The sequence below is a fragment of the Stegodyphus dumicola genome, chromosome 10, assembly GCF_044657685.1.
Source record: "Stegodyphus dumicola isolate Sdum_Otavi_A_Nest chromosome 10, ASM4465768v1".
Classification (NCBI taxonomy): Eukaryota; Metazoa; Arthropoda; class Arachnida; order Araneae; family Eresidae; genus Stegodyphus; species Stegodyphus dumicola.
Window position 1 is genome coordinate 22239908 of NC_140777.1, and position 144179 is coordinate 22384086.

At 32.2% G+C, this 144179-nt stretch overlaps 2 protein-coding genes and 1 long non-coding RNA gene across 10 annotated transcripts in view; 1 reads left to right on the forward strand and 2 right to left on the reverse strand.

Annotated features, from left to right (window-relative positions):
* Positions 1-10422, reverse strand: part of LOC146994913 (uncharacterized) — a 691669-nt gene extending 681247 nt beyond the window's left edge. For all 6 annotated transcript variants that reach the window (XM_085824759.1, XM_085824756.1, XM_085824741.1 and 3 more), the window contains exon 1: positions 10265-10422. In XM_085824759.1, the coding sequence (XP_085680885.1) occupies positions 10265-10284 (20 nt within the window). In that variant the 5' untranslated portion in view covers positions 10285-10422. The remainder of the gene's footprint in view (positions 1-10264) is intronic.
* Positions 10423-15663: 5241 nt separating this feature from the next.
* Positions 15664-120637, forward strand: LOC146994916 (charged multivesicular body protein 5-like). 3 transcript variants are annotated; one of them, XM_085824771.1, is made up of 6 exons: positions 15664-16164; positions 104958-105038; positions 106232-106336; positions 106424-106471; positions 109192-109276; positions 112949-113013. In XM_085824771.1, the coding sequence occupies exons 1-5, from the start codon at positions 16141-16143 to the stop codon at positions 109219-109221; spliced, it is 288 nt and encodes a 95-aa protein (XP_085680897.1). In that variant the 5' UTR covers positions 15664-16140; the 3' UTR covers positions 109222-109276; positions 112949-113013. The 3 variants fall into 3 exon arrangements, with proteins under 3 accessions (XP_085680897.1, XP_085680898.1, XP_085680896.1); XM_085824772.1 differs by lacking the exon at positions 15664-16164 and adding an exon at positions 60606-61404; XM_085824770.1 differs by lacking the exons at positions 15664-16164; positions 104958-105038; positions 106232-106336; positions 106424-106471 and adding an exon at positions 119384-120637 and having other exon boundaries at positions 109226-109276; positions 112949-113041.
* LOC146994917 (uncharacterized) lies at positions 25124-32490 on the reverse strand. Its single transcript, XR_015043370.1, has 2 exons — positions 31809-32490; positions 25124-26588 (listed from the first exon to the last, which is right to left on the reverse strand). It is a non-coding gene; the product is annotated as an uncharacterized LOC146994917 (long non-coding RNA).
* Positions 120638-144179: the final 23542 nt, after the last annotated feature.

Here is a 144179-nt window from a genome sequence, read left to right on the forward strand (position 1 = left end):
CTGAGTTTCCCAGTGTTTCTTACTTCATTTTTATGTAGCTCGCTGTAACATTTGTGCTGTGTTCTTGCGTTCAGGCATTTTAGTAAATTAAAAAAAAAATTATGTAACTGTAGTAAAGTAACATTGCATCTAAATTACGTTAAATACCTACAGAAGTTTAAACTTCTACTCAGAAAGGAACTATACAATAAAAGAAATTAAATTTTTATAAATAAAATTAGAATAGCATAAACTGCATAGAAACATTTCATTATGAAGAAAATGTATTCATTCTTTCCAAGCAACCAGCGATTCGTAAATAAATTTTTCTTGCCAACTCAGGAAACAAAGACCTTTGACACTTCAGGTAATACATTAGAGTTTATGATTTAAATTTATTTCAATATAACAAAATTTCAAAATCTCAATAAAGGAATTAACGTAGCGATAGCATATCGTGTCACGTATCCAAAGGTGAAACATAAAAGTTGCCAAAAGCAGCTATTCATTTAAAATACTGATATTAACGAAAGATTTTCGACATACAATGACGTTATATTCAGTTTCCTTTAAAAACATTAAGCTTCATTTAAACAAAAGGAAATTAAATTCAGACATTTTTCCTAGCTTTCAAGCTTTTATTGTATTTTAAAATCTTCTTTTTGTCACAGTTGCGCAAGTTTTTCTCGGCGTCATTAGGAGCCGTAGGTCGAAATCATTTAAGAATCATTCCTGTAAATAATGATCATATGATAAATTGCAATACATATTCGATTGTTTTATTGAGAATTTGAGTACAATTCTTTATACATCAGCTATTATGCCCCTTTATGTAACGACAAAGATTATTTTCAATGATTATCCGATGAGAATAATTCTTTACAATGATTATTCGATGACAATGATTATTTGCAACGAATATTAAAAGCTGATGACTATGATTACTTAAATAGAATATGCATGTCATTCGATGACAGCGATTATTTCCAAAGAATCTTCGAACATGTCACTATTGTATATCGCTATACCCCTGGGTTTGGGGCCGGTTGGGAATTGTACTACGGCCCTGTAATTAAGCGTTTTAAATGACGTCAAAAAGTCACTGATCCAGATATTTTACTAGTAACTGCTGTGTATTGTGATCGAAACCGTTATTTAAATCTTCTGAATAAAATTTGGGATAATTCATTTTACATCAGAGAATAAAGCAATTTGTAACACGAATTTCAACAAAACTACATGCATCGAATAACAAGAATTATATAAACGGAAGTATCAGTACAACAAATCGCTCTTTGCAGCTCCGCTTTAGTCCGACACTTGTTTTTCAGCTATCGTATCTACCCATTTGAAGATACCATGTGAAGAATACTTTTTTTAAGTGTGTAAATTAATTACATGTATGTTATGTATATATATGGAGATATTTTTTGAATTAGGAAAGTACCAACTTCTTTTAACGAAAACAACCGAGACATTATCTCCAGTCCAATTTAATTTTTCATCTAAATCATTTCTTAATTACAAAAGTTAATATTAATTTTCTTTGCAAAGGAGACTAGGTGTTGCTGGAAACAAATGAAATACCAAACATTATTAAATTTATTGAAGTCAACAGCAGAAAACTGTTAAACATTTAATAGATCACTTCAATGAAATGTAGTTGCATTTAAACGTATTAAATTGTTTTCAGCAGATGTAATAATCAGGAACATAGGAAGATCCGAAGAGATATTGTGCGTTTAAATACTTTTTTTGTTTTCGCTAATTTTTTTATACATTTCAGTTAACGTGTAAAGCTGTGTTTTGAACGCATGGCTCGTTAAGTGAAGAAGTCTGTAGAAAGGCAATTTTTAATCCTGTGCGGAAATTGTCCAAATGAATGATCAGTCATCGACTCAGCATACGCAGCCATTAGGTTGAGATCCCAAACATTGATTAATTGCGCTCGACTGGAAATTTCATCAGCATGGTCAACGGAAGCCACCGTTTAAAAAATTTTCTTGTTCTTAAATATATGCTTATTCACTTTTGTAATATGATTAGATACTTATAATCACGAAAGCAAAATGTTAATAATGTTTAAACGGGGACTGGAGTTAAATCATCACGAAGAATAAAATTTCAATTGTAAAAGGAAAATTAAAACATGTAATCATTGTCATTGATCGAAAATTAGTGTACTTTTCAAGGGAATCAAACCAACTCCCGTTCAATGAACAATAATTGATAAAAATATGTAAATACGAAAGTGTTTCGTCTGGTGTCCGCCGACAACATCGCGGCAAAAACATCGCGGAGGAAAACGTCGCGGAGAAAACAACGCAAGGCGAAAACGTCGTGCTACAAAACATCGTGGGAGAACACATCGCAAAGAGAAAAACATCGCAGTTCTAAAACATCGTGGTATAAAATATCGTCGTCGAAAATAAAGCGGTTCAAAAACTTCGCAATTTAAAAACATAGTCGTCGAAAATATCGTGATAAAAAATAAAGTATCTACAAATCATCGCATGACGATAACATCGCAGACATGCTTTTTTCAGACATGCTTTAATAACTGTAAATGCATATTCCCATAATGATTCGTGAGCGCAAGAGGGTAAGAAGGATAATTTTTACTTTCATATTTTTTATTAATACATTTTTGCTGAGAAAATAAAAAGGAAACTTAAGCATAGAAAATTAATGCAACTTATAGCACTTAATAGAATTTTAAATCAACATAGTTAACTAACAAAGACCATAATAAATTATTTTTAATAAAGATTTTACAGGTAATTTTTCATAAAAAGTATAATCTATTAAGTTGCATTTAATTTTCTATGCTTAAGTTTCCTTCTTATTTTTTCAGCAAAAATTTATTAGTTAATAAAAAAATGTGAAAGTAAAAATTATCCTTCCTTACATCACTTGCGCTCACAAATCATTATGGGAATATCCATTTACAGTTATTAAAGCCTGAAAAAAGCATGTCTGCGATGTTATCGTCATGCGATGATTAATAGATACTTTATTTTTTACCACGATATTTTCGACGGCGATATTTTTAAACTGCGAAGTTTTTGAACCGCTTTATTTTCGACGACGATGTTTTGTACCACGATGTTTTAGAACTGCGATGTTTTCTCCCACGATGTTTTCGCCTTGCGTTGTTTTCGTCCGCGATGTTTTCGTCCGCGATGTTTTTGCCGCGATGTTTTCGGCTGTAACCGTTTCGTCTTTACTCGAGTTATAAGTTAAAGCCAAACCGGCAATTCTAATCAGGCCAAATATTTCCGCGAATAGAAGGAATTATGAACCAAAGCTGATATTGAAAGAACTTATTCTTATGAAGCATTTTAGTCAATTCAATTTGGAGTAAAAATCAATTACTGTAGAGAAATCCTATTTAACTCGAGTAATCGTCCTCGACACTTTGATGTTTATGCATTTGAGTACTATATTATTTGTAGAAATTAAACATTGGAAATTGTCATTATGAAATCGAATTCAAAGTAAAGTTGAAATAAACATAGAAGATTATAAAAAAAGATAAATAATGCAAAATTTGTAAAAACAAATCAAAGACAATATAAAAATAATATAAAAAATAATATAGAAAATAATATATAATAAGATCAGTGAATGTACATGAAGATATAAAGGCCAGAAAAGGTATTAAGTAACTGTCTATTAGCTCTTGGACAGTGAAAATGCTTTTTTCCTTTCTTAAATTCTTAATCATTGCGACACGACAATTAGCCAGAAATTAATTAATTTCCATTCACTAGTATTTTCAAAAAAATCTTAACAGATGGTGTCTCTCAGATAAGAACTCCACAAAATACATCCCTCAAGAATTCCAAGTCCCACCCACTACCATAAATTGCTTCAAGTTTTACCGACTGATATTATTCAAAGCCCCTACTGCCGTTAAGAATTTTCGGACACCCTACACTTCTGAGTCAGACACGAAGAGAACACTTTGCCAACTCCCCCACTAGAAAGAATGTAAGTTACTTAATACCTTTTCTGGCCTTTATATCTTCCTGTACAATTATTTTCTATATTATTTTTTATATTATTTTTATATTGTCTTTGATTTGTTTTTACAAATTTTGCATTATTTATCTTTTTTTATAATCTTCTATGTTTATTTCAACTTTACTTTGAATTCGATTTCATAATGACAATTTCCAATGTTTAATTTCTACAAATAATATGGTACTCAAATGCATAAACATGAAAGTGTCGGGGACGATTACTCGAGTTAAATAGGATTTCTCTACAGTAATTGATTTTTACTCCAAATTGAATTGACTAAAATGCTTCATAAGAATAAGTTCTTTGAATATCAGCATTGGTTCATAATTCCTTCTATTCGCGGAAATATTTGGCCTGACTAGAATTGCCGGTTTGCCTTTAACTTATAACTCGAGTAAAGACGAAACACTTTCGTATTTACGTATTTTTATCAATTATTGTTCATTGAACGGGAGTTGGTTTGTTCCCCTTGAAAAGTCAACTAATTTCCGATCAATGACAATGATTACATGTTTTAATTTTTCCTTTTACAATTGAAATTTTATTCTTCATGATGATTTAACTCCAGTCCCCGTTAAAACATTATTAACATTTTGCTTTCAAATTACTTCAAAACATCTTTCAAAATATAACTTACCAGTATGGATGCACGCTTTTAAAATAATTCTACTTTAATTAAACTTAGGAGATAATATAATCAATTAATCAATACTGTTTAGGAAATAAATTATTATATATATATATATATATATATATGCGGGAGAAAGGAAAAATAAGGAATGCCCTCTTCGAGACTCGAGCCTGGATCTTTCGAATACGAGCCAATTGTACTAACCGTTACACCATGAAGGCATTCTAGAAGGAGGGAGAAAATACCTTATTTACTCCCCCTTTTAAAGGCCACTGGGTATTAGGGGACCCAGTCGTCAAATCTTGGTGGAGAAGAATCATCATCCACCACCTTTTTTTTAGTTCAGGCATCATGCAGGAGATATGAAAATTTAGCAATGTGCTTGCCTGGACTCTTAACTTGAACCTCTCGAATACGCGCCGAGTGTGCTAACCATTACACCGCGAAGGCATGCTGGAAGGAGGGAGAAAATACTATCCTGTTATGTATTATTTCAGCCTGTACTGTCAATTCTACTTTCCGCTTCCTCACCCGGATGTAAATAAGTTAGTAAGTAAACATGTTTAGAATGCAAATGAGTGAAGAGTATTTATGGCGAAGCTTTTGCGATTGAAAGGAATTGCGAGAATTGGCTATGTCAACTTTTGCTGTCAGGGTTTAGCCGTTGCATTAAGTGCACCAGTAAGTTAATTTTCTGAAAAGGCCTGTTAGGCTAATCTTGAAATCCTCTATTTATTACCTTGAAAATTTAGGTTTATTGGTTGTGCTGATGCTTTAGCAACTCAATATTTTGTCGATTGAGTTGTTAAAATATCAACACAACAATTAAGTATTGTTGTATGGTTGTGCTGAAACTTTAGCAACTCATTCGTCAATACTGAGTAGCTAAAGTATCAGCACATCTGTACAACAATATTTAAATGTAAGCAGTAAGCATAAATATGCAGAATGAAGTAAGCTTTGTAAACAATTTTATAGCTAACTTAATTTTGATAGCAAACACTCATGTAAACAGATCATGTTTGCAAACACGCCCTAAAAGAACATCATCTACATCATGCCTTTATCTACTGCAATATGCAATGTCCTGAAAGATGATGCCTGTACCATTACAATAAATAATGCCATAAAACATATACATGTACAACTATGTATCGCTATATATATCATGTAATGTAATGCATTTTAATTTAACGCCCGACGGTGCAGAACTTGCGGTGTTGGCTGGAGTCACAATTTCATTGTGACTCGAAGACGCCGGAATGTTGTTGTTTTTCTAGTTTGTGTTTAGAGCTAATGTGTACTTACTTCAGGTAAATATTAGGTGGCTCCTTTACTTCTACGTAACATAACATCACAAGCAGTAGTCTATATGTTAAGCACAAGGTGTACTCTTGAATAAAAGGTTTCAACCTTTAACCTTATTCTATTGTTACTGAACATCAAGTTGATTAGTGAGTTTGGTTTGGTTTAGTGTATGTGAGCACAGCAAAGCCTCGAGAGCTATCTGCCTGAGTAGAGGGATGCCTTCGTGGAAGTCTTTCTAAGAGATACTGGCTCATGTACAAATTACACATGGGGAAAACTACGAAAAGGCCCATGCAGTCAGCCCGTCTGCGGGATTGGAAACTCTGACTGAACTTCCAGTGTTCCACGACTTTACCGCTTGGCGGACTCTTTTGACTAGTGAGAAGTCACCAGCAATCTTACATAAGGTCATTGACAGTTTGCATGCTCCTGTGAAGGATTATAACTTGTTTGTTAGCTCCATTCTTGAAGCTAACATTCAAACATAAAATTCTATGTTTTACTGGGGTTAGTTTCATAAAAAAAATTTCTATTGATTTCAAAAGAGAAAAAAAAATTGAGCATTTTTTGAGATAAGAATAGTTGAGATAAGCAGTATGCATAACAACTTACATATGTTACATTCTAAACGTGAAAAAAAATTTTTTGATTGGTAGAACGTATCTCATCTAAGACTTAATCATTTATTTTGGATTCGCAAAACTTTCTAGACATTGTTCCTTTGAAAATAAATCTGAGAAATATCAGAAAAAATAAATAATTAGTTAGACAAATAAAAATTAATAAATAATGGAGTAAAAGCTGTACATTAAGCAAGCGTCAGTCATCCAATTCTCAAGCTTTTCATGTAGGCACAAGGCTCAACAGCGGCTAAGCGGTAAAAAACATGGAGGTAGGAAGTAAGATGGAGTCACCCTAAACAAGTTTCTCCGTACCCTGCTCTGAAGCACCGGCGATCCCTACGTGGTGACCAAAAAATTGGGTCATTTACCATTGAGTTCTATGGGATTTGACGCGTTCTGGTGTAAATATTTTGTAATTACGTCGCAAATATACATATAAATGTGTATATTTTCTTTTTCTACAACACTTCAGAGTCCTAAGTATGTGAAAACAACATATTTTTAAACAGCATTTCATTCTGAACTGAATTAAATGCTATACTTTTCACGGGACGGTTTAATTTGAATGAAATATTTTCACAAGTTTTCGTTAATTACATTAGGAAAAAAAATTAAGGTAATTCGATTTTATTCGGTTAAGGTACAAAAATTAAGATCAAAGTTTATTGTATTATTAATATTAAAATTATGCATTATTTCTTTTCTATTTATAGAGCTTCTTCCTAAAATTCTTTCTTAAATATGACATGGTTTTTTGGCTTCTTTTAAATCGAAAAATGTAAGTCAATTTATAATTAATGCTCTATTCGGTTCATTTTAAATTAGAGAATTATTAGGAATTAGCGAAAAGGGAATAATTCTTTTAATTATACTTATCAGATTTTTTTTTTTTTTTTACCCTTCATTTCAACAATACATATTCCAAAACTCTTTATTACGTTCTTAAGTGCACATCTCATAGCATTTGCTTTACAATACCTTTTAGCAGATTGCTTTCCAATACGAACAATTCTTGCTTAAATAATTTTATAACGTATTTGTCAACAGGATTTCAATTTATGTTTACAATTCAATATTAAAGTTATTATATATTTAGATAACATTTATAATCATTATAAATTAGATACATTTAATCATTAGATTTCTTCACAGTACTTTCACAGTTGTTTATAAGTGAATAAATTCTTCATTTCAAATACATTTATAAATAATTTAATGAATATTTAAGTATTTTGTCAAAGGCAGATATATGCTTTTTGCAAGCACGTGCATAAATACCCATACATATTTCCTATTTATCATTTCCGGCATGTGCAAATCTTTAATTTCTGTGCATTCACTATATTTTTCGTGTAAAGTAATTTACACTAATTTAGCATACACCCGAAAGTTTTACATAAAAAATATATATGAATATAATTTGAATGAAAATTATAAGTATTATTTTTAATACCCACTCAAAGGTCAGTTTTTCTTCAAAATTCCTCCACGATGGCATCTATCTCTTTAGGCAGATAGCCCTTGCATGCGTTACTCTATTTAATAAAAACTTAATCTGACCTATGTGCCTAATGACAAATATTTTAACATACATAATTTTATATTTACATTTAGCCATCAAGTTTCAAACTTTTCAAATCTTCTAGAAAATAAATTTTGGCAGATCTCTTTTAGCAATTTTCTTAAAATCTATATTTTTGTAGTGCAACAGCTTAGAATTTTATAAAACAAATTCATGATCAAAATCGCTGTTGTTAGTTATCGAAAAATAACCAAGATGCGATTTTTGCGTAAATGTCAGTAAACTATACAAATTGCTATTATCCATCACACTATGAATGTTTCTTTCATGCGAAAGTGTCCCTTTTTCGATTTCTATGGAACTGTCGTGTGTCGAAATACTATCAGAATCTTGTCAAGCGAGCTTCTGAATGTAAACAAAGAACACCCCGTCTGGTGACCCAAGCTTCAAAGCAGTGCTTCACTTCTACCGCGGAATGGCCCCTCCTCCCTTTCCTACCTCCATGCTAAAAAACGCTGAACACTGGTAGCTCGGTCCGGGGTTTAAATTCCGATGGAAAGGCTGACAGCATGGGCACTTTCGTGGTTTCCCCCTTGCGTAACATGTGTACGAGCGAGTTTCCTTTAAAATGTCCTCCACGAAGGCATGCCTTCCCTTGGCTTAGTGTCATTTCGTCCGTTCTCTTTTCATGCCGAGTTTGAAATAGTGTCGTTCGTCTGCTGCCATTCGCACTTATTCTGTCTTTCCCATTTCATTCGATGTTCGAAAAGTCACATTATGATTAAGAAAAGATATTATTCAAACGAACTGACCCTTACTACTTTGACCTAAGTTAGCCTTTGTGTTCTAATATTTATTAAACATTTTCTTTAGATAAATTTATTCTGAGCAGAATAATGAATTTCAGACATGTTCAAGAGGTGTGTGTTTGAATGTAATTCCATTTTTGTCATATAGTGTCTTTTTTTTCAATTTCACATACTTCTAAATAAAAATAGAACGCCTGTTCCTCTGCTTTGACAGAAAATCAAAATGTAGCAAGTGTATAACGAAGATGTACATGTTTTATTAAAAATATAGCGAGCCCTCTATAACGCAACCGTTCATGGTTTTAAAGGATTTTGGTTGTAGATATGGTGATCTTAGAAATGTGATATTCACTGGCAATGTTTGTTTATGTTCACAAAAAATACAGGTTTCTTTCAAAAGGTGACCTCTTAGAAATGTCGTCAATAGATATAATTCACTGTAATTATTTTCTAATGGATAATGGAATTAATTTAATCTAATGTCTAGAAAACAGCTATTTACCGTAGGGAGATTTAAAAGCACTATAACTGTAATTAAGAGCACTGTAATTGTTCCTTCACAATCAGCTGTAATATAAGATTAGCTGGTTTCTGTGTATTTTTCATGTTATGTAACTGATATCCATAAATCTTGAACAAATATACAGCAAATGCAGGAGAAATTATTAAAAAATTACAATTTGAAACATTAATACTATTTTTCTATTACTATATATAATACTATTAATGAATGATGAATTTATATAATATGTATACTTAGAATCTAAAAGCGATGAACTTTGATGACTCTATAAATATATATTTATGTAGTTACAAAATTTTATTAGATGTTATTATATGCATAGTTCTTTATAATCTTCCCAATCTCTAATGAAATGTTACATATTTATTACTACAGTTTGAGATGATTTTACTTAAATTTGTAGATATGCTGACTTCTGAGAGTTGTTCCATCCCCACCCAAAATAAATAAATAAATAAAATAAAAATTAAAAACACTATTCCGAATTGCTGTAGTTTAAAGATTAAGAGGTTACATTTGGAATTCATTTTTTTGACAGGGTGTCAGCTGACAATTTTAATTTATTCTGAAGTCGAAAAGAAACTATTTCTAGAAAATCACCAAATTATAATTGTTACATTCAAAAAAGCTTTCAGTGAGAAATATGTTTAAACTTTGATAATAAGCTCAGTCTAAAGTAAAGAATAAAGTATCTCTTAGCCAAGTTTTCATTGTGCTTAACTGTTTTAATATTCCTAAACTAAAAAGGAACTAAAATGAACTAAAGAAAAAAAAAAAAAATCTGAAATGTTTCAGATTTTAAATTACGTCCAAAGGGGCGTTTTTTAACATTTTGTGTGTTACCTTTCTTTATCAAATATCATGTTCCTCGCACTTAAACCATAAGATCCAGTGCAACAGCAATATCGCAAAATACTCGTAGTTTTAAAACGAGCATATCTTTAGAATTTCCGATACAGAGACTCACGCGCTGGAGATAAAAATGTTTTTTCTGCACAACGTTGCCATTGATCGCTTTGAAATCCTTGAGTTTGTTAATCAAAAATTCGTCAAAGTTTTAAAAAATAGGAAATCGATCATAAAACAAATTTCAAATTTCAAATTTGGTCTTCCACATGCTCATATTCGTTGGAAGATTACGTTATTCAAAATTCGATGACTCTATGTACCATTGTTTTATCACAATACGAGAAATATACATACATTTATGCAGATTTTTCATTATTTAATTTCTTCAAATATAATGCAGGACTCTAACATTTTGTAGCAACAGTTTGAAAAGTAAACCGACGTTTATGAGTCCGACGCAAAATGCCAAAACGAAACTAATAGTCCTTCGGGATTCAAATCCCTTTGGACTAAAAATAAAATTCAAGTGTTTTTAATTAAAAAGTTAATGGTTTTAATAATGAAACATAATTATATTTAATCTCAGTCATATTACCTTAAAAATGGCATGTGAGAAACTCCGCAATGATATTTTTCATTTTCACATACTCATACCAAAGTTAAATAAGTAAATAAATAATAAAATGCAATTTCAGATTTATCATCCAAACGTTATAGCTAATCACTTAATCAGAGAGTATAAAATTTGCTTTCAATGTAATAAATTAAACAAATAAAGAAGTGATAAAATACAAACTAGACATATATTTGAAACATTGAAATTCAGATTTGAGTACTCCATTTATTATAATTAAAATTATAAATACACGATTTAGTAATAAAAAAATAAGCCCCTTTTATCGGCGTGTGCTTATATCTGTGTGGACTTTTATCAATGTGCGCTTTCATCGCTGTGGGTATTTGTCGCATGGTCAATTATCATAGTGGGCCTTTTTTTTGTGGGCTTTTGTCTGTTAACCAGTCCATGCATATCATTAAAGCTTCTTTTGATAAACATTAAACATAACAGTAAATGGCAAAAAATAAAAATTATCTAATATAAAGTATAACTGTGTGTGTCAGTAAGATAGAATAAGAAACAGACTGTTGTTTAATGCAATGAATAAGTAAGAATAACAAATAGTTTATAAAATACACATCATAATACGTGTACATCCAATGCACATTAACTTTTTGGAAAATTTTGGAATGTGTATATTGAAATCACTTGTGAAATGCAGAGTTGCCAACTCTCCCGATTTAGGCGGGAGACTCCCGATTTTCGACCGCTCTCCCGCCAATCCGATTTACAATATATTTCTCCCGACTTTTTCTCACGAATCTTTTAATTTTTCTGGGGGTTTCATAGTTCGTGCTGGTCTTTTCTGTACAGAATTTCCATGACTATCATTTCCAGGTTCTTCATTTATTTGTGGATACTCGGTTGGCTTTTCCAATGAATTGTTATCATCGTGTTCATCATCACTGTTGGATAGCAAAATTTTCTCAGCTTCTTCATCTGTTGTATTATCTTCTCTATAGTATCTGTCAGTTATTTCTGAATTATTTACATTTCCATTAGTTTGTTCCTTATAAAAAATAATAAGTTCTTCTAATATTTGATTTTTATCGAATTTTAAATAATTTTCTTTTAGTAAAGGTGATCTATGTTTCTGTTCATCAAATTTTACATCCCTCACTTCTTGAATTTTATTTAGTTCAGGGCTATAAATTTTGTATGCTTTTCTCTTCATGCTATAGCCTATCATAATTCCTTTTTTAGCTTTTAGATCCATCTTTCTATGTTTCTCTCGTCTTATATGAACATATGCTTCACATCCAAATCTTGTAAGATAAGTAATGTTAGGCTTGCGTTCTTTATATAGTTCATATGGTGTAAACCTTTTATCATTTTTGTGACTCCTGTTATTCACATGTACAGCTACCTTAACGCTTTCAGACCAAAATTTTATCGGTAATTCTGCATCAATTAACATAGTTCTAGCAGATTCAATTATAGTACGATTAAAACCTTCAGCTTTTTCGTTACTTTCCAGAGTATAAGGCGTTGTAAGTTCATGTTTAATTCCCATTTTTTCAAAAAAAAAAAAAAAAAACTTATATTTTTAGCTAAAAACTCACTACTATTATCACTACGAATTCTTTTTAGTTTGTTTCCTGTATGTCTTTCTACTTGAATGATAAGTTTGATTAGAGCTTCTCAAGTTTCACTCTTCTTCTCAATTGTTATCACAAATATGAAATTACTGTAATCATCTACCACTGTTAAAAAATAACAGCTTCCATCTATTGATTTCTTAATTGGTCCAACTAAATCTATGTGCCATAATTCTAAAATATCTTCAGATTGCTTAAATTTCACACTTTTATAAGATGTTTGTGTTATTTTACCTAATGTATAAGGTTGACAATTGTTTTCAGAAATTTTTACATTTTCTAACCCAATGACCGATGAGTGTTTTTTCATTTCTATCAGCCTTTGATAATTTATATGACCTAGTCTCTGATGCCATAGTACATCATTAACATAACTAATTTTAGCTTCTTCAACAATATTTCCTTCAACTTCAAATTTATTTCCATTTCTGTTAGCTATATATAGAATGTTTCCCTGTTTATGATCACTTCTGCTTTATTCTTGATAAAAATTACTTTTAAATCATGATCTACAATTTTTGATACTGACAGCAGATTTTCCCTTAAATTCGGTACTTGCAGAACATTTTCTATCAGTTCTTATTTCTATCAGTTTGCATTTTAATGTTACCAATACAACTCTATTTGATCATGGCCCCTTTTTAGCCGTCATTATTTGTCGTTCTTCATCTTTAAAATGAGTAAATATTTCTTTATTAGTTGCCATGTGAGATGTGGCTCCTGAATCAATAATCCATTTAATTTTTCTATTCTGTTGTTCATTTATTTTATTCTTTCCATCATTTCTATCTTGATTAAGATATGTGCTTTCTATTTTCTTAGGTACTTCAAATAAGCATGTAGCTGATTCATATTCTCTTTCCTTGACATTCTATAAGTTTTATTTGTTACATTTCTCTGCTGTCGGTGTTCTTGTTTAGTTTTCATTTTACATTCAGTTGATTTGTGGCCGAATTTTCCACAGCAAAAGCATTTTATAATATTATTATTATTTCGACATTCTTTTATTAATTGTCCTAATTTTCCACAATTAAAGCATCTTCTTTCATATTTCGATTTTATCCAGTTTTCTTTTGCCTTAGAACTTACTTCTATTTCTTTTCCTCTTTGTTTATTTTTTCCTTCTGTTTCTTTTAAAGCTTGTCTAATTGAAGCTAGATCTTTCTCTTTATTGCTTTTAATAATTTTAACATCAAATTCCTTTCTAAGTCCTTCTAGTATGAAGTAAATTAATTCTTTATCTCTTATTTCATCTCCAACTTGAATACTTTTACTTTAGAATTACAGCTCTATTCATATAATCATCTACTGATTCATTTTGAGTCATTTTCAGTTGAACTAATTCTATTCTACATTTGATTTGAATATCTTCTGTTCTTGCTGTGGGCCCACCAGCAGCCGAGCAGTAAAGTCGCTGAACACTGGTAGTTCGGTCCGAGGTTCGAATCCCGCGAACGGGCTGGCTGCATGGGCGTTTTCGTGGTTTTCCCCATGTGTAACATGTATACGAGCCAGTTTCCCTTAGAAAGTTCTCCACGAAGGCATCCCTCCTCTTAGGCAGATAGCCCTAGTGTGCTTTGCCATAATTAAATACACCAAATGAATGAAATGTCTGTTCTTGTCGCCATTTCATTTTTGATTTTCTCCCATAACTTCTTTGCGTTCTTTTCATTCGTATGTTTTAACGCTTGTGGAGCTGTCATAGTTTGATTCATTATATTTCTTGCTATCGCGTTATTATCATCCCATATTTCCCAAGTTTTTATTTCATTTTCGAAATTAACATCATCCTTTTTATATGGTTTTGGTGGTTCATCAGCTTCTATCATACTTCTCCATATTTTTAAACTTTTTAATTCACTTTCAATTCTGTTGGCCCAAATAAAATAATTATCATCACTTAATTTTTCTGTATGACTCAAATTTATCATATTATATGCCATATTTTCTGATTTATATTCACTAATTATAATACAAGTCTAATTTTTCTCTTAGAGAAATTGGCGATTTTGTTAAGCCTAAACAACATTAATGTTCTGAAAGTTATAATGAATCTCTCCGTCTTCCAGATACATTTTTAGCTTATTCATTTTACAATTTACTATCAATGTTGCCAAAATATTAAAACTTAAAATTATGCTTTATAAACAAATACTATCATTTTTTCCCCTAAATCTTTGTAAACATCCTCATATTGATTTAAACTCTTACTAAGCTGCTATTGGAATCGAAGAGCTCGTTCAACATTTGCGTCATATTGCAAAAAATGATACCTAATTTTCTTCCCAATTCAAGTCCTACGCTGATGACTCTAGCTGTGAATGCAGCTGGTACGAATTGGTCTTCGTCATGTTTATTTGTTTCGGGAATCATGTTAACTCATCCTCATTTAGTTCTTCGTCAACCATTTTTTCTTCAATATGTGCTTGAGCTAAATCCTCAAAAACCTTCTCCTCCTATAGTTTGGGCCAATTTAGTGATCTGAGAATATTCATACGCTAATGGAAATCTATCATTCTCATCTTTAGCAGCATCCAGCCATATTGCTTTCTAGCATGCGTTGAGCATTGATTGTTTAATCTCAGTATATGGCAGTCCAACATGCTTAACACAATGTAAGATTGTAAATTTCTTCCAAGCCATCCATAAGTGTAAGAGATTCATCATTCTCCATTTTTTCTCAAATATACCCAAAGGTTTGTTTGATATACAATGTCATAAAAGTCGGAATTATTACTTGATTCAATGGCTGTAATAAGGAAGTTGTATTTTTTGGGTAAAAAGACAATTTCTATTTTTTGTGTTGTAAATCTTGAAGATGAATAGTCGCATTTTCAATTAAAAGAAGAGTCTTAAAAGGCAATCCCTTTTTACTTAAATAATTTTTGACATCTGGGACAAATATGTTTAGAAACCATTCATTGAACCTTATGGAAGTGACCTATGCTTCGAGATTGTAACATGAATCTTTGGCATTCGGTAGCATTACTAGATGAAGAGTCTGTGCTAGCAGCTAGATGAAAATGCGTTTAGACTAACATGGGAACAATGGTTATACCTAATAAGGGAGAAAATATATATTATAATTAATTCTGCATGAATTAAATGTTTCAAATTAGCTATATTGTGAATTTTTATTTAACTGAAGTATATTCAAAAGTTAAAAAAATTAATCTATTGCTTTGTTATTAATATTATTAATCTGTTTCTTAATGTCTTAGTTTATTCATCAGTAGGAGACCAAATAACTTTAAAACATAATTATCTTGTATTTTTTCGAATGGCCATAGGCTAGTAAATGTGTTAAAGTAAAATAACATAAAAATTGCATTTCAAGACTATTGGCCCATTTGGGCTAATAAATTCATCTCTAATTTCTATGATGCTAACTATTTTCTTGATCCATTGAGTATTTCTGTAAGAAAAGAGTATGTATTAATGTTATTATAATTCATATTGTAGTTTTTACAATTGCTGAACAGTATTCTTTACAAATTCTTCTGTTTAAACGAATTATAATATAATACTGTGTAATTTAGGCCAGGCAGGATGTTAGACTCCCTGTCGTTTCAAAACCTGGTGGCGTAGGAGGTGATGTGAGGATCCAGAGGAGACACCACCGATGTCCCCTCGAGTTGGGACTGAGACACAAAATGTGCCTCCAAGGAGCGACCTGGGTAAAATTAATACTTTATTTTAACTTTTTCTTTTTGTACTTTTCATGAACAGCTTTCTTTTTTATAAGCTAAACGTTTGGAATAGTAATTTTTCCATCTTTTCTCAATAACAAACTCTTTTTAGAAAAGGCCTGGTTAATTTCAAATTGCGTTAATAGGGAATCTTTCATAAACTAGCAACAAGCATTCTAGAATTCCTTTGTTATTAAATTAATTTTGTCCCTTGTGCTGAGAAAGGACTATGATTTGACACAAGATGCTTCCTAACTGCATAAATAAGACATTTTTCTTAAATCCTTTATGAAAGTCTTTTTCTATTGAGTTGAATTGAATTTATGAATTTTTGTGGAATTTTTGCATGCTAAAAACAGACTTTTTTGTTTTACATGATGCTAAATTTGACTTTTGAGTGCCATTTTTTTTAATACAGTTGCAAAATGTATTGCAACTGTATTCAGGGACTACTGTAGTTCTCTAGGAAAAACGATTTGACGATTTAAATGAGCATCTGAGATGCTGCAATTTCTTCTTGGTCTATGATATCTAAAATAAATAAAATAACTGCATTGGAAATTTTTGCAGATTTTATGTCCTTCTAGGAAAGTGAATTTTTATATTATACTGATATATGACATGCTTTTATAAGATGGTAATGTTCTTTTCCATGTAAAGTCATTAAAAATGGGAATCTAAAATATTTTTTGTTTTATGGAAGAATTACTTTTTCCAATATCTACAATTAAAATAATTTCGCAGATTATTTTTCTTTGACTGAAACATGTTTACTTCGGGTTGAGAAGTGAATAGAGTGTTTATATCAAACATTTAACTGTATAGAAGTTTGAAAGTGATTTCAAATATCAATACTGCTTATATTTCCTTTCAAAGAAAAACCTTTAGCTGTCCCCATTAAATTTTAAAATATTTGCCAGAAACAAGAATACTTCTTGCACTGATTAAGAAAAAGCGGAGCTTTTTGCCAACTCTCTCAAAAATCAGTTCAAGCCAAACGTTTTTCCAGCTAACAACCCTCTGGATCAAGAAATTACGAACTTCATGACTGATGGGATTTCCTCCCCAAAGAATATCACACTTTACCTCTCCACCTGAAGACCTCATGCAGCTCATTAAGCTAGATAAATTAATTACTAATATATTTCCACATATTTGCTTTAATTCCCACATCTAATGATGAACTTGCAAATCAGTCATTTGCCTGATCCATATGGCAAGCCGCCACTGCCTGTCACTTACGATATCTGATAAGAAAAATCAAACATTTATTTAAGAAATTAAAATTTTGTATTATTTCATGTTTCCATTAAAGTAGGGGTTTTCAACGTTTCACGCCTGAGAGCCACATGGATAAACTCATAAAGATCCGCGGGCCACGTGTCTGACAAAAAAATAGTGTAGTCTGAAAATTTATAAAAAAGGGAGCTTTGTTTTGTAAGACTATAACTCATTCTAGCCAAAGATATAGTGTTACAGATTTGCATATATATATATATATATATATGTGACTTTTCGGAACCAAAACATCAAATGGAAATTGAATTAAAACGTTTTGGAACTTTTTTTTAACTATGGAAAAAAAAAGCGTAAAGATGATTGTACGGAACGATGTTACAAAATGCATTTACAATAAAAAAAGAAAACAAATTACATTACTGGCGGGATATGGTAGATACTTTAGTTTTAAAGTAAAATTTGACGTTGTTTTTGCTTGATTAGAGCTTCAATATCCGGTTTAATCTGTCTTGCTGAGTTTCCTCCAAATGTCTGTTTGTCAGCCGTGTTCTTGTTTTCGATTTTAGGATTTTAATTTTACTACAGAGCTGTTCACATATGTAGGTACTGCCAAAGAAAGAAGACAAGAAGTGTGTATGTTTACGAATTCCCTGGATATTTGTCTTCGGTCACGTACTTCGAATAAAAATTAATTAGTGTAGGATTTTCAAGAAACTTGTGTTTTACTGCAGTCACACTCTAAATCTATAAATTCTAATTGAAGTTCAGGTGAAACACTTGCAACGTCTACTGAAAATGGTAAGGAGAACAATCTAATTTCATTTTTACGAAAATCACAAAATCTGCTTTTGAATTGAAATTTGAAATGCATTGTACATAATTATTTGTATTCCACGCTGTAGAGTTCTTTGCACACTCCACCAATTTTAGAAAAGTGAGTGGGATTCTTATTTAACTATTGACTTTCCCAGAGGATTAATTTTGTATTAAAAGCTTTTTACAATATAACAAAGATTATGAACAAGTAGATCTTTTAATTAAGACGCAATAAAACGTCGAACAAATATAGTAGACGATACTTTTACCCTGTTTGAAGGTAATAAAGATGATTTAAATAAAGTTCTTTCAACAATGAATTCCATTGATCCTGCTATTCAATTCACTTTTGAACTTGAGACTTGAAAATCTCTTCCGTTTCTCGACACTCTAGTCACGCAAAACACATCCATCTTCAGTACTACGGTTTACTGAAGCCTTCCACCTCACTTCAAATCATGTCATCCGACTAAACAAAAGTTAGCTTCATTTTATTCCTATGTTTTCCGGGCTCTTCAAGTTTGCTCCTCCAAACTATCCTTTGATGAAGAACTAAATTATTTAAAAGCGATAGCTATTGACAGGGGCTTTTCACCCAACATTATTAATGAAGCAGTTAAAAACTTCTCATCTCAACACACAAAAAAGCCCACTCTTGTTTTAGGAGATTATAAAAATTCCGTTGCCATTCCCTTCTTTCCATCAATTGGCTATAAGGTTGCACGTATTTTGCAGAAAATTGACTTTCGGGTCATTTATTCTCCGATCAATAAAATTCCGAGTTCTATACTCAAGGACCCCATTCCGGATATGAATTCCTGGGGTGTTTATAGGATTCCTTGCCAGTTTGGTTTAAATTACATCGCCCAAACTAAGAGAGCCTTAAAATTTCGCGTTAAAGAACATGAGGCATATGTTAGGAAAAAGGAAACACAGAAGTCTTCTGTTGCCCAACATTGTTGGTATGAAAATCACAATTTAAATGTTTCTGCTGCCAAAATTATTCAAAAAGCATCTTCCATTGGTGAACTGGATTTTCTAGAGGCATTTCACATTAAAAAAATCTTTCTGTTCTAGTTAATGACCCTGATTCCAATCCACTTGCCTTCAGCCTTTAAAGAAATTATGTTTTAGTTCTGGTTTCTTCAACAGATGGCGCCAGTAGCTTGTTTCTTGTCCTGGCTTTTCTTGTCTTATGTTGTCATTATATCTTATCTCGTTCATTTGCTCTTTTGCAGCTGAATATGATGGTTCGGTAAAACCATCGAAACTAGTCCTGCGATATTTGAAAATATAACGCTGATTTTCGTTGTTTGACTTCTAAATTAATATAGGTAGATCTTTTCCCTGTAAGCGGTAGTTCATATCATTGAGATGAAATGTCTGCAAGAAATGCAAAGTCTCTCAACCATATCTCATCACTGAACTCGTGAATAGAGTTTCCTTTAGATTCCATGAATTGTTGAATTTCGCTCTTCAAACAAAACAGACGCTGAAGCATCTTTCTTCAAGAGTGGACAAGATCAAACAAGAGTGGCCTCAACCAAGGTACTTCCACATAATACACAACATCACCATATTCAGCTTCCAAATCAATCAAGAACTGTTCAAATTACCTGTGATTAAGTCCTCTAGACCGAATGAAATTAACCACTTTTACAACAACACTCATCACATTGTTCAAAGTTTGAGAATAACTTCTTGCACAAATTTTCTTGAAGAATGATGCAGTGGAAAATCATCATAGTATTATTTCCACTAGCCTTCATATGAGATATGAGTAATGTTCTTAATTTCATTTTGTCTCCAGTCATAGATGTAGCACCATCCGTGGTTATAGCAGATATATTACCGAAGTCAACATTACATTTATCCAAAGTTTGTGTCAGACTGGAATATAAATCCATTCCTCGTATTGTACTTTTAAGTGCAACAACTCTGGCTTATTCCTCTACTATTGTGAAGTCTCTATCAACGCAACGAATAAAAATGGTTACTTGTGCAATATCTAAATTGTTGCATCTGTCGATTCATCTATCGCTACAGAATAAGACTCAAATTTTTTGCATTTACATTTTAATTTTCTGAATATATCTCTTGCGAGATCCTATATGCGCTTGGCTACTGTCACACCAGACAAGCTAATATTCGATATGACTCGAAAGCCAAAGTACATCAACTGCACTCTGAAGAGATTCTTTTGAAATTCTCCATAAGAAAATGGTTTTCCACCCTTAGCAATTTTTCTGCTATTACGTAACTAACACGAACACTATTTTCATATTCTTTATTCGCTGTGGTGAAGAAAGACTGCTGAAAATTTAGTTTTGATTTTAATTCACTCACCTTATCACTTCGAAAATGACCTTCCAGTGCAGAATGTGTCTCACTGTGCTTAGTATCATATCTCTTAATGTTGTATTCCTTCATCACAGATACACTGCCGTTGCAAATAAGGCAAACTGCCTAAAATTCGTCATTTTCAGAAAATTTTACCTCAAATAATATGAGGCATGTCAATAAAATGTTTTAAATATCAAGAATAGGAGGGATTTTTTTTTACGAGAAAAAGCTGACAAGGCAAGTTTTCTTGAAATCAAAAATTCTTCAATGTTTCTTCAAATTCAAATGTGGGGCCACTAAAACACCTTCAGCGGGCTACGGGTTGAAGAACCCTACATTAAAGTAATGGCAGCAACATCGAGTTAATTTGCTGACTTGTTTGACATTTTATACATAAAACATTATAATAAATTCAGCGGCAATGATTAGACCCCATAAAATTTGAGTTACTTTCGAAGTTTGAGAAAATAATGAATTAATGTTCATTTCGATTGAAGTGGTTGCCATTTGTATGAGGTTTATTATGCTGAAAGCCAGCTTTGAACTGCGACCGCAATGGTTAAGTGTGGAGCCATATTTCTGTGACCCTTCACACGCGCATCGCGATTGCACTAATACCTGCTCTACTATTTCTTTGGTTATTTTAACGTTCATCTGGAATCTCTCCGCTTAGTTTTGTACAATAACTTATAGGAATAACTATTCATGCTCGATTCAAAACTGTTCGATAATTTTCTAAAATGTTTCAAAATTTATCTTTGTATGTCTGAAAACGGACGACATTCGCATTTTCAGACTTGTCTTAAACAGAGACGATTTCAACGAGGAATATCTTCTATACTTCAAAATCTCCTTATAAGTTGGCTGTGATTCGTATAATATATATGCGTTCCGATGCAAAACACAACGAAAGACCATATTAGTCTATGAAAGTCAATATTACGTAAAATGAAATAAAAAAATTACAGTATTCAGCGTTAGTAACAATTATTATGTCACTGGAAACTGCATATGTGTGCCGACAATAAAATAATCACCAGTATATGAGGCGAATGAAGAAATATGGTGAAGTGAAAAGTGGAAAAAAGGTTAAAAGCAGTAAGAAAAAAAATTCAAAGGTTTCAGATTTTAAATTAATTAAAAATTTAATTGCGTTAAATTACTTTTTTAACGTTTTCCTTATTTTTTAAATATCATGTTCTTTGTATTCAAACCATGAAACTCAGTTCAACAGCAATATCACAAAATAATTTTTAAATGAGTATATCTTTAGAAATTCCGATACAGAGTCTCGTGCCCTGGAGATAAAAATGTTTTTCTTTCGCACAGTGTTGCCACTACTTGCTTCAAATCGTTTAGTGTTTTGGTCAATAACACGTTGAAGTGTTTCTGAACAAGAAATTGATAATAAAACAAATTTCAAATTCAAACTAGGGCTTCCACATGCCCATATTCTATGGAAGATTACGTTATTCCAAATTTCAATGGCTTTAGGTTACGCTATTTTACAGTGCGAGGAATATACATACATTTATGCAGATTCTTCACTATTTAATTTCTTTAAATATAATATAGGGCGATAATATTGGGTGGGAACAATTTGAAAAGTGATTCGCCGTTTATAGTTTTTAACGCCAAATGCCCATGTACTTTAAGTTTACATTTCTCAGCTTTAAAACAATACTTTTATTCTATTTGGGTCTTTCAAGATGACGTATTTATCTGTTTTGGAAAATTTCAAGATGCAACATTATTTGACACATCTTTTCAAATCAAGAAAGTATCTCTGCCCTGAATGCTGTTGATGTGTAGTTGTGAAGAATATCCAGTTGCGTTGATAATATTGTATGATACTTCAGTATTCCTTTCTGCAATGGCAATGAAATTCAAGTACTTATTTAACGTTCAAAATTGCATTTCTTGTCAATTTTTTGTCAGCAGTGTATTATACAAGCAAATAAATATTTACTTAATTATATGTAGTTGAAGAAAGTCTGTCGAAGAGAAACCTTTATTTACAATGTATTGATTATACATTACGGTTGCAAGTAATGAGGTTTTCTATTCGTTCAATTTATATCTTTAAGACAAAAATATACCCACTGGCAAAATGATTTGTGTAACATAATATGTATATTATTTGATTACGACAAAGCATGCATGGGTTGTCTGCCTAAGGGGAAATGTCTTCTTGGAAGGAGTTTTAAGGGAAACTAGCTAGTATATTCCTTAAACAGTAGACAAATCATGAAAACGCCGATGCAATCAGCCCGTCTGTCTAGAATCGAGCTCAGGTCGAAGTACCAGTGTTCAGCATCATTATTGCACGGCTGCTCATAGGTCAATGTAGCTGGATAACACAACAACTCTGTTTTCACACTATCTATATATATAAAGAAGAAAATTTGTGCGTTTCTCACCAAACTTTCTACAATTGTTTTCTGGGTCTTGCAAAGGTCGACCACCACTTTTTTCCAAAATGAAGTAGCTAAAATCAGAGATATTAATTAAAAACTTGGGAAAATGATAATTTTTGCCCTAATATTTCCGAGTGGCAACCCTCTCGCAATCAAATCCTAGAGATTATTAATAAAAAATTTCTAAGTTTGACAATGAAATAAAAATAGAATTGCCAAACATTAAATACATTATTCCCGATTCCAAAAATCCGTGGTAAGCCATTTCGACTGGTCCCATCTTCTTTCGAATTTAATCAGCTGACATACTAATTAGAAACTCTGAAAGCGCTGATTTTCGCACACATTTTTCCGAGTGGCAACAGTCTCGAGCTTTGGAGATAAAAATGCTTTATTTCGAAGTGTTGCTACCGCTCGCTTTCAAATCATGGAGTTTTTTAATAAAAATTTGTAAGTTTTACAAAATCTATACATGTAAAGAAGAATGTATGTTTGTTTGTTCATGTTATTAATTTCTGATGAATAAAGGTCAAGATTTTGCCACATTTAATCAACTAAAATTAATTATAGGTGAAATATTGAATGGAAATTAAGCTTTTAGGACTATTTGATAAGAAAAACAAAAATCATTCAAAACTCCGTGCCATTGTTGCTGATATAATGAAACAGAATTAGCTTATTTTTCTATCGAAAATTTTTATGTGGGTTCCATATCGCATCAGACTGAAAAATGTATGAATGTGAATTGTACTTTTTTTTATCGTTTTTAGAGAAGGATTATAGCGGTATTACAGATCTGTGCTGTTAGATGCATTGCTCTCAATCCAACTTGTACTTCCGCTAATCTCAAAATAAATTTGCAAGTTTTATTCTTTTGAAACTAGTTGAATTTTATCTGCAATCCACGTTTACATGGAAACTTTGAAAGAGAAATTAAAGGGCCTGTTTTATACCTTGATGCAGATATAAGGATACTGCACATAGCAGGTAATTCTCAGTAATCTGAAATACTTCCACAATGGATCTTTGAGAATTTTCCTAATTAAATACCAAAGGACCAACGATATAAATTTCCAAGCACCTACTATCTTAAATATCGTTTCATTCCACGCGCTTTACCAGCTCATATCAAGTGAGATGTAATTAGTACTTTGACACATACGTGATTATACTGAGTTTCTGCTGTTGAGTTCTAGAGCCAAGTGAACCTGAATAAGAGTTAGGGGGGGAAATGCTTAATGTTGTAACAATTCTGAGGAAACATTTATGTGGAACAAAATTTAAAAGAGTATAAACAAACATGACACTCAGAGAGCAACTCTAAATTATTATTAGGTCCCAGGCAAAATTTCTGTATATGGAACATGAGTCGTTTTCTTAGAAATGTTTCTACTGTTGGCTTTTTCGGAGGGAAGGAGAGTTTCGAGTTACTTGAGGGTTTTGGTTAGTTAAACGAGACAGTCCGAATTTCAATGTGCTACCTGTTATTAAATGATTTAGCTTAAAGAGCTATTTTGAGCTGTGATTTACATGATTATTGGATGAATGCTAAAACTTTCTAAAAAATCTTTTTAGTATCATAATTATAATACCTGAGACATGTTGTTCTGTATAAAGGAAAAACGGTGACAGATATCAGCGATAGAAAACTAACAGCAAAGTGATTTGTTGAGGCACTTGTGTTGAAAGCGACCTCTGTTATTTATAAAAAGAATGATTATCCTATCTTAACGTTGAGCTTCTATTCAGAAAACTATGAGATTTCTTTTCTACCTTATTTTCTATTACGTGATATCAGATATTTAGAAGAGATCTGTTTGGCAAAATATACTTTAACAAAAAAAAAATTTCTTCCATCAATCTCAATAGTGGCTTCTTTGGACCTTGCACGAAAGAGACTGAGTGGGCCGGACTTGTGTTCTTCACATCTCGGAAGAATATCATGTGATGTACCAACAATTTACGTTGTGTGGTATTAGCGTTTCATAATACAGCCAAACCCCAAAACACACGCCAAAATAATAGTAATACATATTTATCTTGTGAGTAAAATTGAGAAGACTTGGACTGTTGATGCTTTAAAAATGAATTAGGTATAAAAGATTAGGCATTAAAAATTGTTTGCTGTATTATTTTATAATTATTTATCTAGTTATTCGAATTTTTCAGTTTTTAGCATTTGAAATCATTTGTATACTTTGTTTCAGAAATTTCTTGCAAATATTTCTGAAGAAGTAAGGATTCTGAAACTGAATTAATTTCATGTAACGGTTATATTAAAAAACGAAAGATGATAAGAAGCAATACTTTTTTAGTTTAATTAATTAACTGCTGGAAAACACAAACTGCAATCATTATTCCAGCTCCAATAAAAGTAAAATATAATTATCAAAATAAAATATTCTAGCAACGATAATAACGATAAGTCATATAAATAATTAAATATATAACTTCAACTCTTTGAACAAGATTTGTATCTGTGATTGTAATCTTATCCAAAGATTTGTAATTTTTGAATAAGATGTAAATTTTCAGAGGCCGGACTCATGTTAATTTTTAATGGTAATCAAAGTAATGTGAAAGTGGACTAAAAGGCAATAAAATTTTAAAATATCTCCCAAATCTGTATACAGGAGGACTGGACTGGTTCTGTTAATTGGCAAGAAAACTTGATCATGCTTTTATTGTCGCAGATAATTTAAATATAATTCTAAAAAAGCTTTCCTTCCATGCAAATGTTATTTCTTGCTTGGTGTTATTTATAACAAAAGTGCTTTTATTGGGTTACAAACTTTTCCATTTGTGCATTGTTTTGTTGTTAACATATGATATATGCACACCTTTCTTCTTGCTTGTTTATACTATAGATATAGCGCAACTTTTATAAATTATGACAGCAAATATTGTAAGAATGTAAAATAATAAAAGAAGTGTTATTTCAGCCCCCTCAAAAAAGGAAAATGCATACTTAGCAATATTTTACCCTTTATTAAACTTTACAACTCAGTACATCATACATAATTAGAATAATCATCGTACATAATTAGAACAGTCTTTGAGTTGTAAGCGTCTTATTAATAATGGAGGTAAACCCAGTTGAAAGGCATCTCTTTCTACATTCTGAAGTCTTTTCCTGATACTAATGTAACACAAGTTTTCCAGCGTATGACACTGCTTGGATTTATCATTTATATATATAAGCATCTTAATGCTTTCTTCATTTCCAGAGATTATCAAATTATTTCTCCAATTCTGTGTGCATAATTTAGCACCAGCAATTATAAGTAAATCCACAAATCTCTGGCTACCTCTTCTACATGCATAGAACAATGAGGTAAAACCATACTCATCACGCCTGTCGATTTCAGCTCCAGAAATGAGCAATTTTCGCACTAAAATTTCTTGTTTTTCGATAACTGCCAAGTGAAGAACAGTACTACCCAACCTAGTGGCATTAACGTCACATCCCCGTTCTATGAGGAGCGTAAATAAATCTGCATATGAATATTTTTCACTACCTGAATTTATTTCGTCGAAAGCAGATCTGAATACAAAAAACATCAATAATGTTGTTCCGATATCATCGGTGAGGTGAATCTGAAAAAAGAAAAAGTTTAGAACTTTGTAAAAGGGAAAATATTTTAATAATAAAAAAATTACAAAAGCATACAAAAATAATTGATAAACAATAAAGTCATAAAAATGTCTATTTTTCATCTGAAGAAAATCCACAGCTGTCAACAATGAAATCTCAAAAACTGGAGATTTTTGTAACGTGATTGAAAACCAGTAGAGTTAGCATCTATGAAAACCCTAAATATGAGCAATCTCTATGCAAGATATACAGAAAAATGTGGTTGAATATTTCCCCAACTGAATTAAATAAAAAAACAAATGCATGTCCAGTAATTAACAATATGGATACAAAGCATTATAAGAAATTCCTTTTCGTCAAGAAAATAATGCATTTATTTATTAAAACACAGAATTTTTCTAACAAAACACCTAATAGTTGTAACATTTTTGACCCTTAAAAGAAATTTCACTGCTGAAAATGCAGCTGTGAAATGAATTGCTTAATTTCTAACTTAATTTGGACCTCACCATCGTTACTGAGATTTTCCAGGTACTTTTTTTTTTCCCCTCGATTTTGTACTAAAATTGGAGGAAATTGTATATGTCTCAAATGAAGAATTTCAAAGTAAAGAAAAATGAAGTTAAAGAATGAGAGGGGCGTTCTAAAATACAATTTTGAAAAATAAAAATGATAATATAAAATTAAATTCAGTAGGTAGGCAAGCATATAATAAAAAAAAGACATGTAAATTTTATTATTATCCTCAGTATTGTAACATGAATGGCATTTCACATCAAGAACAAAATATTTTAACACTAGTATATGTGTCTGTCACAGCTCTGTTATTATATGATACATGCAAACAGTTAGAACTGGATAAACCATTTAGCAAAATAAGCATATTTTTAGGGCAACAGGGAAATGGTCATTAGGAACAAAACGTCGTTAGAAACTCGAGGAAAGGATGTACTTTTAAAGGAAAGGATGCAGTAAAACTGGCATAAAAAAAAATTTATGCCAGTTTTACTGTGGATTGAACCAAGACCAAGAAAGAAGAAATGGGGGGGGGAGAAGTAAGTGTATATGAGGCTTAGTTTAAATCTGGGTCTACATATTTTATATATACAGTATGTATATATAAAATAATAATAATCTTCATAATATGCACATGGAAATGTAAATTTTAAAATTTAGTTTAATTAAATATTTATTTTATAAGGCAAATGGATAATTTTAAGAAAAAAATTGAAAATTATTTTGAGTTTTCTTTTTCTGTGTGACAAGTGAAATATCTGTTAAGAATCTATGATAATTATTTAGGAAGATCAAATTAGATTCAACATTTCAAACCTAACAATTTTTATTTCATCTTCACCTCCAAACTACACACGTGCACCATCGCGCGCGTTCGACGACTGACTCTCTCCTTGAGAATCTTGGGATAGAATTTTGTGGTCTGTAATTATATGCTGCCATCTCTCAGCTGTTCTGGGGTTAAATTGGTATGATATTTTTTTAGACTTTTTCAAATAAGATAAACCACAACAAGAGTATCCCCCCAGTGAACAAGCGAAGTGAGAGAATGACAGTATTTACACATACATAGCATAAACAAAAGGGAATTGGGATGCTGGGTTGTGTCAGTTGCTGAAATCACTTACATACATGAAATTAAATAAAAGTAGAAAACAAAATAAAGTAATACAGGTTAAATCTAATTGACATGAATAAATGAAAATAAAGGTTTTTCAGTTCTGAAATTTGTAGAGAATAATTGTGATATGATGAACATTGAAAATCGAGTAACTCAAGAGTAATTATGATCAAGTTAACCTATTTCTGTGATGAGTCTCTTGCTAAATTTCACAATTCATCCAGATTTTGTGGTTTTGGAATTGTTGACAGAGTTTCCAGTAGTATTTCCTGGGACTTTAGGTTCATGCTCGTGAGGAATTTGTTGTATTTCATCATTATATATGAATGCAGGTTTCACTCTGTCTAGGGAAACATTGCTTTGCCTGACATTTATGGATATTTTTATAACTTTGTCGCTTCGACTTATGACTTTGTGGGGACCTGTATATGGTTGAGTGAGCGGTGGTGTTATTTTGTCCACACGAAGGAAAACATGTGTACACTTTTGCAATTCTGGGTGCACAAAGATTCTTGTTTGGTGATTTTGGTTGGGAAATGGCTTTAACTGCTGCATTTGTGCCTGGAGTTTCTGCACATACTCATAAGATGGAGTTGTATTTTGGGCACTTTGGGAAAATAAATCTGCTGGAAGTCTTAGTGAAGTTCCATACACAAGATCAGCACTTGATGCTTGTATGTCTGTTTTAACAGCAGCTCGAATGCCAAGGAGAACTGTTGGTAATGATTCAGTCCATCTTGGGTTTTCATGGGCTTTTAAAGAATTTTTCAAGACTCATTGAAAACGTTCTACTAAGCCATTTGCTTGGGGATGAAAGGCTGTAGTACGAATTCTTGTTGTTCCCATAATTTGTGTGAGCTCACTGAACAGAGGTGACTCAAACTGGCGACCCTGATCTGTGGTGATGGTAGATGGGCATCCAAAGCGGGATATCCATCCTTCGAACAAGGCTCTGCATGCTGTTGCTGCTGTCATATCAGCGATGGGTATCACTTCAGGCCATCTGGTGAACCTGTCGATGATGGTGAGGCAGTACATTTTGCCCTCTGAAGGAGGCAAGGGTCCGATTAAATCCACATGCAGATGAGAAAATCGTGCGTCTGGTGTAGCAAATGTACCCAGAGGTGTTTTTGTGTGTTTGTGAACTTTGGATCGCTGGCATGCATCACAACTTTTTACCCAGTCTTTAATATTCTTTTTCATATTGGGCCAAACATAGCGAGCAGAAATTAATTTGCAAGATCCTGTTGTTCCTGGATGCGAGAGGTTCTGAAAATGGTCAAACACTATTTTACGAAAAGATGCTGGCACAATAGGTCTTGGAATTCCGGTTGATACATCACAGATGAGTTCTGTTGCTGACACTGGGCTGGGCATGGACTTTATTTCTAGTGAATGATTGCTGTTTTGCAGATTTTGTAAATCATCAGCTTTCTGAGCGTGACTAAAGGCTTCAAAATCAAGAAATGAGGAATTTGAGATGTTGTTTATCTCAATTCTGGATAATGCATCTGCAACGCTATTATTAACACCACTGGTATGACGAATGTCAGTGCTAAACTGAGAAATGAAATCAAGTCGACGCCATTGGCGCGGACTGCACTTCTCTGGATTTTGCTTAAAGGCGTAGATAAGAGGCTTTTGATCAGTGAAAATGATAAAGTTCCGACCTTCGAGCATGTGCCGGAATCTCTTCACCGCAGTGTAAATGGCCAATAGTTCTCGATCATAGGTGGAGAATTTTTGTTGACTGTTGGTGAGCTTAACAGAGAAGAATGCAATCGGTTCCCAGTTGGTTGTGTTGAGTTGCATCAAGGAACCATCAACTGCCAGGTCACTGGCATCAACCCAAACACTAAGTTTGGCTCCTGGAATTGGGTGACGAAGAAGACTTGCGGTAGCTAGTGAATTTTTGGCATCTGTAAATGCCTGTTCGCTAGCCTCAGACCATTGAAGTGTTTCTTTGGGATCGTTTTGTTTAGGTTTTCTGCTCTTTTTATTATTTTTGATACCTTCTGAAAATTTATTTAAGGGTGCTAATATGTGTGCTGCTCTAGGAACGAAACGTCTATAGAAATTGAATAGACCTAAGAAGCGTCTTAATTGAATTATGGTAGTAGGTTTAGGAAAATTCAAAATACAGTCTACTCTATCTTTCAGGGGTTCTGTTCCTTCTTCAGATACTTTGACACCTAAGAAATTTATTGAGGAAACACCAAAAACACACTTAGAAGGTTTAAGGCTAAGGCCATAATTTTGCAATCTTTCAAAAAGTATTCTTAGATGCGAGATATGCTCTTCCTCAGATTTAGATGCTACTAATATATCGTCTACGAATGCATAAACAAATTTTAAATCTCGAGTAACTTCATCGATGAATCTTTGGAATGTGGCTGCAGCGTTACATAGGCCAAATTGCATGCGACAGCTTTCAAATAAGCCGAAGGGGGTGATTATAGCACTTTTGTGGATATCATCAGGATGTATAGGGATTTGATGATAGGCTTTAATTAAATCAAGGTACGAGAAAATTTTGCAGCCATGTAGTTCAGAAGTAAAATCTAAGATATTAGGAATGTTATAATTATCTTTTATTGTTTGTGCATTGAGGGCTCTGTAATCTCCTACAGGACGCCATTCCGTGCTGTCCTTTTTAGGGACCATATGCAAAGGTGATGCGTAGTTACTTTTTGAAGGACGAATGTGGCCTAATTCTATCATATTTTGGAATTCTTCTTTGGCGATTCGTAGGCGGTCTGGGGCAAGACGTCGTGCTTTAGCAGTGACGGGAGGTCCTGTGGTTTGGATGTGATGCACTACTGTGTGCTTAATTTCTTGGTCAGCACGGGGTGGTTTTGTGATTTCTGGAAATTTTAATAATAATTTATGGTATATACTGTCGCCAGATACTGTCTTTATTGAATGTATTGCACTAACTCGTAAACTGCATTTAGAGCCAAGATTAGTGTTACCGTCGATTAATCTTTTTGTGTGGAGGTTAGGCATCAAGTTGAAATTATACAAAAAATCTGCACCAATAATAGGGGTTGAAACACTGCCGACAAGAAAGGTCCATCTGAATATGCGTCTTAAACCTAAGTCTAAGGAGAGATTTTGGCTAGTGTAGACGGAAATTGGTGTAGTGTTTGCTGCTGAAAGGGTCATTTGGATGCGATTTCGCCTTTGCAATGCTGTTGCTGGAATTATAGATACGTCAGAACCCGTGTCGATGAATGAGGAAGTTGACATTTGTGCGCGCATCTCTAACAAAAAGGCGACGAGAATTGGAGGGCAAGGCTGTAGTCGCCGCTATGCCTCGCCTGGGCCGTTTTTTGAAAATTTACAGGGCGGGGTACTCTTTATAGCTCTCTCACCAAATTTAAGGTGGTACCAACAGGTATCAAACTTGTTTTTATTTTGAGAGGGGCTGCGTTCTCTTTAGCCGCGATATTTATTCTGACTACGAGTGCGGCGACGATCACGCGAGATATTATCGATTCTTACGTGCAATTTTTTTTATCTCTGCGAGTAAACGTTCTTCAATGGAATCTGAAATATTAGCAGAACAAATATTTGTGGCACTTACCGCTACAGGAGATGGTGATACATCGATGACACGATCCGCAACTTCCGCAGCTTTATCCAAGGTTAAAGGCGTGTTCGCTGCGAGTATCGACCTGTACGAAACTCGGGATATGCTGTAAAAACAGTTAGCATTAGTTCATCGGAAATGCTGTATGACTCAGCGCGTCGTCGCATTATGCGTAAGAGTTCACTTGGCCGGCGATCTCCCAACTGTTCGCCGCCGAGGAGTTTTTTCATTTCTTGATGCGTCGATTCTTCGCACCGCTTGATTAGCTCAGTTTTAATGTGATTGTAAGGATCCGTGGAGTTGGGGGCTTTGATTACATCTCTCACAATTGATGCGGCTTCGGCGGGCAGGTGCGAAACAATGTAATTATACTTCGTGCGAGACTCCGATATCGCTTTCGGTGTTCCCAATTCAAATGTTGCTTCGCACATAGTGAACCATAGTGAAGGATCGGCGAAGTTGTACACAGGTATCTTTACTGCTCCGATTATTGCTGTTCCTTCAGTCATTTCCAGTCACGTGGCTAAGTCCCAAGTAATATGTAAAAAAAAGAGAATTTTTTTTTTTCCGTGCAAATATTAGTTTAAAACAATAACGCTTGGTTGCTGCAAGGCCGGGTCACCATTGTTAAGAATCTATGATAATTATTTAGGAAGATCAAATTAGATTCAACATTTCAAACTTAATTTTTATTTCATCTTCACCTCCAAACTACACACGTGCGCCATCGCGCGCGTTCGACGACTGACTCTCTCCTTGAGAATCTTGGGATAGAATTTTGTGGTCTGTAATCATGTGCTGCCATCTCTCGGCTGTTCTGGGGTTAAATTGGTATGATATTTTTTTAGACTTTTCCAAATAAGATAAACCACAACATATCTAAAAGAAGTTACTTCATCCTTATACCAAGCATTTTAGGCCACTTTCTGTGGCACATGTTTGCATGATTCCTGAGTTTTGCAGAATTACATAGTTGTTGTAAAGAAAATAAACAAATCAAATAAAAAAACAGTGCAATGAATGCAGTAATGTATGAATGGCAACATGTCTTTTGACCAGGTCTGGCACTAGTAGGAATTTATTCACTCAGTGGCTAAATATATTATGCAAATCAGATCATATTCACACTACATACCTAGGAAAGGAAAAAAGTTAATTCCCTTCCAGTCCTACTATTATTTTTTGTAATAAAATATTATAATTGTGTAACCAGTTTTTCATAAATTTCAGATTCACATGCTTCACTAAACCATCTAAAAGACCGAGACAAAATTATTGTCATTCAAAATACAGACAAAATTATGTTTAAACTCTCCCCCCCCCAATTCACCAGAACTAATACTAAGTTCTGATTTCTTTGCAACAGAACGCTTTTAATTCTGTGTAGGAAATCTTTGCCTTTCTTTTAAAACACTGACAAAATTTATAAAAAAATACCTTTCTGTCAAATTTTTTAAGTCTGGTTTAACCCTTTGCGACACGCATATTTAAAATATATTTTAATCTTTAAAAAAATGCCTTAGAATAAGTCAGATGGACTTACTTAAGTGCCTTTAAGGCTTGAAAAAAATTCTGCGCTTTTATTTTTTACGGTGGAAGGTGGGATACCATTTGTCCCACCATGCAACTAGCACATGTCTTATAGCATATTGGTGTATAGCAGGGAAAAAAAATTATATGTGGAATGAATAAACAAAATAAAGCGTGCATTCTAAAATATTCATAATAAACACACTAAAATGCATTTTGTACTTATTGCATATATGCATGACTTGTAAAATTTTGCATATGCACATTTTGCATGTAGTATATATTTAATATTTTTAAATTTTAGGAACAAAGAAAATATTTTCTTGAATATTATTTTAAGATTAAAATTTGATACTCGTACATATGATACTAAATAAAATATTAAAATTGGCATTTGATTCAAAAACATTTATATATGACTAAAATTGAAAAAAAAGTCACTTTCATGAAACTTTGAAAAACATGTTATTTCATTCTTTTGTAAGCATAGAGGCACTTCACATGTTTCACACATGCAAAATGTTCGTCGTTATTCTTTCGATATGCTGCAATATGCACATCTTCTCCTGCTCGTTCTCTTTGGCGTTTTACTTACATTTTTTAGTGTCTTTTCTGGTTGTACGAACGGGTTTTTAGTTTTATTTGAACTGGGGATTTCAGTTTTCTTTTCAGCTCTTTCTTGCCTGCAAGTGCCATTAGACCTTCTGTAACTGAGAGAAGAAAACCTTTCATTGTTTTTACATCATGATCAGGTTCGCGAACAAACTTGAATAAATGTGTTTACTATACTCGCATCTAAAAAGTAAAAAAAAAAAAAAAAAAAAAAAAATCATGTGCCACCATTTCTTGCTTTTGCGGTCTATTTCATATAGTCCTTTCAGTTGATCAATCAGTCGACATATCCCATATTCTTATTGTATGAAATAATGCTGTTTGGGCACAGTACTTTTTTTTTTTTTTTTTTTTTTTGTCTTTCCATCTCGTTCCTTTCTATTAATTTCTTTCATTTCAGTTGCCTTTTCCAGGCAAGACAGGATAGAAACGGATCTTTTATCCTTTTATGCAATAAATACCATTTTATGCAATAAATTGAATCATCGCTAACTGAAAAGTCTATATATCCTCTTGACATAAATTTGTGGGTAGATACTTCCGATTCATATTTACAGTGCCACATGCATAGATGCATCTGTGTCTTTAAAAAGCGAAACAAATTATGACTACTTCCCTTTCTTCTTCAGCAATAACTTCAACCTCAGTTATTCTCTCCTGGATTTCAATTTCATCTGAATCAGAAACTGACATCTGAAGCATTTGAGTCGCAATCAGATGGCAATTCAGCAAAAAGATCCAAAGCTTCCTGAGTTGTTAATTTTTTCCTAGACATTTTAGCACATCAGAGCATACAACGGATGTAAAAGCGCGCGCAATCACGAAAAAAGTAGATGCAAAAAAGAAAAGAAAAAATAATCGTGAGTGCTGCCATCTATTGAGCGGAAATTCAAGTGTGTGGTGGGACAAATTTTAACCCACTTATTTCAACTGCAAAATTAATGTTATAAAATATTGAATACAATTAAGATTTTTGAAAATAAAGTACTTTTGAATATTAAAAAGTATCATACATATCATAAACTGTATACCAAAATTTTTAAAATATTGAAAAATGCGAGATACAGGGATATCACTCTTGTGATCCTATTTTGAATATTTTTTGCTTATAAACTTAAGCCCTGGTATAGTAGTAACATCTACTGAGAAAAATAATAACTAAAATAGATTATTTTTAAAAGATTAGAAAATTTCTAACGGAAATTGCTAACTGAGAAAATAAATATTAATTAGGTGGGGCATATATTGACCCACCATGCCGCAAAGGGTTAAGTAATTTATTATGCATGAATTGCATTCTTATATAATTTTTTAATATTATAAAAGCTAATATAATATAGTACAGTCAAAAGTCGTTAATTCGGACACCCATAATCCGGAATGATCTATAATCCGGACCTCAAAGCTACAAACTTTCTGCGCATGCGTCGTGTTGACGCATGCGCGTAAGACCTTTACGGCTGCGAATTTGCGTGTGCGCGTGCCCAAAATACGTTTACGAATGCGCGTTTAATGTATAACGGACGGGATAAGCTAAGCTAAAATTATCTAATTATCTATTTTAGTTAATGTTGCAGATTGCGTTGTTCCTTAATCTTCGAATTGGAGCAATTTTATAAAAGTAAGCTTGAACTTTCGATTATGTCAAACATGATTTCTGATATATATTTACTAATATGTAAAGGATATACAAAGGGAAAGTATCTTTCGGAGTCCATTAAACAAAAAGTGGAATTGCTGCAAAAAATGGATAAAGGATAAAGGATTTGTTTATCTAACCATTCCGAAATCTGTTTATCAATTTCACGCTGCTCTGCGTGTGTGGGGGGGGGGGAACGTGGCATATCCTTTGGATAAAGGCATATCCTTCTTTTATCTAAACTTTAACGTTTGTTTACCTAAACTTTGTTTATCTTTAACGCCGCGGAGCGCAATAAATTGGAAGTTGATCTGTCAACACTATCCTTATCTTAAGGGCAGATGTTTTTATTTTACTTGGCTCATAATTGCTTACTAAATGTGGTATTTCCTCTCGATGTACTCCGGCTTTGATATGATTTAAATCAAATGCCTCGTCATTATAATTCGCTTCCAATAGCGAAGAAAGTGACAGAGGTTATTGAAAACGAAAAAATTTCGATTGACAAATTAGTCGGTATTCTCGACACAGCAATTATAGGACTTGAACAGCGGAACTTTGTAACTGAACAAGAAATTATGTCTGTTCATGGAATTAAAGAGAATGTATTATCACATAAAAAACGAAGCAACTTAAACAACTTACACTGAAAGAAATATTTAATAAAGTAAACAAATAAATATTAAGCTTTTTTTTGTAAATTTTGATACCCTTTAGATCATAATTGTTCTTTATTTCGTAAATTACGGTTTCATATTTTTAATTTTATAATTTCTGCATGCCATTTTACCAGATTTAAACTGATGATCTATAATCCGGAAAAATCGATAATCCGGAATCGCTGAAGTCCCGACGAATCCGGATTAACGACTTTTGACTGTAATATGCAAGACTGTCTGAGTTTTACTCCAGTAAAGTATTCATCTGAGAATTTATTACAAATTTTATGAAGGTTGATGATATATTTTTATTTCAAATATTTTATTTCACTTTTTTAAACATGAAGTGGAACAAAAATTTCATATTATTCATGACATTATTAAACTACCTTCTCTATGGTTTTGCTGACCTCAGAGTATTGAGCTAATACTTTAATTCGAAAGCCTCTTATACTATTCAGTCACTTATAAATTACTCCTTTTATCCTTAATTAATTTAAATTTTAAATGTTGGCATGTCTTTTGTGTAAAGCTTAAACTGTAATTATATAATTTAAACATTTTAGGCATTTTAAATTTGTGTCTGCATTAAAACAGTTGTCAAAGCACACTGTTATAATTCTTGACACTATATTTAAATACAATTCATCATAGAAAATTTTTTAAAGAAAAAGTTTATTGTGTTAAGGCTATTGAAAATCTATACAATAATTTTTTAGTAAAAATCTTTTCCTTTATGCATATAATTTCTAAGTAAATATTTTTGTTTTAAAAAATCGTCATGTTTAAAAAATTATTAAATAGATGCAAAGTAATTTATGAAAAGTCAGTTATTAGGTTATTAGAGGAAGAAAATTTGCGTGGTACAATATATAGAAATGTGTAAATCTTTTCTGGGGAAATTTTAATCAATTTAATAATATCAATGTTTGTTGAAAAAAAAAAAATGTCATTTTATTATGAGGAGTGGAAATAATAAAATTGTATGCTTTAATTTGTGCATTTTCTTATTTTTATGTGCAGTATGTACTAATTCTGTAAAATATAAAAACATGACTGCACTTAGTTGAAACATGACTGTTTAAGGAAATCGGTTGTTTTATAAAAATTTGTGAATTTAACAGATTTTATTGTTTGAAATAATTAGCGAAATTATTGTATTATGAAGATGCATAAATACAATTTTTGAATGAAATTTTAACATGCATTTGTATTATATTTATATAAAAAAACAAATTTACTTTTTATTGAGATAATTATGTCCATCTTTATTTTTTGTGTATCTCTTACAACTAAAAATATTTTATCAGAAATGCTAACTTTCCATAAAAGTTCTATTTTATTAGAACTGAGTATTTTTTTAAATTGTTTTTTCTTTATATATTGATGAGCCAAACTACATTTGCATGCAAAAATATTTTGTTTTATGTATTTTAATACATTTTTCTCATTTTATTGAACATTTGTAATTTAGAATAAATTATACACAGTTCTTGGCTATGTTGACCCATTCTGGCATAATCTGTTATAACTTTCATCATGTTAGGTTATATTTCTGTGTATTTGTTTTACACATTAACTCAGTATATTCTGCTTAATTCTGCAGTTTCATCTTATGTTATATTTTGATGATAAAATCTAAGCATTTTGCTTTTAAATGATCCTCTATGCACTTGAAATGTTATTCATATTTTTGAATAAATTTACTACCATTTGTGAAAAACATTTTTTCGCTTATGCATCTCCAGTAGGTGGGGGGAGGGCACTGAATAGGGCACACTGCTCATTCCCTCACATATATGCATTAGACACTCATCAGCTGAGCTGTAATACACAAGTTTGGACCGCAAGGAGAAAAAAAAAAAACTTTTATGCTCAGCCAGAAATGAGAGATATTACTGGTGCATTAAAATTAAGTCACCAATTCTTGTCTCTGACTTTTTTTTTCTGATGTTAGAAATCATCAACCTCACAGGACTGCCAGCTCCAGCAGTTTACTAATTATGACTGAATTTGCTACTTCAACATCGTCTGGAAAACTGGATGAGAGTTATTGAGCGCCAACACTGTGTGATATGATTTTAAAGCTTCTCTTTTCAAAAGAGATCTTTTGTAAATCAAAAATGAACTTCTTAACCACAGTAAAATCTGTTGCCTTCATCATGCATTCTTTCTTGACTGCATCAATTCCGACATGAGAGCTTTCAACATTTCTATGAACTCTTTTTGTTGCCTAGGGCAGATGGATTTATTGGATACAGCGTCCCACCTCCCGTGGAAAAGAAATGTATTCTGCTTCCCGTAATGTGCCTGCGACCTCAAGTCATGTGGAAAGAAATCTGTTTTCGGCAAAAATAATATCGATGCCCCCATTCCTCTGCAGTGTCACCTTTATATGTTCCCAAAGAAGGTGAGACTCTACAAAATCGTAAATGTTTAGGAGAATGTTCCTGAATGTTCCATGACTGGCACAGCAGAGAACGGGCTGTCAGTGCCTTTCGGTGCAAAAGAACAACTTCCACTTAAGGTTGTCGTATGTGGCTTAATCAGTGGATGAAAACTCTGACTCCACCAGAAGCAAAATACAGATCAGGGAAGCAAACAACCAGCAGCTGTTTCAGGTGTCAGCACTTTGGGCATATGCAAACTGGATGTCCTAACCATTCTGGATGTCTTTACTGCTTATCATGTACCTGCAAGTTCCCAGGAGATGCAAAATACCTGCATAAAATGTAACTCATACAAATTTGGTGACTTTTACAAAATGTCCTTTCCATCACAGCCATAGCTGGGAAAATTCCAGCTTCAACTGAAAGCCTAGAGTTTTGGACTTTATCGAAACGACTCCCGAAAATCGAGGCAAACTTTGTCGAACTATTTGAAAATAAGGAATTTGACCAAAATTTCGGTTTTAAGGTCCTCCACGATTTAGGACTTTCTGTGCAAAATTTTAGAGACTGTAAAATTGTGTTCACTTATGTTTGGCGAATTGTTTCAAGAAAAAACTGTAAAGGTGTCGACAATTTCCATAATAATGATTCGCCTGGACAGTTCCTGAGCAAACAGGCAAGAAGTGCCTATCTGTATTGATTTTCCATACCCCCCCCAACAGAGGAATCAAATCAGGTACATTTTACTGCCAGACTCCGTAAGAAACACTCTGAATGTCTGCGAAGTATCACTGCAGCTGTGATTTGCCTAAGTTTGTAAGTTCACTGTGTGTTTTCGTAGCAGTTCCTTTCTAGGTTAACTACCTGAAAGGCAAGGACACTTATTATGAAAGAGAACACTTATTTGTTATTTAACTCAGGACTTGCAGTCTGCATTGTTCAAATGTATGTTTCCTTGCTCCTGCTGACAGAAATACTCACAATGTATTTCTAACATTACTTAAGCAGGAGAAACTGTGTTTCGAGATTCCGTAGTATTTAAGTGGGAGAAACTGTATGTATTTCGAGCTCCCATAGTATTTGTTTAATACTTATTGATACAGGTACATGATGGCAATGAGTTTTTGCATCTATTATCTTTTTGTATTGTGTTAAATAACTGATGTTTGTGACAAATTCATCACTCCCCAGTGATCTGTATTGTTTAAACATGTACAGAAAATTTATGTAAATGAATTAAAAAAAAGAAATGTGAATAGATGAACATGTTTTAGAAGGCAAATAATTTTGTGTATTTAATAAATAACCAATTTTTTAAAGTTTATTTATCTTGATTAATTTTCAATTTAAATATTGAAATTAATTTTTATTAACTTTATCTGCTGTTGATAAACATTTAATGCTCTGAACATTCATATTTAAAATAACTTTCTATTTTTAACATTTTAAAAATTTATATTATATGAAATTATATATAATTCTTTTATTTTTAGAATTATTTTGATTTAGAAAACTAAGAAATCGGGAGATAAAGATGAAATTTGTCACAAAAAAAAAAAAAAAAAAAAAAATCTCCAAGATATATGTTGTCTTTGTTATTGATATTTGTTGTTATATCTGATCATGTTTTTCTGCTTGCAAAAGTGCAACTTCATTTGGCATTTCTGTGTAAATTAGAAGCACTAAATAACAACATAATGCTTTGTAATTTCAATATTGAGAATTGAATTATTATTCAGAATGAATAATTCCTAAAATTCAATATTTCAGAATTGTGCCATGAAATGTTTAATTTTCTTAATTTGGAAGCATTATTTTACAAATATTTTGAAAAAGGAGAAAAATCTTTTCAATACTTTATATTTCTTACATTTATATTTTTTGCCTCCTCCTTGAAATTTTCCAATTAATATCTAATGTTAATTAGTTGTTAAAAGAAGATATTTTTGAATTTGATATCTGAATTTTTTGTTTTCTGTGAAAAAAAAAATGGATGCAAAAAAGTATGTCACAAGACATATTTTTAAGATTTTAAAATTTATTCTTTTTGACAATTACAGTCAGTTTTCGAAGAGCTATTATTAGATTTATTCTGAATTTTATTAATTGCTTTATGTTGTTCAATATATTTAATGCAAGATATCTTGCACTAAACAGTAGGTATGACAATGACAGCTATTTAAAAAAAAAGAAAGAAAGAAGAAGCATTTCTTGTGGAAAAAAATTATTTCTAATTATAATTTTCTCTGTTACTGAGAAACGTTAATTCCTAATATTAATTCAGAAGTTATTAATATATTTTTATTTTCTAAATCTGTAAACATTATTTAACAAAATAAAGGTTTTTTTCATATTTCCAAGAGTTTTATTAAAAAAAAGCAGGAAGTGTGGGAACATTTTTCTCAATTTATTATTTTTTTTTCTAATCATAGAATTGCTTCTGTCTTAAAAATTTCTCATTAATAACTAATATTCAGTAATTGTTAATATGAATTAAATTTATTACCTCAACATTTTATTTTATATATCTGAAAATTATTACAACAAAATATTGCTTCAGAAATAAATTTTATATGTTGTGGAAAAAAAATTAAGGAGGCTGGCAAAATTGTCTGTTATTATGTAAACCAAACCCTAGTACCTTGTGTTACTATGGAAATGCATGTATTACCTAAGAATTACGTAGAAAAACTTTGCATCTATTTCATATTTCATAAGAAATATATTTGATATTTTTTGTTGTAATTATATATTTGTGAAACTTAAATTTACATAGTATTAAATACTACATTTCTCTGAAAATTTCAAATGGGAAATGACAGTTTTGCATTTTAAAGCTGGGCTAATTTTTAGCATTCAAGAAGTATTTCAGGTCTTGTATTTAATTTTTTTTTTTTAAATAAGATCTTAGGCTAAAAAATGAAGTCTAAGAGGATTTTAATATTAGTGTTTCAACCTATAATTAATTGTTTTTTGTTAAAACCCATGAATTTTTATGCAGGATAAATCAAAGCACAGGATAAAAGAAATCCACTTTTTTTGTTAATTTTTTCCTTTAAATATAAGACCATGTGGAATTTTTTAAAACTTTTCTGTTGTCTTTCATTCTGAAATACTTCATTTAGCTGTGAAATCTGTAGAGTTCACAGCTAAGTGTTAAGGAAAAATATAATTTTTTATTCTTACGTGCCTTAACGTTTAGCTTTAAACAAATTATGCTTTGAAACATTCTGCATATACTTTTTAATTGTAAAACAGTATATTATTTTAATATTAATAATATATTAAATAATAAATATATATTATTTTATATATTAAATAATAAAAATATATTATTTTAATTATAAATAAGTATTTTGTAAGGAGGCAAAGCTAATCTTTGAGGAGTAGTATGCATGTGCATAAACTCTCTTCAGAGGATAATGCACCTGGTGAAAGAGAGACATGAAGTAATTTTCTTCCTTCAATTCCTTTGTTCCTAAACATCTTTCATGTTTTTTTTTTTTTTTTTTTTTTTTTTTTAATCAGCACGATTCATACAATAAAATTGATGAAATGCAATTTTCACTACAGGAGAGGGGGGAAAATAATGCTTCAAAATAATTTTATCCAAGTTTTTTAAAATGGTTAGTTAAGGTAAAAGAATTGTTGTAAAATACGTTTTTGTGAAAAACTAGTCATAAAATGATATTTTATTAAAAAAAAATAATTGTGAGAAAGGAGGGGAATCACTTTTTTCCCTTCATAGATATGTACTGTGAATTTGATCAATTTTGCATTGGAAATTTCTTCATGAAGGCAGTCCTTTTCATCAGTCAATATCATGTATCATGTCAGTGTCATGTATCAAGAAAAGGACAAGTCAAACAAATTTAGATGAAAAAACAAATTAATTATAGAAGGACTGTATCCTGTCCTTTTTAAATAATTTATTTGCATGTTGTTATCGAATATTTTGTCTAATATTCATGAGGAACTAGATTGAAAGTTTTAAAACTTGAATGTCTGAAACATAAAAATACCCTTTAGCTTAGAGAATTAAGAGAATTAAGTTTATTAATTACGAGAATTAAGATGTAGAGAATTAATTTTTAGTTCATATATATTTTAATTGTGTAACTATATTACTGAGATACCAGATAAATCATTTCAAGGGAATAATTTATTAGTTTAGTCTTAAACAAATCATTTCTACCTCTCCATGTGCATATTGTTTTTATTTAACATTTTGGGGCACAAATGATAAGCCTTAATAAAGATTTAAAAATGTGCGTTTTTGCTTAACTAATGAAAAGGCATTCTGTGAATTGAATTTGCAAGGAGAAGGAATAATTTAATTGAACATTGTGCAGGTGTTATTGAAATAAAACTCAAAACAACAGTTTTTAATTTATATAGGGAGAATAATTTATAAAATTTCTAAAACATTTATTTTGGTAAGTTGTAAAATTTCTTTACAAATAATTTTATGGAAGGATTGCATCCATTCACTTGCTAATAGAAAATGTTGATTTTTGTTTTAGAATAAATTTAATTTAAAGCAGTTTTCTAATTTCTCCACCAAATACTCAAAACTAGGTTTGAGTTTTCACATGTGTTATCATTTACCCAGGCTTACACATAGCATGTGAGGCATGAATAATCATGAGATATTTAAGAATTAAATCTTAAATGATTTTAATTATTAAATAATAGTTGCATTCATTCCGAACCCTTCTTACGTAATTTTTTTAAAAAATTGATAGCTTAATATCTCTGTTGCAATGAAGTGAATGAAAAATCCGACTTTTTCACTTTAGATCTATATTTGAACTATTTGAAAGAAAAGTACTCTGAGAATTTCTGCTTTTAAATTGTGTTTTATATTTATGCTTATGAGAATTACCCCACTTTAAATTTCTACACTTTTTTTCTGCATTCATCATTTTCATTTTGCTGAGCTACTGTCTGTGTACTATAGCAAGTTACTTTATTATGATTAGCTTTGTCCTTACTGTTCAGTAATCTTAAAAATTATTTACAGTACATGTGAATATGAAGTTCATAATAGTTGAAGATAACAGAGCATGCAGTTATATCAGTATTTCTATGATAGGGAGAGGTTCTAAAATCACAGATTCATAAGTGAAAGCTTTTATATTCTGTGTATAAAATCTCAGGAAATTGTACAGATAGCCTTAAACGATTTTTATTTTTAGTCTTTTCTTCTTATTTTGATTTTTAATGTATTCCCCCCCACCCCATATTTAATGTGAGTGATACTGTTTATTTTGCAAAATGAAAATAAGTCTATGATTTTAGCAGACATTTTTGAACAACTTATTTTTCTATGCATAGACCTGATATGCAGTTCTGTTCTAATATATATGAATAAATGTTCTGATATGAATATTTCATCCTACAACCCCTCAAGGCAAATCAACAGTTATATATTTAATAACTTTAGTTATTATGTGTTTTTGTTTCTGGCTTTCACAGGAATAACACCTTTTCTAATAAAAAGCTATGTTTGAAATTTATATTGTTGAAAATATTTAAATGTCCGCTGAAAAATTATATAGTTAAAATATAAATAAGTAAACAAAATGAATAAACTTTTAAAATGACTTTTTCTAAATTATAAATAAAAAATATTTGCTCTCTATGGTTGCTGATTTAAGTCAAAGATTACTGCATATTAATTACCGTATTTTTCGGCGTGGGACGCCCACCAGTGTATAACGTGCATCTATAATTTTACGCTAGATTTTTAAATTTTTGTTTGTATATCTGTATAATGCGCCATTCGAACAATAATGTACTGCATTGACAAGTCTTAAGAGGAACAATATGTGTGTGGGTTAAATGCTTGAGGGAGTAAATATTCCTGCAAAGAGGATGGATTCAATGCAAATGTCCAAAAGAATGCTATGGTAGGGTTTCGAGAGAAGGTGGATATAAACTGGAGAAAGAATGCACTTCCAACACGAAAGAAGTCATGGAATTAGATTTCAGATGTTTTCTCTTTCTGTGAAGCTGTGATTTTCAAGTGAACATCGAAGGTTTTAGTTGAAATACAGTTGATCTTGTGTTAATTTTAGTAGTAAATATGGTTCCTGCAAAAAACACACTGCTAGTTTTAAATGCAAAGTCATTCAGTTTGTGAAAGAAAATGGAAATTGTGCTGCAGCAAGGGTGTTTGGTGTTGGTGAATGATAATGATTCACCAACAATGATGTTTGTTTATGTACCAGATTTGCAGTGACGGTGAAGATAAAACAGAAATCGATGATGTGCCTGAGGATATAACGGAATACCAGCATGTTGAACATTTTATGCTATCCGATAATGAAAAGATTTTAAATTTAAGAGGTATGTCATTTCTTTTAAAACAGTATAAGTAAACACAAAAATGTAACTTATGTATGCCGATTTTTTTCCATATTTTTAATTTATTATTTTTATATCCGTCGTGCACTCGTATAACATGCACTCGTAAATTTCAATCATATTTTTGGCAAAAGTGCATGTTATACGCTGAAATATATGTTATGTACTGTGTAGAAATACATTACTTGCCATTTAATGTCAGAATTAATAATATAGCTGCTAAAAATAGAACATATTTTGGGTTTCATATGTTAATTATACCAAAATGTATCATATTTGCATAAATTTATACATTTTGAGCAGAAGGCTTAAATAAGGAGGGATAAATATTATTAATTCAGTAATAAGAATAGAAAATAGGCAGAATATAATTGAACATTTAAAAATTGATACTTATTGGAATGAACTATGCTTCAATGCGTATGTTACTTTGTACATGAAATACTAATGACAATTTTAAATAATCAAAATGACAATAAAATTTAATACATCAAAGGCAACCTCATGGACAGAGGACTGCATATCTAGTAGAATAAAATATTGTTAGTTCTGTCTTGAGACAAGTTTTGGAATTTTATTGTTGAGAGACTTTAATAATGAATAGTCTTTTAACAAATTTTTAATTCTTTTTTCAATTAAAATAATATGAGATTAAGCATAAATATGAAATTCTGAGACGACAATCATTTTAAACTGCTTAATATGTATTAAAGGAAAAGATTTGTCTATTAAATAGTTGATATTTTGAAATATGTAATTATAAAATTAAATTAAATAAAAATGTAAAAATTTATTTTGCTGCTGTCATAAAAGAAATACAGGAATTCATAATTTGTTTCACCTTTTCAACAACATCTCTTCACTGAATATATAAATATTCATGATAGCTAATGATATCCAATTATCTACATATCTTGTTTACCAATCACCAGTTTACCAATTATCTTGAGAGTTTATTGCAATGTTTTGGTATCTGAATGTAATAATTATGATGGATGTAGAATTTTTGAAATATAAACCAGGTTACAAAATGCTATAAAATAAAAAAGAACATTTATTAACACAATGTAAAGAGGAATAAATGGACAGTCAGCAGCACTGCATGACCGAAAGTGTAAATCAGTCCGGAGAATACAGCAGCACTGCTATGATGACGTGGCTATTTGACATGGCAGTAATGAGCCATCTTCATCACTTGTAATATGCTGCAAATGTGGGTAAAAACACAGATCCCATGTGGCACACAGCCATCACACCTGTCGTGAAGAAGTGGATTCTTAATTAACTTGCTTGAAATAAAACTTGAGCTTACAAGAGCAAGTCCATGTTGTGCTGGATATATCTCTACTATTCTTTTTAATGGCCATGTAGCTGGGAAAATGTCACCTTTTAGCAGAATAATATCACCAATTTCCAGGAATGACCATTCTCATCTGGATTTCAGCATATGCAAGCATTCACTGTGCCATCTCTCTTCTTCATCTTCTTTATTTTCTGCAACAGAAACCTCATGGAATGAAGGGGAGGCCTGATACAATCACATTCAGGAATACTTGTAGTAGTTTCTCATAATTCTTTCAAAGTTCACTCAGTTTTCTCTTTGCTGCAATAAAGTTACTTCCTTATCACAGGAAATGTGAATGTAGGCAGGAGAATTAACTTGCTTGAAATAAAACATGAGCAGTAATTGTTACAAACACAAACAAGTCCATGTTGTGCTGGATAAACCTCTACTATTCTTTGTAATGGCTGTGTAGCTGGGAAAGTGTCACCTTTTAGCAGAATGATATCCCCAATTTCCAAGATTGACCATACTCATCTGGATTGCAGCATTTGCAAGCATCTCTTCCAGAGCTTTATTTTCTGCAACAGAAACTTCTTGGAATGAAGGTATGAGGCCTGATAAAATCACATTCAGAAACACTTGTAGTAGTTTCTCGTAATTCTTTCATTCAGTTTTCTCTTTGCTGCAATAAAGTTACTTCCTTATCACATTAAATGTGTCAGGTATGCCTTGGCTTGCAGCAAACCTCTTGAATGCAACAGTCAATTGTTAAATCTCAGACAGCTTCTTGGTGAGCTGTTGTTAGCTAGCTGTTGTTGCCATGCAAACGAATACAGTCAAAAGTCTTTAATCCGGACTCGTCGGGACTTCGGTGATTCCGGATTATTGATTTTTCCGGATTATAGATCATCAGTTTAAATCTGGTAAGATGGCATGCAGAAATTATAAAATTAAAAATATAAAACAGTAATTTATAAAATAATGAGCAATTATGATCTAAAGGGTATCAAAATTTACAAAAAAAAAAGCTTAATATTTATTTGTTTACTTTATTAAACATTTCTTTCAACGCGCGCATGCGTAAAGCATACATTATGCATAGCCGAAATTAGAAAATTGCAACCAGAAAACTATTTAATTTGTATTCGTGATATTTGTAATGACCAGGAATTTGATTTAAATCATATCAAAGACGAAGTACATTGAGATGAAATACTACATTTAATAAGGAATTATAAGCCGAATAAAATAAAAACATCTGCCCTGAAGATAACGATAATGTTGACATATCAACTTCCAGTTCATTGCGCGCCGCCACGTTCCCCCTTCCCCCCCCCGCGCAGAGCAGCGTGAAATTGATAAACAGATTTCCGAACGGTTAAATAAACAAAGGATATGCCTTTATCCATTTTTTGGAGCAATTCCACTTTTTGTTTGATGGACATCGAAACATACATTCGTTTTCGTAGATCCTTTGGGAGCTCCAGCATCGGAAATTCTATTTGACATAATCGAAAGTTCAAGCTTACTTTTATAAAATTGCTCTTACAGTCTGTAAAAAATAATAAGCCGGATCCAATTCGAAGATTAAGGAACAACGCAATCATCAACATTAACTGAAATAGACAATTAGATAATTTGAGCTTATACCGTCCGTTATACATTAAACGCGCAGTGAAAACGTATTCTGCGCTTGTGCACACGCAAATGCGCAGTCGTAAAGGTCTTACGCGCACGCTTAAACGCTTATGCGCATGCGCAGAAAGTTTTTAGCTTTGAGGTCCGGATTATAGATCATTCCGGATTATGGGTGTCCGAATTAACGACTTTTGACTGTAATACAGCATAGCTGTTAGCAGTCCATTTACCATGTCCTTAGTTAAATTTTAAGTCATTGGGACCGTATAATTAATACTACAGTTAGCAAATGGCCCTTATAATTTGCAAACTATGCATTTTGCTTTGAAACTTTTAATAATTTTCTTTGCTCCATTGATACAACAGTTGTGTTTTAAAATGGAATTTACCACTATACAACTTGCATATGGAATTTCATTCAGCTCAATCAAGAGTTCATCCAGTCTATTAGGAGACTGAATAATAAATGAATGGTTAGCATTATAATTTATTCTAGTATGCTGAATACAACCTGCCACTTGTAGGAGGCTATCTTCAAAAAAATTATTTGATGCTGCGAACACTATAATTTTCAAAGGTTTCTTGCAACTTAATAATTGTATGCCATCTTTAAAATGCACTTACTATACCCACAATACTAAATAATGCCTTGATGCTTTTCTACATTCCAAAGAGTTATAGGGAAATGTTCACCCTTGAAATTTGGCAAACAGTTTTGTATCTTTTCGATAAGGGAGCTGTGCTATTTAAGAAAGTACTTAAAGTTTCAATTTTTAAACTGTGTCATGAAAGTATGGTATTAGTTCTCTTTTCAATCAATGCATCTGATCCTCAGTGATGTTACAGAATTCAAAACTCAGTCAAATTCAAGGGGCCTCTTTTACCACCACAGTCAGTTTATTTTGAGCTTTTCTAACAGACTCCCCAGGAAGCAAGGTCTGTTGGGTATAATTTTGATGGAATGTAATTCTGATCGAGACCTCAGTAAAACTCCGAGATTTCCGTACTTCAGTTAACAGTAAATGTTTTCCATCTGCGACAAGGTGATGATAACCTTATTAGTGCAACAACATACCATGCAAAGATTTGAAACTTATAGTAACTCAGAATATTTTGAATGGAACCAACAAACTTTGATAGCATTCAGTTCTAATCTAGGAAAAGAAGAATAACTGTAGTTATGACAGCTATTGTAATATTAAGTTCTTGCTGTTATAATTAATCACTTTTTGGTATGCAAAATCTGATGCATTACGAAATGTATCTCAACTGCATTGTCTGGAAGTGAATGCATCTAGGAATTTTAATATACTGAAACTTTATCCATTTTTCATTAATACTATTAGGAACCAGATCATACCAATCACTATCGGAAATCCAAAGATGTCGATACGTAATCTCCATCGCTTTTACAGCTATTGAAAGGTTAAAAAATCTCCGATGATTGTAATTGTAATTTTCTTCAACAGCCAAGACTGTCTTAATCCCATTATATAATAATGTTGAATCAGATTATAATTTCAACAATTTAGACAATTTATTAGGCATAATTTGCACATTGAGAGAACCAGTTTCCTGGTTCAACAAATATTGGCTTTAGGAAAAGCTAATTGGTTCACCATTTCCTTAGTTTAAACCACTTCTTTGGTTCCTTAATTTCTTTAGTCACCTGTTTCGTAGCTTCCAATATATAAACTGCCTACAAGTATCAGAAGCCTTTTCAGTGCTTTTCAATCTAAAGAAAAGATCATCGCATAGAAATAATTTCTTATTATCTCTGATGCGTGGCGAATCTTTTTCACCATCCACTGGAATTGTTTCAAAGTATCATTGGCAGAAATGAAAAGGAGGCATGAAATAAGTTACCATGATTAATCGATCCCATACTTCTGAATCTTTTTCCCCCACTCACTGCAATTGTTTTAAAGTATCATTGGCAAAAATGAAAAGGAGGCATGAAATAAGTTACCATGATTAATCGATCCCATGCTTCTGTTCTGCGAAGCATTTCTACCTTCTTTAGCTATAAGAATGTGCTCATACAATTCGGCAGTATCAGACATAAACACTACAACATGTATTATGAAACTTCCAAGTACCAAAACTAATCCCACCTGATAGTTAGTCCTACAAATAATATGGAATTCAAAGACTTTCCTTTATATTAGGTTTAGAAAAACCATAGCACTATTTGGTATAAATGCAGAATGTTGAGGAATGTATTATGCATTATCAGGTAAACCTGTGTGTTAAATTAACTAGACTCATAGACTCAGTTTTTCATAATCGGACATGTATTCTTTATAACCTTTTTACAAACTAGGATTTCACTTAAATTTGTGATCAATGGCAATTAAGTGTGAAATTGCCACTTCTTTATATTCTCTCATATTTTCAGCAGAATCTCAAAACAGAAGCTTCACGAAGAGTCTAATCAGAATTCACTTTGAAAAGCTTTAGATGATATTTCTCTTTGTGTTCTAGCACTGTAACCCTTTGAAGTAACTCACTAGTTTCCCAAAACCACTTCAGGGCTTTGTCAGTGTTTAACTCAGTCCAAAAGTTGTCTAGTGCAATTGCGGTTTCATTATCACGAAATGTGTTTCGAATTCTTCCAGAAAGTACTCAACCAAAATATGTGTGTTGTGCCACTACTGAATTTTTATTTATACCTGGCAACAAAAGGCAAATCCATTATAACTGCCAATAAAAATGTCAATTTTTCTCACTATATTCAATATCAGCTAACAACAGAATCTTCAGATGACAGAATATTATGATCCGTATGCCTCGGTGGAAGAGGAGAGGTAACTTATTTAGCATAACACTCTCTTGCAGAATGAAATTTTAGAATCATGAGCGGAAAAGCACATCTGGATAAACAGTAGATACAGCATAACTTCTTTTCAGTGGTAACTTCAGTGTACAAGACTCCAAAATAAAGCTGCATTCATTACCAGTATGCAGAACAGAACAACTGTGCTGGTTTCCCATTCTATCAAGTGCTTGAATGATTGCAGTGGGAAACAATACTTCTTATTTTTTCCATGTTAAGCTTTAAATTATAAGAATTTGAGATCACAACTGGATTTAAGTCAGCTGTAAAAAAACTGATTTACTGTTCTCATGTAGCAGTGTGTATTACTTAAATTTCGAAAAACTAATGCAAGTATGTTAAGTACCACAGAGGCAATTAAAGCATGGATTATATATTTTTTATGTTATCTTTCCCTCTGTTACATCTAATTCCTTAAATTTAAATATTTTAATGGTACCCATTCTTTAAACAAATAAACATAATTTATTCCTTTACATTGATAAGAAGCAATTTTATTTGCACTTGTATTAGAAATACATTGGCATTTTCGCTAAGGTCTCTTTTCATGCTCAGTATTACAAATTTCTAATGAAGCACATCTATTACTTAAATTCTAAGAAGCTGTCACATAAGGAATGTCAATAGCTACTTTCTGAGACCATAAATAATGAGTATTGGAGCCTACGTTTTGACACAAAATAAATATTAAAACAACTGTTCTCTTGTAGAAGCTTCTACATGCAATGAATATAAGTTCCGAATTATCTCATTAGAAACATCACCCTAACACTGTAAGCTTGAATGATTTGTTACTGGTTAATCTGAAAAAGTTTTTAATAAAGATATTGTTATCTCTTTTTGTCATTATATTGCTTGAAATCGTTGTATTTTCAAAAATAACAGTTACCCACTGATTAATATAATGTACTTTAAATACCCAAAATATTACCTGCCTTATTAAATCTACCTTAGCAGCTAGAAGCATCTCTCATTGGTCTTACTGGGATACTGCACATCTACTGTATCTACATATATTATATATATAAAATCTTGTGGCACTTTGCATGTAATATGCAGTTCTTCTGTATAAAGTCTGAAACTTTCTGAGTGAAAATTCACTTTGCAGCCCATAGCTACCATATCGAGTTAACACTAATCTAAAACAAATGGCCACTGTAAGATACATAATCTGTTAATTACTGTAATGAAAGTCGGTACAGAACAGGAAGTCTTTTTTGGAGAAGTTTTCTGTTACGAGAAGTTGATTCTCTCACAAGTGGGATCGAGTTGGAAGTTATCTTGTCTATAAGAAGATGTCCAAGACTGTGGCCAGTAATAGACACTTAGTAAGGTATCAGGATGGTAAGTAACATCATCATATTTTCATCTATTTCGCAGAGTATATAGAGAGCAATAAATGCTTTTACCAATTTCTACTGCACTTCTACTTTTTATATAGCCTTAAGAATAGAAATAATTTTTTATTGCTTTGAATGTTTAAATGCACCTTGAAGATTGAATATCTAAAAATTTTTTAAAAAAATTAATAAATAATTACTTTGAATGTATGTTCATTCAAATTAGAAATATTTGTGTTAATTATATATTTTTATCTAATTCACAAAGTAGCAAAAATAAGTGTCTGTCTTAATTGCTTAAAGCAAAACCAGGAAACACAATTTACTGCAAAAAGAACTGCATCTGTGTCATCTATCCTTTTCTCAATTTAAGGGAACCACTTACTATATATGTATTTAAAAGAAGACTGTTAATTATTTAAAAATTTTTAATCTGTTTGTTTTCAGTCCCAAATTTAATTAAGTAGAAACCTATATTCATATAGAAGAGCATCTTATTGCTAGAAACTAATTAATAATAGAGCCTTTTAATGCAATCTTCTGAGTCCTAATATCATGTAAATGTGATGTGTTTGAATTCTGCACATTTCTTATTGAGAAAGCTGATACAGATGACATGGCAAATACTGTCGTTCCATTAGAAGGTTACCAAGTTATGAAGTAAATATGAGGAGTATCATGTTTTCTGATTGATTTCTCATATCAAAAGTTACATGCTGATGTTGTAGTGACACAGCAATCTCATTGTGCATAATGTTGCAAAGTCGCAACATTATGTCATCTTTAATATGTCCAGAAGTCCGCAAAATTCCATGCTTCTGCGACCATCGCAACTTCATGTAATTTCATGCAAAGATATTGCTTTCGCATCTTTCCATACCACATTCTTTTGAAAAAACATACGATCTTAGGTTGTAACTATATGGTATTGTGATGACGTACTAAACATACCATTTTTGCTCAATTACTGAAAAACGAATTCCTTATTAGTTTTGTAATTACCTTTTTTTGGGATTGTTGCAAAGACTCATTATAATGAATACCTTTTTGTAAATATAGTCTGTTTTATTAAAAGATTTAATTTTTTAATTCATTCTTTTCCTAAGTTCCGACATATATCTACTTACTTGTTATTGAGAACATCTGAATATTGTGCATATTTAATATAAAACTACATCTTTTAAAAAACTGTTCAGTACCTCAGATTGACTTATAAAATAATGAACTTAAAAAAGGCATATTTAGATCTTTCTGCATAAAATATAACTGACCTAATAATATAAGCATCATTATGAATTTTGCTTGATTTTCATTGTTTTTGTACATAAAAAATTATTACATTTAGAAAATAAATTTTGCAGGAGTCCTGTTTCTTCCAACAATTTGTTTCAGTACATTAATACTGAATTTAATCTACAGATTTTTATTAAAATATTTACCTGATAAATGAAAGTACAGCAAAATATTATTCTTTGTTTCTGCTGAACATACAGACCTTTGTTTTTACATGCTGAGTTTTAAATATTTTTCTTTCATTAAACACTACATACATTTCAACTCTTCTTCAAATTCACTGCTCGTTTGTCCCACATTTTCTCAAAATATAAATTGTCTGCTGCATTCATTGTTTTATTATCTGCTTCTATGTGAACTTTATATAAATTGTCAATTTTTACCCTATTCATGATATACCAGTTTCATTAATCAAAACGCATAAAATATGTTCCTAATTAAATTCCACAATATTGGTTATTAATTCACATAGCATACTATATAAAGAACAGTGTTTACTGAAAAGATAATAATGTTTTCAAATTCTGTTAATCCCTTCTGGGTACATTCATAAGCCGTTTTAACAGAAATATTACATAAAGCATTGGATTTTAGTACGAAGGAATAACTTTTAATTGAACTGAATAACCTTCACTGAAATTTAATGTAAAACAAATAACCTTTTAATGCCGCTGTTATGCAATAACAAAGGATATCTCAAACTGCAGAGTAATCCATAATTTCATATTTTCTACATCCCACTTATTAAATTGTAAATCCACAAGAAAATTTTTTAAGTCTTGCATTCATAGTTTAGAAATTAAAAATTACCTTTAGTTACGACAAATCTTATTAATGAATATTAAAACATTTTCTGAAATATTTTTAAATTAATATAATTGATTATTAAATTAGAAAACTTTTAAACAAAGTTTTTAGTATTTTTTTTTTTTTTTTTTTTTTTTTGATTTTTGTTGTAGTAAATTCGTCAAATATTTTCGAGGTATGGATATCATTTAGCACTTCTTGTTCCATATATAATATAGGTGTACTGTTTAATCATTCTTCCCACTTCGTACTTCTTAAATAGTTTTTAAAACAGAGGAAGATCTTTCTCCTGATGCATTGGAAACTGTAATGGTCAAGAAAATTTCCAAAATAATACATTGGGAAAAGTTCATGACATTTCTCGGGCAGTGTGTACTTCTGTGGCAGAACTAAATATGTCTTCATCTTTCTTTAAAAATCATAAAAATTGTCGTACTTCATCATCAAATTCTATAACACTTATATCACCTTTATAAATATTTTAATTTTTCCGTGCAGACTTTTTGCTCTTAACTCGAAAAATTTAAAAGAATATTTTAAAATTTTCTGTGTTATTTATGTGAGCTATTATATTGTTCCTCTAATATATTGTCACAAATAACAATAAAAGAATTAAAAATAAAGTCTTCATGTTGTGAAAGTGATTTCGATTCTTCAATAATCTTGTCAAAAATATTTTCTTTATTTGTGGTCTGCGATTCCGCTTTTGATATGTCAGAGATGTTATAGAAGTTTCTTCTTCTTTTATGTTAAAAAATTCATGACGGAATCCTGCAATAAAATTTTCTAAAGATTTTAAGAAATCAGCTCCTTTAAATATGTTGCATTGAGCTGATTGTATGAATTTGCTAGTAGCAATGATTTTCTGTAAAATGGTGTTCCAAATTATTATAATGAGTATAGTTCCGTATCTGCACATTTTTTAAATTAAAGATGTGTCCTCCACTACAGTTACTTTTTTTTTCTGAAAGTTCATTGTTTTGTTCCAGATTGGATGTTATCCAAAATTAAAATACAAGTACCAGAAAGAAATATCTAGAGTTTAAATGAAGCTAAATTAAAAGCATGTTTAAATATGAGAACATTTGGTTTCATTCAGAATATTACAATTTTAAAATTTTAACTAATCTTCATAATATAGTAATTTTGTAAATTGTAATAAAACTACATAAATGACGTTATATTATTTATTACAGTATAAATAACATTATATTATTCGAATATTATTATGAATGCTTATACTTATCAGTTTAGCAAATGAGACATAGGAATAATTTTTTCATGTATGAACAAAGCAAACTGAGCAGTGTACTGAAGCAATGTTTAAAATGTTAGAGCCGTATTATAACAGTCATTGATGACTTTTTTGTATAATGCTGGCAAATTTAGTTAGAAAGTGAGGAAGTCGTTTGAAGCTTAACGCCTCATCCAAAGTCATCAATAAAAAAGATCATCTGTCAAACAGAACAGACAAAGAGGAGATAGATTGTTTTATTGCAGTTTCTGGCACAAAACATTACGAGGTTATCTGCACCAAACAAATGGTAAAAATAGGGAATACAAAGTATGTTAAAAGTTTCTTATGTATAATTACTATACAATTTAGGTGTGTTAAAAACACAATTAGTATGCATTTTAGGTGTCATATATAAAGGTGTCTATTTTATGTGTCATATATAATAAAAGTCAGACTCCTTTAAAAACTGTAACACTTTGCGATGATGGTTTTCCCCCATTGAGTTGTTTAAATCTGATTTTAAACATTTAAAACGTTTTTGGCAAAGATAACTAAAACTCCAACATTATAACAAAATATGGCCTACTGTCAGATTTTCATTACAATTTGTGCAATGGGGATTCTTGCCGTTCAGCAGATATTCCTGAGTCAGTCCAAAATGACCTATTCTCAACTGGGTCAAGATAACTTGTTCTCCTCTATTTGCCATATACAGCCAGCATTCAATTGTGGATTTAACACTTCTCAGCTCGTTAATCATTTGGTCACCCAATGCCTCTCTACCATTTAAGATTCATCATCGTACTAATATCTATGAGTGGAATCTGGGAATTGGATATTGTATTTAGCAGTTTTAGCTGTAATGTCCGCAAGTTCATTCGCTTTTATGGCACCCTGGCCAGGGATCCAGAAATAAAGAATCTGATATCCTCGATATTTTAGTCTGATTAAGCTTCAGAATTCTGGTAATACTGCAATGTGAATTTATACTTAAGCTCTTTCAATGATGTTAGGACACTCAATCTGTATAGATAACGAAAGTCCTGCAATGTTCTTTTGACATAAATGTCAGAGCATGACAAACTGCAGTGAGTTCAGAGGTAAAAACGCAGCAAGCCATGTGTAATCTCGATACCCCCAATTTTTTTTTCCTACTACAACGTGATCTCGAAATTTTAATCCATCTGTACAGAGGGATATCATTTCTGTATTTGTGTCTCTGTTTCACAATGATCTGGCTGTAAATAACATCACTTTATTGAGTTGGTGTGTTCTTTTTGGAAGTATACAGTGTGAACTCTGTATAAAAGACAAAGTAGCGAATACTCGCTATGTCTTTGAGGAATAAATAGTGCAGAAGAAGGTTTTAAATAACCTTTATATTTCAACTAAATTGAACAGATGCATGTACTTGGTGCTCACAATTCACCACCACTTGTGGCTAACGAAATTAACAGAAAATAAAAATGTGAAATGCACATTAAATTAAGATGGCTATCGATTGGCTCTTTAGCTTAAAACTAAACGCTAAATTGGCTGCACATGACAAAGCCAGGCCTAGGAATATTAGTATGAACTGAAAGGTGTCTAACGCTGACTAGAGAGCTAATTGCGAATTCAGAATTATCTCTGCTACTACTCCTTTTCGAACTTTTGAAACGCAGCTCAAATACTGCTTCTGAAACACACTTAGATTAGCACATGATGTCTTTAAAAATTTACATTCCATCAGGAAACTGAAATCAGGAGGGAAAGGAAAGCAAAACTAAAAACAATTGCTTAGAAATAAAGTCGTTACAACTTGTGCTAGATTTATCCCAGTGTTGGAAGGTATCTAGAGACTGACTGTTCCAGTCCTCCTATGGTGGCATCTCAAAAGGATTCTCCAGCTGTGTATTTAGGTTAGTCATATATTGTAAGGTGCAAACTCTTAAACCAAGCGACGGGATACATGTTGGGCATGCCTGATATAAACGGGAGCATGAATCATTGAGTAAGTGTAGACGGATGGGATTCTGGATCTGTGTTTAAAATAGGACTTAAGACAAAGGTGCTTGCTTCTTAAACTCAGAGAAGTCTCATTGCTTTTCACTAAAGAAAATCTAAACTCATAAGCATAGATCCCAATTGCTTGGTGGTGTACTGGCTCAAGTTTGTCGAGCACGAAAGACCTTGCTGATCCGTAAATGACTGATCCGTAGTCGAGTATTGAACGGATAAGGGACCTATATATAAGAAGCAATGATTTAAAATTTTTTCTTTGTCATTTGTTTTTGGATTCAGGTTTTTTTTTTTTTTTTTTTTTTTTTTTTTTTTTTTTTTTTTTTGTAAAGTTTGGGTGCATATTGATTGACAGATAAGATTTGGTGGCTTCAAGTCTTTCTTGGTTGACCTGTGTTGTACAGTTTTCTAGCGTCAGGATAAGGAGGTTTTATTTAGTAATCTTAATATGCTGTATTTCTTTCTTTCCATTTAGGCCATTTCGTGAGTATGACGGATGGTCGGCAAGACGGTTTACGCATTTTGGATCGGCTATTTAGTCCTGATTTTCGCGACCGATTACAGAGCAGCGAGCACACGCCAAGTTTCCACCACATGCAGCTTTTGGATAACCAATCCAATGGCACTTGAAAGCAGCATAGTGGGTTCAGAATGTAAGTCTGATGGGACGATTGAAGTATCCTGCCTTTATGGCTTTCAGTAGATCTGGAGATGAGCATGTCAGGATATGTTTTGTGTTAACTGTGTTCTGTCCCTACGGATTATAATTCGACGAACTTCAGATACGTTTTGCTCAGCTAGTTTTTCTAACAGGTCTGCCTCAGATACTGATATCTTGTCTATTTCTGAAATAACACCTCAGGCTGAGTTCAAAGACTTATGTGGGGACACATTAATAGAAGACTTATGTTCAAACACATATGTGGGGTCGCCCACGTTTCTGATTTTGGGGAGAGAGAAGGATTGTGCATCAGATATCATTTAAATAAGCAAATATCTTGAACTGAGCATTTTTATGTATTTTGTCCCTCCAGCTGCAGCCAAAATATACTCGTGGACAAGGAATGGTGATAGATTTCCTAGTTGACCAGTAATGACTAAGAACTTTCGACTTCTATTCGTGTTAACAATGGTAAAAGTGCACATTCACTTAGCTTAACCAAAATTTTTCATTTCCATGTGATTGGGGGAAGAATTTAAAGTTTCCATATTCTAAGTAGGTAGGATTCGGGTCCGACCGCCCCACTCACAAGGACACAAACATGGAGCTCAACAAGAGTCCTGTATTAGAGCTAGCCAGACGTATATGCAGACTGAAGTCCCCCAGTCAGCTTTCGTAAACGCAAGAACTTCCAAAAGCTTGACTTCAATCTGCTGACCAGTTAAGACTAGTGACTAGCTGGTTGACACTAGCGGTCACAGCTAAGTGCCTCCCGTTTAGGCAGAAGCAGAAGCCAAAGGATCGTGTTGGGAATTGTATTTTGTCCATCAACTAGCAGGATCACATTTTCCTGCCATACGAGTCTCTATGGGTGATGCTGCGCAGCTTCAATGTTAAACGAGCCCAAAGAGTTACAACAGCAGCTTATAGTGTGCAAAAAGTAGGCAAGCCAATTGCATATAAATGATGTGCAAATCATTCTGAACTTTTCGAAATCGACAATTTCTCTGATCCATTTGAAACAAAAACCTTGGGTGTGTCATGGAAACCAATAAAGGATCGCATTTCCTTCAAAGTAGAGCGTAGTGTTATCATAACATAAGAGATGTATCATATCACATACATAAGTGATGTGTCTTATCTTCAATTGCTAGATTATTTGACCCTTTTGGCCCAATTATAGCCAAAGCAAAGATTTTTATGCAGAAACTGTGCCGTCTTAAAATTGATTCGAATGATGGACTTCCTTCTGCAGAAAATTAGGAACGGCATCAGTTTCTTTTGACACTAGAGAGCATAAACAGCATCAGTGTTGTCAGACGTGTAGTGGTTGATCAAGCTAAAAATGTTGAAATCCATTGTTTTGTCGATGCTTATGAACTTTGTTTCAGAGGAGCAGTTCATTGCAAGTCTGTAGATTCTTCTGGGAGAACATTGGTAAGGTTAATCTTGAGCAAATCAAGAGCTGGTCCTTTTAAGAGCCTATTGATTCTCGAGGCTTGAGCTATGTGCCACTGTCCTATCGTCCGAGTTGGTGAAAAACGCCCATATCGCCTTGAAATGAGTAGTGTCTCAAGTCTACTTATGGACAGACTCAATGATAGCCCTCGAATGGATATAAAAGGAACCTATGGATGATAAGATGTTTGTTCAGCATAGTGTGGCCACAATTCAAGAACTTTTCATCTGTTCAACCGTGGCATCGAATCAGAATCCGGCGGATCTCCTGTCACGGAGTGTGGATTCTGATAAGCTAAGTGCATCACAAATTGTATTGTCCAGCGTTGCTGGTGGGCAGTGACTATCCAACTCATGCAGTATCTATCTGAGATTAATATTTTACATAATTTACTGAAATTGAGTAATAAATATATAGCTATTTTATGTGTTAGTAGTTATATTTTCAGGTTTATTTGAAAATGCCCCTAGCAAGATTGTCACGACCAGCTAAGTGTTCAGTATAGCCAAATATTCCTGATACAACAAACAGAAAATGATTGCTTTGGAAAGGACATCCACCAATTAATATGGCATGGAACTGTCTTGGGTAAAAAGTAAGTTAAAAAATGTGTGAATCCCTACCTGGATTCTGATTATAGTTCTCAGAGGCTGTTTTTCAGTCACATTTTTGAAGGAACAACCAACTTTATAGGTCAGACGTACAGAATAACTGAGAGACATTTTAAGCGCATGCATCTTCCCGCACTGATATTCTATGCTCCAGGTTTCCCTACATTTCTTACTGGTATTATGTTGGTAGCATAGCAACGTAAATACGTTACAATGCTTATTAACTTTACATTAGATTAACTCCTTTAAACCTGAGCTGTATGAGCAAAATTGAATGAAAGCTTAATGGTGCCGCATATATAATGATCTTTAGCCTCATCTTTTGAGCATAACTCAAGCAAAACTTTCATTTATTTCATCAAATGATGATCTTATGGGTCCATCTTATGGATTCACCAAAAAAAGTTTGCCTCATACCAGAGACGAGCCAACTTTCGTCTTTGGTATCTAAAAACTTCCATGGTATTCCAGCAACAAATTTTACAGCTTTTTTTCATTTTATTTGGAAAATTTTCACAATGATTAATATGAATACTAAACCTGATGGCTAACAGGGTAACCTTAACATGCTGGTAAATTAACCGTGTTAAGTTCTCTCTGATTATTAACATACATACTTACAGATATCCGGTTCATTCCTGGTGATTTATAACTGAAATTTAACTATAAATTTGGACAAGGCCTAACTAAACAAAGGTGAGGCTACTTTGCCTGCAGTTAAAACTTCGATATAAGTGCTAGCATAGTTACAACTCAAAGTGGAAGACTGTGAATGGGCCTAGCCCAGATGTTCCCCCCCCCAAGTTTAGAGATAAATATAACCAAAATGTCTGTACATTTTAATAACAGGAATAAGAAGGCTAGAAAATATTTTTGACCTTGTCAGGCGTATGAAATTACCCAAGACTGCTCTTTGCAAGGTTTCAGGATATGTTTAAAAAGGGGTGTTTTCTTAGAAGACCGTATTGCATGAAGACTAATTAATTAATATGTCTAGAAAGACTTTAATAAGTCTAGTTTTATATCACAGGAAAGGATCTTCCTGCAGTTTTTTTGCCGAAAATGGGTAGCTACTAGATCACTTATACTTTCTATGCTGCATTCATGAAAGTCAGATACAGCAGGACTCGGCCACCTTGTCGCCTAGAAGATGTCCAAGAACTTGTACGCTGACTGTTCTCTTGACCGTGATGAATTAATTCGGCTAAATAAGATTATGTAAGGTAAGCCCATTTTATGTATTTAGTCTATATATTTAGTGTCGGCAAGAAGTACCAACTTACTGGTAGTGTTAGCAGTATTACTTATCTTTAGATATCGAGAAGAGTTTTTTTTTGGGGGGGGGGCATTATAGACGAATAATTTTCTTTGCAAAGATCTGAAGTATAGCCTTTCATCCATGACTTCTTTAAAAGCGCCATTTTGCATAAGAATAAAACTGCCAAGTAGTAGATGATTATTTATACCTTTAAAAATATAATCAGTGAAATAAAGAACTTCCCAGCAGACGGCATTTTTTATAGCAAAGCAAAATCATGTAAAATATGTGCAAAAAGCCTCTGTATTCTTGCGGACAACCAAACACATTGGTTGTATGATGAAAATATATTTATATGATAAAAATTCTGCTTGAAATGGTAACTTGTATATATACGTGTTGTTATTGAAATCAATTATAATTTACACCTGATATTTTTTCATTTACAGAGATATTAACAATATTTTTCAAATAATCCAAAGATTTTTCTAATATATAAAGCTATGCTTTAATTTTATATTGTCTTCCATGTTAATGCACCTTGAAAGATTAAATTGTTAAAAATAAAATAAAGTTAAAAAATTAAACAAATATTTACCACGCATGCATATTTGTTCATTTGAATTAGAAAAATGTTATTATAGATATTTATTACGCATTATAGTTTATCCTTTGTTTGTGGAATTATTAATATAGCAGAAAAGTGTTGAAGAGGGCATTTTATGTTAATATTTTACCCGTAATAAACTTTTAACTCTTTAAATAAATAAAATTAGGTGACAGGATGACTTGAGAAAAAGAACACAACTCATTTATTTTTCATCAATTCAACTTACCAGTTGTTGGTGGGCAACAATCCTATGTTGTCATCTTACGAAAATTAAAACATACAGAAATTTAAAGATAATATGAAGGAGAAACATAGAGGATGTTAGAGTGTGTGTCTTAATTAAAGCACAATCTGGAAATAAAATTTACCACAAAATCTAATCCTTAAACACTGCATCTGTGTCAGGCCTAAGACTTCGTGTCGGGAACCACTTACTGTATACTTTAAAAAAACCTTAATATTTCAAAAATTTTAAATCTGCTAGTTTTCTTAAACTTGATCTGGAGGAAGCGTACATTCAAATAAAAGAGCATCTTGATGCTAGAAATTAACATCAGAGCATCTTAATGCAATCTTAATATCCTGCAGTATGAGTATGCAGGAAATCTATATAGTTAATAGAGAGAGCTTCTATGGATGGCATCACAAGAACTGTTATTGTTGGAGTAGAAGGGGACTGAATTCTGCAGTAAGAATGAGGAAAAATTGGCTATACGGATTATTCGTATTTTCTGTTTGTCACCTCATATGGTGGTTTCCCTGAATTTAACTCTTGTCATGAACTTCCATTTCCTTGATTTGCAGTATTGGAGGAATAATTTATTTATTGTATTATCGCTTTGCCATAGCCATGTTTGAAGTTCATCAGAAGTTTTACAGCATGCACAATAAAACTGTGTTGCATAATAATTTGCAGACAACAATAAACTTTTATTGACTGCATAGTAAAAGCCTGACTATTGGGTACTTAATTACTTGGAAAGTTCAAGTAACTAAAATATTTTAGACTTTTCGAAAAAGTTTTTGCCCCGAAAAATTCAGGAAATGAGAAATTTGTAACATCATTATAAACCCATATATACTGTTGCCAAACAGTATGATAGAATGTTAGTAATGTCCCACCATGACGTCCTAGCACAATCAAAAGATCTTTTTTGGTTTTATGTCAATTCAATTAATTCTCAATAAAATGGTTAAATTTTATAATGAAGGACGTAACTTCCATTTTTCCCCCGAATTTTGAAAAAAAAAATAATATTCGGAACTGCAAGACTTCAGAGTATTTTCAAAGTTACGGAATCTGGGCATAAAAAAAAGCCATGATATGCAACTTTGAAAATGGATTAATGATGGTAGAAGGAAAGCAGAATTTAACAGAACAATATATCTTTAATTACCAATCTTGTGATTACACTGCAGTGGATGCTAGCTAAGCTTTATGATGATAGTCAAGAATTAAAAGATATTCAAACTTCAATTCTGAAAGATTTCAGATATTGCAAACAAAAATCGAAATTTTCCAATTGGGAAGAAGTAATATAACAGAAGTTTTTCATTGCGATCACAATATCCAAATCATTAATCAACTAATGGATGACAAAATCTGTAATACAGTTCTAAATCCAAAAAATATCATATCAGTAGTCAAGAAGTTGACATTGAGAATAAAAAAATTTGGTACTTTTCCATTTTGCCAGCGCAAGCGATAAAGTCGCCAAAAATAGTACAACCGATGCCAAACAGAATTTCCTTGCTGGTAACCTTTTACACATCTTTTTCAAAACAAGTCGCAACCATTTCTTATTAGATTGATTGTTTCTTTGAATACTGGCATACAATTAAATAGAATTTTTACCAGATAGTCCAATTTTATGCCCTAAGGCCATTCGCAGTAATAAGGTCAATTAAAATGCAATCACACCACACACCTGAAAATGTAGAATATTTAAATTCATCCATTCTAATGAGAATGCACTAATGAAGTAAAGCACTGTGGTTTTACATAATTTCTGAGTAAGCTATTCGTCCAAATTGAAATAATACTTGCATTTAAAATTGTATTCCAAATTAAGATTTAACTTGAAATTAATGTAGATAAATTACTGAGATAATTAGATTTTGTAGTTTAGTTTACATGAGATGAGATAACTTGGTATCACAATGATATGAAAAGGTGAATCAGGATGTTGTACCATGAAAGCATCTAGTAAATTCTTAATTAATGTCTTTTTACAAATTTACCAGCTTTATTTATTTTCTTTTTACAAAATATTAAAAAATATTCAAATGTTTATGCCTTCAAAATAAAAAATTCTTAGAATGTTAACATTATTTATGTGTACTGTATGTTGTCGCGAAAACAGTCTGCTTGGCGAGATCTGCGCTGGCGAAATGGAAAAGTATCGTTCCTTTGTCTACCTCCAGAGTTTGGCCGGTATTAATCAGGACAGCTCCAAAACACGTTTTTATAGTTGTCGAAGGTCTACAATAAACACGCTGACACGATCAGCGACACAGCCTCCAGGTTATCAGGCTATCATGGTGGAGAGGGCTTCACTGCAAAGAACCAGAGAACAGCTCCCGACTCTGCTCGGTCATTCTCGGAACTCCACGTACTCTCGAGACTCTCCACGCTACAACTTGCGATGCACTTGACAACACACCGAGCACAGTTCCCGACTCTTCGGTTAAGTCGTATGCTCTCTCGACGATGCATTAACCGCGATACACAAGACTCTTTCGGTGCACTCGACGACTTACTCGGCACTCGCTGCCCGGCTGTCAACTCGATTGACTTGCTAGACGAGACACCAACTCGGTACTAGCTCACTCTGCGCGTACCAGAAGGGTTTATATAGGTTTTGGCTGGTTGGACTAAGCCAGTAAGAATTCGTTCCAGGAGGTTCTCTATCCTTCCATGGTATATCGTCTATTTTGTCACCAAATGGGCGATTTCTTGCCTAATGTGGCAACCTTGCCGTATTTTCTCATTTTATGACAACTCTAAAACTGCTTTGCTGGGAAGCTATCTAACCGTGCCTGGAAATTTCGTAACAATATCCTCATTCATGCACATCATGGTCCAAGTTTCATATGGATATGTCAAAATTGGTCTTATACAGTAAAACCTCTGTTTTTCTTTGACTTGCATTTGAGTACATATATTTTTGCATTCCACTGAAGCAGCTATTAACTGTCTCTTTTGTATTTCTGTAGTAGTATTGTTCCTGTTGAAGTTTTAGTCCGTAAATATGTGAAGCTGGCAACACTTTCAAATTTATATTCTCGTATCTAAGTGTCCTTGATGTCTCATTTAGTGCATGGCATATATTTTATTTTCATTAATTCTCAGGCTCATCCTGTGAGCCTTCTCTAGAGATATAAAAGCCCATTTTAGTACAGCTTGTATTGTAGCTGTAATGATAATGTCATCAGGAAAAGCCAATATCTGTACCAGTTTATGAAAGATGTTGTTTTAATTATATTAACATTTATTGTTCTATAATTAAGTTCATTACAACACTTTCACATAGCACATTGTTTATTCCACACGAACATTAACTGACAATTACTTCACTTCAGTTTGACCAGCAACTAGTGTGTTGCCACATATATGTAACATCTCCCCTCTTTTGGGAAACTCATAGGAATCAATGCATTACATAATTATCATATTTGGATGGTCAATATACATTACGACCACTTCTTGTTTTATATACACAATCACGATTAATATTATTGCGATTATTTTGATGGTGAGGATCATTATGTATTTTTGGATGTTCACTACTTATATTTTCCTCATTCTCATTACATAGATTATAATAGTCTAATGTCACTAAATTCTGATTTTTAGTTTTTCTTAAATGGAATTTATTCCATCTAATTACCCTATTATCTTTTGTTCTAATCCAATATGATCTAGGAGTTGAATGCTTTTTTAAAACTATAGCAGGCTCCCATTTATTTTCCCATCTCAACATTACCTTTTCTCCAGGAATAAATTCAGGTCTTTCCCTTGCATGCTTATCATAATAGATTTTAGCCTGTTTCTGTTTACTCCTCACCTTTTCTCTATATTGATCTTTTACAGTTGGCTTCAATTCTGTTTGTGTAATTGGTAATCGTGTTCTTAAATTTATACTTAATAGCATTTGACTTGGTGATAAATTTATACCTGAAACTTGAGTATTTCTATATTCCAGTAAAGCCTCATTTAATTTCTCTAATCCTGCTCTTCTAAATAAACTCTTAGCTATACCTACCAACCTTTCTGCAAATCCATTAGATTTAGGACATTGAGGACTGCTAGTGATTATTTCAAATCCCCAATCCCTTGCGAAACTCTTCATTTTTCAACTATTAAATGGTATGTTATCACAAATTAAAGTTTTGGGTATTCCATGTGTTGCAAATATTGATTTCAATTTACTAGTAACTTCCACTGCACTTTTATTTTTTAGAGGAATTATGTCTACCCATTTAGTTAAGTAACAGCCTATTACTAGATAACTTTTTCCTGCATACTCACAGATATCAGCACCAACCTTTTCATAAGGTAAACTGGGAATTTCATGAGAAACAAAAGGTTCTTTTACTGTTTGAGGCCTGAACCTATCACAAATTAGGCATTCAGAAATCATATTCTCAATGTCACTGTTGATTCCTGGCTAAAATAGTACTTATCGAGCCCTAGCTTTTGATTTTTCAATCCCACAGTGAGCTTCATGTAATAATGTTAACATACACTTTCTTAATGCAACAGGTACTGCAATTCGATTATTAAAAAAAACTAAATCTTGTTCAACACTCAACTCATTTTTAAATTTAAAATAAGATCTTGCTTCTTTAGGAACTTTATCAACACTCAAAGGCCATCCCTTTTGCCAATATTCTTTCAATAGCATTAACCCTTCATCTTCTAATGTAGCTTTCTGAAATTCCCTTTTCTTACTCTCAGACATTTGCAGTTGTTTTGTCAGTGTATGAACAATCTCTGTCATATCCATGTTTTCATTCGTGTCTGTATCAATAAAGGAACGTGACAATAAATCTGCAATATACATATATTTCCCAGGCAAATATTTAAGTTTTAAGTTATATTTTAAGAGCTTAATTTTTATCCTCTGCAATCTATTTGACAACACATTAGCAATATTTTTGTTCATAATTGAAACTAATGGTTTATGATCAGTAAGCACTTCTACCTCTCTACCATAAATGTAATAGTGAAATTTATTAGCAGCAAATAAAATACTAAGAAATTCTTTCTCAATCTGAGCATAGTTTTTATCTGCATTATTTAAACTCCGAGACAAAAAAGCAATTGGTTGCCCATTCTGCAATAAGCAGCAGCCTAACCCATCTTTAGAACTATCTGCCTGTATAGTTATAGGTTTACTGCTATCAAATATTCCTAACACAGGTGCACTGGAAATTAATTTTTTTAATTCTTTGAATGCTTTAGAATGTAGCTGTAACCACTGCCATTCTACTTTGTTTTTCAAAAGTTCCCTTAATAGGGCTGTTTTCTCTGAAAAATGTGGTACAAATTTCCTCAAATAATTACACATTCCCAAAACATGTTGTAATTCATGCTTATTCTGAGGTTCCTGTAACTCACTAATGGCTTTAATTCGATCAGGATCAGGTCGCATGCCTGACGCGTTAAATAAATGACCTAAATATTTAACCTCACTAACCCTATATTGAAATTTTTGCTTGTTGAATTTAATATTGAGTTTTTTAGCTCTGTTGATGACCTCTGTTAAAATTTTATCATGTTCTTGTATAGTGCTAGCAGCAATGAGGATGTCATCAAAATAGACCAATACTCCTGGTATATCACCAAAGTTTTCAAGATTGCGTTTTTGAAAAATTTCAGGTGCACAGGAAATACCCATTGGAAGCCTTAAGAATTTATAGCATCCAAATGGTGTGCTAAAAGTACAAAAATCACTACTATTTCCATCTAACGCTATTTGAAAAAAAACCCATCCTTTAAGTCCAAAACAGAGTAAATTGATTTATTACATAGCTTTGGTAAAATCTCCTCAATTGTTGGAATCAACACATGTTCTCTTTTTATTGCTTTGTTAAGATCTTGAGGATCAAGGCATATTCTTAAGGATCCATTAGCTTTTTCAATTATTACTAGATTGCTAACCCAGTTCAAAGGTTGATCAACTTTTGCAATAATGCCCTGTCTCTCTAATTCGCTTAATTTTAATTCAAGTTTAGGTTTTAAACTAAGTGGTACTCTATGTGGTGGTCTCACTGCAGGAGCTATCTGATCATCAACCATGATTTTATACAATTCACTAAATTTTCCCACACCTTCAAACACTTCTGAATTATTAATAATAAATTGATCTTTAGATGGAGGTAAAACTATTGTATACTGATCCAACTTACCTTTAATTGATATTCCAACCTTATTTATAAACTGAATTAAATTAAGTTTAACACATGCATCAATTCCTAATAATGGACGTATATGCTTGCTAGAAACAATTAAAAACTCTAGAGTATGATCCACACCATCTGAGGAACACTGTAACATTAATGACCCATCAGGTTTAACCTTGGACCCCCCTCCCCAAATGCTTCTAATACAACATTATACTTGTTTAAAATAAGATTAGAGTTCTTAGCACTCAGTGTTTCGTAAGTTTTCACAGGCAAAACATTCACTTCAGACCCTGTGTCCAACTTAAAAGTCACAGTTGTCCCTTCAATTAAAGTTTTAGTCCACTCTTTTGTAGATGATGTTGAGCACAGACTTTTAGTTCTTTGAACATTTATGGAATTCACGAAGAATTCATTATCAGATTCCCTATATACATCTCTGTTATCATGCTGAGAAACAGTTTGGATGTGCTTCAGTCTGCACATAGTCAAAAAGTGATTTAGTTTGCCACAATTAAAGCATTTTTTCCCATATGCCGTACACTGTCCATTAACGTGATGTCTGTTGTATTTTTTACATAAAGATGTCTCAGTATTTGAAGTGTCATCACTCCATCCTCTGTGCTTCCTCACTTCACTTTTTCTCTAGTTACGCTGTCAACATTGTGTTCTCTTAATGTTTGAGCACGAGCTTTGCTTAATTCAGCTGCTTTCCCTAATTCAATTGCTTTTTCCAAACTCAGATTATTTTCTCGCAGCATCCTCTCCTGTAAACTGGCATCTGATACTCCAAGGACAATGCGATCACGTATGACAGAGTCACTCTGCTCACCAAATCCGCAAGATTTTACAAGTTTTTTCAGGTCGGTTACGAAACAATCAAAAAGTTCCCCTTCTTCTTGTTTTCTCTTATTGAATAAAAATCTCTTCCACAAAATTTGTTCTAGGTGTCGTGAAAGCTTCAAACCTCTCAAGTACTTTTTCATAGTTACCCTGATCTCCTGTTGAAAGATTGAACGTGTTGAACACTTCAACTGCTTCCTCACCAGTGGCATTTAAAAATAAAGCAACTTTCACATCTGAATCTTTTGAAGCATTTCCTAAAGCTTTCATATAAATCTGGAACAGCTGCTTGAATCTGCGCCAGTTTTCAGCCACATTGCTGTCGAAACTTAGGCCTTGTGGTGGGCGACAAAATTCCATCTTTCGTCTGCTGAGAAGAAAAACAACAAAGGCGATTGATTGCCTGGCAATTAGTTGTAATACTATTCCACACGACTACGCCATGTTTTAATCATATTAATATTTATTGATCTATAATTAAGTTCATTACAACACTTTCACATAGCACATTGTTTATTCCACACGAACATTAACTGACAATTACTTCAGTTTGACCAGCAACTAGTGTGTTTCCACATATATGTAACAGATGTTTCCTCTGGTATTGATGTTTGAATCTCTTATTACTTTTTCCAAGACCAGATTGAAGAGAAGGCATCCTAGTGCATCACCCTGTTGAATGCCATTTTGAATTTCAATTGGTGTGGATTGTTCATTCTGTAATTTTACTAAGTGATGCAGGGAAAAAGAAGGAAGCATGATTAGCATGATTTTTAATTTTCCTCTATTTCTGAATAGAATTAAACAGTTAATTTTAGCTGTTATCTTTCTAATACTTCGAATGTTTTTCTGTCCTATCCCAAAAAAATTCACTATTGAGTTTAATTGTGAGGACCCCATTTGTAAGAGAGGTATTTTCTTCCTTAAAAGACAATTTCAAAGCTAGTGATAAAATTATAGGATGACTAAGCATTAAATCTAATGTATATGAAAGTGCAGAATGGGGGGAGGAAAAAAACTGCATATTAAAATTACAGTTTGAGAACAGATTCATGCTGTTGATGATCTGTAAATAATTTTTTTTTTAAATGTGGGTTTGAAGGTTAGTTTTTTTTTGGGGGGGGAGGAGAATGCTGTAGTGCTTTGGTATTATGTCATTAACCTGTTTCATATCCTTGGACAAGAAATCCTGCCCATTTGAGATCTAAACAAACTTTTCCAATAAGGGAAAAAAAAAAAAAAAAAAAAGGAAGAAGTAATTATTTGGTTCCTAGAAAATTTTATAGTTATTATCATAACACTTCTTAATACTAAAATGCAAATACAGTGGGTGTAATGCATATCATACATAAATGAAGCACAGCACGTGATAATAGCCATAAATGTTTTTCTGCTATGCAGGTCATAAGCAATTTTTCAACATATTATAATGTCTCCAGTCTTTTTTTGTGATCACTTTCACACCTTTCAGAATGTTAGCCTATTTAATAATGTCACAATCATAGACACCTTTATTCTCAACAGATGGTAATCAAAAACTAAATCATAGAAACATCAAGAAAAGTAATAACCCAGTTCTTAACCACTGAGCATCTTCAATCCATGATGAAGATGAATTTTTAGTTAACTTCTGTAAAAGACTACAAGCTTTATCAGAATCGAAACATCAAGGTGTAGTGAGAAGTAATAAAATATTAAATTAACTTTTTCTAATTTGCAAATAATAAATATTTGCTTTATATTGTTATTTGTTTAAGTCAGAGAAAATGTAACTAATTAAAAAATAAATAAAATTTTAAATTAACTTTTTCTTATTCATAAATAAAAAAAATATTTGCTTTCTGTGGTAGTTTGTTCAAGTCAAAGCTTACTCTGTGTTAATTATGTATTACAGTTTGTCTGCAGTATTAATAATGTAGCAGAAAAAAGTGGAGAGAATACATTTTGGTTTCATGTTTTAAAACATATTTCTGTCTTTCATGTTTTGTGAAAGAGGAAAATTTATTTTTTAAAATAAATATAAATTTATAAATCATATAAATCTATATATATATATATATATATATATTGAATATATAAAGAATATAAGGCTTATATATATATATAGGAAAGTTAAAAAAATATTAGTTTAATAACTATAAAAATGAATTTTTTTTTAAATTAATATAGTCATTGAAGTTGACTATGTTTCTACACCTGTGTTATTTTATATATGAAATATTAATGATATTCTTTAAATAATTTCATACATTAATATATTTAGATAATTTTTTCACACAAGTCTTTCCAAAACGAAAACAGGTTGTTACTTTATGAATGCAACCCCCATTAAGATATGTAACATCAAAAGAGCTTAGACACAAGGTGTTTAAATTGATTGCTAGCAAAGGTAAAACCTCAACTGGTTGGTTTTTTGGATCATTACATTTGATTGTCAATTATTTAATTTACTACAGGTAAAATCAATGATAGATTCCCAGTAGAAAATTTATTTAAAAATGTGGTAAGCAAAGTATTTGCCGATAAATTTACTTCAGTAAAGAATTGTTTGAAAAAACTCATGGAAAAAGGTATACAACTGATTACTCAAATCAGAAGCAATATGCAAAATGCTTTTATGCCAATATGGGATAATTACAGCTTATGGACTAAAAGAGAAAAAAAAAAAACTTTTATAAATAATATATATGGCTCATTTAATATAAATAAAATCCAAAACTGATGCTCTTACGCCCAGTGGGAGCGAAGCTACAATATGGGGACATTTGCGAGAGGTTTCAGGAAAAAAAGTAGTATACTACAGTATTCACAGATACTGGGCAAGATAAATCTGAATGGAAAGATGTATGGGTATTGACTCCAGAACAAATTTCGCTATTGACTGGCATGACTGATAAAGGTCGCCTTGGTTTTTTTAGCCAGTTAAAATTTATGGAGATATATGGCAGGTTTCCGGGATCAGCCTGGGATATCAGTTCCGATGTTATTCAGTACCTTTTTCAACAGCTCGGGGTTCCTTATAATATTTTTTCTTTGTACGAACCTACCGATCGCCAGTTTAAAATGGCATTGTCAGACTATTTGTCGTTTACTTGGATATCTTCCTTCCTCCGATGCTGACCTAATAAGGGTATTAGGCAAAATGGTGCATAAATGACTAAGACTTAAATCATTTAATTAAATTTTTATTTATAATGTACTCTCCGTATAGCAATACATTATTCCATCCGATATGGCTAATGTGCTCCAATAATTTAAATCCTGTGTTCTTGCCTTCTATAGCATAGCCGAGGTGATTGTCTAATTCTGCATCCATGGCACGTTCTACGGTGAGTTTTGTAGTTGCTTGCTGAAAACAGCTAAATCTTCGATAATTCATTTAGTAGATTGCGATCTATGCTTATTTGTTCTTGTTCCATTGCTTATTCTTCATTTATCATTAGTACTTTAAGGTGCTAGCTTAGTTAATAATAAGCACTTACACAATTTTATTTGCAGACTCGGTAAAGACCATTGAAAAGTATAATGAAGTATTGTTTAATCAGGGATTATCTGACAGTTATGGATTCACTGATAGAACTATCTAATGAGAGAGTAGAAGTATCACTTACGTCCCTCTTTAGAACCATCATCGTGCAAATTTCTTGCAATGAGCTCAAGATAAATTCACTCACTTGATCGGGCTATAGATTCAGAAGAGTGTATGGATGAGTTTTGCTTTTGGAAGTGGATTGGCTAATAGAAATAAATGAAACCTTTTCCAATTAATCGGTTTCCTTTGACTCCTACGGTTTAACCATTTAAACAAACATGATCTGCTTTGTATGATGCAGGAAAGTTTCTATCCCTTTAATATTATAGCTTAGCCATAATATTGAATGTGACTTTCAAGTTTAATATAAAGTTTTTGCCATATTATTTTCAGTTTATATTAATTACGAACACCTTTAACCCATTGGCTCACCTTCGAAAGTTTTAGTCTCATTCTTTTCCCTTCTGTCTTGAACTTGGGTATCCTAAATCCATTACGGGATTTGCCCCAATAAAATGGAAAGCCTAAGAAATTAAATGATGACCTCCCGTCTTTATTACGATTAAAGTTTAGCATTTTTGTCTTCTCTGCATTCAACTGCAATTTGAATCCAGACAGACGTTTGGCTAAAGTTGACCTAATCCATCTGGAATCATTTTCATATTGGCAACATATGTCATCTCCATAACGTAATAATATTACCTCGCTTTTGCAATAAATTTTAACAACATTCGTCTATTACATAATGAGCAAAAATATTCGCAAAGATAGTGCTGCAGCAACTACCTTGCACTACTCCTCTTTCATGAACACTCATTTTCCCATTTGATAATGTACCTGATTTCAACATTCTGATAATATATCGTATAAGACTGTCTTTGATTTTTATTTGTAATACTTTAAGCAGTGTTTCTTGATTTATGTTTCTGAAAAAGTTTTCCAAATCGACATCAATGACAGCTTGTACAGGTCTGGAATATAAATGATTGCGTAGTTCCTTAATTGCTAAATGACAGCTCCTTGGAGGTCTGAATCCAAATGAACAATCTAGCAATATAGGCTCATATATGCTTTCAAGAACTTTTTGCATCATCTTTTGAACCAGCTTATCCTCAAAATTACTAATCCCTAAATTACGAAACTTGCCTATCCTATCTCCTTTTGGATAGATATTTGACACATATATCCAGGTCTATAGCGCATTTGTTTCATATTAGTTATTAGCTTTCTTAGATTGCTATCCAAGTTTTGACCATAACTTTGCTTATCTACTTTATCTACCCCAACAGCTTTATTACCGTTTACTTGATAGTAACATTTTTTTTAAATATTTTTCATTGAAGTAATGCATTAAACATTTGAATTCCTTGGTCGCATCGTGCTAAGATACCCAAGCTATCCTTAACATTTTTGTATCCGTTATTGTGTGAGCTTCTTTTGTACTCATAGCGTTTCCTTGTTAAGGGTAAATTTATCCACCGACCTAACTTCCCAACTTCATTAGTAATATGCCGGATCTGACTTCCTAATCATGTTTTTAAATTCCTCGCATTTATATTTGTCCATTAATACTCCTTTAATAGGAAGAATGATAAGGATTTCCCAAGTACACTTATAAACTTTCATAACATGCTGTGCTCTTCGATTTCAGGAACGTTATCTGTATCTCTCCTATAATGATATAGATAATGTTGTCTTCTGGTAATCTTGAAACTATCGACCATTCCTAATTTGATTTTAACGAAGCTCTATCCCTCAACCTTGCGGCTTACGGCCTATCATGTCTCTGTCTACGCTTAACTATATTTGTTACCAATTATAGCCCAAGACTCTATAACAGTATAGTGGGTCAAAGGTTATATAAGGCTTGAAAAGACTCAACAGATTTACTACCAGAGCCATTTAAGATACTGGACATCCTCTCTAGATTTATGCCTTCTTTTAGATTTTCTATGTAGTACGTTGGGTTACCTTTTTTTATCAAGTCAAAGGTTATATAAGAAAGAAAGCAAGTAAATCTGTGTATAAGAAAGAAAGTAGTAAATCTGTAGAGTCTTGAAAAGACTCGGCAGATAAATCCAAGACTCGGCAGTAAATCTTTTCAAGATAGATTTCTTTTAGACTTTTCAAGACTCGGCAGATTTACTAGCACAGAGCCACACAAGATACTAAACATGCGGGTATTAATCTTCATCTCAAATGCCTTATTGAGCATAGTTTGCCCCTTCATTAGCTAAAAATTTTTCAAAAATAAGACTCTTTTTCCCCCCTTTCTTTTTCCCTTTTTTTTTCTTTTGTTTGTTATTTCCACTTATTGAACTAAAATTTAGATCAGTTTTTATCAAATTCACTCGATATACGTTTTTACTAGAAAATGCTTTTTCTACAAAATATTTTCTAATTTGATCTATTTTTATGGGGCTTTTCTGTAATAAACAGTTATCTAGCTTTTATATTCTTAATATTATATTTATAATATTTCTTATTCTTAATATTATATTTTTGACTACAAAATCTAACGGCTAACATTACCCAATGTCCATTATTTACCTCACTATGAAGATTAATAATGGACTTCATCATCGGTCAGCTTTTTCTTCTCAATTTCCATGTTTGTAATACCTCTCCTAATTTTTCTAGGTTAATAACATTAAAACAATCTCCTTCTTCTCACCCATATTTAGAGCTTGTAATATCAATAATATCCTGTTGCGTTAATTCCTTTTTAGAGCTCTCAGTTCTTTTAAGCGCCGAATCTTCTATACTTCCTTGCTTTATACGCTCAGTAAAAATTTCAGTGGTATCATTTATAGGAGTGTTATAGGAATTATTATATGTATATGAATATAACCTGCTTATTTAGATATGTCTGTTGTAGAATTTTCCAGAGCTACATGAGACTCATCTTCTTGATCAATAAAAATACCCGAATCATCTTTGCTTAATTCATCTGCAAGTTTTATTCTTTCACCTTCAACATCTCTATTACCCATTTCTAACATGGCTATTATTTTAGAATAGAGTTGAGAAAGCTGTTCTGTTGGAGTAATTTCCTGAAAGGAATACTCATTTTTTGTTGATCAAACTCTACCAGTATACCATTAATATCTCGAGCAATGCTCACAAACCACAATTATATCCATCAGATTGCTGTCGCTTAAATTCTATAAAATCAATCTTTTTATTTTCTAAATCTTATTTAATAACAGATGGAATTTCCCAATTGTAAGAATCCACGTAGAACGCATAGTATTAATCATTGCGACCCACTACTACAAGTGTAGCCCAATGAAAGTTACCTGTATTAATATAAAATGTCCTTGAGGATAATTCAGAAAAGTTAAAAAAGCCATCAATGAATAGTTCTAATTGACTATTTAATTCATTACCTAATGAATAGGACTTTTTTCATAATCATCATGAATGGCTTGGATACGCGTATATGGGATATAAATTTGAACAACATCCCTTATATCTTGATCTTCAAGCCAATATTTACTATCATTAGTTTTATAGACTAGATTATTAGTATGAATACGATAAGGAATACTGGAATTATTATTTAAAGTTGAAGGTATGACCTCTACACTAGTATTACTCAAATACTGATTGGTATAATCAATAAAGGAATTTCTGTTTTCTTCTTTTACATCAGATTGATTATAAGTACTTGAAAAATCAATACCATACTAATACCTTAATCATTTAAATTATAAGTATATAAATTATGATTGATTATAAGTACTTGATCTTTTCCTTTAATTGTTTTTAATTAATAAAATTATTGTTTAAATCTGATGGTAGAACATGAGAAGTTCTCAACTCTTTACCAGTATTATTCAAATACTGATGAGTAGAATCAACTTTGCATTTTTTTAACTCATTTTGTACATCAGTGTTAGGTGAATCTTTTTTTATTCCAGAAGATCTCTTAGACTGCTGAGGAATTTCTTGTTGACTAACCTGCAAGTATCCTGACAAACGAAAAAAAGATGAAGTTACACACAATATGACAAACAAAACAAAAGATGAAGTTACATTGACACAATAGCTAAAACTGTGTATAAAGTATTATAATGGTCCTGTCGGCGTCTGAATAGTTTGATGTCTAGTGTTTTAAGATAAGGAAAGCTCTTGTGCAGGATCTTGATGAGTTGATCGTCGATCCCATTCGGATTCATTGCTTCAGTAAGATTTTGATTATTTTTGAAACTCAAAGGAAGAGAACTTAAATCTCATTGCTTGTTCCTGGTGGTTGTGTGTTGATTTTGCTCATACTCTGGAGTGACGAGTTTTTATTTGAGAAATCATGGAGGAATGCAACATCCATTATTTTTCTTGATGCTGTGCGTTGTTGCATCTTCGCTTCTTTTGTTTTGGTTAATGGAATTTGGAATAGCAATTCGACACGTATTGAAAACTTTGTTGGAACATTTTTGATTATTTAATTTAATTTTATGGATAGGAAGGACTTTTTAGAAATTTTCTTACAGTGATCTTTGGAGATATTTTGTTGGGAAAAGGAGAAGGGTCGGTGCATTTCTTTTCTTCTTAGCACCTCTGAAGAGGTGATCAGGTTTGCTGGTGGGTGCTGGTTATTCCCGTGGCAGCAAATCTGCTCTCTTCTTTTTTTGTGTGCATCCACGGAATAATTGCAATGATGGCTTGATGTATTGGGAGGTATAATATCTTGTTGTTGGGATGTAGTGCTTCTTGGAATTTCCTGATGCTGTGAAACTGATGTTCTCTGCGATGAGTTCTGGAGCGCAAACATTAGTATTGGATATTTCACTTCTCTGAGGTTGTCTGTTAGGGGGCTTTGCAAATGCAGAGCAGGAGACTGACGTTAATTACGGAAGGGGAAAGTAAACGGCTGTGTCAGGGATCATAAGGGGAGATATATTTTAAAAGAAAAGTGTTTTTAGGTCTCATTCAGGATCAGTATATCAGAAATAAAATCTTCAATGGAGCTAGAGTTCTCTGTTCTTCAGGAATTTCCTCTCACCCTCCTCTGAGCAATACATACAGGTACATGTAAGTCGGCTGAAAAGCACTGCTATAAACAAATAATTCGACCCAATTCCAGTTGAACAGCGCTTATTATACTAATTGTTTACGGAAAGTATCCTAGTTTTTGAAAAGCTTCATATCATCTAACATAAAATTAATTAATTAATCATCTTAAGAATGATTTTGTTGGGATTATGTGTTGAATATGGCAAAACATATGAGGGTTGGCTAGGCATGATTTCATGGAGAATTTTTTAGGGAAAATGGGCTCATATTTACATACCTTAAAGAAATCCATGAAAATGCTTACACAAAGTGGTAGGTTGTAATAGGGTTCCTTCAATCCATCTGTTAAATTTGCATCTAATTGTCAAGTTCTCTCCCCTTTTTTTGGCTAGTTTATACATTCAAAGGAAAATACATGTTACTCACTGAACTTCGCACGTTAGTCTGAATAACCTTTAAACCCGATGAACAGTATATTTCTGTGACAAGGCGAGCTTTCTGAGTGTACAATCTGTTTTACATTTAGCGAGCTTATGCCGATTACATTTATTCGCTATTTTATGTAATTTCTGCAATATTTTGTAATTCTTTTATTTTTTTCATTTACATTTTATTTTTTTAAAGACAATTTCTTTTTATTCACAAATATTTAGATTTTCTATTTTTCTAATAAGTGAAACATTTAATTAGATTCTGATATTTTGTTTTCATAAGATAAAGTACGAAACCTTTGTTAAAATTTTCATAGCTCACTGTGTCTTATGTCACTGTGTCTATTGTGTCTTAGCTCACTGTAGTTCAGTGACCGTATTTTAATGTGCCATTTTTTTTTGCGAGTCCATTCATCCAATTTGAAACTTGGAAATGAATTAACAAATCGATCTTTTGATTCAATTGGTCCTATCGACTTGAATACATGCGACGGGGGACGTGGGCACCACCCCTTTACCGTCGGTTAATTGGTGTAGCGCCACGTCCACCAATATCTAGAGTTGAACCTTGAGTCTTTCAAAAGAGCAATTACATGGCCATACAAGGGCTGTTAATATTTAGTATTACATTCTTGTTTGCTGGTTAACATATTCTATGGATAACGTGATTTACAGAGTTACATACTGACTTTGTCTCTCATTTCCGGCATACAATGCATATGCATTACCTGAATTACATTAATCTTACATTGCGTTGAATTACTTTTGTGTACAGTTACAGTTTTTAGCTGTACATTTCAATAAATATACCTACATTACTTGTAGATTGCATATAAATACAGTTTGCATGTACAGTTATATATGCCAATATTACATGTGCCTTACGTTACATTATTTTTATATACATACATAGTCAGGCACGCTTGCTTCACATATTACTTAATTTTTGCCTACACTGCTTAACTTAAGGTTACATATACGTGCAGTTGCATACAGATACGTGCAGATACATTATGATTAATTTTGAGATACAAATATTTACAAACATAATAGTCTTACAGGTTACTTACATTACATGTTATTTGGGTAGTTATTGCATAATTTTCCAGTACATGAAATAGACATTCCAATATGTACATTGCTTTGCGTTAGACATCCTATATCCCTTATTCATAATACAAAACATATATGTTACCCATGCATTTTTATTAGACATTTCTGCATTTATATTGCATTACTTTAAATTGCATAACTTACTAATACATAGCTTACTGATACACAAAAATATTTACTTATTTACATATATTACTCTCCCTTACATTACATTGCTTACAGATATATGCACTTTCATACATTCGTTATGCCTACATTATATATCGGTTCATTATATATGGACTTACGGTATAATTTGGCGAAATTTATTTACACAGTACATGCACATTGTTAAATGCAACTGACTTTCCAGGTATGAATGCAGGCAGTCTTTATACTGTGAGTTTCTAGTCTACATTATAGTTTCTTACAATTCACTTGAATGACAGTTTTCCTACATTGCAATACATGCCCTTTTTAAAATGCTTAAGTTGTTTTTACATGCTGGGTGACACAAGTCTGTATCTAAGTCTGACAGTCTGTCCATCAACTGTACCAGCTTTTTAAAAAAGTGCTGCTGTTTTATCATATATTTACAGAATGGCTGGCGATTTGTTTCAGGGACATTGATATGCAGTCCTTCTGTTAATGGGGATGACGTTAGATAGTGCTCTGGTGAGCCTGAGTCGCCTCATGCACATTGACTTGTGGGACTTATGCCACGCTTGAAGAAATATTCCGGGTAGGGTCCATACCCGGAAATGAACCTTTCCAACTGTGCGTTCGCTACATTTCGGCTAGTGTCCACACAGCCGATGAAGTAGTGGGTCCTTCTCCCTGTGGTGCTTTGGTCCCATTCGTACTGCCACATGCCAGTGGCCCTTAGGCGTAGTGTCTTCTTTAAATACAAATGCGGCCATGGGATGATAATTGGTGCATCAGGCGGGTCAGTTGTAGCCTCTTTGGCGAGTTGGTCGGCAAGCTCATTGCCATAGTGGCCAACATGAGCCTTTATCCACTCTAATTTTGTGCGGTATTGGGGGTTGCTTCTAAGATCTCTCTGGATTCCCTGTATAATCTCCGAGGGATGATATGCATTCCAAATGGCATATAAAGATGATAAGCTGTCCGTTTTAATGGTAACATGGCTATGCTGGTGCGAGTGCAGGTAGCGAATCGCTTGTGCAATTGCCACTGCTTCGCTTTGAAAGACACTGTTATGTTGTCTTAACTGTCCCTTCCATTTCTCGATTGCGTTGTCTTGTTTCATGGCGACATAGGCGCATCCCACTCTTTCGTCCAATCTAAACCCGTCTGTATAGATGGTCATTTCCCTTGAGTGATGAGTTGCAGTAGGATTAATTGAGATAAGTATCCCTTTGCCTTTCTCTGCCGGGTGGACGTCAAGAGGGCAGAAGTTTGTTTCGTACTCATCCGGGTAGTATGTTTCATCGTCAAAAGTAACTGCCTTCTTAAGTTGCAAAATGTGTTGGCGTGCTGCCTCCTCCTCAACCTGGATGTGCAGGGGAAGGAGACCAGCAAGTACGTTAATGGCATCGGTGGAGGTGGTGCGGTAGGCCCGTGTGATTCCCGATGCGAATGGTCGTTGTATGGGTAGGCCCATACTGCGGCAGCATACGTCACTATTTTCTCGATGACTGTCGTGTACAATACCTTTTGAATATGAGGGTTAAGCCCCCATTTGTGACCATAAAAGAATTTAATTTGTTTGGCTATGGCTGCCGTCCGGAGTTTGAGATCCTGCACGTGAGGGATCCAGGTCATCTTATGATGAAAAGTGACCCCTAAATGTCTTAGCTGGTCCACTATCTGCAAACGTTGGTTTTTAATCTTTATGGTGGGGCGTCTTACTAAGGATCCTCCTTTTTTTGGAATTAAAAGGACTTTTGACTTATGTTCTGCAATTGTGAGCTTAAGTTTGGTACACTGGACATGAAAGATCGCGCAAACTTCATTGCAATTTTTCTGTAATTTTTCTCGCGTGGTACCCTTTACGATGAGCGCCGCGTCATCCGCGTATGCAATGATTTTAGTGTGCGCCGGCCACGTCGCTGTCAGTACTTCATTGAACGTTAAGTTCCATAAATGCGGCTCAGCACACGATCCTTGCGGACATCCTTTAGTTTGCACCTTTTTGATAATGCCTGCATTATGCACCGCTAATAGCTTCCAATCCTGCAGGTAATTGCTTATTATACTATATATGTTACTTGGGCAATTTGCCCTTCGTAATGCCTGCTTGATAGCCGGCCACCACAGCGTATCGAAAGCATTCTTTAGGTCTATAGTAAACGGGAAGTATCTTTCATAAAATTAAAAAACATTATAAGCGCATTTCTTAAATAATAATTTTAACGGGGATGGCTGTATTGGCGTTTACGAGGTTTGCCCCTCGTGTAACGTGCTTAAGAGTAAGTTTTGCTTAGAAAGTTCTCCACGAGGCACCCTTACCCTTAGGCAAATAACTGTCGAATGTTTTGCTATAATCAAACAAACCAGACCAAACAATAGATATATAAATAAGTAGCTTATAAAACTGCTGTATTTTATGTATATTTATCAAGGAGTATTTAAATATATATAAGGATTAAAAGAAAGGAAAATTCGGATCCTAACTGTTTGTATATAATGTAATCCCTATGAAGGCCCTAACAATTCTTTCTCACTTAAAGTCGTAACCCAAAAAGAGAACAAGTAAAATTAAATTTCAGATACGTATACAATACTGAATCTAATACAAAAGATTACAAAAATAATAAAGATATTTTTCTTTGATATTTTATACCTTGTTCTATATTGGTTCCATTTATATATACCTATGCATAGATATATATAATATAAGGATTCCATTTAAGGTTTATAGTAGTAGTTAATACTACTACATATAAAACCCAAAAGTGCATCAATAATGTATTTTTCAGTATTATTTAACTTCATTCTGAAGAATTTTCTGCAGTCTAGTTTGCGTTATTTTATTCATAAGTCTCAAATAAAAACAATTATTGTTTATATGTCATTAGAAAATTAACTCAAAAGCAGCGACCACAATGTAATTGGAAAACAGTCCTTAGACGTGAAAAGGTCGAAAGCCATTCGGTTTTGACTATTTTTTCAGATACTCAGCTACTTCGCATACATGGAACATAGCATTCGAAATGAAAAACTCAATATTTACTACAAATTTATTCGTGTAACAAATATCTGTCTTTCTACACCTATGGCTTTAAAAAAGATGTTATTTATCTTACAGTTTATCGTTAAGTAATACATCATTTTCAAGTAATACAAATATCGTTAAGTAATACAAAATTGCATTCATTCGAAGAATTCAATTTGTATTTTCCTCTGTATAAAACTGAATGTAGAGAAGTTAGATGTTTAAACAACCCCCACATTTTTTCAAGATCTCGAGCAAGATTGTCCCCTCCTTGTCAGTTCTCCCCCTGAAAAAAGGGATTGTAAATTTACGACCTGACCGCATATGGGGTGATTTCGTCTGTTAATGCCTCGGAGATGATAAAGGGACTTCTTCTTCTTGTGTTAATTCTAGTGTAAGTTAGTCCGAGAAAGTTTGAGTGTAGTTTTTGAATGTCTTCTGGATGAAGGTCTTCAAAGCTCGGAATAGAATCTTCGATGATTGTGATTTCGCTCTGTGTTGAAAGACCCTCACGCAGCTGGATGGAATTTTGTTTTTGATATTAACAGTTATAAGCGACTGGGAGAGGTTGTCGTTGTCGTTGTTTATTGACTCGTGAGAATTTTCTTGGCATGCTGATGTGATTTTGGAGGTTATATAGTAGTCTGAATACTCAGACAGACTATACAGACTACTGAATACTCAGACTACTATACAGTCAGTAGTCTGTATAGTAGACTCAGTCTACTATGCAGTGAACAGGCAGTCAGTAGAGATGTGGATTGTTACAAGCGCAGCTTGTGGGGGGGGGTAAAGAGTTCTCCTTCCACCTATATCTGCGAAACTTTGGCTAGGAGGAAGAAAAGGAAAAACTTCAGAAGTTGGGAAGTACTACTTCCGTGTCCTTCCGTAAGACCGTGGTTATACGTAGTAAATACATTTAATAAATGCTTAAAACAATCCCCGTGTATAGCTATACCTTATACATCTGAAACAATGAAACAAGAAATCATAGAAATGCATACCAAGTAGGTGCTTAAAAGCAAAATTATTGTACCTGAAATTGTCTCTAAGCTAGTCCAGTAGTTTCGGAAAAAGAATAAATCAAACACAGCATAAGTCGTTGTGCTTTGCTGTCGATTTCAGAAAGCTACACAGCACAAATTTACGCTCTTCTCAAAACAGAGGCTATAATTAGGAACCTGTTATTAAATATATAACACTTGATTTAACTTCTTGGCACTTTGAGCCAAGCAAAAGGCCAGGAAATATGTTAGAATGCCATTTACCACAAAATCTAGCCTTTCTAAGATGGTCATTTGGATAATGCGAAGCTCCAACTACGCTTCAAGAAGGCGAGGAACATAACTCTAAGACTCGAACTAAACAGGTAAACGTTCATCTCTCTAGATGACATAAGACATAATAGTTACTAATAACTCGATTGATGGGCACATTGAGAAAGTGCGAAATTGATTTGAAACGTAAATGGGTCTAAACATAAATTCAACTTCGTTACTTGAGATACAAAATATCACATCGAAGGACTGAGACATGAAGCCAAATAATTGCAATTAAATATTTGATTCAAGCTGTCTTGAAATTTCCGAATCTGGAGGAGAAATTGGAGATCTGTATAGATGCGTCTGATATGGTGGTAGAAGCTGTGCATAACCAGGATGGTAAGCCGTATTGCAGTTTCGTATGATCCTTAAATGAACCTTTTTAATTCATTTAAAATTTTTAAAAGTGTTATAATAAGTGTACTAATTAAAAATATAACAACAATTTTCTTATTTATTGTTTTTTAAGCTTGAAAGCTAGTACTAGTATGTTAAAAATGAAAACAAATGAAAATTGTCTGATTTTTAAGATTTCATTTTAGTTTTATGAATGTCCTGCAGATGGTAGCACTGAAAATCCTTTTATAAAAATAAAATTTTAAGGGAACTTTCATTAAGCTGGGTAAGGAGCTTAATAAAAAGGAAAAAAATATTTCTTATTGCTTTTGTGAAAATCTTCATCTGTTAGTGAACCTTTTGAACTGTTTTTTATCGATACTGTTGGTAGTCAGAATTATTATAATTCTACTAAAAAGTATATTCACATTATTACAGATCATTATACTTAATATAAATAGATATGCACTTAAAAGAAAAATTCAAATGCTTGAAATGCTACCTTTACCTCAAAATTTAAGCATTTTTTTGAAACCATAATGTTACATAGCTATTAGCTACCGTTATAGACTAGAGACCTAATGGTAAAGTAGAAAAAGTTAATCAAACTCTTATGACTAGATTAAAGTGTAATTTAAATTCTTATCAATATTGTATGTATAAAATTATTCCTCACGTTAGTGAAGAAGGAAGCATGTAACAAAATTTCCATCATCTTACTATGGAAAATTACCATGTGATCAAAAATTGGGCTGTGTATCCACCAAGTGAAGAAGCTAGGAAAATTCTTTCGATAAGGTCTGTAACAAGTAATTTTAAACCTGGTGCTTTACTAATGTATGAGGAAATTCAATATCCTAACACCAGAAAAATCTCCTCCCTTTTTCATGCCCCTACAAAATTTTAAAACAATATTCTGAAGTTATTTTTGAAATAAATAAGCCAAATTCTTTTACCAAAAAGGATTCAGAAATCGCCCATTCTACGCCAACCTATTCTACCTGGCTCTGGCGTGGCAGAGCGTTTTCTCGTTCATCCCCGGCCGTCACAAATTTGTGCCAGTGTCTTAAAACATTTTAAAAACTATAACTTTTGGCACAAGATGGCATTGTATGTCCATATGGTTTCAGATACATGCAGATTTTACCTTTTACTCAAAATGAAAGTAGCGTACACGTGGTTTTTTATTATATAAACATAAGGGCAAAGGAATGTTTCCTAGTGGCATGCTTTATGACGGCTCTTTAAGCTATCATATATGTTAAAATTAGCGTTTAAGTATCTTCTTCCTTTACATGAAAATATATAAAAAAGAAATTTAGAAATAATTTTTGGAAGCGATATTTAAATTATTCCAAAGTTTTAACTGATGAAATACATTACTAAACTTTTAAATTTATAAAAAAATACAAGAAAAATCCTACAAATGGCAAATGAGTTATTACGAATGCAAGGACTGTAACGTAGTACTGTGTGTAGATCCCCCTGTTCAAATTTTAAATTCATACATAAATTGTGTTTATGAGTTTATAAATTGTGTTTACTCCGAGGCACTAATACATAAATTGTGTTCAAATTTTTCATACGAAAAAAGAATTTTAAGTAGCATATTTAGTTTTCAGATATATAATATTAAAAGTCATTAAATGGTAAGTAAATAGTGAAAATGTGTAAAATATATATTTAAACAAGAAATAACTTAAGTTAATAAAGTATCTATAAAAATATAATATAAAGCATATGCTGTTTAAATACTCCATAGAACATTACTAAACAACGCATTGATATTTCGGTAATTTCAAGGATTTAGGCTTAATAGCAAAATAAATATTTATATATAATGGTAGACATATATTGTCATCCAATAACAGTGCATTTAATTCTCCAAAAATATGTACGATTGCAAAGCAAAATGTCTTTACATATTCTCAGGATGTCCTATTTGAGTCGCAACATATGAGTATGTTGATTCTCAGATGTCCTGAGGACGCTGTAATGTAACATACCGAGGATGTCTTGTTTAATTCGCTATGCTCCTGGATATGTGAGGATGTCCTGAAGATGCTGATTCTCAGACATTCTGAGAACTTCGCTGACTCCGAGAACTTTTCTGACTGTCCTCCCTTTACATTATAAATTAATGTTGTTCATATTTTTTATTGTTTCATTCCCTGGATTGTTCTTTAAAAGCTTTAAATCCATCCTATGGGGATTATTGTTCAAGTAACCAAAACATTTGCATGAAACTCTGAATATAGTTGGTAAACTTAAGTAAAATATGTGGTTAACTGCATGATGAGTATTCGAATATTCAGGAAAAAGTTAACTGTTATTAAAGAGGTGAAACAAATTCTTTCAAAACAAACAAATTACTTGAATTACAAATTTCTTATATGACAGCAGTGAAATAAATTTTGCTTTATTTGATTGTCTAATTATTTGTTCTAGAATAATTATTTTCATATATGGTATGGCTGATAAGCTTCTTAATTTTTTTGTTATGTGTTCATTTTTTGTTTTTGAATGAAACTTATTTTAAGTAAAAAAGAATTGGAATCTGTTGGAAAAACTACTAGTGTTAGACTCTTTCAACGATAAAATCAGAACTCTCGTCTCCTCTAATATTTTATTCTCTAAGCTCTAAAATGTTCCAGGTTTGGTACAGTAAGGAAATTTATTTTGACAGTGTGTAGGTGAATAGTGCTTCAGGATGCTGGTGTTCCCAGATTTTGGTTTAGATTAATTTTTTTTTAATTTATTTAGTGGTTACTTTAATAAACTGGAATGACTTGAAATAAATATCAGTGTAAAATTTAATATATAGCTGCTATCAATATGTTTCAATTTCAAAGTATAAACAAAAGAAATTTCTTGCAGGTTTCAACCTCTAAACTTCAGGTAGGAAATAAATATGAATTTTTGCATGTTATTCAAAATGGATTATTATTAGAATTACTTTATAAGTTTATTTAATAATAATTACCTTATAAGTGAAATTTAAAATTTAGTTTAATCTTTATTTTTGTTCTGTTAAAACTGTATTTAAATTTTCTCAAAAAAATGTTCTGGTCCATCGGCTGTTTTCGTATTATACATTTTGCCAGCATGCAATCAGAGTCTAAGACCATGACATATAAACTTTGAATCTTATCAGCATACCATTAAGATAAACTTCTCTAAGAGGTTTTTCATAGGTCTAAGGAACTAAAGCTTTCTTCCCCACAGAACTGGAATACTACTGCTGAAGATACAGCAGCAGGGTTCGTACGGTCCTTAAGAGTCCTTAAGTTTTTGGAATTGATTTTTGGTCCTTAATTTTGGCCAAAATCGGCAGAAGGTCCTTAATTTTAATCAGCTGAAATTTCTGTCTGTTTTATGACTGCCATTCTGAGTGTGAATCAGCATTTTGGAGTAATATTTTTTGGCGATTCACTGACAAATATGGCTATTTTTTGAATGGGTTGATGAGTTATAATTTGTTCCTATTTGTAATATAAATAATGGTGGGATACTCGAATTTCTGAGCAGGAAGTGAAACATAAGCATTTGAAAAGTATTTCATTTTTTGTAATGAACGAGCCCTCAAACAACTTTCCGCTTTTGGGAATGTGAATTCTATTACAGGGTTCTAAATTTGGTGATTATCAACATTTTGGCGATTTTAAGATCGGTTTCTATAGAAAATTTTTAATTCCGAGATCTGGGAATTTTTTGACAATTTTTTTAGAACATTCTAACATTGATAAATTTTATTAAAAAATGGTAACATATTGGGATTATATTTAAGAAATAACATTAAAATAAAGCATTTTTATTTTTCACTGTCATATTATAAAGTTTCATTTTGGCCACATTTTATACAAGTTTTTGAACCTATGCTGAATGCATTGTATCGCATAACGATCTTGGAGCACGAAGTGACATCGATTCTGGTAATCTCCTTAACACAAATAATGAACTAGGAATGAATGGCAAAGTGGATCAAATAGACAGAATAGAACTCAAACCAATTCAAGATTCTCAAGAACACCCTGTTGATGTTGTCCTTGGTACCGTCCCTGTTATCTATATTGATGACGAATACACTCAACATCCTTCTTCGAATCATAGCAAGCGTTTCAAAATTTCAAACCTAAGAAAACCATTACTAAAATATTTCTGCTTTAAAAAATTAAAAATAAACAAAGGACTTATAGCATATTATCGAGATCTCAGATAAGTTTACACAATTTCAATTCATATTCGTCAAAAATTCGTTTGCCATGACACCAATCTCATTCACTGACCAGTGACTACCTAAAAATTGGACATTGACTGAGCAATGACTGATTAAGTGACGATCTCATTGACTGACCAGTGACGGACTAAAAATTAAGCATTCACTGAACAGGGACCGAGAAAGGGAAGATCTCCTTGCCTGACCAGTGACTGAATAAAAATTGGACTTTGACTGAAAAATGACTGACTAAGTGACGATCTCCTTGACTGAGCATTGGATTTTGACGGAAAAAATTGCCTTTTTCGATAAGAGAGAGGAAGGATGTTTTCAGTTCAATCGATTTCGCTACAGCTGAAATGCAAACATGCTGAAATGACAAAAGAAAGTCATTTTAAAATGCTTTTTTGCAGCTACATTTCAGAACTATAAAATAAAAATGAAATTATATGTTAACCTGAAATTAAAATGATTATTTGCAGTTAAATGCTATTGCTAAATTACTTTTTCTTGTGTTCTTAAATTAATTTACTAGTTTACAGACTATATTCAGTTATGATTTACCAATATGCTCTATTTTTAACTATAACTTCTCATTGAATTAAGGGAAGCTGTAGCTATTATTGAAATTTTTCTTAGGCATATTTTCCCTTGCTGTCTGTGCTCTCAATTCGAAGTGACCGTCAGCCACTTCTTTTCTGTTTTTCGTAAGTTATTTGTCGGCATTTCGCATAAAAAATCTCCAGATTATCATTAAAACACGAATAAGGATGTTATTTTTTATTTTAGATTTTTTCTCTCTGTGGTCTGTATGTGAAAACGTACTAGAAATAATAAATGAGAATTTATTGCTTTCTTTTCAAACGAAGTATTTTCAATATGTGTCCCACAGCAATATGCTCTGTCATTAAGATTGCTAATAGTTTTACCCTGTTTGAATCCTCGGCAACGTGCTGGCTGCATGGTTGGCTTCTGCAGTTTCCCTTATCTCAACGTATATGAGGCAATTTCCCTTAGAACGTTCTCCGCAAAGTCCTCCCTCGCGCCAGGTAGGTAACCATTCTTTTCTTTTACAAAAAACCTGACTTTTACTCAAACAAATCAGTCATGACATGAAGTTTGGAAGAAATGGTTTTAAATAATTTTTATAAAAATGTCTCGATTGGATATATACTGGAAGTTAAAAGTCGTAATGTCTTGAAAATTAAAATAAATTGGAATCAAAGTTTGGTCATGCCCGCATTTGCAGTTGTCGACCTATTTAAAATCTCTGCCTGGCGATTGATACCAAAATTAATTAAATTTTAATATTTTTAAAGTTAGAAGCATATCGCCCCAGGATTGATATCCAACGATATTGATATCCAACGAAATTTCAATAATTTTATCCTAAACTCAGTTCATATCTAGACAGTTATGTCTTTATCTTGTGAAAAGACACTTCTACTTAATTCTTTGACAAGAAAGTCACATAATGTCAGTTCGCGCGGTGTCATAAAACCAAGTGGTAGCTTAACTCCCAACAGCTCATTAAATGATATTCTTAGAATTCCTTAATCCCGGTACAGGAGGATACTGAAAAAAATATATTAGCACATGATAGATCAATTCTACTCTCAAAACAGTAATTTAAGTTCTACAAATAATATCCTACTAAACTCTGTCAGCAATAGAAAATTAAAATCAGCAATAGAAAATTCCTGAAAACATCAAGGTTGATTTTATGCCACTTCTCCTTCAAAATGGTCCACAGTCCATTCAATATTTGGGGAACGTATAAAGAGCTTGTTTTAAACGTGCAAATGCACATTAATCCATAGGAGACACATCAGGAGATTTCGGGGATGTGCATCTAGAAGGTACAGCTTTAATTCCGGTTTCATATCTCATTTTTTCAAACCATAAAGCAGTAGATTTAGAGGTATGAATTGTAGCCTTTACCTGATTGAACTTAATACATTCAAGATCTTTTGGATAAAGAGATGAAATTTCGTCTTAAATATAGGTGTTTAAAGTTTTTTCTGATTGTAATCCGAATTAGTTTTGATAGTTCCTACTTTCTTTACTTTAAATTTCTCATTATAGAAGAATCCAATAAGAAGAATAAAACCTTTAGAAAACTTGTCCTTGATTTTTCTGAACCAATATACTATGTCTTTTTCTCCTCTTTTTTGGTAGTAAATTAATCTTTTTCTATTGCAATAAAAGACCCCAATAAAAAATAAGATTTAAAAATGCGTGTGTCGTTAACAATTCTTCCAAAAGAGACTATGTGCCCAGTGAGCCCAAATATAAAACTAATCAATTACCACGCAGGAATGATGTGAAGGGGATTATGCGATTAAGAACTATCTTGTGACATAATATCTCTTCCTTGTGACTATAAAATATTTTAAATAAATTTATTAACGCTGTAAGTATTATATTAATCTTATGATAGTTATTTTTAATTTTGAAATCCTTTCTTTCAAATTCTTGTTTTCCACTTCCAACGTCCTACCAGATTGAGTTTTAATTATCGCTTTGCGTGTAAATCAGGTAGAAGGAGTATTTAAGGAAGGCTCAGCTTACTTAAGTAGGAGAGCTCAGGAATCCTTAGTGGCGTGTTTGCCGTCAGGCTACTTCGTTATTAAACCAAGTGCGCTCGGCCGTATTGTACGTGCCTGTTGATAATTGCCGTCTAATTTAATTAAGGCCAACTACGTTAAGTAATTGTGTCTACCTTCGGCTCAGTTTAGTTTAGTATTAGATTAGTTTCTTATTTTCATATCTTGATTTAAAAGCCAAAATGGAAGCTTTCCTGTAAGCCTGAGAAGGGGCCATCTGCTAGCATTTTCTTTGAGTCTTTGAACTTTTAATAAAATATACTGACACTGTTTAGCGAAGTCCGTGTCATATAAGAATATATCAAACGCTTCCGAATATAATTTATGGAAAAAAAGTCATTTATAACTGGCATCACAATTAATTACTTTATGAATATTAACACAAATAGGACAATTTAACATGTGACGCCATCTATTAATGACTTTTAAAACAATTTTAACTGATTAAAAAAGAATATATCATTTAACTAAATTTTATTGCAAACTTGATTTATAACTTTACCAAACCAAAGCTGAGGTATTATTTATATAACTGTATTTCTGACAAATTTAATGTATAGTTATTCCTTAAATAACTGCCTCTACGGCATGCAGTACTTCAGCTTAGTAATTTTACCGTAGCCTTATCAGGTTCAACGTTTCTTCTAACCTTCTTCGGAAACATACAATGACCTGACTAGAACAGAGAGCTTACTAAAGCTATGTTCACTAATTGTAGTAAGTAGACAGGATACAGACGAAGGGTATACAAAACCCTTTATTTTTTCTTTATATACAATGACTTCCGTACTTCGGAATACAATGACCCTCCACTCGGGGTCTAACTTAAAAGATATCAAAATAAAACTAAACTCTAATTTAACTTTAGAATAAGATTGGCCTTATAATAACAGGAAGCGTATGTAGCACAGAGACTGTGAACACTACAATACGTTTAATTTATCAAGAGGATTAAAACCTCTGGCCTGGAAGGCAAAGTAGCAACTGCGTAACTTCTAAGGTAAGCGGCCTGCTTCGAACTCACGGCTTCCTCTCTTCTGCTTGGCAAAAAGGCCACACTTAAATACTTGGCGTTCGCCAGACAACTTTGCATAAACTCCTTCACGCTTATAATTCTGGCCGGAAGTAGAAAATAAGAAGTGATAGTAAAGATTTAAAATAAAATAAACGTTAGTAAAACTTAGGATCCTTACAGCCTTTGTGTTGATAACCATATTTGACTAAAAGGACCTAAACTACACCGCGTTTACTTTCAAAATAAATCTAGATGTGCTTGACCGGATTAATGCTTATGCAAAGCAACTAATGTCTTTACAGAACAATTGTAAAAATTTTAGCAACACTTTTGCGCGTTGCTGCGAATAATACAAATAGAAAATAACAAATGTAATACTTTTAACTAAATTAATTAAATTTTTACTTTAAACTAATGTAATACTTTTAACTTAAAATCCGCCGTTGATCAAAAGTACATTTCTTTTATTTCTAATGTTACAAAGTTTATTCAAAGAGATAAAAATTTTGTGTCACTAGGATTTATGAGAAATGACATTAAATAATAATTAAGAAAGCAAAATGTTGAAATTATATTAAAAAAATCAGCACAAATATATATATATATATATATATATATATATATATATATATTTTTTTTTTTTTTTTTTTTAATCCACAGCTTTCTTCTTGAATTTTTCTCCTTCATGTTTGCAATATTTGTTTATAATGTATGCAAAAGTATTCTTAAACCTTCCAAAAATGGTCGATAGGCGGTGAACGGATTTGAAAATGCCTGCGTTGTCAACAGATATCTATGTTGAAAATAAATATTTTATTAAATAATTAATTTTATGCACTCCATGATGTGAATGTAAAGAATGAAACGTCTGTGCGTGTGTCCAAATTTTAGTCACATTTAGTGATGCATATGTTAAAGGAAGAAAATAGAATTTTTAATCGAATTTTAATTGTTGTTGATGATTTCTTCACTAAAAAGCGGAAAACTTAGGACGGCTGTCTGTCTAAAAGACATGTCATTGGGGTTTTTGTTGAAGCAGGAGACGTGAAAAATGAGTAATGCCCTTGCAGGGCCCAAATCCTGAACCTCTCGAATACGAGTCACACATGTTTCCAATTATAGTATAATGTATTTCTCCCGCCTTCTTAGAGTGCCTTCGTGATGTAGTGGTCTGCATACTGGGTGCGTATTTCACAGGTCCGTGGTTCGATTCCTGGCCTTCCTCATTTTTCATCTTTCCAGCTTACAAAAAATGCCTAATGTCTCTACAATACCATGAAGGTATACGGAAAGGAGGTGAAAAATACCTTTTAGATGAAAGATCTGTTAAAGCGATCTGTAAAAACGATTACACGTTTACTGTTGGGGTTCATGTAAAAAAATTCTAGGAAAATAAATTAATTTAAAATAAAATTTTATTTTTTGGCAGGATCATTTAATAATAAAAAAGGACAGAACGTAAACGATACTAATGGTAGAAAAAGACAATGGACAATTATGACTTTTTTCTTTTTAATAAAAGTTAATCAGTAATTTATACATAATTAGACTTAACGTAAGAAGTTCAACTATTTAAATCTCACTTTTCTGTAGCCCACCAGCGGCCGAGCGGTAAAGTCGCTGAACACTGGTAGTTCGGTCCGAGGTTCGAATCCCGCGAACGGGCTGGCTGCATGGGTGTTTTCGTGGTTTTCCCCATGTGTAACGTGTATACGAGCCAGTTTCCCTTAGAAAGTCCTCCACGAAGACATCCCTCCTCTTAGGCAGATAGCCCTCGAGGCTTTGCCATAATCACACACACACACACACACTTTTCTGTATATTCCAATAAAACATATTACATATTTCCATCAGTCTTTAAGCTGCAGACGCTTTAAAAGCAATAGAGGCAGTCCGAGATGAGTTGCATCTCTTTCCAATTATCTAACGTTTTTTCTGATTGTGATATAACACAGGTCTTCTAAGGAAGAACAATACTTCGATTTCCAAATAACATAATTGAACAGGCTAAATCTTCTGCACCTAAATTCGTGTGGTCGTAAATTCGCACCAAAATTGATGAGTAAATCAACAATTTTCTTGTTTCTAGTTTTGCATGCATAGTATAATAGAGTATGACGAAACTTGTCACAAATGTCGGCATGACTTCCAGAAAACAGAAGTTTTCTAACTAAAATTTCATGTTCAATCTCAATTGCAAAATATAAAGCAGGGTGACCCCAGCGATCAACAGCATTTACATTGCATTGACAATCTATCAGAAACATACACAGATCTAGACGTGAGTGATTTTCAGATATTGGAACAAATTTCAGTGCATCCCATCTAAACCTTACTATAGCAGTACTCAGACCTGTACTCCCATACACGTCGGCATGGTCAATCTTCGGAAGAAAGTCGGTATTAAAATTTCGCATAATTTAAAATATTTCAATAAGAATGGTTACATAATCGATTCCAAACAATTAATGAGACATGAATTTGCAAAACGTATCTTCATATAAATTTTAAAACTGTAGAAATTCAGTACAAAGGAAATGTCCCGTAAATCCCAACTGTTCAATAAAATACTCAAGGAACATTCTTGTACTCATTATTATGCACATAAAAAATGACAGAAAAGTAAGAATATAGCGAATTTAAAATTTAAATGAATATAAATGAATTTAAATGGTATTGTAGATTAGTTCGGGAATTAAATCTTTTATATGTTTGCACATTTTTTAAAATTTTTTTAAAAAATTATTTTGGCTTTTTTTTCTTTATTTTGACTTTAAATTTGCTTTTTTACTTTTATACGTGTTTGTTAAAATTTAAATTTAAATTTGTTTAAATTTATATACATGCATATATACATTTCTGAATCTGGTTCTGGTAGCAGAAAAGCACCGAGGAAATTAGTTTTTTCTATAGAGGGAAATTTGAGTATTTTCTCTTTTTCTACACCTTTTCTCACCAGTGGTGTAAGTAGAACTCTTGGGCCCCTATGCAAAAAATTTTCTTGCCCCCCCCAAAAAAATACAGTAGTAAAAAAAAAGGAAAGAAAACAGACTGAAAGGTTTTAGATTTAAACGGTCAACCAAAAGGGTTTGTTAAAGTTTTTTACCCTGAGCACGCAGTCTGCCAGTCTGCTGTTGTACTCATTCCTGCTAACCTTAGCTTTCGCACCTTTTTTTCCTTTGTATGTTTTGTATGTGTGAGTTTTTTTAGTTTTATTATTAAGCATCGTTTTCTGCGCAATTACGCCACATACAGTTCAACACCAAAATCACAAAATTCTTTAAAAAGCTGAATAACTGCATATGTTTAGAACTCTAGATGCAGTATTAAGTGTTGGCATACATTTTTATAGTCTTTTCAGTTTTTTTCCAGTTCTTTATATCAGTATCCAATTTTCTTAGTAAGATGGCTCAAAATTTTTTTTTATAATTAAGTTTTTATATACTAAATTTATTTATTAAGTATCACGTTCATATAACATACGCTCTAACTTGCGCCATATAAAACTCAGTTCAACAGCAAAATCACAATATATTTAAAAACAGCATATTTATATTCGCTACATTATTTTTTTTAAAACTAACCGTTCGCACCGGCAAGCCGCATAATATAGTTATCATAAAAAAGAATAATGATTTTAATGAGTCAGCTAATATATATAATTTTTAAATACTGAATACTTCTAATTAAACATGCCATGATTTTAAACACGTTTACTTAAATAAATCATATCAGAAAGTGATAAAAAATGTTTTTAGGAACTGCGCTTGTTGCTTTTAAAACGCTTAGTTTATTATTCAGTAACCTTCCAGATTAAATATGAAAGTATCTTAGGCTTTTCTGAACGCGTGGAAGACAAAAGAGTTTTACTTCTAGCAGCGGCAACAGATTGCTTTCAAAGAGACGACTTTGTTAATTAAAACTGAAAGATAAATAAATATCTTACATTTGTGCACATGTTTGGGTAAAGGACTACGTTATTCAAAATTTAATGGCTCTAGGTACCGTCGCTTTCTTAAAATGCGAGAAACATACATTCATACATGCAGAATCTTCATTGTTTAATTTCTTTAAAAATATTCGCGGGTGATAATATTTGACGGCAACAGTTTGATGAAGGATATGCCGTTTATAGTGAACCAAAGCAAAGCGTATTATACTGTAAACTGTAAGAATCATTCACATTTATGAATTTAATTTTAAGTTTGATACTAGGACTGATTTTTGGAGTTGGTTAATGGAAATGCCAGTAACAGATTAAATATATGAACAAAATTAAACTCTCGAAATTATATGTTTTGAAAATTGAGAGCTGCAAATAGTGTACCATAAGTTCTCTTTTATTTTTGAAAAATTCATTCCAAATTAAGTATTAGAATCATGTTTAGTTACTTCTTTGATTTATACTTCAAAAATATATCTGTTGATTATTCGATTATAATAACGAAATATATAGAAACAAAATAATACGCAAAATAATTACACAAATATAAAATAATACCACTTTAATAAAAATTATCGTACTTGTTTTCAGGCATCTGGTAATTTAATTCTTGTAATTTTATACCTTGTTACATATTTTGTTCCATTCATATATGCCTATATACATATATATATAATTTAATGATTCCATATTATGTATATAACCAAAAATTGCATCAATAATGTATTTCTCAGTATGAATAACTTAATTCTTGAGAATTTTCTGCAGACTAGTTTGCGTTATTTTAGAAGTCCCGAATCAAAAACAATTAAACAGGGCGTTAGAAAATTAACCACACAGTAGCCACCCTCAATGTATTTGTAATTTGGTAAACAGTCCTTAAACGTGAAAAGATTGAAAGACATTTGAGTTGCGTCTATTTTCTCATATACTCGGATATTCCGTATATATGTAACATAGCATTCGAAATGCAAAACTCAGTATTTGCACTATAAGCTGCCCAGTCGGTATAGTGGTCAGTGAAGATGACTGCGATGCCGAAGGGCCTGTGTTCGAATCCCGGAGAAGGCATGACTGTAACTGTCCGTCCCTTCATAGGATAGGCGATGGTGGCCCACCTATTAGGTGCCTCCATAATAAAGAGACCACCACATCTGGTCTTGTATAGATTAATGGACTGGGTTACATTTGTAATTGTTCACAATCTGCCATTGGGAAAAATGTTTTAGTTCTTATTTGGGCGGTGGGTTACCTTTTTGAACTATTCAGAAAAATGATTGTAACCTCGACACCAGTTGACATTACATAAAAAAAAAAAAAATTACAAACACAAAAAGAATGTATTTAAAAATATGCATATGTGCGTTATAAGGTATTTTCTCCCTCGACTGCGCATGCCTTCCTGGTGTAATTGGACGCTGATGAAAGTGCACATTGATAAAAGCCCAGACAGATAAAAGCCCACACTGATAAAAGCCCACATAGATATAAGTGCACGCTGATAAAAGCCCACACTGACAAAAACCCACACCGATATATATGCTACGTTAAAATTAATATTTTTTCCCTTTTTTCTTCAGCTTCACAAAGCAGGTTCATGAATAAAGATAAAATAAAAATAAATTAAATTAATAAAATAATTGAACAATAAATTTAAGTAGCAGAACACATTTCATTTTGGGCTCCGGCTGAATTAAAATCCTATATGTATATAGAACAGAGAGTCAATGGAAATAATATAATTAAAAACATATATATGTATGTGTAACTTTGTTTTTATATTTACGCGACAAATGGAAGTGAACCTCGTATAAGTCCGACAAAGGGAGATGAAAGGGAATACTGGCCACACTGCTTCTTTTAATTCTACAAAATTATAAGGAGTATAAAATGTATGTAAATTTTCATCATATACAGAGAATAATTTATGAATAATTTTCACTGCAGAAAATTTTGCAGATAATGAATTAATTATGGAGAATTATAGCCTAACTTTCATTTCAAGGAGAAAAATAAAAGTACCGTATGCTATTATGATTAAGTAAACATTTGTGTGCGCTATCACAAACACTGTTTTAATAGTGAATTAAAAGCAGGGTTTCAAATAATCTAGTTAAATTTTGACAACTTGGATTTTAAATAAATTAATTTCATTCCCACTTGAAATTTCATTTTAAATCATAATAATTATTACTTGTAAAATTTTTCATGAAGTCATAGCTATTTTGGATTTCCTGAAAATGTGTGTTGTTTATAAATGGGCATTCGCTCGTGGGGTTTTCTCTTGCAGCTTTCTTACTGGCCGCTGGCTATTCAGGCGGGGAACCATTAGTTCCTTTTCTTTTGCCCCAACTGTGTGAAAAAGCAGTTAAAGAGAGGAGAACCTTGCTTAATTGCTTTATCCCCTATCGAGCCTAGGGTGCCAAAGAACGGCCTCAGAAGGGACGGGATGGCAGAAGAGCAATTAAAGGGTGGTCAGGAATAAATTAAAGAGGATTTTAAATGTTTTTTGTTAATTACTAGAAAATAACAATATCTGAAATTCCGCTTGTAACTGAAGTTAACTCTTTCCCTTGCATTTCTTTAGTCTAGTTCTTGAATAACTTTTTATCTAAGGATTTAGTTAGCATTTCAATTATTTTAAAAATTTCAATAACTGGAAAACGAAAGGAATTAAATATTTCTTAACCATTTTTAAAGGGATAATTCACTGTTTTTGCAGTAAAACTGCAGAGTGGAAAAATATGCTAGCTCCTGGTTCGATAGTGTTTCTAACAACTTTTTGATGAACTAATTAAACTTGTTTGTTCTATCGAAGTAAAGCCATTGTTTAAAAGTAAAACTACTGAATTATTTCTAAAAAAGTTAAATTATTACATGTATTAAAATTTACGTAAAAGTAATATTTTTCATTTTAACTTTCATATGGTTGAAAATGTAGCCATATGAAAGTTAGAATGAAAAATAAGAAGCCATATAAAAGTTAAACTATTCGAATAATTTTAATAACGAAGATTTCTGAACTCAAGAACAAGAGAATTTAAGAACCATGAACCATTGTAAGAAAAGTAATCTTGCGCATTAAAAATAATTTTTATTTCAATAAAAAATATTATGTTACTCGATTAACTGTAAACACTTAAAAAACAGTACATTTTAATTTACCGTAATTATTTATATTCAAAAACTTTCAATGAAGCAAATTTATTAAACAGCATTTAAAAATTGGATTTCACTGGAACACTTCTTTTGGGGGTTTTATGCTGTTATTACATGTTGAATATTATTTCACCTAGATTAAGAAAAAGAAACGCGTAACATGTAAAAATTTCTTATTTAGAAAAATCATCAAATTTAAGTCATTTTTTTCACATCGAAATGTATTATTATCCCTATACGAATTCTATATTCTGACAACACAGAAATAGTAGACACATAACTTCTAGGAGATATTTCTTATAAACCTCGTGTGTTGGCGATCAAGTAGAAAAAAATGCTTAATTATGGAGCTACGTTTTGAATATTTTTTTCCCTTATTAAATAAGTTCTTTTTTTTTTTTTTTTTTTTTTTTTTTTTTTTTAATTTGTGTCTTAACTTTTATTTTCAAAAAACGTGCACGAAGTTTTATATAACAAAAGTTAGTATAAGAGAAGTGAGACAAATTAAATTATATGTACATTCAGTCACTATTAAAAACTAATTCTGTCTAAAAGCTGTACATTAAGAAAGCGTCATTCATCCAATTCTTAAGCTTTTCATGTAGGCACAAGGCTCAACAGCGACCAAGTGATAAAAAAGCTGAACACTGGTAGTTCATTCCAGGGTTCAAATCTCGGTGGAAAAGCTTACTGCATGGGCGCTTTCGTGGTTTTCCCCTTGCGTAACATGTATACGAGCGAATTTCCTTTAAAACGTCCTCCACGAAGGCATGCCTTTCCTTGGCTTAGTGCCATTTCGTCCGTTTTCTTTTCATGCCGCGTTCGAAACAGTGTCGTTTGTCCGCGGCCTGTCGATCTTATTCTGTCTTTCCCGTTTCATTCGTTGTTCAAAAAGTCACTTTTTGATTAAAAAAAGATATATTCAGACGAAATGACCCTTACTACTTTGACCTGACTTAGCCCTTGAGTTCTAATATTTATTAAACATTTTCTTTAAATAAATTTATTCCGAGCAGAATAATGAATTTCAGACATGTTGAAGAGGCGTGTTTTTGAATCTAATTCCATTTTTGTCATTATAGTGTCCATTGTTTAATTTCACATACTTCTAAAGAAATAGAACCACTGTTCCTCTGCTTTGACAGAAAATCAAAATGTAGCAAGTGTATAACGAAGATGTACATGTTTTACTAAAAATATAGTGAGCCCTCTATAAACGCAACCGTTCACGGTTTTAAAGGATTTTGGTTGTACATATGGTGGTCTTAGAAATATAATATTCACTGGCAATGTTTGTTTATCTTCACAAAAAGTACAGGTCTCTTTCAAAAGGCGACGTCTTAGAAATGTCTTCAACAGATATAATTCACTATAATTACTATTTTCTAATGTGTGTGTGTGATTATGGCAAAGCCTCGAAGACTATCTGCCTAAGGGGAAGAATGCCTTCGTGGAGGGCTTTCTAAGGGAAACTGGCTCGTATACACGTTACACATGGGGAAAACCACGAAAACATCCATGCAGCCAGCCCGTTCGCGGGATTCGAACCTCGGACCGAACTACCAGTGTTCAGCGACTTAACCGCTCGGCCGCTGGTGGGCTTATTTTATAATGGATAATGGAATTAATTTAATCTAATGTCAGCTACAAAACGGTTATTTACAAAAGGGAGATTTAAAAGCACTGTAACTGTAATTAAGAGCACAGTAATTTTTCTTTCACAATCAGCTGTTAGATAAGATTAGCTGCTTTCTGTTTATTTTTCACGTTATATAACAGATATTCATACGTCTTGAACAAATATACAGCAAATGCAAGACAAATTATTAAAATATTACAATTTGAAACATTAATACTAATTTTCTATTACTATACATAATACTATTAATGAATGATGAATTTATACAATATGTATACTTAGAATCTAAAAACGATGAATTTTGAATCTGATGACTCTATAAATATATATTTATGTAGTTACAAAATTTTATTACATGTTATTATATGCATAGTTCTTTGTAATCTTCACAATCTCTAATAAAATGCTTCATATTTATTACTATATTTTGAGGTGATTGTACTTAAATTTGTAGAGATGTTGACTTCTAAGAGTTGTTCCATTCCCCCCCAAAAAAAATAAATAAATAAAATGAAAATTAAAAACACTATTCCAAATTGCTGTAGTTGAAAGATTAAGAGGTTATATTTGGAATTCATTTTCTGCCAGGGTGTCAGCTGATAGTTTTAATTTATTCAGAAATCTAAAAGAAAATATCTCTAGGAAATCGCCAAATTATAATTGTTACATTCAAAAAAGCTTTCAATGAGAAATATATTTAAACTTAGATAATAAGCTCAGTGTAAAGTAAAGAATAAAATATCTCTTAACCAAGTTTTCATTGTGCTTAACTGTTTTAATATTCCTACACTAAAAAGGAACTAAAAGGAACTAAAGGGAAAACGAAGAAGAAATAAAATAAAATTCAACTGTTTTTAATTAAAAAGTTAATAGTTTTAATAATGAAACAGAATTATATTTAATATCAGCCATATTACCGTAAAAATAGCATGTGAGAAACTCCACAATGATATTTTTCATTTTCACATACACATACAAAAGTTAAATAAGTAAATAAATAATAAAATGAAATTTCAGATTTATCATCGAAACGTTATAGCTAATCACTTAATCAGAGAGTAGAAAGTTTGCTTTCAACATAATAAATTAAATAAACAGACAGACAAATATTTGTCTGAAATATATGTATACAAACAGACATATGTGTGAGACGTTAAAATTCAGATCTGAATAACTCCATTTATTACAATTAATATTATAAATACATGGTATAGTAATAAAAAACCATATGTCCATTTCGATTATGTGCGCTTTTAAATCAGTATGGGCTTTTATCAGCGTGGGCTTATATCAACGTGGGCTTTTATCAGTGCGAGCTTTTATCAATGTGCGCTTTCATCGTTGTGGGTGTTTGTCGCGTGGGCAATTATCATAGTGGGCTTTTTTTTTGTTGGGTTTTGATGCATTCTTTTAAATATCGTCGATAAAAATTAATAAGACCTCACAACGTTCTGAGTTCATGAACGGTTGTTGGAAGTTTGTAATTAACAATAGTTTGGACTTTGTTAGGTAAATTTCTGTATAAGTTCAAGCCACAATACATTCATACCTTCGTGCAGATTCTCCATTATTGATTTCTTTAAAGCGATAATATTTGGTGACAACAATTTGAAAAGTAAATTACTATGAGTCAATGCAAAATCCATTTCGAGACATTCCATTCGGGACAAAAGTCCGTTTGGGGCTTATTATTATGAAAAGTTTTGTTAAAAGAAGTCAGAATCTCAATCCACTGACAACACCCGATTGATATCTGAAATAACTTAGCATGCATATTAAGCAACTATAGATATACAAATGTATGTGATTGATTTTGTAGGAAGCGGTGCAATGCACGCATACATACAATTATTAGATATTTACTCTTGAGGACGTGCAGCACGTGTAACTTTCTTTCTTTTTAATCTGAATTTGCTTCAAGTTGTTTCTAAAATTCGCTTTTAAACATATATTAACATTTTTCTTATTTTAAGCAGATACTTAATTTTTTTCATCAATATTCTCATCATTTTTAATACAATATAGATTGGGGTTACCACATTCTGAGGAAAAGAAGTCAGGGATGCTCCAAACAAAATTTTAACCAGTTTTATCGTTCGGAAAGGAAAATTTTGCCAGAAATTTAATTTCCGAAGGATATGGTTAGAGCACGATAATAATAAATGAAAAGTAGTCATGCATAAACTACCGGCTGCTATCAGAAAGTTATTATTTTGTAAACCTACATTGCAGTAAGAATACAGAGGCTGTTCACACATTTTTTAGACGATATATATTGTATTCACAAAACTAAGGGGACTCATCGGGAGATTTAGTAGGGATATCAGCTAAGAGTATGGCCTTGATACCAGTTTTTTGTTCCATTTCTTTTAGGAAATTTACAGTGGATTTTGTAGTGTGACTGCTAGCTTTGTCCTGATGGAATCTCACACATGGATGGCACTGTGGGTAAAGCGATGGTATTTCATTCAGAAAAATTGGCGATAAAATCTGTTCCTGATAGTATTTGGAGTTAATCTTGACATTTGTTTTGCACTCTCTTTATTTTTAACTTGCCATTATAAGAAAAACCAGCAACAATCATGAATCCCTTAGGAAAAACTTTCTTTCGATTCTTTGAACCATGTACTTAAATTTTTTCTCCCCTTTTATGATAATAAATGGCTTTTTTTTTTTTTTTTTTTTTTTTGTTACAATCATTTAGATAACCCATGGTTCATCTATTGTTATAAATATTTTCCATTTTTCTTGGGATACGAGTTTCTCATATAGAATTCTGCAGCGTGTCCTGCATTGAACGATATGCTTTGGAAGAAGACGATGCACATTGCGTTTTCTTGCTTTCTTAAGGTTTAAATCAATGTTTATCATTTTGTTTACAGTGGACACCGGGCATTTTAATGATTTTGCAACTGTCCTTTGACTAGGGGGATTTTCTTGTAATATTAAACAACGTACCTTTGCAATAGTCGAAGATGTCCGTTTTTTCTTTGGATACTTGTTTGGAATTTTTGTCCCACTTGTGGCTCCAATTTGAAGCTTTTTTCCTTTATTGTTGATGATATTACCTATCGACGCTTTAGATATCACTAAACAATGACTCTCACATCGTTTTTGGATAACGGAGTATGCATTATTGTCGTCGGAAAGAGCGTCAATGTAACCTTCGAACCACTGCTTTGTTAAATTCGCCATTTTGAATAAAAACAAAACTTTCAAGCCACAGACGATAATTTTGACTTTTAAAAACATAGTACAAATGAAATTACTTCTTTTGCAGCAAACGATTTTTTATTACCGCTTACCAAAATCGTCTAAAAAATGTGCGAACAGCCTCTGTACATAGTGATATTAAAATAACAATATGCGATAGTAGCTGAGTCGAACACGTTGCACAGAGCGCCATGAATCCGGCTCATTTACCATATAAAGAAGCCTGAGGGACACCTCACAATCATGAATCTTGATGGCATTTCCCAGGAGGGACATCGGAGGAACAAAGAAAAAGGGGGGCCAGGATTTCGAAAGATCCAACACATGAGCAGTAGATAAGGCTACAATGAGTTGGAGCATAAAATAACAGATGTAAGGTGAAATCGCATGTTTGGAAAGTTTTCTAAGTGTGAGAACAATTGCGACGTCCGGTTAGCTTAACAAGAATCTACAGAAAAAAATGGTTCAGATAATAAATGTAAGGGAAAATAAAATGGATAAAATGCTGTTACAAAAATGCAGATACGAAATTGAATAGAGTGAAAAAATAACCAAAGAAATATAGTTTAGCAATTACAATAAAGGAAGGAGAAAATTATGCGAATATTTTTAAAACTTTCAGAAACTAGCGCTAAAACACCTAGTTGGGAAAATACGCGAGCCCAAATAGGGTATTTTTCTCATATGAGGTTTCCTTTGCTTAATTTTTTAAGTTAAGGTTTTGCATTTTCCCACCTTCTACCTGTTTTCGAGTAGTAACCTAGATTGTATTACTTATAATAATTTATACTCCTGTTGATATATATTTCTATTTATTCTTTCCAGATTTAAGTTTTCTTTACCTAGCAACATTATATTCTTTTCAGGTGCTTTTGTTTGTTACTACCATTTCCAGTTTCTTATATTTCATTTACATTTAACGTGTAATTTTAGATTTAATTTATTGCTCATTTATATAGGTAAATTCAACCATGGATCGGTTATCTGGAAAGACAAAACCTAAAGAAGTTGCACCAAATCTGTTAAAATATATGGCAATGGTAAGTACCATTTTTCATAATTTTCCCTCCAACATGACTCAAGTTTTCCTCATAATCAACCTAGCCTCTTATTATTTTCACTGAAGAAATTCTTCCATAATTGGCATATTTAATATTTTATATAATCTGATTATTCCTATTCTTACTTAAAAATAAATTTTATGTGTGAAAATATTTGCTCTCATTTATGAGTCGAAACGAATACAGACAAAATGACAAAACGAGTTTTTTGGAATTATGGATCATCTTTGCCAAACTTACGGATTTCTCTTTGAAATTATGTTACAATTTTTATTTGAATTATGTTCATAACAGCAACTTTGTTTATCAGCAGCAGACAGATTGAACATAAAAAAAAATAATAATATCTCATGTTTTTCAAATGGCAACAGACTAGAATGAAAAGTAAAAGAAGGCGTTAAAGTGAAAGAAATCAAAATCGCATTTCGAGACTAAAATTCCGTTAGGGTTAAAAATCACGATCCCTTCTTACGAATGAATATCGAGTTGAATTATAAATATAACTACATCCAATTGACTTTTCGTCCAGGCAAAACGACTACAGCCCTCACATTAACTTAGACTTGTACCTAATAATAGTCGATTCATTATTTAAAGTAGGTCAAAGCCATGAGGATTATATGCCTGACAGGAGGGATGCCTTCATTTAAAGCTTTCTGAAGCAAATTTGTTCACCATTTTGTTCTTATCATTTCTTCATTTAAAGCCAGTTTGTTTGCCTGGATCCAACCCAAACTTCCTCGAATTCAGTGGTCTTAATCACTCGGCCAAGAATGAGGTGCACCTGATAATGAAAAGAAAACAATTCTGAAAAAATAATTTTTAGGCTTAATGCATAAATTTTAATACCTAAAATATATTTCATATTTCATTTCTGAGGGGGGAATTTAATTAAATTATTTGTTTTTCTGTTATAATATTTGTGAGTTACAAACGAAAAAGTTTTTCTGTTATAATATTTGAGTGACAAACAAAATTTCTGTGGTCCTTCGTGTGAAATGATTCGATAACTTGAAGACAGACAGAAATGGTATTTTTTTAATTGGAACTGTCTGGTATGTTACAGCCCGATTTAAATTATATTTACTTTTCATTCGTTTTTAAAGTACATTAACCATATAAGTTTTTATTTTAATTTAATTATTCCTTTTTTCTTTTTTTTAATAATGCAGGTTAATAAAAGGATTGAGTCCATAGATATGAAAATAGCAGAGTTAGATGAAATATTAGTAAATTATAAAGATCATCTGGAAGAAATGAGAGAGGATCCAGCAAGAGTGAGTTTTTCAACCCTTTTGCAAGTAAAAAGAAATATGTGAAATTGATTCAAGATTATTTAATTATATGATTTTTTTCTTTTGTAGATTTGTATTGAAATCGCAGAGTCGAGTGTACAAAAAAGAAAAAAAACTGTAAGTACTTTTTTTCCCCAATTTTCAGATACAATGATCTGTCAACAATCTGTTTTTATATTTCATACTGAATTTTACCTAACAAATGTTTTTATGTTTGCCATTTTTCAATGTAAAAATAAGCTGGATGCATATGTGAGGTTTTGGAGACTACGAAACCTGTCCGGTATTTATATATGGAGTAGATAAAAATGTAAACTATATGTCATAGAGCTGTTTTTATCTCCTCTTAAGTGTGGAAAATCTTATATCAGACTTTGTATAATTGCAATCTTACTTTTTTTATTTTCAGCCACTTTTCTTATTTACTTTATTTCAAAAAAGAATTACGTTTTTCATATCTCAAAAGCGCGACTTAAAACATATATTAGATTTATATATAGCATTATTCTAACATAGGCATTTTGACACAAATTCGGACTTTTTCCGTAAGAAACATATCATTTTTTTTCATTTCGATTCTACGAAACAAATTATGTTTAGATGTTAAATTTTGTAATTTTTGGTGAGAAATTGAAAAATTTATCTTGGCGCATTTCTTTTGAGTTTGGCCAAGAATAATTCACTTGGCGGAATTCTTAATTTATATTAACCTACTTACTTTCCTTATTTTTCATTGATGCACGAGAGGAAAAAGGTCCATCGTTCATTCTTTCAAATAAGTGTAACAAAGTGCGTGAACCACATTTTCGTTATTATCGCTTATATAAAATACGCCAAATTTCAAAACGCACCAAAATGTAAATTTACATATATCTTAGGAAATATTGAATAAAAAATTCTGAGTTTTTGCTGATATGCTTAGAAATACATCTACTTTAAGATGATGTTAAAATTTTTGTAGGTTATAATACAAACTTTTTTCGAAAAATTTATAAAAAGTATTCAAAAATACAAATTTTTAAAAGATATAATAAAAATGTACGAATTATATTTGGATTAAGCCTAAATTCGAATTCTGGAAGAAGGAATCAAGTTAGTTTAATAAAAAAAAGAGATATTAATAAATATGTATCTAGTTCAATTAAACATTGAGGAGCTAAAATTTTTAGAACTAATTTTTATAAAAGTACTCGTGAGATTTTTACAAAACTTGGCAGTTTCGCATAATTTGAGTCGCGGAATCCAAATACGAAAAAAAATTGGCATATCATTTCAGAAAAAGTCCTATTTTGTGTCAAAATACCTATATTAAAACCATGCTATATATCAGGGGTCGTCAAACTTCATAACGACAGGAGCCGCATAGTAGATTTCATGAATGTTCGAGAACCGCAAATACATATTTATACCGTTTCAAAAATAATAAGACATGTATTCAATGGAAAGAAACTTTTGAAGTAAATTAATGAGAATTTCGCATTTTTTATGTAATTAAACATGGTTACATATAAATGCAAATACATGTTTTGTTTTCTGCTGGCCTGTATTCAGTAAAGTAAGTCCCAATAAAATATAAATTTGAAATTACTGTATTATGTAGTACTGTTCAGACAGGAAAAGGTAAACATTTTCTTTTTGTTTCCTTTATCCTCCTCCTTTTATAATTGCCGTTTGATTTTAGTAGAAATAAGCTAAAATCCGAAAAATATAAATTGGTCTTTAAGAATACAGTTATGTAAAACATTTTTCATTTGAGTGAATTATAAATAATTAATTAAAAAAGTGTTTTTTTAAAAAAGTGATTAATAAAGAAACGTGACCATGCCTGCTATATATAAATCTAATAAATACCCTAAGTCGCCCTTTTGAGACCCGAAAAAAGCAAGTTGAAATTTGTCAAACGGGAGATATAGAAATGTCCCATTTTTTTAGGGGGGGGCTAGTGTACATGCATACATACAATTCTAAATCCAGTCCACTGGTAATTCTAAATTCATATATTACGTTCCTCAGATTAAATTGATTCCTAAAATAAATAAGTGAAATTTTGAAACAATCCTGTGTAATTACCTTTTTGAAATCTTAACTTTTTGATCACCATTGTATTTAGGTATAACATGGAAGTACGTTATGGGAAATTTTTAAAGCATGTAGAATTTTAATATTATTACGGATTTTGTATTTAGTTAGCTATTTTTAGTAGAACTGTAATTAAAATTGTTTTATATCCAATCACAGTGCAGCAGGAGACTTTTAAGAGAAAGCTACATTGGAAAAGTAAAAATACAGAAGCACGCGCATTTAACAATGAATAATTAGATATCTCGTAATTCTATTCTTTTGCTTTCCAGAAATCTCGAGAAAACGGAAATTACCAGAAGCTTCTCGTGACTGATTAAAAGGCTTTAAAAAGCTGGAGAGAAACATCTCAGTTCAGTTGTCTACTGACTGTTGTTATTGATTGTAGCGAATTCGCGGTGAGATCGGATTAGCTTTCCTTGCGCTTTGGATTGCGTACTATTTAACGTTTTATTAGTTTAAAATATAACTACTGTGTGATATTGTACGAATATCTTTGAGGGAAAAAATCTAGCATTTTATTACAATACTTGTGATAAGAATAAATTTTATTAACCTTTTATCAGACTTGTGCATTCAATCTATTACGAAACCGTATGCACGCAGCAATATTTTTATATACAGTTCATTGTGAAACTCTTATCATATGTTATATGGTTACTGTACACTGTGGATATAAATACCTCCACATGTAAAATTAAAAATATATTGATATTTTATTCTTAACAATTTTATTACATTTAAATTCCTCTTAATAGATACGAGATGGAGAAGGATCGTCTGGCTGATCAGTCTTTTCGTTTGGAGAAAATAAAATCTCTTGTGCAGAGATTTAATGCTATTGTGAGTATTATTCTTTAATGTCTGTTAGGCTTAGTGATATTTATTAATGATCTGTCGTAACGAAGGAACTAAACTGAAATTATAATAATAATAACAATAAAATACATCTGTGACAAGTTTTCGACCTTACGGCCTTGGTTCTAGTGTAGAATTGGGTGCCCCTTCGATTAGCGATAATTTTTGTAAAATTTTGGCGATGAAATCTTATTTCTGGTTACCATGATAGTGTAACTTTGCCTCCTGATTTTTTTAAATAAAAATAGATTGATGTGTACATGGACAAATTTAAACAGTGCGCAATGCCTAGTTTGTGCAATTCTGGGATGTTTTTTTCTTTTTAAATGAAAATAGATCGATGTGTACATGGACACAGAGTTTATGCAATTGTTTGACTTTTTATTTTGGTTCTGCGTAGCGGCCATCTTAAAATTGTGTCTTCCTGGCGCCGATCTTGGCGTCAAAAAAGAATCGCCAAAAAACAAGGGGCACCCAATTGTAAACTTTTACCACGGTCTTTACTTCCATAAATCTCCTATTCCCTAGGGTCACCTATTAGTTCGTACAATACTCCGGAAGTTAAATTTTCCGAAAAACTACAATGAAGATATACGTCGGGTAAGTAATTTCTTGGACGGAAAAGCAGTTTTCTTAAGTTTTAGCAGTAGTTAGATGAGGTATAATGCTTATATGGCATAAATGTACTTTAGAGTAAGTCCTAGGAAGTAGCACGTGATCACTATACACTAACCAAAGTACAAAATCATGATAAAATAGAGATGCAAATAAATGTAGTAAAAATGCAGAAATCATCGTAAAAATAAAATAATGCTTTAAAATATTTGGGTAAACAGTAAAGATGAAACTGAAATTATATATCTATGTCGTAACACAATTAAGAGGCAATCGGCCTAGTGCGGCCTTTACCAATATACACTCATGTCCAAAATTATCTTTACATACCCAAAAATGATGATATTCAATGAAATATCGAATTAATGTGATCCGTATTTGCAGGGAATGTGTGAAAACCAAGCTTAATTAGCATTATCCAATCAAAAGTAATCAAACGGTTTGTGATATGCAAATCTAGGCGTTACGTCATCCAAGGGTGAATCAAGCGCTTTGCGCAAACTGAATATTTGAGTGAATTTCTGCAACATAGCGTTTTATTTCAGTGTGTAGGGACTCAAAGCGGTTTGTTATGGCTTCGAAGTATCATTTGGAAGAATCTGTAAAGTGGCGAATTATCGCCCGTTTAAAAGCAGGGCAGTCAATCATGGAAACAGCCACATGTTTGAATATTTCAAGACAGACAGTCTCTAAGCTATGGAAACAGTTTCAAAATGATGGAAGTGTTGCAAGAAAGCCTGGACAAAGTCGGAAACGAATGACAACAACTTCTGAAGATCGGTATCTGGCATTAACTGCCCGTCGTAACAGAAAGGCTATTGCTCGCCAGTTAAATTCAGAGCTTGCAGCCGCCACTGGAACTCTTGCATCACGGCAAACAATATACAGAAGGCTTAATGAAAAAGGCCTGTATGCCAGAAAGCCAAGGGTATGTGTTTTACTGTCTTCACAGAAAAAGAGGGATCGCTTTAATTGGTGTAAAGAACATCAAAACTGGACTGAACTTCAATGGTCCCATGTTCTCTTTACTGATGAGTCGTGGTTTAGTTTAACTGGTGATTCTAAACGTGTTTACATCTGGAGGGAGTCAGGAACACGAAATGATCCCTCGAACATTGTGGAACATGACCGTTTCGGTAGTGGAGGTGTCATGGTATGGGGTGGAATAATGATTGATGGACGTACGCCCCTACACGTGTTCAGCAGCGGATCTGTGACAGGCCAGATATATCGAGATGAGGTCTTAGATCCTTATGTAAGACTTTTCAGGGGTGCATATGGACCTGACTTTTTATTTATGGATGATAATGCCCGTCCACATCGAGAAAACCTCGTTGATGAATTCCTTGAAAGTGAAGACATTAAGCAAATACCTCGGCCACCAGACTCTCCTGACCTTAACCCGATAGAGAACTTATGGGACTACCTTGGAAGAGCAATTGCATGTATACATCCTCCTCCTAGAGATGTAAATGCTCTGAAGACGGCATTGCTGGAAGAGTGGAGATTAATTCCCCAAACTGTGGTTAACGTTATTTCCAGCCTTAAAACACGTTGTGATATGTGTGTACAAGTCAGGGGAAATCATATTCCATATTAAATTCGTAAGACTTAATTCTTTTTCTGAATCATTCCTTTTTTTCTTAACTCTTTTTGTCACACTTTATTACCATTTTTATTGTTTCATGCTACAATTTTATATCATATGAGGTGATCTTCAATTTTTTCTTTTGCATTTATGTGTCATCATGTTATGTATGATTCCACGAAAATTCATTAAATTATAAGTCATAGTCTCTGAGAAATCCGTGAATTTATGCATGTAAACATAATTTTGGACATGAGTGTATTATAAGTAGGGTGTCTTTAATGATTTATTAAAATCCTGACACCATTAATATCTGCCATCGTATTTAACCTATATTCCATTTTAGTTGATTAAATGTGGCAAAACATTTATCGTAATTGATAAGTAATCAATAAAACAATTCGACAAAATAACTGATGATCTGTGGTCATGTTTAATCCATCATAATCGAAATTAGTTGAAACAATGAATACAAATTCAGCATTGCATATTGTTGTTTCAAAGCAAATTAGAAATCGATGAAAATCTGTGGTTTTATTTTTATTTCCTCCATAACTTTTGATATTAGAATCTTGAGTTGTTCGTTTCAGACTGAGCCCACATTCCTTCAAAATTTTCCTGCTATTATACTGTTCTTTTCTTTTTGTATTTGCGCATGCGTATATATTAGATTGATAGTGACAAGCAAAAATTTCACCAATCAAAATCAAAGAAACAGGAGATTATATTAAATTATTAGATTATTATAGATTATATTATTAGAACTATTATAGATTATATTATTAGATTATTATTAAAAAATATTGAATATTGGTAAAAGCGCAGTTTGAAGAAGCGGGTATTCACTCAGGTAGAGAAAATATATATGCAATATAGATAAAATATGTGAATGCCACGCATGTGCACTCAGATGGTCTTCGGCCGCCTTCGCTACCGATTAATTTGGTCAGTTCCATAGACTGCCCGTAGCAAGCGATTGAACTTTTTTGGGAAAAAAGGTGGACGTCGACCTTTCCCAGCACCCAGAAAAGAATTATAGAAAGTTTGGTGACGATAGCTATAGTAGTGACTGAGTGTATCATGAACAAACAAACAGACATTCTTCTTTATATATATAGAGAGAGATGTATGAAAGGGTATTGCTAATCTTTCAGTAGAGCCTTGAATACTCCAATATAGCCTTGAAATTAGCTTGCTTATAGTTTCTCAAGGCTATTAGAGTTAAATCTCTTGCTCTAGCAGTTATAAATTTTGATCACATGACTAACAAAATACGTAGTATTTTATGTTAATAACAATTGCCAGGAGTTGTATCAAGATTTATTGTCACATTGAAATAGTTAATGAACGCAGTTTTTTAAACTTTGGAGCAAATCTTATTTCAGACTTTTCTTGTACAGACTGTGCAATTATGTGAGTTTAGGAGTGGTAATTTTTTTCAATCTATATTACAGACTGATGCCATGAATATGACAGTAAAAGAACTGAAAAGACTGTCCAGAAAAGTAAAGACTAATACTGTAAGAAAAGTAAAGATTGATACTGAGGTAAGAAATTTATATTTTGCTATTCCGTAACATGAACAAAAAATATGATATGACCAGAAAATGACCAATTCCATGTTAAGACGTAGAATTGGTGGAATAGCAACGAGCTTTAAGTAAACTATCAACTTCTGGTTGATGGTTTTGAAGTAAAATCTAATTGGCTTATAAACCCTATGGTTCAATGTTAATTATAAACATCACTCATTTTTTAGTATTCCATTCTCTCATACGATGGATATTTGTAACTGTACGGGCTCATGTACACATCAGTTGACACACTTAAAAATATCTCGTCCATCGTGGTATATCCTCTGGTCATCGCATTCACAAATCAATCGCCTAACAAACACAAAATTTTTAAACGCAGCATATCTATAGAATTTAACGAGCTCACAATTTATTGGTCCGTCTTATTTTTCAAGTTAAATAATACCGGTACATAGAAAGGTCTGAAAAAAACCATTTTTTATTTTAGTCAGCCACATAGATGCACAGAATCCGTTATAAGTTATCAAACATGTTGTGGTTTACGACATATGCTTGGAATACGATTCGAGTTCGATGAGTCACGTTGCACACACCACCCTTGTTTACATTCTTCGAGACACTACTACAGTCTGTCTACCACTAGAGCTGTTTCATCGGCATGTCCAGGTGGTGACGGTCGCTAATAGGAACAATGAATAGTATATGCAATTAGAGTGAACCAAATCATTTTTTTTGACGAATGCTGGCAGCGAGAAAATGTTTATTATTCGGCTAATAGCTCTCGTAAACCTCATAACTATTTAGTAGTAAGTTCGAATGAATAAGTAGAAATTTGAAAACAATCATTTGAAGAAATATTATTCAACCACGCAAATCCAATAATTAATATAAAATTCTAATAAAAATATCTAAAAGTGAAAACATTTTTATGATTTTTAAGTAAAAAGTAAAGTTTTGTTTATGTGATAAAGTAAAAATATCTCCAAGAAAGAAAAAACTGTATGCTTTTTCCGACTATGCAAAATAGATGGGAAAATGAAAAGGTTAACATAAAATGAAAGGTTATGTCGGCAAGTGAAAAACTCTTAGGAGAAAGTAAAGTATCTGATGTGGGCACCCCACGACTTCATTGAAAGATCTAGGAAAGTACACACATATATATATACATATATTTTTTTTTCTGCACTTCATTTAAACTTATTTTCTGGAATTCCATTAGAGATGCATTTCTCATTCAATCGATTCGTGTCTACGCAAAAAATAAATAACTCAAAACATCTTCATTCAAACTTGTAAAATACAAAAAAAAAAAATTAAATACCAAATACAATTAAAAACAGCTAAAAAAAGAGTTTTTGCAAAATAACGTATGTTAAAACAATATATATAAATCTAAAATATACTATAAGTCGCGCGTTCAAGACATACAGTGTCTCACAAAAGTGATGGGACACTTGTGCTTTACAAAAGGAAACTCTGGTAAAATAAATTTAAAAAACATGTAAAAATTTTTTGTGAATGTCTTTCATACTTAAATTTAGTAACAATTATTACATAACATACATTTTCTCAAAATATTAAAATATTCATTTAATAAAAATACAATTGTTTAGAACGAAGCAAAAAATGGCTCGCATAAGTGATGGGACACTTACTTTTCCATCAAATATTTATCCAAAAAATTTACTTTTTAAAAGGTTTTAATATTTTGTTTTATTTCCTTTTACTTTTAAAACATGATTTAATCTTCTTGAGATGGACTAATTTTTTTTTGTGATTTCTGGAGTGATCTTACCCCATTCTTCCTGAAGCACCGATTTTAATTGTTGTTTTGAAGAAATGGTGTGTTTGCGAATTCTTGATTCCAATTATTGCCAAATATTCTCTATGGGATTTAAGTCTGGAGATTGTGATGGGGTTTTTATTATTTCAGGACAGTTATACAGCAGTCTGTGTCTGACGTTCAAAGCAGTGTGCTTTTTTTATACCATTGTCCTGGGAGAATTTAAAATCGTTATGAAGGTTCAATTTTCGTGCTGAAGATTTCAAATTTTGATTTAAAATGTCAATATACTTGTACTGATCCATTATACTGTCGATAAAAACAAGATTACCAACTCCAGCGGACGACATACACCCCCATACCATAACTCCTCCTCCACCATGTTTTACTGTTGGCACCAAGTTCTGTTTGCGAAATTCTTCCCTGGGTTTTCTCCACACCAAGATTCTACCGTCAGAACCAAATATATTAAATTTACTCTCATCAGCAAATATAACTTCATTCCAGTAATCAGAATTCTTAATGTTGGATTTTGCGAAAGCCAGTGTGAGTTTTCTATTCTTTTCACTTACGAAGAATTTTTTCCTGGCTGCTCTACCGTGATATCCAGTAGATCGAATTACTCTTCTAATAGTGTCAGCATTAGCAGTTACTCCATATAATGCTTGTAAATCAGCAGTAACTTAAGGAGCATTTATTCTTGGATTTTTTTAATATTTCGAACGATAATTCGCTTTATTCCATTGGATAGTTTTGATGGTCGGCCAGGTCTTCTTTTATCCTGGATCATATGATTCTTTTTATATCGTTTAATGATATTGAAAACTGTTGAATGACTCAAGTTAACTGTTTCAGCAGTTTCTCTAATAGATTTTCCACGTTCAATATCCAAATTAATAACTAATTTTCGAATTTCAGGAAAAGTTTCTTTTTGTTTAGCATTCATGGCTGTACAGAGCTAAAAAACACAAAAATTCCGAAACAAACTGGAGAGAAATACTGCAGACGATTTTATAAATTATTGCCAATTGCTTTTGAGTAAAAATAAAAACCCCAAAAAAATTTTTTATAGTAGTACGTAGTAGTATCTAATGGTGTCTCAGCACTTATGTGAGCCATTTTTTGCTCCGTTCTAAACAATTGTATTTTTATTAAATTAATATTTTAATACTTTGAGAAAATGTATGTTATGTAATAATTGTTACTAAATTTAAGTATGAAACACACCCACAAAAATGTTTACATCTTTTTTTTAATTTATTTTATTACAGTTTCCTTTTGTAAAACACAAGTGTCCCATCACTTTTGTGAGACACTGTAGTTCAGTTTCGTCATTCGACCGAGTAGAACGAGAGATATAGACCCCGCCCCCCTTTTGATTTGATGTACTTATCCTAGCAAGTTTTATTTTCTGTTCTGTGTCTTCTCAAAATTATCCCGTTCAGAGCAAAAAATGTCGTTGTTTTAGAAAAAAATATTTTGGTTTACCTAGTTACAGCAGAGAAAGCAGTCTATGTATCTTATGGGGAAAACAGAAACAAATGTTCAAGTAAATTTAACCCATGAGAATTCTAAAGTAAAGCCCGCTTAAAGCTCTCAAATGTAAACTGTCTTTCACTATTGATAATAGGGAGAAAGCCAACAATAGCTGCCAAAAGTTTTCCCTTGAACTCAAAAAATCTAGTTGTACTTAAATGTATTAATAAATTTCCATTTTAGTGGGAGCTGATGAAAGTAGAAGTCACAGTAAATACAAAATAATAGGATAATTGTTTAGCAAAAATAAAACACTACAATCGCTATCATACAACTTAAATAATTTGAAAATGAAGTTCTTAAGTACTTAAGTACAGAATTTTTATAACTATAAAATTCAGATTGAGCCAAAAGTTTCACAAAGCTTTTACATCTATGATTAAAAAAAAAAAAAAGAAATTTTACATCATAATGTTTAGGAATTAACTTAGGTGAAAATTTTGTCTCTCGAGACTGCCTTCCAGCTTTCCTGCAAAAACATTTTCTGTAATAGAGTAAATAATGACTTTCTCGCAAATAGATACTAGGCATAATGTCCAAAATAGTAGACCGTTTGTTTTCCGATCTAGATATCAAGTATAAACAAGATAAAAATCTTACCTAGTCAGAAGATTTTCTTTCTTTAATCCAAGCAATCACGGGATATTTTTTATTTACTGAAAAAAATCTACTCAGAAGCAGACAAAAGCCCTCATTATAAACTAAAAATTATATTTTAATTTCACATTGCACATTACTACCTACAGTGGATCTCAAAAGTGTTCTCCACTTTAAGAATTTGCAGAAAAAGTGCTATAGCCCGGAACTGAATTCGAATACAGAGCTCAAATAATTTTTCATGCCATCTTCATGCTGATTTTGAATAAAACCAAATTTTTTGGTTTTAAATATTGGCAAATTTTCTTTTTCTGAAATTGAAAATATAAGGAGGCATAAATAAAACACACCAGAAAAGTTATCGTACACCGAAACATTTTCGTAAAATTCCATAAATAAAATTATCGTCTGCCATTTTTAAAAATTTTTGCATTTAGGAGACGTTTAAAAAGGTGTTTCGCTTTATTCTTTGCTTGATTATGCTCTTATATTTCATTTAATATTTTAAAATGGGTCGTAGTCATAAGGAAACAACTAGTAGCATTCAAAAATTCATTGTTTCATCATAAGAGTGGAAAATCTATCCGGAATATCGCTAAATTAATAAATTTATCCCATTCTAAGGTGCAATATGTGATAAAATGCTTTAAAGAAGAAAATTGGATCGAAAATAAAATAAGAAGAGGTCATCTGGGAAAGTCTTATCAGAGATTTATAGTTATAAAATTAGTGAAAACTCTATCTTTGAATGTTGTAAAGATTTCGACAGAATTTACTGAAAAGTTTTCTACTTCAGTTTCACCTGAAACTGTTCGACGAGTACTCAGATCAGCTAGATTATTTAGATCAGCTGATCGAGGAAAATATAGAAAACCTAGGCTTTCAATCGCAATAATTATTAATGGTAAATAAGCCCGAAGCGTCTTATTTGCAGACGAAAGCAAATTTAACGTTTTGGATTCCGGTGGGCGTATAATTGTAAGGAGACGAGAAAATGAGGAACCGAATCCCGAGAACTTCGTTGGAACCATGGAGGTAGGAAGTAAGTCCTTTCTTACCTCCATGGTTGGAACAGTAAAGCATGGGGGTGGAGGTGTCCTTGTGTGGGGGGGGTCATGTCAACACATCAGGATTAGGTAATTTAGTGTTTGTTGGTGGCATAATGAACCATGCTCTTTATTTAAATCTTTTACAAGATAATTTAAAATTACTCGCCCAAAACTGGGGTACTGCCAAACTCGACATAATCTAGTAAATGACTTCACTATACGACTTCCTTCCATACAGAAACTTAACGCTTTCAGTAATATAATCGATATTAATTCTTCCCTTAACACCTGATACTTTTCGTTTAATTCCGATTCCAACCTGATGCCATTAACTAGAGCGGCCTTCAGAACATGAAAGTAGTGTGTCTCGCTGCAGTATTGAACTAAGAGACTTTTACCAATGTCTTTAAATCAACCCAGAGCCTTCCCTTTAAAAACGGAAGCTGATGTTGCTATCTTCTGCCTCCCAAACTAGATACGATAGAAAGTGACTTTTCTAACCCTTTCACAAAATATATTGCAAAGCTTCTACCATCAAAACTGAAGGCTGGATTCATCGAATTAGCCTTATCGTTTTACGGCATCTACAGTGTACTCTATTCCTTCACTTAGGATCCACCAGCTGTTGAGCAATACAATCGCTGAACACCGTCAGGTCTCCCTGGGTTTTGATGTTAGAGCATTTTCATTGTTTTCACTATGCGTAACGTTAATAGGAGCCAGTTTCCCTTAAAAAGTTCCTCCACGAAAGTATTCCTCTCCTTAGGCAGATAGTCCTCGTGTGTTTTGTATTAATGAAATAAACCAAATTGAACCTTCGGTTGCATTTCCCAGCGTTCCTCCCACTTCCAATACGGCAGGGGCTAAACTAAAACTTTTGGAATCTTCAGGCATCCTTAACTATGCATGTTGGGCATTAGTGTGCTGAACTCCATCTACTCTGAATGTTAATTCCTTCAACCACAAAAGACAGACAGACAACTTTTTCCGCCGTCTTAGCTTCTAAGTCAAATTTTGTCATGCTTCCAATAAGGTCGTAACATTGTCAGCGCTTCATTAAAATTCTGAATACTTACGAAAATAGTCTGCTTTCATAGCTTGACCTTTTTTTTTATGCTTTTAGAAATATATGTTTTGTTCTACCATTTGTAAATTTTTTAATGCATGCATAATAAAACAGTTGTTTTAATACAGATGTAGCCAATTTTAACTGTAATTTTTAGCATCATTCTATAATTTAGATAAACAACAAATACTGGCCTTTGTAGTAATATTTATTATCATACTAAAATATTCAATGAATTGCAATGCTAGAACTTGAGGGCAAATTCTTGTTTCCGTTGTACAACTTGAAGCTTAGTACTGACAATATTTCCATTTTTATTACAGACTGAGGCTATGAAAAAAAAAAAGTTAAAAACAAGAACAAAGAGTGCAGAAAAATGAATGCTGGTTTTGAGGAATTCGTATTGGTATTGAGAACTCCAAAGCGAAGAAAAGCAGCATCTTCTGAAGAGAGTGAAGCATCATTCAAAGAAACAAAGCCAAAGAAAAAACCAAAGGTTGGTAAATGGGTCAGCTCCGATTCTGAATCTGAAAAGAGCATGAGTTCCAGCGAAGAAAGTGAAAGCAGTCAAGAATCAGAAGATCAGTGGAAAGTCAATAAAAGCTGTGAAGGGAATCGAATAAAACTCAACATAAATAAGAAAGCCATTAGTAGTGAAGATGATGATGAATCCACTTCTCGAGAATCTGCACCGAGGAAGCGGGAGAACAAAATCGTCTCAGATGAGAGTGAAGAGGAGGAAAGTTCATCAGAAGATGACAAACAAGACTCTCGGCCATCGTATCAGCCTAACTATGGTCCACCTGAGCAAGTCCCTCCTTTTATTTCAAATCCATATGTAGCAACACCAGTGCCACAGCCTAATGGAGGATTTATGATCCATACTTTGTTACGAGCTAGGAATCCCGAAAACGAAGAAGATGAACTGACAGGTGTTACTGACATAGTTTCATACATCACACAAGAATAAATCTAAATCATGTAAATTACCATTCAGCATTTTAGAGAGCATTTATCAATGTAGATAACTTGTATGTATAAAATCATATTTGCAATATGTTTTATTTCTAGTTTTATATTTCATGCTAAAAGTTTACAAGCTGTTGTCTTTTTTTTATTGATATTTTGTACATTGATTTGACATTTTTTTATGGCTTTACAAAATTGGTACCGATTCTTTGGTTATTTTCACGTCCTGTTCTTTTTGGAATGGGTTTATTAGTTACTGTTTCTAATGGTAAGTATCAGCTAGGTACTTGAAGTGTAAATATGCAAAGTCCTCCTGGTAGTAGTAAATGCTGTAAGGATCTGTAAGGATGTCTTTTCTCCCTCTCCCCCGTTAAGCTGCCATTACATATGTATATTAAAAAATATTCTGCTTTGGATTTGTATCATGTATTCTGTGTTGCTATTTAGCACCATAGATTTCTGTACACGTGAATGATCTGTATGTCTGTTATTTATATAAGTGTATTGTTTATACATCCTACTTTATCACATGTGTTATAATTTTCATAATTCATATCTATTCAGATGTAAGCTATTTTGTTTTTTAATATTAAACGAATGAAAATTCATTTTTCTGGTGCCTTTATGAACATCTACTCCTAGACTTTAGGTACCAAACCTAATCATTCCCATTTCATGAACTCTATGAACAGATTCTACTTAGTATACTGTCGCTTAAATGTGTAAAAACAATTAACACAGGACTGATTTAATGTTTATTTTACTTTCCTTTCCTTTTCCCACTATTGCCGTGTGTAGCTTGCTGATAGCAAGCTGTATACCGGCTGTCATGAATTAAAAAGTACATTGCAGGTATAGCAAATGCATGAGTGTGTCCGGAGGACAGGATGCAAAATGAAAATTTATTTTACTGTATGACAGATTGGTTTAAACTAAGAGCTGGTTTGGCTGTTTACTGGTGACCAAAAAAAGTCGTAAAAAATTCCTTAAAATATACAAATCATTTATTTAAAAAAATGTAGACTGTGCATAAGTGATTTAATTTTTTATATTAGTTTATAGTTTCTGAAGGAATTCTGTATTTATTAATATTTCTTAATGCATTCTTATTTTATATTTTAACTTCTAAAAAAATCTATAGAAGGCTGAATTTATATAATTGATGTGCATTAAGTTAAAATTACACCCCCTAGTATTTTTAAATGTGTTTATTATACATCAGTTTATGATTCCTTGACATATTTTCTATATCAGTTAAAATTTAATAGAAAATATATGAAAAATGGGTTACATGTAGAAATGAAAAATATAGAATTCTCAATAAAAATTACCTTCGTATCGATAATGAAGGAAAATTTCAGAAAACATCATAGTTTTTGGAAGCTGATTCTTTTTTTGTTTGTTTTATATTCTTATATGTAGGATAGAAAGATTTATCTGCAATAAATTTAGTTTAAAACTATAATATATATTAAAATACTAAAATATGCACATGTTCGAGCAGTCAGTTTAGTATATACAAAGTGTTCAAAAAATATGCTAGTTTAATTTTGACTTAATAATCTCACTTTTCTGTTTTTCACCTGTTTTGAGGAATATCCTTATTTTTTTATAAAGTCTAAAAGTTAGTGAATGCTGCTGAGAAAGGAGACAAATTATGGATTAGAAACATTTTACAAAATACAGGACTGTAATTGTTCTTCTGGATTCATTTTTTTCCCTCCTGTTAAAATTGTATGTCAGAATGAAAAATACCAAAACTTTTCCAAAATTCAAAACTGATCAAGAAGTACTAAAAGTACAATCAAAATATCAAACAATACATAAAAGAATTTAATATGTAATCAACTTATACATCTATAACTGTAAAAAGAAAATTTTTTAAATTTATGACATGGCAGAAACTGATTTTTAACTTAAAAAAATTTCTCATATATCTTCAGGTTCTCCCAATTTTTTTTCCTTCCCCTTCTTGATAGCATAATATACTTTTTTAAATGCATGATAGTTTTCAATTTCAAAATTAGTCTGATTAAACTATGGCCTTTTAAAATTCAAAATTAATACATTTTTAATTTGCTATGAAGTTTTATTAGCTTAAGCAATTGATAGTAATTTTTTTAATGTGAAATGCTGAATTCAAATGCACACAGTCTCATTAAGTGATTAATTACAAATTAGCTAGCTGATGAGTTGATAGTACACTATGAGCATTTTATTTCTAGGATAACAAATTTTTTAACCACCTAACATTTGTAATTACATCATGATTACTTATTTTTCATTTTAAAAATAATTCTGTAATTGAAGTTGTCTTACAGCAGCAATCACTGAATTCCTAAAATTTTAAGCTATTTAGCAAGTTTCTTACCTGTTTAAAACATTTGAATTATTTCAATGTATTGCGATTAAAGTACATTGATACACATAATGATTAAGTTTTATAATGTATTCTAATTTCAATGTATTACATTTTATAAAGGTTTATAATGAACAGATTTGTAATATATAAACATAAAATAAATTAGATTTTAATAAAATATATATGTGCATAGGTAATTTATTAATAATCTAAACAATATATATTTATTTTTATTTACTTTGATAAGTCAGATATGTAAGTAGAACAATGCAAGGTGTTTACACAAAACACTATTCAAATCAAAATTAGTTTTTTCCCCCTCCTAAAGAACAAAAGGCCGAACAGATTAGTTGGATAAGTGAAATGGTGCTCTGTGATGATAAACTGTATTTAAATTTTGGTGAAAGATCATCTTCAAAATTCTCAGCTGCATCATAGAAATAGTTTTAAAATCAATTCTGAATAGTTCAGGATTTAACACAGTTTTATATAACACAGTTTTATGTTCTATATGATGGACAACTTATGATTTGATTTTTCTACATGGTCATATATTTGATATATTGACTTTTAAATATAATTAACCAATACTGATTTTTAATATTATGCTGAAAAGGAAAATTTCTGATACAGGTTATTGAAAATGCTAGAGTAAGCTATTAGAAGTCCAAGTTAACAATTTAATGACTACTTTCTTAACGGCATTCATGTTATTCAAAATGTTCGAACATTTTGTTATACTCGCACATTTAAGCATATTCTTACAAATTTTCTGAATGTTGTTAGTATGTATTTTTATGAACATATTCTTTCTTTCTTTTTTTACTGGAATTTCATTGAATGCAGCTGATGAAAAGCTCATGGCAAACTGAGTGCAAGCATATGCCTTCAAAATTCACTAAATTTAAGATGGAAAATATTTTGTCCGATTCTGCCAGATCCATTCGTTTAAACTTTTAAATCAAATTTATATTATTTTATGAAAGTATTCTTTGCCTGAATTTTTTTAATAAAGTCCTTTTATGGAACAATATGCTCAGCACATTCCAAGATAAGTGAATGAGTCACAAATTATTCTTATTTCTTCATATAAATTAGTAGGAACTGTTCTTACATTTCAGATACTAGGTTGGGCCTAGTGCATCAGATGATATGCCAGAGCATTTGGACAGGTGAGATTTGCTTTCACTAGAGATGTTAGAACATTATCTGAATATTTTAATAGATTGCAGTTTTACATCATGTGAAGAAGTGAATGATTGCGGTATTTCAGAAATTAGGGATATTCATATATCCACAAGAATAATATTGGATTATAAGTCTTACTAAAAAACAATATTATAAAGTATTTCAGAAAAGAAAATTATAAAATCGTAGTTTTATTGATTTTCATAAAAAATAAATACATCTATAAATATTTTCTATTAAACACTTTTTAGTTGTAATAATTGTAATTGAATCGTGATTCAACAAATAAATATTTTCATAATATAAGTAAACACAAATTTTTACATTTCAAATCTATGTACATTTACACAATAAGTTGCTTCAAGGAATTTGTCAAGATAAATGATTTATACATTTGAGGTTTTTTTAGACATACAAAAGTACTTACTTAAAAACTTGCATGATTTATACTTTACATGTCACCATATATTTGTAGTAATTTTTGCCACGCAACTCATATTAATATTCATATTCGTATTGTGAAACTCCTGAAAAAGAAGTTGCTATTATTGCAAAAACTCTTAAGATCTCAGTTTGTCACAACAACATTAAATGAATATTTGTTAAAAGTCTTAGTTTTATTGGAAAATGCTGCTTGATGAGATGTCACAGAAGTTCTTAAAATATGAAGCATATTTAGGATACAATTCTAAACATCTCAGTTTCTGTTTGCAATTTTCTCAATTCTTGTTAATTACATAGGATACAAAATCATTACGAAACTGTAAAGACTGACTGTTTCTCATATAAAGAAAGGCATGTATTCAGAAGTTAGAATCGATTTTTAATATAATTTTTTTTTATTAAAAATAAAATTTTCGAGATCAAATTTCTGCTGAATTTGTTGTTCAGTTATATAAAAGAAGTGTCAGAGCTCTGTTATTTAGGGTTCCTGTATGCTCTGGCTAGACTTATGATTTATCCCTAAAATTAAGAGAGGCTCCAGTGCAATAACATATAAAAATATTTGAGGTAAAAGTTTTGCAACACGTAAATGAAAACCAAAACCAAAACATGACACCTTTTATTTTCAGAATGATAAGGCTAATAAAGAATTTGACCATATGATGTATCTTTACACGCCTCACAATGGACCTTCACCCTTTAAATGAGGTTATTAACCATAAAAAAACTTGTCGCAACAAATCCCATTCTTCTACAGGTAAGGATTTTAATGTTTAAAGCAGGGGTTCTCAACCAAGGGAGATGTGGTCAGACTTTTATTTGGCTATTAAATATTTAATTTTACATTATAAACATAAAAAACTACTTTTAAGTTTTGTTATCAACATTTTCTATACTTTTATCTGCTTAATTCATAAAAAATATGTTATTTTTCATGTTCTGGAAAGAAGGGGAGATGATCTTCTAACAATGGTGAAAGATGTGCATGGGGCAAAACAGGATAAGAACCACTGGTCTAGAGATCCCTGGAAGGGTGTTGATGTCGTGCTAACTCCCCTATAGCAGCGGTACTCAAATGTTTTGGCTCACGGAACCCTTTTTAGAATCGGTGTCTACAGCGGGCAGTGTTTAGGAGTGCTTAGGAATAGTGTTAAAAGAAGAACGTGGGAAATAAAACAAAGTAATGTAAATACAGGACATATCTAAACAGCAGCAATATGTTTGTGCTATGAAATTATTTTTTAAAAATTTAAATTTTAAAATTTTGAAATTTACAATCGTATTTCAGTATTTTCTCAGCTACCAATTGATGCGATGGTTTCGTCAAGACTTGATCATACAGCAAAGTTACTTCAAAATTCAATAAATTGAATTTGCATTACAACAGACTGTTGGTGAAAGCAACAATAAAAAAAGTCCATACAATAAAACACATCGAATTCAGCTAAAATACTCGTAAATACACTGGTGTACAAAATTAAGAGATGGAAAACATTTTCCCTCATTTCTCCTAAAATACCACGCAAAACCTGGACAGTTTATTGCCATATAATGCCACTGTGGTGCTGGGAGATGAGTTTATGTATTGCTGTGCATGTTGCTACATCAGCAGGAGATATACAAGTCTGCATCCAGCTGCTCAACTCTTTCCGCTTTGCAACACAGTAACGATTTTTATTGTTTTTCGCTGTTTTTTTATGAGAACACATCATCGTTTGGATGCTGGTATGAGATGAGAATTGTGGGTATGCTTGAGGCAGGGCAGTTCAAACTTCAGGTTGCAAGGGAACTGGATGTAACATCAAATTTCATCTCTAGTTTGAGGACAGTTTAAAAACAGAAGACTAGGACATGGTTGCCCGAGTGCCAGAAAGACCAATGATGATCAGCATTTGGTACTTCAACCAAGCGCCAGAGAACGTCTACAGCCATACAACCTGTCTTGTGACCTCATTACTGCCACAGGTTCAAGAGAACAGAAGGCTCCATGAGACAGGACGATATGCTAGAAAGTTCGCTATTTGCATTCGACTCACTCCCTCTCACAAAAGAAAGCATTTACAATGGTGCATACAACACCAACACTGGACACAGTTTCAGTAGGCTAATGTTTTCTTCATGGATGAGTCCAGATTCAGCCTACAACCCAATTCTCAGAGATTATTGATATGGAGGGAACCTGGGATCCGATGCCATTCCAGCAACATAATGGAAAGGGAGCAATGTGGTGGTGGAGAAGTGATGGTCTCAGTAGAGATCATTCAAGATACCCGCAAGCCGCTCCATTTGTTTCACACTGGGTCCATGAACGCCCAGAGTTACACACAGGAGATCCTAGAGCACAATGTGTGACTTTTCAGGGGAGCTGTTTGCCTTGAGTTCATTTTTATGGATGACAACGCACTACCACATAGGGCCCACCTAGTTGATGACTATCTGGAAAGCGAGGATATACACCGAATGGATTGGACAGCCAAATATCCTGACTTTAATCCTCCTGAACATCCTTGGGATGCTCTTGGGGAGGGTTATTGCAGTACACCAATGCTCACCCAGAACCAATCAGGAGTTAAACTGCTGTATATTTATTTATTAAATATCACCATAAAATACAGTTCAACAGCAATATCGCAAAATAATTTTTAAAATGAGCATATTTTTAGAATTTCCGATACACAGTCTCGCACGCTGGATGTAATTTTTTTTTCATACAGCGTTGCCATTGCTTGCTTTGAAATTGTTGAGATCGTTAATAAAAAATTCGTTAACGTTTTACAAAATATGAAATCAGTAATAAAACAAATTCCAAATTAGGGTTTCCGGATGCCCATGTTTGGTGGAGGATTACATTATTCAAAACTGGATGGCTGTAGTTACCGCTGTTTTATCACAATGAGAGAAACATACATACATTTATGCAGATTCTTCATTATTTATTTCTTTAAATGTAACACAGGGGGATACTATTTGGTGGCAACAATTTGAAAAGTGAAACGGACATTTAAAGTTTTCGACACAAAATCCCAAAACGAAATTAATAGCCCTCTTCGGCTAGCGCCCTTTGGGATTAAAACAAATTGGAATGGTTCAGGTTTTAACGTTGCTCAAAAGAAATCGTTTTTTCCTCGATGTCAGCTCCTCTAATTCTGACGCTTGAATTGTTTATTTTATACGACGTTTGGTTTCCAGACCAATATGCTTTGTTGCTTCAATTTTATTTGTTCTTACACATAACTTTTTCAATCGCTTTTCATGTGATAAAAGCTTTTTCCCTTTTGGTTAACCGATGTTGTAACATCTTTTTATTTGGAAAGTAATACGGACATCGAAAGTGATTCGATGAAAAATTGAGGTTCGAGGCTAGGATTGATTGATCCGCTCCGGAATGGATTCAAAGGATCAATTTACTTTACTTTGTGAATTTAATTCCGATTCTAGAAAACGTAACTCTTTTACCGTTCACGGAGAGCTGTAGTTGGAATAGTGTTAGGAATATATAGTTTTGCAATCGGATTCGGGAAGAAAAGAGCAGAGATCTTATTGGAAACGTGTCAGGAAAGTTCGGTTCTCATATTAGGGTAGAAAAGAATAATTATCATCCTCGACGTTTTGAAACATTTTCATTCTAGCATTTTATTGTTAGTTCTGTGTAGAAAGGCAATCTTCAAAACTACAGATGAAAGAAATCAGTTTAGAGAGTTAGCATTTGATGAGTCAATTTTTCAGATCCCACGACCCGTGCAATTCTTTTCGCTCCAGCTTCGTTAATTGGTCCCGATCCGCTCATTCCATCCTTTCCGCCCTTGGATCCATACTCGCTAACTGCTCAGATTCACCCCTTGTTCTCGATCTTTTTCATTAATGTTATTACTGGTGAAAGATGAGACATAAAAAAGAGCTAATTCATTTCAGAGAGAAAACGGCTCTGATTCGATCCCAGAAAACAGAGGTTTTGTCCATCTCTGTTGAAGACTAGTAGTCCTTTCGAGCTAAAAGGAAAGAAAGTTTTCGTCACAAAATGCACTGAATCTCATCCATGAATGCCTTCGTCCAGTTGTGCCTATTCCAGGTATACCTTCGTCGAGGACTTTCTAAGGGAAACTGGCTCGAATACACATTACAGATAGGAAAAACCATGAAAACACCCATGCAGCGAACCCGTTTGCTGGATTCGAACCTCAGACCGAACTTCCAGTGTTCAGCGACTTTACCGCTCGGCCCCTCGTGGGCTAGAGTGTGATCTGGATATTGTTTCAAGATTATACATTAGACATTTGAAATTAACAGCTTTTACCGAAGATGATATTTAACTGAAATATCTGATCTGAGATTTCGAAAGAATATGAAAGTTCAGTGGAGATTACGGTTGAGGAAGTAATAGAAGAAATTCTCGTCTCATCAGCTGACGAGATAGGCTCTAAAAAGCAATCAGGTGGCAGATTTAAATGTGAAGTAGTCCCTTCAAATTCGAAGGGAAAATTTTATCGTATTTTATCCCTAAAATTTATCATATCTCTGTTAGGGGAAAACGCGATAAAATTCTGGCGATTCTTAAAAAAATCGAATTTAGCTTGCAGCTTGCAATACGACAGTTCACATACTTCAAAATAAAATGAAACACTGAAAAGTGTATAGCATTTTTACTTTGAAAGAAAGAGAGGATTTTTAATGGAAATGTCTTGCATTTGCCTTAGTCATGAGGAAAAGCACTTGACCAATGATGACCTAGAAATTTTTTAACTTTTGGAATTCGATTCCTTTCGCTGACTATAATTGCGTAAATCGGATAATTATTTGTTCACATTTTTATTGCATTTTGTTCGCTTTATAACTTCAGTACGTAATCCACTACATTCTTATTATTACGTAAAGCAGTAGTATTTGTATTACACTAAAATGACAAAAATATGACGCATCTGTCCACAGCAGTGCTTCTAAAATTTTAAGATAAATTACCACTTTAGCCGGAGCGCACCGCAGCCCTAATTAAGATGAGCTCCGGTACTTCTTTTTATAAAACTGAATCACAATTTAAAGGGAACAAAATTTAGAATTCCTAACGTTTTAGTTTAACAATAAGTAGACCATGCAATATTCTTATTTCCCTAGACAAACAAACTCATGAGAAGTTCAAATAAAGTCCCCTCACTCACATGCGGAAACCTTTCCGCAAAGCAATAAATTTGGGGGAGTTTGTTTAGGAACGTCTAAATTTCTCGCCATGCCATCGTATCTAGTGTATTGTTATCGATGTTTACAGTTAGTTATCCTCCCAGGAAGGAAAATTCGTGTTCTTAAATGTGCGTTAAATGACAGCGAATACAAAAAGAGTGAAATACTGAGATAAACTGCTCAAGCACGTCCTATACATCGTCTTTCCCACAGTATCCACGAATGGGAGGGGGGGACGTAACCCGCAACTTTACATTTAGGAGTCCCATTCAGGACTCATTTACCCCTGAAAACCATCTTCTTGATGGATATAATTATACCAACAGAGAGCTGCGGTCAAAGAGAATGTTCTCTCTCACCAAGATTCCCCTCATTTTTTGTTTCCACCCACTCATACCCTCATTCTGTTTCGCCTTGGAATTTTCATCAGCTATACTTTAAGTATGTTTAATTTTTGTGATGATAAAAGAACTCCCCCTCCCCCTACGATCAGAACTTAAATTGGGCCGGAACCCACCGTATCTCGGCTCCGGAGCTTCTTAGTTTTTGTAATAAATCATAATTCTAGCCGGAACGCACCGGAGCCCTGAATAAAAAGACTTCGGCACTTCTTTTATGTAGTTGAATAACAATTTCAGTAGAAATTTTATCTCGAAAATTTCATTTTAACAATAAAATTATATTAAATCGCGTATTAAATTTTAATTTATCTCTTTACATTTTATTTAATTTTAATTAGTTAATTATTTCAATAAATAATAATTAATTATCTAATAATTATCAATTAATTTATAATGATATATAATAATTATTGATTAAATAACAATTTATAAACATTAATTAAATAGCTATTAATTAATTTGATAATAACTAACTATTTAATTTTAAAAGTATTAGAGAGTTTAATAGTCATTTTATTTATTTATTTACTCTTGTTCCTCTCTGCTGACGGTCTTCCATAGGGCTCCGGCACTTCTAATCTTAGAAATTAAGCCCTGGTCCACAGTAAAATGATTTATAGAATTTCTTGTATCCTGACCTCATTTTTCAAAAATTAAATTTCCAGCAGTTCTGTTAAATCCTTCTATTTTAAATTTGTGTCCATTGACAGCCAAAATATGTTTACTTTTGTTTGTTAGCTCTTCTTTCATTATTTTTACATTTCCGTTGCATGAATATGTCAATTTGGCGACTTTCCAAGTTTTCAGAACCTGCATTTTGAAGTTTGCCAAAGAGGGCTATATCGCCAAATCAGTTTATTTTTTACAATTTTTAACTGTTTATCTATACCAGAGTTTCTTAAACTGTGAGTCGCGTCCTGCAGCAGCGGGTCGCCAAACATTTTGGCAGTTTTTGATTTTTCTTTAACTTATTATAATAATTTTACAATTACCAATTATTTTTACACGGGGTATCTGAAAATAGATGAAGTAAGAAAATATAGACAAAGGAAAAAACGATGTTTTGACGCATTCTTTTCATAATATAAATAAATGTTCATTTTACTTGCTTTCCACTTGACATTTTCATTTCTTCTTCTACTTATTTATAATTTTCACATTGTTCTATGTCTTAAAATTAGAAATTAATGACCTAAAACTGCAATAGTATATTACTGTACAAGTGACAAAATTGACAGTTTCAGTCACGTGTTGGATTTGTGGAATGTTGATGGGGGTCCCAACGAAACTGTCGAATTAACGATTGAGTGACACCAACAGGATGGGGCCGAGCATTGTCATGGAGCAACACAATTCCTTTACTGAGCATTCATCTTCGTTTGTTTTGAATGGCACGCCTTAGTTTTTTTAAAGTCTCACAATATCACCTCTGGGAAGAAATTCAGTAAGCAAAACGCCTTTTCTATCCCAGAAGACAGTGCACATGATTTTTTGTGATGACATTGTCACTTTGAACTTTTGTTTTTTCGGAGAATGAGTGTGTCTCCACTCCATCGATTGTTGTTTCGATTCTGGTGTGAAATGACACACCCAAGTTTCATCACCTGTCACAATTTGGTTTAAAAAGTTTTCTCCCTCATCATTGTACCGCGTGAGAAATGTCAGGGCACTACCAAGTCGCTTTGTTTTGTGAACATCAGTGAGCATTTTTGGAACCCATCGGGAACGCCGAACAAAACAGTACGTGACATTTGTGGAAATGCCTCTGAAAGAGTTGTCATTGTGAAGCGTCTGTTAAAAGAAAGTCTATACATATTCTTTACAATACATATTCTTTGGTCTGTTCTCATGAATTGCTTCATCAACTTTCCTTATCATCGGTGAAAACTGAAGGCCGACCACTCCGAGCCTCGGCGTGGACATTTGTTCGACCTGCATTAAACATTCTTACCCACTTTCTCACCATTCCATCACTTATCGCGTATTCACCGTAAACTTCTGTCACTTGACGATAAATTTAGGTCGGTTTAACATTCCTCGCGTTCAAAAATTTAATCACGGCACGAATCTCACAGTCATCGGGAGAACTAATTGTCTTAAACATTTTGAATGTGCACACCAAACTAAAAACACAACATAGAGCAACCAAAATGGCGCAATTGAAAGTCAGTGAACAAGAAAGACTAGTGCCCATGCGCGGGACGCCTACCACAGCGCTGCGACGGCGCTAGAATGAAACGGTACTTAGTTTCCGAATACGCTACGTACTTTATATACATATTTTTTAAATATATATATATATTAATTTCAAGCTAAATGCTGCGTCATCTGCTTCATATATCCTGTTTAAAACTTCGTACATTCTTAGTACATTAATCTTTAACAGGACTGGCCGCTCCATTTCAAGTGACATCTCATATGATCTCATTTGTCACTTCATATGTCATCTCATTTGTCTGATAGTTTATTTCTTCATCTTTAGCTGGTTTATTAGCCCAAAGGAGGCGTTAGCCCAAACGGACTACTGCTCTCGAAACGGGGTTTACGTTTCGAGGTTTACACGGGATATCGCTTTTCAAACTATTGCTGCCCTACATTCTTTTTAAAGAAATTAAATAAAGAAGAATCTGCATGAATGTATGCATGTTTCGCGCACTGTGAAAAAACGACGGTACCTACAACCATCCAATTCTGAATAACGTAGTCTTCCACCTGAACATGGACACCTGGAAACCCGAATTTTAAATTTTTGTATTTACTTTATAATCTACTAGCAGCTTCGCTGCCAGCCTTCGTCTGGGTTTTAAATGTATCGAAAAAATGGCTGAAGGGAACACCAAAAGTTAAATTTAAAAACTGCGTAGAATTTTACTCTGCAGAACAACTTCATAAAGAGAAAAAATTACAATGAAATAAGCTATATCCCTTAATACAAATACTTATTATCCTAATAAAAAAATTAACCAACTTTCCGTTGAAGAAAAAAAATCAGCAAAACTTTTCAATATCTTACAAATAGTGAAATAAGCAAAAAATAACATGAAAGAAACTCAAAAGAAAAAATTCCGCGCAGAATTTTACTCTGCAGAACAACTTTATCAAAAAAATAAATAAATAAAAAATAAATAAATAATTAAATAAAAATGTATTATATCTATATAAAAAAAATGACAATGAAGTAGGGCAATCTCTTAAAAACAGTGACATCAGAAATACGATGAAAATTTGTTGCCAAACGCATATTTCTAAAAGAATGAAACTATTCAAAATAATGCGATTTCATCAAAAATCTATCTACAACAATAAGACAGGAAAATTGTTGCCAAAATCATATTTTTAAAGATGTGAGATGTGAGAAGTGTACTCGGAAGCTTCATTTAACAAATTTTTTAAAAATACAAAATATTATCATTTTTTTTTTCAAAATTCTTTTTGCAAAAGCAGTCGCAAGAATGAAAGTTTAAGGTGTCCGAAAATCAAAGAAAAATAAACTGTACATTTTTTTAAATAAACGTTTTCAGAAAAAATCCCGTTGAAAAGGTGTTAAGCTCCCTTTGTTAAATAAATTCGTATTTAATCAATTTATTGAAACACGAAATTTATTTTAAGTTCGTAAAATAGCTCAGTGCCTACGTTTCATGACGATGTAAAAATGGAGCGTGTAGAGTAAAATCTCGCTTTCCTATAGCCCATTATGTCTCAAAATGACGCGATTTCGTCACAAAACATAAAAAAATTCTAATTCGAATTTCGAAAAAATCGCTTCGAGGTGCACTGGCTTTTATCTAGATGCACCTATGTACCAAATTTCGTAGCCGTGGGTCTATTAGCTTACGCGCAACGCGAACGAAAGACACACACAGACTCTTTTATTATATGTAGAGATTTCATATTTTGTAAAATTAATGATTTTATGCTTAACAAACTCAACGATTCGAAATTAAACAGTGGCAACAGTGCATGGAATAAAATATTTCTATCTCCAGCGTGCAAGATTGTCTGTCCGAAATTCTAAAGATATGCTGTTTTTAAATATTTTTGGATTTTCCCGCTGAATTGAATTTAATGTGGCTTAAGTGCGAAGAACGCGATATATAATAAATAAAGCTAACGCACAAAACGTTAATAATAAAAAGACAAAAAAAAAAAAAAAATGTTTTGCAAGCCATATTACTAACAAACTGAACATGTTGCTTTGCTGCTTTTAAAATTCTTACAATTTTGTTGTTGAATTGCATTAGGCATAAGTGCGAAGAAAATTATGCTTAATAATAAGTCTAAATGACAAAAAAATAACAGGAATGAATTCAACAGCAGACTGGTAGGCTTCCAGCTCAGAGAAAACATAAATAACCTTAATAAACCCTTTTGGGCGACCCGTTAATATCTGAAACCATTCAGATTTTTTTTTTTTTTCCGTTTGACTTTGTAATGACTTTTGTTAACGATTTTTTTTTTCTTTTCAAGTGACATATTTGTGCCAAAGAATATGTTAAAGAACATAGACGCTCTTTGTTTGTGCTTTACCATTTTTTATAGCATTAACACTATTGAGCAAGTTCCTTAGATTGGTTATTTGAATATGGAAAGCGCACGAGTGTTATTTGTTTAAATGATGCCTCTCGTTCAGGATTTTCTAATTTTATTGAATAGGATGATCTGGTAACAACCATTGGAGCGGCTACGAGATAAGCAGCCCTCAATTTAGCCTATATAAGATGATATTGAATTGCTGTTGAATTCTTTTTCAGTTGTTTCATCTAAGTGATAAAATCCGCTTTGTTACAGAAATTTGGCGAAATATAAAGGAGGGAAGTTGGGGGTAATCAAAATAAATTTATCATCGATTAATTTCCTTTTCGAATTTGTGTTTCAGCAATATTCAGTCACAGAATTAAAAAAAAAAAAAAAAAAAAAAATTGTAGACACCACATTATTTCCTTGTACGGCCTACTAAATCATACACATTTTTTGTCGCACTTTATTTAAACATCTTTCCTTGAATTATTGTAAATTCATTAATCGATCCCTAGAGACAAGTTGAAAATGCTATAAAAAGACGCAAATTTCGAAATTAAATATTCTGGTCAATTTTTGTCGTTCGTTAGACACACTTCTTATCGTTTTATTTTTTCATAAAGCGTATAAAATTTTTCATATATAAGTATATAAAATATAAGTACTTATAAATATAAATATCCAAATATAAATACAAGAAACGGGAGATCGCATTAAAAGTTAGATTTCGTTATTTGTCGAAAATTCTTCCCCCCCTCCTTTTTAATTTGACGATTACGACAAATGATTGTGAAAATAAAGGCCAAGAAAGAACCTATTACCTGAAGCTGACTGCGATGCCGATGGGCCTGGGTTCGAATCCCGGAAAAGGCATGGCTGTAACTGTCCGTCCCTTCATAGGATAGGCGATGGTGGCCCACCTATTAGGTGCCTCCATAATAAAGAGATCACCACATCTGGCCTTGTATAGATTAATGGACTGGGTTACATTTGTAATTGTTCACAATCTGCCATTGAATAAATAAATAAAAAAATAAAATATTTGCCCTACAAATCCATTGAAGTAATAAATTTGTGTCTTTCTACTCCTATGTTTTTAAGAAAAGATGTTACTTGCCTTAAAGTTTATCGTTCAATAACCCATTTTCATAGCAAATAAATTGCATTCATTCAAAGAATTCAATTTGTTTTCTTATTTTCGTCTTTATAAAACGGAATGTACAGAAGTTAGATTAAACGACCCTCATATTTTCCCACGACATCGAAGAGCTCAGTCTTCCCTTATTCCAGGGATAAATAGAAGGGCTAGGTCATTCCTTTGTTCGACTCCTCGCCCACGCGAGCCTCATGGAGGGGGGAACTGGAAGTAATCTGACGTGGCTCTGTTGCACCTGCTCTGATTTCGCACATTTAAAACTGTAGTTTCATTCAGTTGCGAGACGATTTTCTGGAGGTCGCATATCCCAAATTAATTTTAATCATACATACAGTGTCTCAAAAAAGTGATGGGACACTTGTGCTTTACAAAAGGAAACTGTAGTAAAATAAATTTAAAAAACAGTAAAAATTTTTTGTGGGTGTGTTTCATACTTAAATTTAGTAACAATTATTACATAACATACATTTTCTCAAAATATTAAAATATTAATTTAATAAAAATGCAATTGTTTAGAACGGAGCAAAAAATGGCACAGATAAGTGATGGGACACTTACTTTTCCATCAAATATTTATCCAAAAATTTTACTTTTTAAAAGGTTTCAATATTTTGTTGGATTTCCTTTTCCTTTTACAACATGATTTAATCTTCTTGGGATGGATTCCACTAATTTTTTTTTTTTTTTTTTTTTTTTTTTTTGTGATTTCTGGAGTGATTTTACCCCATTCTTCTTGAAGCACCGATTTTAATTGTTGTTTTGAAGAAATGGTGTGTTTGCGGATTCTTGATTCCAATTATTGCCAAATATTCTCTATGGGATTTAAGTCTGGACATTGTGGTGGTGTTTTTATTATTTCAGGATAGTTATACAGCAGCCAGAGTCTAACGTTCAAAGCAATGTGCTTAGGGTCATTGTCCTGGTAGAATTTAAAATTGTTATGAAGGTTCAATTTTCGTGTTGAAGATTTCAAATTTTGATTTAAAATGTCAATATACTCAATAAAAACAAGATTACCAACTCCAGCGGACGACATACACCCCCATACCATAACTCCTCATCCACCATGTTTTACTGTTGGCACCAAGTTCTGTTTGCGAAATTCTTCCCTGGGTTTTCTCCACACCAAGATTCTACTGTCAGAACCAAATATATTAAATTTACTCTCATCAGCAAATATAACTTCATTCCAGTAATCAGAAATCTTAATGTTGGATTTTGCGAAAGCCAGTGTGAGTTTTCTATTCTTTTCACTTACGAAGAATTTTTTCCTGCTGCTCTACCGTGATATCCAGCAAATCGAATTACTCTTCTAATAGTCTGAGGATTAACAATTACTCCATATAATGCTTGTAAATCAGCAGCAATTTTAGGAGCACTCATTCTTGGATTTTTTTTAATATTTCGAACGATAATTCGCTTTATTCCATTGGATAGTTTTGATGGTCGGCCAGGTCTTCTTTTATCCTGGATCATATGATTCTTTTTATATCGTTTAATGATATTGAAAACTGTTGAAGGACTCAAGTTAACTGTTTTAGCTGTTTCTCTAATAGATTTTCCACGTTCAATATGCAAATTAATAACTAATTTTCGAATTTCAGGCAAAGTTTCTTTTCGTTTAGCATTCATAGCTGCACAGAGCTAAAAAACACAAAAATTCCAAAACAAACTGGAGAGAAATACTGCAGACGATTTTATAAATTATTGCCAATTGCTTCTGAGTAAAAATAAATACCCCAAAAGATATTTTTATTGCTTACTTCAGACGATTTTTGTTGCATAGTACGTAGTGTGCCATCACTTATGTGAGCCATTTTTTGCTCCGTTCTAAACAATTTTATTTTTATTAAATTAATATTTTAATATTTTGAAAACATGTATGTTATGTAATAATTGTTACTAAATTTAATTATGAAACACACCCACAAAAAATTTTTACATGTTTTTTTTATTTATTTTATTACAGTTTCTTTTTGTAAAGCACAAGTGTCCCATCACTTTTTTGAGACACTGTATTTGTTATCTAATAATGCAAATATTTAAAATAATTTGTGTATATATATATATAGTTTCAGTCAGTTTTACTTTTAAATTCTATATTTAAAGTATCCTTTATGTAATATGGCTTCTTGTGCTGTAGCAACGTGCCGTAACTCTTATAGAAATACGAAAGGAAGAGATATTGTATTTCATGCTTTTCCCAAGGACAATTTGCTTTTGACGAAAGAATGGATAAATAAATGTCGAAGACAGGATTCTATTAATGTGAAAAACGCAAGAATTTGAAGCGAACATTTTCTGGGCAGTGATTATGAAGATGACATGAGAAATCGCTTGCTTGGATTACAGCAAAAGAAACTGTTGAAATTACTGTGTCGAAAGTAAATTTATGTTGTGCAGTAAACGAAATAACACCAAGAAATCGGAGACATTTGAAAAGAAAACTAATGCAGAGTGCTTTTGAAAGACTACACGAATTAAGCCCAAAGAAAATTTATTTTGAGGCCGAGAACGAAATTGAAGCTGACAATAATAAATCAAATGTGAATAATTTTGAAAAAAAACTCACAAGTGACAATATACCTGAATGCCCTAAGTGTAAAGATAAACAAGAATGTATTGATAATTTGAAAAACAAAATAATATCCTTATAAAATTGTAATAAAATATTGAAAAATAGAGAAAAGAAAAATTTTAGAATGTTTGCTCAGCGAAAAGAAGGTGGACAAGATCTAGAAAGAAATTTGTATCGGAAATTCAGAAATTAAAATCCCAAACAGCGAAATTTAGGAAAAAACAGCACAGATCGGAGAATTTGGAAAAACGTCTAAAGCATATTTTTACAAAGACGCAGATTAACTCATTGCTGGAAAGAAGGAAAAAATCAGGTGGACTAGTGAAGATATTTCACGTTGTATTGTCATAAGAGCTCTGTCATCTAAAAGCTACGATTTTTGGAAAGAAAAAAATGGGAATTCCTTTACCTAGCACTAGCACATTAAAGAGATGGTGCGCTAAATTTTCATGTAGTCCATGAATTCAGAGTGATGTTCTTGCTGTAATGAAGGAAAGATGCGAATATTTGAATTCTGTAGAAAAAATATGCGTTCTCAGTTTCGACGAAATGCACATAGATTCTAAACTCTGCTATGACTCCAAACTGGACCAAATTCTTGGTCCTTTTCAAAAAGTGCAGTTTGTTTTAATCAGAGGTCTCATTTCGCAGTGGAAACAACCAATATTTTTTGATTTTAACACTCCAATGAAGAAAGAACTTCTTTTTTCACTCATAAGACATATTCAATCATCTGGAGTAGAAGTGAAAGCAATAGTGTCTGATTTAGGAGGATCTAGTACTTTGTGAAAAGAGTCACAGATTTCGATTAATAGTTCTCAGTTTCCAAATCCAGTATTGCAAACGAAAAAAATATGGGTTTTTGCAGATTCAGCGCACTGCCTCAAATTACTGACAAACCACTTTTTAGATAAAGAATTTGTTTTAGAAGATGGAACTGTTTTAAATGTTGATATTGTTAAAGCGGTTTTAAATAAAGATTCAGGAGAAATTAAATTATGTCACAAACTAAAACCAAATTATTTAATGTCAAGGGAAACGAGAGACAAAAAGTCGCTCCAGCAAAAACATTATTTTCAAGAACTACAGCAAAAGGTATACTCCACCTCACAGGAAATAAAAAAGCATCCGACTTCATTGAGTTAATCGACAATTTTTTCGATATTATGACTAGTACCAAAACATACCCTCCTTCAGATAAAATATTTAAAGCAGCATTTGGATTAAATGAACATCATGAAAAAAATTCAAGTTTTGGAATTAATGAAGAAAGTCATTGGTGGATTAAGAGTTCAGGGAAAAGCCAACTTATTGCCTTTCCAAAAAGGAATAATAATTTCAATAAATTCTCTTTTTGGCCTACACCAGGATTTGAAATCATCGTATGATGCTAAATATATTTTAACCTCTAGATTAACCTCTAAATATATATTTTAACCTCTAGACAATTTTCGACCGCCGAAAAAGAAGCATTAACATATGTTGCAGGTTATATTGCCTATCGTGGGCGAGACAAAGACCCATCATTGGGAACAATGTCTAAAAATAGTGCTGATGAACCAATATTTAATTCAGAATGGATTAAATTTTTGTCGTTAGGAGGTTTGACTACAGCTTCTCATTCATGGATGAATACAGTTTATGAGTTCGAAAACATATTTTGTGCAGTTCATGGTACAACTTACTATAAAGGGAAGCATGTCATTGGCTCTTTAATTAATTTAATTAATAAACTGGAGAAATATTATCCTGAAGTTAACAGAGAAGCAATTCGTTTATTTTGCAGAGTGCGAACTTTTATTAGAATACATTTTTTAAATAGAAATGCATATGTTTTTTCCCAAAGAAAAGCAACTAAAAAAAAAGGGGGGGATTGCTTTGAATGTGGCAGCTAATAAATAATGTTTCAACAACTTTTAGTTGCATTGCGACTGTACAAAAAAGCATATATAATATGTTTTGATTTGAAATATTTCTAGATGACATTTTAGAAGTTAATAGAGTAAAGCATATTTCAAATGACAACTAATTCTGTTAAGTTATTGTTACAGTTATTTTTATTGTATCCTCTGTTATTATTGATTCGATTTTGTGCTAGCTTAGCATTCTAGATAAAATATATATAAAGCATAACATTAAAGTAATTGGCATAAGAACACCTGCCCCCTTAACCCCCACTTTTGAAAAATTAAACATTTTTTTTAGGTACTGTGAGTAAAGTTGTTTTGTCTAAATTAAAATAACAATCTTACACGTATTTATTTAAATGAAATATTGATGTAAGCCTAAGTTGCAAAATTATTAAAAAAATATATGTTATTATATTGAATCGGGAGAAAAATATGCCAATGTAAAATTTAAAATGATAATATCTCGTTTAAGGGGAAAGGAATTTTTTGCGATAATAATCGGAGTCCAGAATGACTGTATTCATTCCCCCACACCGATATTGCATCCATTATTTCCTCCGAGGCACGCACCTGGGAAAGAACAATAAAGTTCTTAAACATTCAATGGTAAACACATGTTCTGATACTGTGCAAGTCATCACTATACTAAGACACTATTGGTCAAGTCTACTAAGACACTACTGGTCAAAGTGCCCACATTCCTCTTGATGAAACTATAGGGTCCTAGATTAATTCAAATTTTGCAAGCTTGTGACTAAGGCTGCGGATTATTTGTGCTATGGATACCAACGATATGGATCTTTTGGCTATGGAAAATAACGTAAGATTTTTTTTTTTAAATTTCATTATACACTGTTGTTTTTAAGGCATCTTGAATTTATATTTGCCCTGTAAAATAGCTGAAAAAAAACAGTATGTTTCATTTGCATGTTTTAGTTAAAATTAATAAGATATGTTCTAGAACTTTCTTTTCAGAAATTTTAGCTAAAATAGACACATGTTGCTTTAGATTTAACTTAGATAGAACTTAGATAAACTACTTTATTTAACTTAGATAGAGTAAACGCGTTGCATGTTGATATGATCATATTATTACAGCAAAAGACATTTTGTGAAAATTTTCTATGAAGAACTCAGAACAGCTGTTCTTCATGTTTCAAAAATATATTCTCTCCTTCTAAAAAATGACATTTTCAGTAAATTAAAGAATTCAACATAGCAATGAACTTCATTTTGTTACTACAAGGAATTAAAAATTTTGTTCATGCGCTTGAATTACAACGTCTAACTAATCTTTTTATTCTTATCTGCACTCAGTGTTTGTCAACAGTCTGCTATTGTTTGAAATAATGCATAACTTTTTTACTTACCTTCAAATAATTTCCTTTGAATTAACAGTAAGAAGTCTTCCATTAAAAACCTAATGTCATGCTTTTTGAATAAGCATAAAACTTCGCCAACTGACCTTAATTTTTAAAGCCTTGTTTCCCTTAAAATTATTAATACAATTATGCCTTTAAGAAATTTATTTCTAAAATTAATACTTCAGTTTAGCTTAAAATTTAATGCATTTTAATTTTACCTATATTTTTTTACAAACATAATATGTAATAAATCTAAGCTTAATATTTACCATTTTGAAAGTGATACTAAAAAAGTATTCCTAGTTATTATAAATTTCGAGATTCGCATACAAAATTGTGAAATATACATGTGACAACAGAAAACAAACTTTATGCTCTCTCTATATTACAGAATGTTAATTAAGAAGTTTATTGAATTTATAATTTTATTGTGAAACACTATGAAGCAAATAATATGCTAATTAAAGTACAGAAGTAAAAATAATTTATTACTTAATTCATAAACTTTACATAAAAACCTGAAAAAAGAATAATTAAAAAATAATACAATATAGCATTTCATAAAAATTAGTTTCGACTGCTTGTTAAAAATGAATGGTTTTTCCTCTTTGCACATGTAAACCATGTCTCCTAAATAAAGAAAAAACATTTCTTTTAAAATCATAATCATGCTCTTAAAAAAGCTTATAAAAATAATGTTAATAGATGTTTAAAACATGTAGTTATAATCATATTTCTTTATAATATCTTAAGTAATTAAGAACAGCTTAAATTCTTTAAAAAATTGGATTACAATGATCCGTCTCATTACCGCAAGATACCTCAGTCAATCGCTTTTTAATTTTAACCAGCATTCCTCATAAAATAACTAGTTAGTAAACATAACGTCTCTAGGATGCCCACTATTATTGAAGATCAAAATCTTCAGGAATCACGTATAGAAAGCTTAGTTCATTGTACAAAAACAGCGAATATGCTGTTTAAATATCTTGATAAAATATCTTAAGTAATTAAGAACAGCTTAAATTCTTTAAAAAATTGGATTACAATGATCCGTCTCATTACCGCAAGATACCTCAGTCAATCGCTTTTTAATTTTAACCAGCATTCCTCATAAAATAACTAGTTAGTAAACATAACGTCTCTAGGATGCCCACTATTATTGAAGATCAAAATCTTCAGGAATCACGTATAGAAAGCTTAGTTCATTGTACAAAAACAGCGAATATGCAAATCTTTTCATAAATGAAGCCATCATAGATATTAAATATAATATACAGTATACTTATATTCAGAATTCATAACTTGAATAAATTTCTCGAACTGTTCTAGCATTCGAAAAATATTATATTTATTACCTTAAATTTCTAAAACAATATTACATATTGGTCCAAATGAATTACTGGGACTCAGACAACATTTCCTCCCTAGCTTTCTTTTAGCACAGGATTCTGAAATTGTTTTAATGATTTAGGTAATATTTGTCTTCCGTAAGGCGCTCATAAAACGAGTTACCCTAAATTTTTCGTCCGCGTAGATTCAGTCCGCGATTTCAGTTTGCTTTTAAAATTCGTCTTTTTAAAAAATTACTTCAACAATTTCGTTCTGTATGAATGTTGGAGAATTTCGAAGTTTAGGCTTAACATTCAAAACACTATACTCACTTCACCATAAAATACAGAGAATTCTGACCCATGTCTCCGAAGTCTAGGATTCGCTATTGATAGTTTCTATGTACCCTGCTTCTTTAAAATATACGTTTTATTTGAGAAGGTGTTTTCAAAGCTAATAAAAACTTTTGAGCGGGAAAAGCAATTAGCAAAACCTCCCGTTTAAAAAATAGCAATCAAAAATATCTCATTAAACTTCTGTGAAATTCTCGCTAGAAAATCATGTTTAAAATAAAGCTTCATCGTGACTAGTTATGTATGCACGGTTATTAATATTTCTCAATGAATAATCAGTAGGCCAAGCTGGCCAACAAAAATATCTTTCCGATGAATTACGCAATTCAGTGGAAAATAGGGAATAATTAATGGCCCTTATTCCCCATTCTGGATCCTTTTCAGAATGTACAATTTCCTTAGATTGAAGATTATGCAACATTAGTTTTGTTATAAATGAACGCAACATTAAACTAATTCAGTAAACCAAATTTAACCTTGTAACCAATTAATATTTACTTAGATGTGAGTCAAGTTTCTCCAGGATGTTTTGGGAACTTCATCAACGAAACTATCCAAATCGTATTATTATGAAAAGACTCTTGGGGAAAGTGTAGGAGTAGTCATGTTTTAAACCTTGGAAAAAGAGGAAAATTTGCACAAATTTCCAAGAACAGTTACCCGGCTGAGCTAATAACGAGTAGTGATATTTCCCGCACAATTACTAGAGGAATTCTAAACAAATAAGAAAACATTGCCGTAGAGAATGCCGTAATATAATTTTAATTCTAAAAACGCCTTATAATGATACTTATAAATATAACCGAGTACAAAATCACAGAGTGTAGTGAGATATACAAATATTAAAAATATGCCTGTGTCTTGAGATGAATTTCCTAAGTAGATTGCCGAAGAAAATATTCCCAGTTGACATTTAGTAAATTTTTAGAGAGAGCGCCACACATTTTGTTAAGGTATTAGGAAATTCATTTGATTTGAAACAAAAAATAAAAATATATTACTCTTTAATAAGCAAAACATTTCTGAGAATTCAGTGTTATCAGCTGTAAAATATTCTTATTATTTAATTAAGTATTACTGATAAAATTACAATTATTTTCAGTTTGCTAATGACTTTGCAAAACTGTATCATTTATCTGTACTGATTATTTTCAAGGCCATATCTAAAATAAATATAATAAAGCAGAAAACTACATAGGCAGGTTTGGAACACATTTCTCACAAAAATTTCTTAAAGGAAATAATTTCCCTGGATGAAACTAGCAAACGCTATCTCATGCAATTGACATTGGAAGACATCACTGATAATGCGAAAAACAACTTTCCAATTCGCCCTATCCCACGACGAATGGCAATAGAGCCACATCTTAAG

Bases quoted from the DNA above. Each gene is read 5' to 3' on its own strand.
- LOC146994916 (XM_085824770.1), top strand. From the start codon at position 119,437: ATGAATGCTGGTTTTGAGGAATTCGTATTGGTATTGAGAACTCCAAAG.